Raw genomic sequence first — 144,179 nt, 5'->3', positions numbered from 1 at the left:
TTCTGCATGAATCCTTCGTTGACTTGCAACTGTACCTTGTCCCTTGCCCAATTTCATTTGAAGTACAATTATTTTGGTCGTAAGACAATTGAGCTGAGCATGCACCTAAGCACATCCAAGCAACAAACCAAAGATGAAGCATAATTTTGTGGTTAAGTACAAGATTTCCCATTAAGGGAATTTCTCAGTAGTCACTAGAAATCACAAAGAGGAGAATGAAGGGGGAACAAAAGAAGGGGATGCTAAATCAAAGTGATAATATATCATATCTCTCCTGGGTTTGAGCTTGATTCATATGAATTGTGTCATTCATTATTGCTATTAAGGTATGATTGAATTATTTAGCAAGGTTCCAAAAGAAAGATGACATTAGAGATCAAGACCATTTGACTAAAAACTTATTCAAAGTTTGTCAACATGTGTGGTCAAATGCATCAATGCGCAAGAAGCCGGCCGAAAAACAAATGGCTATTTGAGGATAAACTTAATTTTTTTTTTATAGTTGTTACAAGATGTTTGTTTTTATTCCTTTCTATTTGTTTCTTACCAATCATATTCAATATCTTATGTGTTGTCTGTCTCGGGAAGTAGGCCCTTCCTCCCATTGGATTGTGAATTCGCCAATCAAGAATAGATTAAATATATGCATGAAATGACTAGGTTAAAATCATATATGCATGAAATAATAAACACATGGTATGAATAATAAGATAAATTAGTAACTTCAAAAAAGATTATCGTAACAAGGAGTTTTTTTTAAGATTTTCTTGGATAGACATAAAAACCTAATACCTCACTCTTAGACACAATCAATAAAAAATTAAAAATTTATAAAATATAAAAAAAATGTTCATCATTTATTAAATTTAATATGATTTAGTTCGAATAAGGATTATGATATAATAAGCTTCCTTTGATAAAGATTTGATCTAACGAAAATATGTTTTTTTTTTAATTTCTGTTGTTTATGTAAATGAAATAAAATATATAATCAACTTACTTATAAATAATAAGTTTTATAAATATACTTTGTATGTATTTTTAATATATTTTATAAGAGACTCAATTTTCAAGAATAGAATAAAAAAATTAATCTCTTATTATTATTTTTTGTTTAAACGAATTGAAACATAATTCTTCTCCTTTTATTTTTCTAAATTTGACATCTTCCTACAATTTTTATATACTTTGTCTTTTATTTAAATTATTTTATTAACAATTTTAAATTTATGTAATATTATTTTTTAAAATACGTAACTAACTCTTCGAACTTTATACAATATATGCCTTGAATATATTAGCTGCAAACACACCTCATAATTATCATGAGTAATTAAAGAAAGACATGGCAATGGAACCTAGGTAGTTTTTTGTTTTTCAAATACGACAACAATATAAACTTTATTTAATTTTTTACTTAATTACTTTAAGGTTTGATTACTTTGGGGATCTCCAAACTTTTACCAAATTTTTCATTAGGTCCTAAACTTTTATTTGTTTCTGATTTTTTTATTAATAAGTTTCTATTGAACCTAATTAAAAAATAAATATAAGTTTAGAAATCCAATTGAAACTAAAAGAAATTTCAGGAACTTATTTAAAAATGACAAATAATTCAAAAACCTAATTAAAATCTCTACAAGACTAGTATTTTTACTCCTAAAGATTCTAAACTAGTTAAACCTCCTAAATAAAATAAAATACTAACAGCATTAAGTGTTGGCAAAAGTGTAGAACTTTGTAGTCAAAGTCTAGAATGCCCTTTCTCCCGGCCAATTGTATTTCTTTCTCTGCTTTTCTCGGGGTACACCTGCCGCGTTTTGTTTTATAGTGCTCGGAGAATCCCCTTGATTGCAACACCAGCCCAACTCCGTCGCCCTTCGCGAGTATAAATTTCTCCGCCACTCTCCGAGCTCAACATTGCTCAGAAGAAACCACCATGTCTCCGAAACTGCTATTGTTGGCAAATTAGGGTTTGCAAATTAAGTTTTAATGGCGAACGTCACTGGTTCCGGTCCCGTCGCGGAGAAAGGACCAGTTACGAGGTCTTCGACAGAGTCATTGTCGAATAAAGCTGTTGCGAGCGGTTCCGTCACCACCGCCACTCCGAATCGCAAGTCGGAGTGGCTCGAGAAGCGGACGCCGCCGTCGCTCTCGGCGAGAATCACGGTGAGATTCGGTCAGAAGACGCCGAGTCCGTTGCGGAGATCTGAGAGAACGAAGAACGCTTCTCCTTCTTCTTCTTCGGATCCTTCGGCTTCAAAATCCAAGAGTTCGGGTTCGAAGTGCCATTGCAGTGGGAAACAGTTGGCGTTTGAGGCTAGCGGTGACGAGGATGATGATAATGATGATGACGAGGATGAGGAAAGTGGCTCGGAAGCTTCATCGAGACTTAGACCTAAGAGAATGACTGCGCGCGAGTATCGTGCTCTCTTTGTTAAACCTAAGAGAGGTAACTTATCAGATTGCAGAAAATTTATAAATTTAATGAGTAAAGTAATTTTATTTTGTGAAGAGAGTGGCTATGAATCGTTTCAGATCAGTTGCAGTGTTATTCTAACTGGTGGAGTTGGTTAGAGTTTAGTGGGGGTGGTTATGAGTTGGTTCTGATCAGTTACACTTTTTAAAAGAATGTTTGAGTTAGGTGGAGTTTTGTTATTGGATTGTTACAAGTTTCAACTTTTCAACTATCAATAGCATACAGTTTTCTCTCTCTCTCACACACACACTCTCACTCAGTTCTCTTTGGCTATGATGCCTTTGTAGGTGAAGATGGAATTTAGGGCTAGTCTATCAGTAATATTTCTGGTTATCAAAATGTGGATAGTTAAAAAATGTAGCCGAGTGAGTGTGCTAGTGTTAGTATATTGTTGTTGTTAATATTCTTCTAATTTTGATTATTGACTGCCAGATTGCAATGACAAGACAAATGGGATGGATAGGTCAACTGAAGGAGGTGAGGAATTAATTGAAGAAATGGTGGTTAGTGAGGTGTGCTAGTGTTAGTATAATATTGTTGTTAATATTCTTCTACTTTTAATTTCCGACTACCAGATTGCCCTGATAAGACAAATGGGATGGATAGATCAACTAAAGAAGGTGAGGAGTTAATTAAATTATTGAAAATGTTGCTTAGTGAGGTGTGCTAGTGTTAGTATATTGTTGTTATTGATATCCTTCTCATTTTAATTTTTGACTGCCAGATTACCATGAGAAGACAAATGGGATGGATAGGTCAACTCAAGAAGGTGATGAGTTGTTAATTGAAAATGCTGCTGAGTGAGGTGTCTAGTGTTAGTATATTGTTGTTGTTAATACTCTTCTACTTTAAATTTTTGACTGCCAGATTGCCATGAGAGGACAAATGAGAATGATAGGTCAACTCTAGAAGGTGAAGAGTTGTCAACTGAAAATGTTGCTAGTGTTAGTACTTAGTATATTGTTGCTGTTAATATTATTCTACTTTTAATTTTTGACTGCCAGATTGCCATGATAAGACAAATGGGATTGATTGGTCAACTCAAGAAGGTGATGAGTTGTTAACTAAAAATGTTGCTGAGTGTGATGTGCTAGTGTTAGTATATTCTTGTTGTTAATATTCTTCTACTTTTAATTTTTGAATGCCAGATTGCCATGAGAAATCAAATGAGGTGGATAGGTCAGCTCAGGAAGGTGATGACGGGGGTAGGGACAAGATTGATGGGTGCCTTAAAGAGAATTGTTTTGATTCTGCCAAGGATTATAAGGATATTCTGCCACCTGAAGATGCCAATGGTAAAGAGATGAGAGCTGAGCCTAAGTTGAGTGGGCCTTTGAAAGAACTATTAGATAATAATGTGACTGTAAATTCAATTGTATCATCTAATGCTGCAACTTGTGAGCCGCCCAGTGGGGCACCTGAAAGGGTTCAGTCTGAATCGTGCAAAGAGGAGACATTGCAGAAGCTAGGGTCAAGGGATTCTATATCAAATGAAAATTTGATTATGAAATGTGTAGAGAATGATAAAGGTGAAAAATCGATATCTTCCAAGAGAAAAAGAAATATGGTGGACATGCATGCAAATGCTTCTGCTATGTTGGTTGACAATGACAACAGCAACTTGATTGAGGATGCTCACCCATCAAGAATATGTGGCAATGTTGTGGAGACCAGCGGGTCACGTTCCAAAAGGATAAGGTAATTGTTAATTTTTAGCAAATGATAGGGAAATAATCAATGCTATTCCTGAATTAATATGAAATAAGTTTTAATCCATGTTTTGTTGCTTTTATTAGGTTTAGCCTTCTCATAGTTTCCTCTTTTCATAGTTTTCTCTCATAGTTTCCTCTTTTTCTGTATGTTAAAAATACAGTTTGGCTTTTTTCTAGTAAGATGTGAGGTGTCGAGTTTGATTTTTCTAAAAGACATTTGAATAACTGTTGGACACATTGGAGTTTAATAAAATGATTTGGATATATGATCTATGGAAATTTGATGTAATTGATGAATTGAGTGTTTAAAATGAATGCATTGAAAAACTAAAGGACTAAAATAATTACAGAAAAAAATATTAGGACCGTAAGCTTAATTAAGGCATAATTTTTTCATTGCCAACTTGTCATACTGATGGGTAACAAAATGGAAAATTAATCCAAGAGTACTCCTGTTGGTAGGTTACTCCCATGATAAATGTAGAGTGCTCCTCTAGGGTAGAGTGCTCCTCTGACTTAACTTTCAGATGCTCTAAAGTTGTTCAAGACATTTGATGAGAATCTGTACTCTATATATAGACCAACAAAATCTAATATAATAAAATTAAAAAAAATCTAAACTAACTAAATAATTGTCCAACCTACATGCACATGTTGGTTTTGAGCAAATATTGTATGGATGTTTTTTAGTTGCTAACTTTTTTCTAATAGTCATTTGAGCAAGGAAAATAGGAAAGAAAAAGGATGAAAGGGAAAGGTAATAGATAGTAAAGTTAAAGTGAGTGTCACTAAAATTGCATTTATACACCTTCACTTTCTCTCAAAGTAGCTGTAAATATATGTGAATGTGTATTATTATTCAAGTATGATAATGGTAAACAAATAATGGATCATCCTCAAAAGATAAGAATTCACCCCTAGCCTAAGCTTCGCATAGAGGCACTCCTCTGTCACAAATTTTACTAATAGAATACACATGTATCCCTTCCCCTAGCTCCCAAGAGATTTGTCCCCTGCATACCTCCTTACATCAATTTTCTCTCCTATGTGTCTAACTGACTATCATTCTCTTACATCTCTCATGTTTGACCTTCCCCTTTTGGCCAAACACCTTTAGCACCTCTTATGTCAACTTTCCCAAACATATGCATATACCTGCTAGCTACTTGGGTTATTGATACTTAATCCATTTGGTTGTTGAGTTCCTAACAATTTTTAACAGCATTTAGTGATTATGTCACATGGTATGGACCTGTGGCAACAATCTTGCTGCTCTTTACATATTTTGTTAAGAAACCACCTGGCTATTATAACCACCTAAAGTTTAGTTTCTCTGTGTAGATTGTATTGCTTACAGGAAATGGTCCTGTCAACACATTTGATACATTAATACAAGATGATATGTGTACAAATCAATTTTTAGGTGGATTAAAAATAATGCCAGTATCTTAAAAGAAGAAAAAAAACCTTGCCTGCACATTAGTTTTGGGATAAGCTTATTTTGTTAGCTCCTAAGTTTGTATTAACTGTTTTTTTTTCAGGCATATCTCCTTATCAGAATCAGATGTGAAAAGGGATGGGAGGAAAACGGCCAATAATGTTGATCAGCCTTCTTCAAAATCTTATGGTGATAATTTATCTACTAGGAACAAGGATGGTTAGTTGTCCCCATCATTATTAAGTTTCAGTTTGTTATGTGTCTTCACAGACAAATGACATTGACAAATAACAAGAATTATTGTAGCCATTGATGTTTCCTATGGGTGTTTGACACCATAAAGTACTTTTTGCAGGAAATTCTGGAGGTCCAGTGGGTAATGTCTCTTAATTCTAGTCTAGTTCAACTGCTTGTGTTTGTAACAGTGTTTCTTGGAAAATATGGAGATTTAATGAGACAAGGCAGGTTTCTTGGATAGCTTCTCATCACCTGAGGAGCCTCAATGCTGATGTGGAGGCTTTTTCTTATACTTGAGGCATGAGGCATTCACCTCTGTTGTATCATGAACTCAACCAAAATGATACATTTTTTCTTTTCTTTTTGTGAATTGAATGTGCTTGGATTTGGTTAAGACAGAGGGATAGGTGGTCTAGAGTAGTTTGAATCTCTGGCATGACTTGGCCTATGGTCTTAGAGATTGGGGGTTGTGCCATTTGAGTTGCAAACTTATTGGTGACCAAAATAATACCCCAAATCCTTACTGAATCATTCTTATCCTAGCAAGTGAATAAGATGTAGAGTAGTCATCTGACCTATCTGAGGGAAAATATGGGAAGAAGCCAAAAACAAAAATCTTTCAGAGTTCAGACAGTGCCAAAGGAGTAATATAGGTGGCTTCTCACATCTTCGTTGAAGATTCTTATCTATGTTTTTTCACCATCATAGCTGAGACTTATACTTCTCTCGTTTCATCTTCAAACTGAAGGAAACATGTACAAACTTCTTTATTACCAACCAAACTCAGGCTAACACGGCATACTTCCTTCATTTCCTCCATCCCCAACTAACTTGCTTTTCCTTATTCCCATCACAGCTGTAGAATTAATTTGCTTCCCCCCCCCCCCCCCAAAATCTGGTTGCCTCACTTTCAAAGAGGCACTCACCTTGTCTTACTGTCTCAAAGTGAGGCAGTTTTTGGGCGTGCTGCTGCCGCCTCAACTGTCCTTTCTCCTCATATCAATGCTGGTTGATAATTTATTCCATGTGAATTGCAGTTCTTAGTTCTTACTCATTTGTTTGCTGATCAAATGACAGACTCAAAGAGACCTCTAGGGGTCACTGTTGAAACTGAGAAAATACGGAAACAGCAAAGGAGCTTACATCTTTTACTGAAGCCAGAGATAGCAAATCTTTGTGAAATTCTGCGTCTCCCTGTATGTAGCTTGTTTTCTTTTTGCCAAGTTATACGTGCTGTTTGTTTGTTTGTAAAAGGCCTTCATAATTTGGTTGATTTGATGCTGTCCTTTTATTACACTCTGGATGTTCAGATGATAGATTACTAATCCTGTCATAATTTTGCAAATGTTTTAGTTTGAATCTTGTGAATGTTGTCTTGCAATGGTGTGGGAATGAAATCTGTTTTGGAATTGTGAAGTCCAAGGTTAAAAGGCTAGATCCAGGATATGTTGGAGAAACTTTCTGATGTGGATTTTCTGATTTTGTCTGATCTTGTAACATTTTGTTTAGAAATTTAATAGGAGTGTCTGAAATAGGAAAAGTATAAGGTTGAAACTTAATAGTGATATCTGAAACAGGAAAAGTACAAGATTTTTAATATTAACAGAAAGGATATTGCTTAGATCAGTAATTGGATTGAAGATAATGGGTTGGAAATGGTTGCTAGGTGCTTGGAATGAAAGAACAATGGTGATCAGGCCAATATGTTTTGGATCCAACTATAGGTGTAGAGTGTAGACCTATATTTTACTCATTCTACACCAAAAGCTACCATACCAGGTTCATTCTTAGAATCAAAAGCCAATATAATTATAAAGTAATTTATTATTATTTTTTTTTTGGGGGGGGGGAGCTGGAAATAACTAATGAGAGCATATCTATATATATAACTAATGAGGCATTCCCAAGGGTTTGATTTTGTTGGAAAGTGGGTATGTGTTGTTGATAGATTACTTTGTCATATTTGGGAGTCGCTGTATACATTAATATAGCCATATAATGGCTTCACCTGTTACTATTAAAACCTGAATTCAAGATCATGAATCCATGACCTAAGGAATGTGTATTTATTACTATATATATATATATATTGCATTTGAATTCTTCTAATGGAACCCTGCATCCCTGAGCAATGATTTTTAAAACTATGTACTCTGTCACTCAGGATTTTCATGATAGTTGATGTAGTATATTTCAATCTTGGTTCTATTATCAATTTGTATTTTGTTGTATTTTAACATCTTTTTTCTAATGCAGGACAATGTCAAGAGTATGGTTGAAAATTGTCTTGAATATACTATGAACAATTACCAGATCTGTACAGAACCAGTGTCAATATTACAGGCTTTTCAACTATCTCTGGTCAGAATTTTCTTCTTTTTCATACATATGTTTTTTCCCATCAGTTTTCTTTGGCCAAGCCTTTTTTGCTTGCTGGAATAACTTTTTCAAACATTTTTATACATGACTGTTGGTAAAATGAAAGTGCATCATTCTTACAATTTTTAAGAAATAAGAATAACATAATAATCCTTAAACATCCTTCATTCTACATCATTTGGCCTTTATATTTGGTAAAGTCTAATACTTCATTGATGCCTGTTGATTTTTTATCCATTGATATTTGTTTGTTGCTGCAACCTAATGGGCAAACATTTTTTACTCTGCACTTGATCTAACCGGTCAACTTCAAACCTCTTTCTTATGTTGAATGCCTTGAAATTTTGTACAAGTTGAGATTCTGATCTCTGGGTAGCTCAGTCAGCTGATCAAATGAGGCTAGGTTCTAGCCTCAATATGCATGCCTGACACAATTCTCATGGTCAAATTATCTTGACTTGAAGTAACTTTGTAAAAGTTCTTTTCCTGATCTTAATTCTGTTGAATATTTATTCTTTCCACTCATTCCATTTAATGAAATTTCTCCCTTTCTATGGATTTTTCTTTTTTTTTTGCCTTTTTCTTTTATACAAGGCTTCATATTTCATTGTAGGGATCTACATAGAACAATGCTTTGTGGATGTAACTTTTGTTATTAAGAAGTTATGGTTCTATCTTCTAAAGCTTTTAACAACCTGTTTAATGTTGTTAGATTTAGGTTTCCAAACTCTTGTAGATTTGTGTTGTTCACTTGGTTGCCTTTAGTACATGTAACTGACAAGCTTTCTCTTTTCAGTGTTGGACTGCTGCTTCTTTGCTAAATCACAAACTTGACTTTGAAGCTTCCCTCATGCTTGCTAAGCAGAACTTGAATTTTGACTGCAAGAAAGAAGTAGTGGATGAAATCAATTCAAGGCTCTGGACTCTGAAGGAAAATTTTTTAAAACTCACAGGAAACTCTAATGTTGTCAGCTATCCAAAAGCTTCTGAATCATCAAATGGGGTTTTTTCTTATATAGAAGAGACAACAGAGGTTGAATTAGTAAAAAATGATAATTCTAAAAATATTAAAAACTTTCAGAAGCGTAAAAGCCAGTGGAACAAGCTACTTCTGATGCAACAGGAAGAGAAGCAGAAGTTGAAAAAAGATATTGAAAATGAAAACGATGAGTTTTGGAGAAGGTACCAAATACACAGGGCTGCTATTCAATTATGTTCTCCCAATGATGTAACGAAAGAGCAAAAGCTCAAGGTTTTCAACACTGAATACATGAAAATAATTAGAGAATTGGAAAGGCAGCATGAAATACGTCTCAAGGATCTTGAGGCCAAGCAATTAAAAACAAGGCTGACATTCCCAGAGACTTTGGCACTGGATGAATTGTTAAACCCTGTTGCTTCAAACGAACCTGGGACTAAGGTTGACCAGACCTGTGATCAAGCTCAGCATTCTAATGCTCCTAAAGCCCTTGTGTCTGATCATGTTGCTGAAGGAGAGGGTTTCAATGATATGGTTGAAGTCATAACAAGGATTGGAACTGGGATTGGATTATCTGAAGCTCCTGATGCCAATGCCTCTGTAGTTGTACCATGCAGTAGCGCACTTGAACTGCAAACTCCTCTGGTCAAACATGCTGATGCTAATAATAAATGCAATAATATTGCTGAAAATGAATATGATAGTCAAGGAAATATTTTCTCTAAGCATTCCAATTCCAGAGAACAATGTTCTGATGGAGCTATTAGCCCGCCAGAGGAAGGTGTGTGTGTAAATTATAGTTGTGAATCTCATGATTTTGGGCAGGATGCTATAACCCGAGTTCTGCCTTCATGTAATGAAGAGATATGTGATGGGAAAACATTAGATGTTCAATGTTCTGATGGAGCTATTAGCTCACCAGAGGAGGGGGAGTGTGTAAATTATTGTTTTGAATCTCATGATTTTGGGCAGGATGCTATAACACGAGTTCTTCCTTCATGTAATGAAGAGATATGTGATGGGAAAACATTAGATGTTCAATGTTCTGATGGAGCTATTAGCTCGCCAGAGGAGGGGGAGTGTGTAAATTATAGTTGTGAATCTCATGATTTTGGGCAAGATGCTATAACACGAGTTCTGCCTTCATCTAATGAAGACATATGTGATGGGAAAACATTAGATGTTCCCAGTGGAGAGGTGGCTCCTACAGTGTGTAACACCACCAGTTCAAATGGTGATCATGTTGAAATTTCTTCTAGGCAAGGGGAACTTGATGGGACTATACTGAGCAATCCTGTTTGTGGTTCATCAATAGAAGTTGAGGCTAATGGTTCCAATGATGGTGCAAAGAATATGGCCCCCGTGAATTCTCAATCATCTGAAGAAGATATCCCAAGTGTAAATACCATGTCCACATCAAATTGTGAGAATGCTGCACAAATCCATGAGGCTGATGACAATAATGGTTCAAAAAATGCTGAAACTCTGAACTCATCTTTGTCTGATGAAAGAATTTCCTCATTGAATTCAAAATCACCTCAAGGCCATGTCCGTAATGAAAATGCCATGTGCATGCAAAATTGTGAAAATTTTGCACAGAGCCTTGAGGATGATGACAGCAATGGTTCAAATAGTGTCATTCCAAATCCACCTTTGATTGATGAGAGAAATGCTGATAGGACCATAATATTAAATAGAGATGCACATGTGGGAATGGTTGAGACTGTCAATTTCACTCCTTCAACAGAGCAAATATCTGGAGGTGCAGTAGATGAAGATGGCCTCCCCAACCACATTTCCGAGAAATCGGTTTTAGATAGTGTGTTGTCCAGACCACGTGAAGCTTATAGTCCCCGTGGTAGCTCAGATGCTGATTGTATTATTCTTTCAAATCAACCTTCTTTTGAGAAACAAAATCATGATGGAGTCTCATCAAGCATACCTGTTGGACAAATTCCACTTGAAGTGTCAAACACTCGTCATGAGAGAATCAGTGTAAATGTATTAGATGGGGAGGAAGCTGTGGGAAGGCCTGCCACAGTCAATTGTACTGATTATCCTGAGAATGTAATTGCTCTGAATTCTTCATCCATGGATCAAATATCTAATGGAGGTCCATTATTAGATGGAGATTTATCACCAGGGCCTTGTACTTCTAGCCCAAGCAATGGTCGGACCCTACCTGATGAACAAATTCCTGTCTTGGAGCCAGAAAATAGCAATAAAGTGGCTGAATGTCAATTAACAGACAGTGTGGTGGTGAATAAAAATGCCATATCTGACCAGCTGGAAGGAGTATGTAGAACTATGACAGAAAACAGTTTATCCCTGGAGACTCCAGTATCAAGACCAGTTGATGATCTCATGGAGCCTCTAGAACAAGTGCATTCATTATCATCTGTAGAGTCTCCACCTGACCCGGATACTGCTAGAGAAATGAAGAACACTTTGGTATCTAGTCCTGTTGATATTGTACCAGCTAATCAATCCATTAATGATTCACTGGTCATGGAGCCTCCAGAGCAGGAGGCGCAATTACCTTCTGCTGGTTTCCTTTCTTCCAACCAGGACCTATCTAATTTGCCTTTGGTGACTGGAACTGAAGACCAGCCATCCAATGAAGATGATCTCCCCAACCACATTCCTGAGATGCCAATTGAGATTCAAAATCAAGTTGTGCAACATGCCTCAAATTCAGACCGGCAGGAAGGAGTGTGTAGAACCATGACAGAAAACAGTTTGTCCCTAGAGACTCCAGTATCTAGACCAGTTGATGATCTCATGGTGCCTCTAGAACAAGTGCAGCCATTATCATCTGTAGAGTCTCCTCCTGATCGGGATACTGCTAGAGAAATGCAGAACATTTTGGTATCTAGTTCTGTTGATATTGTACCAGCCAATCAATCCATGAATGATTCACTGGTCATGGAGCCTCCAGAGCAGGAGGGGCAATTACCTTCTGCTGGTATCCTTTCTTCCAACCAGGACCTAGCTAACTTGCCTTTGGTGACTGGAACTGAAGACCAGCCATCGAATGAAGATGGTCTCCCCAACCACATTCCCGAGACATCAATTGAGATTCAAAACCAAGCTGTTGTGCAGTGTGCCTCAAATGTGGAACTTGACTCATGTTCTCGTCAAGTTGTACATCCAGCCTCAAATATGGACCTTGATTCACTTCTTCCTGGTGGAGTCAGACTACAGTCTTCAGACACAAGAAATTTGTCAACTCTCACAGAGATTAATAACCATCCTATACAACCTGCTAGCCAATCAGCTTCCAGGATTATTCGACATTTGTGCCTTGATCCACTTACCAATGAATTGGAAAGACTACGAATACTGACAGATCAAAATATGAAAGAATATGAAAACAAGGTTAGCTTTTGGTTTACTGTTGTTATGATGATACTTATAGTAGGTTTTATATTCTTCATATTTTCTTTTACTATATTATTCTACTTGTTGGAGCAGAAATTGCAGTTGAAATATGATTTTGAGAAGGAACTCGAGGAACTTTACAGGAAGTATGACATTAAACGTAAGGAGGTTGAGGTTGAATTTCAGAATATAAGGAAGAACCTGGATACACAACATAATATAGTTCTTGTAAATAAGATATTGGCTGAGGCTTTCAGGGCTAAATCCATGGATCTTAAAGTATCTGGTGCTTCAAGAATGCAGCAAGGTATATTTCTTCAACTCTAGTGATGGTGGAAATTTCCATGCCCTTTATTATTCTCCTTTTGACTGTACAAGTTTCTGCTGAAGTATATTAGCTGCTTGAAAACATATCTAAATTTCTGATACCATTAAGATATTTGTGGAAACTTCTTAACATGGATCGTGTCTTGCTTCTTCCACGTTTATGTACCATGAAAAAATGAATCTGCACAAAAACAAATGTTAATGGACAGAGAGGACTTTCCCTTTCGATTGGCTTTGTAGGGCATTTGGAATCAAGCTCTCAAGCAAACAATGCATATCAATAACTTACATCCTGGGGTTTTGTTTTCTTTCTTTATATTAAGTCAAAAACTGCCAATACATTTACTGAGTGCAGTTGTTTCTAAGGTTGGTTGTTTGGATTTTTGTAAACATCAGGGATGGGTTTTATTTAGTTAAATATGCCATTTTATGTGTCTCTCTGCTCTGTGCACAGGCGCATTCACCTCATTTTTCCCCATTCTCCTCATTTCTGTTTGTCTTTTCTAACCACACCTTATATTAATGTCAGATGCAAGTGTTCCACAGCAACTATTTCAGCTTGCAAGTCAGCAAAATGCCACTCGGCCCTGTCTGGTCGGTCCATCATCTTGTGGGCCTCCTGCAGACAGCATGCAGAGTTCCTACGCTACAACTACCTCTCAGACTATGGTATCACCAATACAGGCCACTTACAGTACACCAGGAACTTTCTCCAGTGTTTCTCCAAGGGTACCTCATATCAACTCCCTTTCTTCACCTTTGGGAAATGCTCAAACTGCTGGGGAGATACGTGCCCCTGCACCACATCTCCAGCCTTATAGACCCCCAACATCCATCCCAGCCTCCAGTCCCTGTACAGTTCCGCATGGGAGGCCAAGTCAGCCTGCACCTGGTAATATTCCTGTAACTTCTCCCCCATTTTCTCACCGGACACCCTGGTCAATGCCGGCAAACTTTCAGTCTGTTCCTCATAGGGGGCATTGGCTTGTAAGTACAGGTGGGCTATCCACACCTAATTTATCTTCCGTGAATTCTTGCGCTGATGCTAACAGTCAACCTGGTATAAATCTGCCAAATGTTCGGCCACATATGCCAGATTTGCCTACATTGATGAACTTGAACCTATCCAAATTTAGTGGTAATAGCACACCAGCTAACTCGGCACATCCAGCTACATCACCTGATGTAGTCTGTTTATCAGATGATGAATGACCAGAGGAAGAATTTAAATATCTTATGCGTATTTGTCCCAACACGAGGCAATTTTCTTTCCCTTCGTTGAGGGGCTTCTAACAAGAATTAAGTAGGACAGATATTGTTCCGGTGGTGGTGATGGCAGCGGCAGTGCCGGTGCCGTCCTCACCTGTTTTTGTTGTGTTGTAATTATTATTTATTTTAAAATGTATATTCAGTGTAATTAGTTGTGTATGGTTCTCCTCTGGCTTGCAATGAATGGATGTGCTAGTTTGGTGGGGGAGATGAATGAGTGTTAGTTGAAATGAAAGCATGTTGCTGTTCGTATCACATTTTGGATTTAAAATACTCGTTAAGGTTTTATGTAAATTAGTTAGTATCTGCATAAAAAAAAGTTAGATAACATTTATTACAAGACGGGGAGAGTAAGTTACACTCATTGGTGGAAATTTTTTTATCAAATGTAGTGTCATTAAATATTATCATTTTTTAAATCATTTAACTTTTTTAAGAATAAATTTAAATTTATGATATTTAATTAAAATTAATTAATTTATCTACTTTTATTAGTGTTTGGTGAATTTATTATTGGTTTTTTTGTATATAAAAGATTGGAATTAGTCTAAATCAATGGGATCTTGAAAATTTAAACATAAGAATTAGGGGGTCAAGTTTAACTTGAATAATATGAATTGATTACTTGAAGTTCAATTTGAGTTTTTGTTTTTAGATCAAATTGATTAATTTGATTCTTTATTGCGAAGTAAACTTGTTAGCTTGATTCAATTCGAGATTATGATTAAGTTATACAGTTGGTTAAATGTCTGTAATTAAATAATAATATAAAACAACAAAGGAACTCTTTTTATATTTAAATTTTTCCATTCTCATCCAGTTTCCTTTACAAGTCATCCCAAAAATCTCTTATACAAAAATTAAAATGAAATTAGAAAAATTCTACCAAACAAATATTGGTTGAGGATGCAATGTATACACTCTATACCACTTGCAAGTACCATCTATCATTTGAATGAAACATGAAATGTAAAGGAAAATAATTGGATCATTTGAATGGAACACATGAAATGTAAAGGAAAATAATTGGACAAAGACCGGATTTGCGGAGAATAAAGAACAAATGTTACTAATTGATTAATATTAGTTTATTACAATCATTCGTTAATATCTGTTTATTACAATCATTCGTGACTCGTGAGTATTGATTCTCCTAGTGATCTTATTCTTAACATTTTTATAACATATTATGACTTGTTTTGACATTTTTACAAGTAAGAATCCACCACATAAGTTACAAAACCATGAGCTTCTGCCAAGTAAATTCAATCATAAGAAAATATGTAAGATAAAGAATACCAATATTGACTCAAATATAAATAATAATTATAAAACCTTAAAAGTAGAGCAATGTTGTAAAATAAAGAATAGCAATATTAACGTTAATGAATTTGTTCACACCACAACTAGTAATACAATCGTAAATATCGATGGGCACCGCTTTATGACATTTTGCAACACAAATAACATAACATATTGGATACCCAAATGTTAGATATTAAACAATCTATGCCACATTGAGCAGGACACAAAGCTTGTCTGGCTCAATTTTCATTGATGCATAATTATAATCAGCTTATACGAAGTCATAACTCCAATAATTTTTATCTCATTATTTGTCATAACTTTTGTCCAAATCTTTGGAATCTCTCAAAATTTGCATAGATGTTATATTCTTGTTGTGATATTTCAAAGAAAATAAACATCAATGTATAAGCACAAAACTATACTTGTAAAATAGCTTTTTAACTCCTCTATAAAATTGTATATCAAGGATAGCAAATGCCTCGTAAAAGAAACGACAGATTTGGATGACAATAAATAAATAAAAAATATTCCGTATTCAATGCTCAAATTTCAGTTTCAACCGTTCTACAACTCATAATTAATTTCTTAAAATTCCAAATCAAGTGTATGAGGTCGAGAAAATACGTTTAACTTATTCCTACGTTTCACAAATTCCAGTCAAGTGTATGAGTAGTTTTAAAATTCAGAATTTGAAATTATGTACAACATAATTTTAACATTTCAATAAAAAAATTATTCTTTTAATTTCTTAACCAATGCAAGTTAGCATTTGTCTTATTCAAAATACATATAAGATATGTATTTAATTAATATTTTTTTAGAGAAATGTATTTAATTAATGTTATTAACTTAGTATTTATATTTTTTTCTACAGGATTTAGTATTTATATAATTTTTTATAATGACTTGGTATTTATATAAACATTGCAAATTGGCGGTATCATTTATTGTATTTATTAAATAAACGTATAGTAATTCACATTAATGATATTATTAGATATAACATTTACTCTTTTCTTTCATTTTATATGAAATTTTAGTAAAAAAAATAAATTAATTGTCTTTTTACAAAATCAAGGAAGCATTAAATATTTTTTTCTTCAAGTAACCATAGTGGAAGTAGCTATTACTATATAATAAATTGGAGCAGTAAAAATAATAATAGTATAATAAATTAGAAAAAATCAAATTAGTTAAACAGATAAATGATATATACTAAACGTCATATAAAATGAAACGAAAGATGTATAAAATATAATATATTTATTAAATTTAATAAATGTAATATATTTTTATTAAATATATGACATCCTCTCTCTTGTGTGAATGTGTGTGTATATATATATATATAATTTATCTCTGAATTTATACCTTAATTATTATTTCGGACAAAAATTTATATATAATTTTTTAATAATATTGAAAAATTATTATATTGAATTAATATTATATTTATTTAATATAATATAATTATTGAATATAATAAACTTAGTGATAATACGTGGATATTAAACTTATAACTATTCAATAAATCTTCCACTATATTTTTGGAGGGTTGTTTGAGGGTTCTCCAGTGGCGGTTGCCGTTACCAGTTGTGAATTTCTACCGTCGTTAGCTTCAAAGAAGGATTGGAAGTTCATGCAGTCACATCTTGTCGTGGATGTGTCATAATTCATTATAATTTAAAACTAAAATGAATTGTAATTATAAACTGATTTTAAAATAATTTTAAACAGGTTAAAAAAATCCAAATCACTTTTATCCAATTAAATAGATATGAATTCTAAATCCAATTCATTTAATTGGATTTTAATTAGATATGAATTGGATTTTCAAAAAAAAAATCTCTCTTATTTTTTATATTAATACTGTTATAATTTATGATGATTTATCATTTTTAAATTTTTTTAAAATTAATTTCTTTAAAAATAATTTGTGACAGTCTAAAACAATCAAGGATATGTAAATTTTTTTGATAAATTTACTTCTATTTTTTTTAAGCCAACATAATAAAAAATGATCACAAAATCATACGGTCCAATATTTCGATCATTCAAAATCATCACAAATTATTTTTAAAAAAATTAGTGATTAAAAATATTACAAATTATAAAACCATTAACACAAGAAGAGACTAATAAAAGTAATTTTTCAAATATTAAATGGACTAATAAAAATAAATTATTTTTTTTAAGAACTAAAAGAATAATTATCTAAATTTAAAGTATTAAAAATATATTTAAGTATTAGCATTGATATATGGTTATATTCATTGTTATTATTTTTATATATCAAACATTTATTGACTATTACTGCTATTATTTATCGATACCAATTGAATATTCACGTGAATAACTCATAATTGTATATAAATAGATGGTTTAACATTCTTTATATATTCCAGTAAAAAAACATTCTTTATACATCATGTCGTTTTTTTAGATAATATATCATGCCGTTCTTATCGGAGAAATTGATATTCTTTATTATATAATAGAATGTGAAAGACTAATGTAATAACGTATTAAATGAAAATGTAAATTATATTTAAAATTAAAACTTATTAAAATATATTGGTGATATTATTTATAATTTATGCTAAAGGTTGTGTATTTATTCCTTTGGACTATAAACACATTTTTTTTATAGTTAGTTTCAAATTACCACTCCCGTTAAGTGATACTGATTTAAAAGCTAGAGTGGAAAATTTCTTAGCTAGTTTTTATTTTTTAACAAAGCAAAAATGAATATTTTAATATTAATTAATCAAGAACACAGAACTGGTACAAGATGTACCCAATACATCCAACCTCATTCACCTAATAATGAGTCCAAACTCCAAATACAGAAATATTTATTCATCACTAGCTAAGAAATCTGCCACTTTGTGAGAATGATAGTTGCCCACTGTGCAATAATGGCAGTGAAAGTATATATCATCCATATATTTATCTTGAATGTACTGTGGCCCGTTAAGTGTGGAGTAAAATTTCGGGCAACTTTGGATGCTGGAGAATTTGACTCAGGTTATGGACTCTCAAAATATTAATCATTGGTCACTTGTTTATGGAGGCATCATGATTAAGTTATTTTTTATACAAGAGAAAGGATGTGGATATAGTTTGATCTTTGCTATCTCATGCATCTTTTGCATATGCCATAAAAGATTTTAGCAGCAGAGGAACTTTTTTTTAACATTGTCATAAATTATTACTTGTTCTAACACTTTTGTTTTGTAAGTAAGAATCTATCACATTGGTCACAACACCACAAATATTTGACCGATAAAATTAATTATAAAAATAATGTAGAAACATAATTAACTTAATTATAAAGTATAAATATAAAACATTAATTAAAAAGAGAGCAATTTGTAAAAGAATGAATATGAATGTTAATGGACTTGTTGTTGCCTCAACGAGTAATGCAATTATAATAATCTTCAGACATTTTAGGACATTTTGCAACACAAATAATAAAGCATATTAGATACACAATGTTAGAAAAATACAATTTATGCCACATCTCGCAACACAACTAAGTTGATTAGCAAACACAGTGTGTGACTCAATTTTAATAGATGGAGAATCATAACCACCTATGAATCCCAGAATAATCATGATGACGATTGCAACTTCAGTGGTTTTCATTTCATTTTTCTCTAAGTCTTTATAATCTCTCTCAAAGTTTATTTTTATAAGTATTAAATTATTGTTGTGATGTTGCAATGAAAATAAACATCAATTTATAGGCACAAGCTAATACTTGTAAAATAACTTTAACTCGTCAACCAAATTGTGCATCATGATCTTCCAAGATTTTACGTCATATCAAATTGACTTTTCTTTCTTTAGCAACACTATTTTGGAAGAGGTCTACAATATATATATATATATATATATATATATATATATATATATATATATATATATATATATATATATATATATATATATATATATATTATTGACATTGGTTATTATTATTGATGTTATAGGGTTTAATAATTTTCAATTATTATTATATCTAATAAGTTAATTCGATCCTATTATTTGATTGTAAGACTGCTGTTGTTAATCTTGTTTAATTGCTATTTTGTGAAACTAATGGAAGAGTTTTTCGAAGCCGAAAAAAAAATTAGTATGACTTACAGTACGTGGAGTTTTTTGAACAAATCTTTTGAAACAAATTAGCATATACGTTTCTTATGTTTATCATTTGAAATATAAATCAATTTTAGTTTTTTGTATAAAATTAGTAAACTTTTTTTTATAAAATTTATTATTTATTCAATAATTATTTGTTAGAAGTTGTATACTTAAAAAATTACAAAACAAGAAAAAAAAAATTCCCTTTGATTTATGTCTAGATTCATTAATTCCTTCGCATGACAATCCTATTTGAGTTAGGTATGATGATTATGGATAACAAAAAATTTCCTCAAAATATTTAAATCTACTAGCTTACGAAGATAATTTTTATCAAACATCGCATTGTATACTATTCGACAAAGTTCTTCTTTCAAATCGGTGGTTATTTAACATATGTATTTAATGCTATTTATTGAGTATTTAATATATGCATTTAATGCTATTTGTTGAGTATTTAATATATGTATTTTTATGTTATTTAATGCATGAAAGTTATAAATGTATTTAAAACATTTATGAGTAAAATTACTGAAGAATCCAATGAGTACTTTCTTACCCTGTTTTAAAGTAATTTTTAGTTTTATAAAACAGTGTTCGGCTCAATTTTTATAGATGGAGAATTGTAATAAGCTTGTGAAAAAATTCAACATAATCATAACCATAACTCCAGACGTTTTCATTTCATTATTTGTCATAATTTCTTTCGATAAGTTTTTACAATCTATTGTAGAATTTTTTTATAGGTCCTAAATTCTTGCTGTAATATTTCAACATAAACATCAATTTATATAGGTACATAATAATACTTGAAAAATAATTTTAACTCCTCAACAAAATTGTACATTAAAGTATTTCAAGATTTTGCACCACTTCACCTAATTTAAATTATATTTAATTTCATTATTTTTCTGTTAATTTCTTTTTTTTTTAAACCATGATATTGATACGAAATTGTTTTCGTCCAAAACAATAACAAATCTCTATTAAAGACCATAAACACATGTAATATAAATATTTTTCTTCAAAATCTTGAATTACTTGATTAAAAAATACAAATTCAATCATTATTGCTACTTTCAGTTTAGTCTTATAAAAAGAGAAAATTTATCTTTGGCCTCTTAAAGCATCTTTGTTGTACTAAATTTATCTTTTCTTCGGTTAGTTTATACAAACCGTGTTTATTATAATTAATATGTGAATCACTCATCTAATATAAAATAGCTCATATTGTAAAATGTCAAAAAAATTGACTTAGTTAATGTGGTAAAATAATCATTATTTAAAATAACCACCAACTTATTTAATATAAACACTTTATAAGATCAAAATAAAACTTTTAAACTTATAATCTTATAAGTTTGATGATATTTTTTTATGTACATACACGTATATATATATATATAAAGGATATTTGTTGCCCAAATGCATGAATATATTATATATTTCATAACAGATTGAAATGTATGCATATATTATATATTCCATAATATAATAAATTTGATACAAAATATATATTCCTTAAATGTAAAATTATATGTTCAAAATTCATTTTTTTAAAAATAACTATCATAAAATTTATTATATTTCTAAGTAAATATTTAAATCCCATTACTTTAGTCATTCTATATAAAATTATATAATATGCAACATACCCTATAAGTTACATAGCATCCGTAGTTTTAATTATTCATTTAATTATTTGTAGTGGAAAAAAAATTAGTTGATATATTATATTCATTAGGAACAACATTAGTAAAAGAATTAAATTAAATTGATTTTAAAGTTATAAAAAATTTAAATAATATTAATATGTTTTTTAATTTTATTACTTTAAATATATTTTATACACAATAATAATTAAAAATGAAAACTTTTAATGCTAGGGGACAACGGTGATTGCTTCATTCTCGTATTTAATATAGGTATTTAATGTTATTTAATGAGTTTTTAATGTATTTAATGTATAAAAATATTAAATGCTTTTAATTAATGTTATAAACATTACTCTCTCTTGTCCTATATTCATAAGACACAAATTGCAAGTGGAGTTTAATCCTTTTTATGGTAATTAATGCCTTTTAATTTTAATACTTTAAATATATTTTATACACAATAATAATTAAAAATGAAAATTTTTTAATGCTAGGGGACAACGGTGAATCGGTGATTGCTTCATTCTCGTATTTAATATAGGTATTTAATGTTATTCAATGAGTTTTTAATGTATTTAATGTATAAAAATATTAAATGCTTTTAATTAATTTTATTTTGAATTTTTTTTGTTTCATTTTATAATTTTTTTTCTTTTGGTCCATTGTATTATTTTTTTTTTTACTAAAATACCGCATATCTATCTGCTTCTGGTTATTTAAGTGGATCCATCTTGTAGGCCGGCTGAATAAATAATAGAAAACATACATTTAAAAAAAAAACATAGGATACATATGAAGAATTGAATCCATTACTAAAAATAATAGCATTTCTATTTATGCATTTCTTTTCTTTTTAATTGATTTTAAAATGTAAGTAACGATTTTGTTCAAAAAGAAAAAGTATTTACATGACAGGAATCATTTCAGACGGCTCCACGTCTTGTAGGCAGAGTTTTTATATGTGGAATGAATATACTAAGCACTCTTTACATCGGTTATAAAAATAACTGATGTTAAAAGAATAATTTTTTTATACATATAGAATGCATTTACATCTATTTAAATTTAGAAATCATCATATCAATGTACAGATAGAAAAATTAGCAAAGTTGTACATAATTAGATTTTTACAAATACAATAACAACATTTTTTTAATGTGTAATATCGTCTAACATTATTAAAAATTAATTAGTGCAAATATTATATTCATATTTTAAATAAATTGTAATTTTTATCGTATCATTCTTTTTTAGTTTTACGTCCTTTTTTATTCGTAAAAATGGTCAAACTATCAACAATATTTTTTTCGTAACAAGGAAATGAGTAATGTTATAAAATCGCATTTTATTACTTACAAAAAAAAACATCTTTATATATAAAAAATAAGTTTTGTTAATTTATATTATTTTTATATTCATTAAATAAATAAGTATTCGTACACAATTATATAACTTAGTGACTTTCTCCTATATATTACGGTAAATTCGTCCCAAAACTATGAAGTTCCTCTAGTATATAAATAACAGAATTACCCCACACATAATCTATATTTGGGAATTTTTTCTTCTCATCCGATCTCCTTTGTAAGTCATCATCATAAAAATCACTTATACAAATAAAAAAGAAATTAGACAAATTCTACCAGCCAATTTTGATTAAGGACAAAAAGCTTATGCACTTTACCAATTGCAAAGTAGCATCTACCATTTGAAAAGAACATAAGAAAAATGAAAGTAAGAAAAATGAAAGAAAATGATTGGACAAATGAAGGATTTATGAAAAATAAAAAACAGGTGTTACTCATTGATTAATATTTGTTTATTACAATTATACATGAGTATTATTTCTGCTAACACCTTCATTTTTTAACATTCTTATAACAAATTGTCACTTTTTTCACACTCTTGCAAACAAGCATTTACCGCCGAAAGATCACGAGCATCTGACATGTAAATTATCAAAAAGATATAATTAAAAACATAATTAACTCAATCATAAAGAAGAGACAAGTATTGTAAAAAAATGAATACCTATGTTAGCGTCGGTGGATTTGTACTTGCCACAACCAATCATACAATTGTAGACACTTAGGGGTGGCTTTTTAGGACATTTTGCTACGCAAATAGCAAAACATATTGGATATGCAATGTTAGCAATGAAGCAATCTATACCACACTGTGCAGGACATGTAAGTTTATCCGTTGTGTTGTTAGGCTCAATTTTCACAAATGGAGAATTATAATTAGCTTGTGCATAGCCCAACATAATCATGATCATAATTGTCACTCCGGTAGATTTCATCTCCTTCTTTGCCATAACTTTTCTCTGAGTCTTTACAACTTATCTCAGAATTTTGTATAAGTGTTAAATTCTTATTGTGATGTTCCAAGGAAATAAACAACAATTTATAGGCACAAAATATATTTTTTACTAAGGACAAAACAATGTTTGTAAAATAATTATAACTCCTTAAAATGTTGAATTGGTATACTGATGAAAAATATACTATATGCGAGATCAAATTAATGCATATATATTCATTTTGACGAAAAATTAATGTATATATTCATTTTCACCAAGTCAAGATATACTTATTATTTTATATTTATTAATATCAATTTATTAGTATACTAATAATAGAAAATATTGATAAATTAAATATAATCAAAATTTAATAGGTGATAATTGTTGTGTATATGTATATTTTGGGATTAAATCATATAGGAATTATTAATTTTTCTCTATTAATTCTTCTTTTACATGTGAATAATTGAAATTTTAATATCACTTAGATTTTTGTGCAGAAAGTATTTAAGTTTGTGAAATCACTGATGAATAATTGTGGCAAACAATAAAGTAAAATTCGAAAAAGCAAATTGAAGATCTAAAGATACTTCTTCAGTATTAGAATAGTTATGCTAGGCTAAATGCCTAACATCTTCATATTCCGCTTCACTACTCTTAATGTTTGTTTTTTCTTCTCTTTATTTATTTTAATTAATTTAAATTTGTTTTTTTCTTAATTAATTTGTGTCAAGTTATCTGTTCTTTTCACACTTATTTAAACCAATTTATTAATTACTTGAGAATCGAATGTACACTTATATAAGTACAAGTAAAGTCCTGTGGATTCGACACTCGAACTTTTGTTTTACTTTATTACTTGTAAAAATTAGTGCACTAGCCGATGAAAATAACAATAAATATATAGTATTAAAGAAGAAGAAAAAAAGCAACATTAAGAGAGAATTTTTAAAATATTATATAATAAATAGACTTAATTACACTTTTGATCCCAATATTATAATTGTAAAATTTGGTTTTCATGTTCCAATTGTGCATATTTGATCCTTCCATTATCACATGACATGTAAAAATAGAGAACAAATTTACAAAATGTTGGTTGTAGGTTTGAATTTTCACCAATACTATATCAAAGTGTTGATTTTGTGTATAAATGAAAGTTATACTATATGTATTTTAAATTAGTAACCAAAATTGCATATATGTATTTATTACTAGTGTTTATATTATACTATCTCATTTTCATATTTTTGTTTTTTTCAAAACAATTCATGTTTTAGAATTTTAAAGTCTACTTAATATTTTTTTTCTTAAATATACCCTTATTTAATAGTCACTATTAACGGTGTAGGTATCAAAGATTAAGATATTAAATAAGAAAATTTTAATCTAACTACATTAATTTTTAAGTCTATTATATGTTTCTTTATGTGCAATAACCTTAAACATTAAAAGATATGGGAAGGAGGTAGTATATAACTTAAATTATATTTATTAATTTATTAATATATACTAATAATACTAAATGTTGATAACTTAATAAATATACAATAATAATAAATATTAATTAATATAAATTAGTAAATACTAATAATTATACATTAGTAACAAATAAAAGTATATTTTTTTTGGTTTCATTACTACTAAATAAAAAATATAATATTATAAAATAAAAAATAATAACTTATACTTTTTAATATTGTATTTGTTAATTATAACTTAAACACTTTTAAATATAAATTAATAATAAATAAAAATATATTTTTTTGGCTTTACTACAAGTAAATAAATAATAAAATATTATAAAACTAAAAAAAATGATTTATAATGCCTTTTTTTACTACTATATATCTTAATTATAAAATGATCACCATGTTTTAATTACTTTTTCATCGTATATTTACAATTGATTTTCTTCTAATATACTTATATTTCTGTACAAGAATATTCATATATACTAATTTATATTTATTACATTATATGTACTAATATTTAATTATTATATATTACTAATTTATTAGTAAAAATAATAACAAAAAGTCAAAAACAATAACTGCTGGCTGGTCAAAATTTATCATCGCCTCATCTTGTTTGGGTTGTTCAGTATGCACTCTTCATTTTCAAGGCCGCCAAACCCAATCTTTGACATTTATTATTTTTTGAAGTAGGAGTTGAGGGGCCTTGGCCCGCTTACTTTTTTTTAAAATTTTAAAATTTATATAATATATGATATATAGATATTAGAATATGTATTTTTACTTGGGAGATTTCATTGTAAATTTACTGTTTTTTATAAAATATTTTATTTTTCTCTTAAGGAGCATTTGATACAAGAAAAAAATCTTAGTTTCTCGAGAATCTAAAGTTTAGGATGTTAGTTTTTTATGTTTGGTTTGATTTTTTAAAAATAAAATTCGTAAGAACTATTGTTTTTTGGAAATCTTTTTGGCCAAGTTTTCCATGAAAATATCCTCATGACGTGAGGTTGGAATCTAAGTTTCCTGAATTAAAAGATAAGTCTAAGTAATATATCATGCTTTTTTTTATAAAAAAAAAAACAAAGGAGTAAATATATTATGCTACTCTAATTAAATTATTTAATGAGATAAATAATTAAAGATTATGGAAAATATATACTTTTATATTCCAAGCAAACTTATATGATAATACTTATCATCAATCAAACAAATTTAATCATTTTCAAGAATTATGATTCATAAAATTCATTATTCTCAAGAATAATGATTCAGTACCAAAAAATTTACCAAACACTCTTATAGTTTTCAAGGTGAAGGTGGTGATATTTTTTTTTTCTCATTTTAGAAAAATGTTCTCTTTCTTTTTAATAATCTCCATGTAGAGATATTTGTATTCCTTTCTTTTTTATAACTAAATAGTTGAGTATATTTACTTTCCTTTTAATGTTTTTCTTTTATAATTTGTAATTGTTATATTAAAGGTTTTATAAGTGACTACATTTACAATTAGATTTATATCAATTTAATTATTATTAATTTAAGAATTAGAGAATAGTTAATATTTTTTTGTCTATGAGACAAACTTATAGAAACTATATAAAAGATTATCAACTTAAGCTTATACACGGACCAACAATTATTATTTCTTCTCGACACAATTTTTTGTTTATCTTTTCTCGTGCTTGCCTTCTAGTCATAGTTTATGAGGCTCTGGTCTTAATTGCACAATTTAATACGTGTCGTAATAGTAAAATATAAGTTGGTGATAATATAATTTATTTTGTTTTAGTAGAGTTTATAATAATTTTTTATTTTAAATGAAAAGAAGAGCGAAATCAAAGTTGATGGAATTGACATTTCAACTATTCTTGGTAGCTCAGCTCAATCCCAATAACACCTAAGTTCACACCCCAAAATTCCACAGATAAGAAAACAACAAAACACTTTGGAGGGTTAAACCATACCCAAGAAACAAAACTAATTTGAATTTATAAAAAAAAGAGTTTATTTCTTTACCTAAGGAACTCGCGAGTTTTATAACATAATTAATAAAACCCTTTTTCTAAAAATTTACCCTTAATGTAAATACTAATTTTTATCATAATTTTTTGTGAAGGTTATTCGTGGTATGTGAATGCAAGAAAACGAAGAGCTCGGGCTGACTCAAGGATATGTTTATGTTTGCGCTCAACCACCCCATTTTGTTGAGGTGTGTATATGCAAGAATGTTGATAATTAGTGTCCTGTTGGGAAAAAAAAAATCTCACATAGAGAAAAACTCTCCTCCATTGTCAACTCGAATATTTGCTATTGTAGTATTGAATTGGGTTTTCACATGAGAAAAAATTGGTTAGAAATTTTTTTTGTCTCACTTTTATGATGCATTAGAAAAACCCAAGTAAAACGAGAAAAGTTATCCACAATAGTAAAAAAATATTTTACACCATAAAGGGAAGGAACTTTGAAAGGCCCCCAAAATCACAATGTATTACTTCAAAAGGTTTATCAGAGGAAATTGAACTTGTGGAAAAAAGAAGCCTAGACGAGGAATGAAGGAGGTTTTTGGCCATAAAGTCTAATCGAGAAGAGGATAAGTGTCCTAGACGTCTATGCCACAATATACTTGAGGTGTTTGAAGTGGAGGCAGCTTTGATGGTATTTACTTTGTGTGTCTTATTCATTGAAACCAAGTAATAGAGTCCATCCCGTTGTTCACCCAAACCAATCGTCATCCCCATCATCAAATCCTGCAAAATACATAATTGAGGGAAAAAGGTTACTGAACAATTTAATTCTCTTGTGACTTGACTCACAGACATCAAATCCACCTTACAAGATGGTACCCTAAGTACATTCTTCAAACAAATAATAGAACTCAAAGGTAAATTTTCAATAGAAATAATTGGATATTGATCTCCATTTGGCATAACAACTGGTGGTAAAGAAGTGTTTTCTTTACTGTTGACAAGTAGAGATGGAGAAGAAGTTATGTGATTTGTTGTACCACTATCAATTATCAATTTGGGTGCAGACAAACCTGAAGAAAAATTGACATTATTTGCCTTGGGAGCAACTGATTAAGATGCTCCATTGCCCTGCATAATAGACAAAATTTGTTATAATTGTAATTCAGTCAATCTATTCACAAGAGACTGAACATGTGCTGATGGGACCATTCCAGGATGATCAGAATGATGAAGAGAGTAAGAGCTATTGGAATCATATTTGTTTTCATTGTTAGCCATAATGGTTTAGAAACAAAAAAATGTTTGAAAGGTAAAAAAATGGGAAAGAGAGGGAGCATATCGTTACTGCTCTGATACCATGTAAAAATGGAAAGAGAAGATGAAAATAATTTAGTTGTGTTTTTCATTCAGAATTATAGAGGCAATATATGTACAAATACATATCTCTAATTAGATGATTCTGCTCCTATAACTCAACAATCTATTCCTACAATCAAGCCAACCATTCAAATATGACCGACTATTATCATATTTAAAGCAAGAATTATGGAATACAGTTAACCCTCATAATAACAAGAATCATAAAATATTAACTTTCCTAACAAGTCCGAAAGTATCAAAGAATTCTTTTTGCAAACCCTAGATTTGGGGTAGCCAAGTACGGAGACCCAAACATATGCACTAAATCATCTTTGCAGTTGCTATTAAATGATTAAATGACATATATTGACAAAAAAATCTTAAAATTAGTTTCTTTTTTCTTTATATGCAGCAGAAACAACGAGGGTCAAACTTAACTATCTACTTAGTGGAGGGTGAATTGAAAAGAGGGGGAGCGACAAAAATTAGTTGAGTAATTTGGTAGAAAAAAATTAGAAAAGAAATAATTATAAAAATAATATAACTCATTATATTATTTCTTATTTATTTTTACTTATGTCTTTATGTCTCTTTTTCACTTCTCTTCAACTAAACATTAAATTTTACCTTATTTATGGATATTTTTACTTTTTTTTTTAATTTCCATCAATTGTACTTCTTTCATTTCTACCAAACCAAGCATAAGTTCTTATGTATTTAGTACAACCTTTATCATTAGGCTCATCCTAGTGGAATAGACTACAGATTTTAAATATAAAAACTTTATTATTATGAATTTTAATTATTTTAAAATAAATATTATATCATGACTAAAGTTACTAATTACGTTAAAAAAAAACTCACAACACACTTTTTTTTTAATATATGCCGTTTAATACTTTATTACATTATGAAGTGTACTAAACAATTAATAAACCTTGTTAAATAAAAAGTGAGATTCACATATTTTACTAATATAATGAGTGATCGCATATTAATCTTATCTAAATATTATTAAAAAAAATGTTCTACAGGATTTGTTGGTATCATTTCTCATAAGCGTATACCCGCTTTCTAGTTAATGATTAATTAAACATTTAATTTGGTTCTTCTGAATGTGACGTGAAACGTAACCGTCACAACTATTTGCTTGAGCCCTGCAATAGCCTGAACTAATTTCATATAAAGCAAGAATTAGAGAACAAATATCCATCTTATTGTGTGTTCTCTCACTGGTTAGTTTGTAAGAGGTCTAACTCAATTCCAAAAGTTAATTGAAAGAGTGAGGGTTGTCTCTCACTTATATATTCTAATATAAAATGCTGATGTGAGACTTGGATTATTTCCAACAAGTTTAATTATAATTTAGGAGAACGGTTATATATCAAAACAATGAGCTGATGTAACAACATTCATTTTTGAGGATAATGGGCACAAAGAGGAAGATTTAAGAGATATACATGACTAGCGGGTGTATCTCTAGCTGGTTGATTTTAAATCCTGTCTGGTTCCTATATATTCATTACGAGTCACTTTTCACAAGGAATTGGTGCACCTGGATCAATTTCTTGTTTACAATAATTAGTGTGCACAAACACACGATAAAATTATTAGATATTTTTGAATAATTATATTTTATAGTATTGATCAATGTTTGTACGACACGTTAAAGTTTTTTAATTTAAACAAAAATTAAGAACAATTAGTTATGTGGTCACATGAAAATTAATTGGAATCATGATGATATCATTACCAAATTACTTAATAATTTCTCCAGATACAGTTTTATATTTATATATCATTTATTTGGTCATATCATTTTTAACATATTTTTCTCATATTGAGAAATGAACATCCCAATCCTAAAATTTGTAAGATAGAACATTTGTGAATAATCCAATAACATATAGATAAGTTCAACAATAATGATTAAAATTAATTCTAATATTATTTATTAGGTTATATTATTAGTGGATTTAAAATCTTTAACACGGGGATGATTCTAATAGGAAGCTTGCAATTTGATCCATTGGGATTTTATAACTCTGTTTGGTTTGGGTCCATATAGATATCATTATCAAATTGAAGTGGGCTAACCCTAGCCGAAGGCATGAATATTGCATAGATACATATGGATGGAGTTGGCCAGCCAAATGGAGAACTGATTTGTGATCACTGAGTCTCTTGACTATTGAGCATTGAGTATATGATCCAGAGGACCATGAGTGGCAATTATGCTAAAAAAACCACTCATCTGTGTTCCCCAACATAACTTTATCCATTTTGACCAAACAAGGTATATTCTTTCTCAAGCCTTCCCAGTGGAGTCTAGATGGGATACGCATAACTCTCTGCCTTTCCCTCGCCGACAAGTTAGTTGACTAAATACTTCAACAACAAATATCACCATTGAAGCAAATGATTCAATGTTTCTCCTCATGAATCTAAATTATGAGCGTGCTAAGTAGTAGGTGTACATATTCAACACAAAATTAAATAAAAATAAAATGCATTTCCTAAAACCTCGCCTAAAACAATTTGCATTTAGAATTTCGGTTCCTTTACTCTCTCTCTCTTTTTTTTTTCTGGGTTTTGAGTAGTTTTTTTATTTTAAAAATTTATAGTCGAGTTTTTACAATTTAGAAACTTGGAACTAGAGAACAAATTTAATTTGTAATCATATTTATAATTTTAAAAAACAATGTGTAGCTGGATCACACACGAATTCCAACCGACTACTGTGACAACTTAAAAAAGAATGCAGCTATAAGAAAATAATGACAATTTTTTTAATAATTAAAAGTTTTAAGAAAATATAGAACGTGCATGTTGCCATATACTACAATTTCACCGAACCTAAGTCAAAGTGTATATAACTATATACTATTTCAGGTACTAGTTTTAAGACATACTCTGAGCGAAATCTGAGGCTGGTTTTTAAGCCATCTATTGGTTGGTGCACGTACGTATATATGCCTGATTTTCTGGTCACGGGCTTTGATAGAAGACTAGGCGAGGGAGTAATGAAATCTTAAACCATATTAGCACACACTCATACATAGGCCATTTATAATAAATAGAACAAATTGTGTTTTTTTTTTAAATAATGATCTTAACATAATCTTGTACTTAAACTAATATTTGGAAATTTTGTTTCCTTTTGTAACATTAAAAGTGCTTTCCCTTTTCATCTTACCAAAAGCCATCTACACGAGAAAACACTTCGATGGTTGGCTTTACTATATATATGTAACTAATGCCGACTTGTTGTTTTGGCGATACTCGTATTTAAAGGTTATTTAGAAATAAATCAAATGTATGGCAGCTACTTGCGTGATTCGTTGAACTTCTTATGTTTTGTTTCGGATTCCCTTTCTTAAAGCTAGGTAGGTGGTTGAGTCCAAGACGCTTCCTTCTAATTGGAGAAGACTTGCATGTCTAAAGTAATAGCATCGATCGTAATTGAAGTTACTTTGTTTTGAATATCTTTCTCTCGTGATAAAGGAATATTTTGATTATTACGTAAACCACAGCTTATATATACTATAATAATTAATTAATTAAGTATTGCATGTCTATATGAATATAGATTATAGAGGGTGTTAATAGTATTGACTCAACGCTTTAATATTTTTTTTTTCAAAGTATCGTAGTCATAGCGGGATATTCGAGTTCTCTTCCGTTAGTTGGAGAAAAAAAGACACAATAGACTTGTGAGAATCATATGCTGATGTTGATGGCACAAGATCATTGTATTTTTCTTAATTTCTCTTACCAGAAAAATCCAATACTGTAGAGAAGTTCTACCCAGTAGCTAGAGGTGTTAAACAAGGCTTGATCACGGATTAGACGGGTTAAAAAACAGAACTGTGAAGCTTTTTCCTAATGAAATTTCATTAGTCATTAATTGTTGCCCGAGGATAATGACAATGCAGTCTTCAAAATAAAATAGTAGTTGCATAGTAATAATGAAAATGGATAATGATAATATGAAGCAGTAGTCAACTGAAGCACGTTGAATTTTAAAAGCTTGGATGGAGAAAACGATTGGCCGGCCCCTTGTAGTAGTTGGTCTTGGTCTCTCTCAGATCCTACACGGCTACACTGCTGAAAGATAGAACTTCTGAAATCACTCATTGATTTCCAAATTACAGAAATATCTCACTATACATTAATAATTGTGTATTACATTAAAAAAATTGTAGGTTTATCTAAATTATACTATATCAGATATAATATTTAGTTACTAATGCTACGTTGATTTAAGTGGAGTTAAACTTAAATAATATTACATTTGACTCTTATAAATAAATAAATATGGTTGAAAAATAAGATCTCATTAAAATTGATTTTGAAAAAAAGGTATACATTGATATTTTTTTTTAAAAAATAATTATTGATAAAATTGATGAATGTGTTGCACCTATAAATCTATAATATGGTGAAAAAAACATAATACTTAGATGATGGTTGGTATATAAAATTTTTCCTTTTTTAATTGAGTATCTTTTATATAAGAATAAATTTTTTGAAAAAGTTTATAAAATATGTTTATTATGATTAAACATTTTTAAGAATAATATATTTATAATCAATTATTATATTTCTTCGTTCTTCTCGATTGTACGAAGGTCGATTACGTTTCAAACTTAATCTCTTTGTGCTTACACACTCAAGACTACGAGATTGTGTATTCTTTTGGCCTCCTCGATCGAATGAAGGCCAATCATGTTTCAAACTTAGTTTCTTTGTGCTTATGCACTCTAGACTGTGAAGTTGTATACTCCTTCGGTCTTCTAGGTCAATTTCCATTCTTGACATGTCTCTCAGGTATTGATTGATGTCTCTATGCTGCCAATTAGGCGCCTACTACGCATGTCACCAATCCTAAACTGATAAGTATCCTTAATCGCCTAAATTACATGCTGAGGAATCTCATAGCAACAAATAGATCAAATATGATAGACCCTTCCCAGAATATTAGATTGGTCAATTACAATATGTCCCTATATAAATCATAATGCTTGATCAAGAGAGACAAATTATACTTTATATTTGAATGTTCTTGGACTAGATCTCCTTATACTCTTAGACATGATCTAGCATAGGACAATTACTATAAAAAATTATTAACAATTATACATTTAATTATTATGAAAAAGGTGTTATTCACCTTTAAACATGATTATATATTACACTCCTTCTAGATCAAAACTATTAATGTTTTAGTTTTTTTTTTCTAGAATCATTAATTTTTTTCCACATATATCCCTATTTAACATGATGAGGATATAGTGATTTATTTCACAATTACTTCCATCATAAATATTAATAGAAAGTATTCAAAAACTACATATTTAGTTTAAAATATTTTCATTTAATATCTATAATTGGAGTAGTTGTGAAATAAATTATAATTATATAGATGGTATTAAATAGAGGTACATGTGGAAAAAAATAGTTAATAAGACTTGAAATTTATAAAACATCAATAATTGGAACAAAAACAAGAAACTAAAACATCAATAATTTTTTAAGGGAATATCAATAAAAGAAAAACACATAAACATAAATGGCATAGAATTGTACTTAATACATTAAAAGTAGTCTTTGAAGGAAAACACAATGTAAAATTTTCTATTTGGATGACATAATCGAATAATAATTGAGAATGAATAAAAGACTTGTGGGATTACATGAAGTGTGGGGATTATATTTTTGGAAGTACTTCAATTGAATACGAAAAGTCTAGATATAAGCTAGACTTTAAAATAAAAGAGAATTTTGAATTAACTTTATCTACGAACAAGAAAACTATAAAATAGTGCAACGTATTAGAAATTAAATGTAGAGTTTGATCATGGGTGAAAACAGAAAAAAAAAAAGTATGAAATGTTTTCTTTTCAAAATGTTGTTGTAATAATTTTCCAACCTCTATATTACTTAATAAATAATGTATACTATAGTGAAAAAAATATCTTTGTCTTTAGATAACTAAAGATTTTTATCAAAGTACGTAGTTACAACTTACATCTATAAACTTGACCTTGACTTGTTTATATAAATGGAAAGATATTCAAATCCAAATTATCAAAATCCAATTAGAGTAGGTTTTTTCATCAAAATCAGGACAATTAGACATTCAAATTTAATTACCATACCCACATGAGACGTGTAAGAAATAAAAAAACTTACATGTTTTTATTCCAACATATAGAATCGGGAAAGACTCACTCTTAACTTGCTAATAAATTGCCTTAAAATGTAATCCAAATCCTGTTAGCAGAAGGCTGACCAAATGAATTAATCCTCGTTTGCCATTTTTTCATCTGAGTCATATGGAAGTTTTTTGTTTGTTTGTGGTTTCTTAAGTTATTTTATCTTAATATAAATGTGATTTAATAAATATTTTCCATTATATATCACGGGACAATGAATTATCGGTTTTTATAAGCATAAGGGTTGCTCGTAGCGTGGACCAAGATTACACGAGTCTTGTTCGTGAATCTTGAAAACACACCTTCACTGCTTCAATCTGTTAATAATTATATTTATCATCAAGAGATATAGCACTTTTTTCCCCAACATAATGACGACACTTTTTGATGATATACTCAATTGTTCCCAAGACATAATTTAGCATATGGCATTAAGGAATCACTGCAAATTATTTTGTTGAGTTTGGTGCTTCCCACGAGATTTTCTTGCAAGGTGGTCAGCACTATCATTTTCCTCTTTAAATGCAATTCCATTAAAATATATATGTACAAAAATATATAGAGATATTTACTCATTCTGAAGGAATTACTTTTTTTTTCACTATTTTTATTTTATTTTTAAATTATACCTATATTTTAAAATAACCATATGATGCACGCGAGACTTATTAGCAATTATGAAAATTGAGTGTTTTAAAACACCTTATTTGGAGTTAATTTCTCCCAACAATATTTCTGATTGATAAAAAAAAAATCCAAACAAACTTCTTGTGAAAAAAATAGCAATATTTGTAATGCTCATTGGATCCAAAACCAATCTCAAAATAGAAAAGCCTAATAGTTTGATTTCTTTGTTTTTTTTTTTTTTGCAACTTTTCTATGTCATATACCAAGTGCATAGGTAAAAGAGTAAAAAAATAAAGTGAATAATTTCTTAATGCACATAAACGATTTTTTTTTTTCATTATCGATGCAATGAACTTAATTTTTTTTATATAGTAAAAACTGTTATTGTTGGCCTTATAACTTATGTACTTGGTCTATAAGATAAAAAAAAAATACAATAAAACTCTTATAACCGACTTGCTGATTAATTGTTTATGAATTTCATAAATTAAAATAAAATATGGCGATTTTATTGTTGTAATTTCTGTTTCTTTTTAAGGTGAAACCTAACTTTCTCTCCATGTACTGCAAGGCATCCAATTCAACGAGAACACGCACGTACTTTTCTTCGTTCTTATGTTATTGAAAAAGGACAGTTCATGTAACAATGGGGCCTGAAAATATCGATGGGGTGGGTGGGTCATTCATTCATGTCTGGCATTTGTGAAGAAAATGAAAAATTAAGTTATCATGTTATGGAAAGGGGGAAATAAAATTGAAAACGTAAAATGGCTTTGATGATGAAATTTCTAGCTAGCATATGTTTTGTAATCTTTTTTCAAAGCAAGTTTTTTTAAAGATAAAAGGCTTTTGTTTTAAATTGAGAATTTCATATCAAATTTCCTTACAAATTTATATTTAACAAATAACATTTAAATATTAACGTTTCACTTTAAACTCATTTTAATTCAAGTAATGTTTTCTAAAACTAAATAATCCAAAAATAATAAATCAAGTTTAGAAAACTAAAACTGGACTCCTCAAATACTAAACTTGATTATACCTAGGCTCAATGATACTCAATAAATACATATCTCTTTGATAAGGTCACACATAAAAGATTTTACTATTAAGTTTTTGCATTCTGAATAAACTCAATAACTCTTCAATCTTCTGAAAAAATAATGTAAAAATAAATTTACAAAATAACTCTATTTTGATTATTACTTAAACCACAACTTATATATATTATAATAAATTTCAACAAAGAAAGAAAGGGAATCTTATTCAAATTAAATCAAATTCTATGTATGAAAATTTTTTTTCCAAATATTTAAGGGGCCTCCATAATTACCAATTAAAATATGGTGATACGTATCAACAGAGGTTGAATCTAATAAAAATAGCTAGTCTCTCATAATTTAAATTTTTTGCCGAAAAAAAGTTTATATATAATATAATATTTAACTATATTTCAAACATGATTGCTTGTGTGTGGAAAATGAAAATAAAATAAAATGGTGGTACATAAAATTGATCAATGATGTATTGTCGTTGATAACGATAGAAAAGCATAAAAGCAAAGGACACATTTGACTTTCGTTGTAGTGAAATACTTTTATAATTAAGACAAGTGAACTTCTATAGGCCAAAAATAAATAAAAAAGACACGAGAAATTCTTATTTACGCATATATAATCATGTTACTTTTTATATTTAAATTTGAATGCCGAAGTTAGATTAAAGCCAATTAATTTGTATATAATTAATTTTATAGTTAAATATCATTATGATATAGTATGGTTCATTGATGATTATGTTTCTTAATTATGTGTTAAAAGTATTAATCTTGTGATTAAAAGTTTAGATCATTAGGCCAATTTTTGTGAAAGAATGTCTTTTAGGAGATGTTAATCTTTTAAATATACTTTTGTATATCAATAAATTATTCTTTAAACTTTAGCTAAAAATACAATAAATAATCACATTTTTAATCATTAAATATAATTAAGATATAAATATTGATTATAAATTTTATATTAATATGTAAACTAAAATAACATTATTTAACTTTGGTTATAAAACAAACACAACTACAAGTCTTCCAAAGAAAATACTTAACATTCACTATTTTGTTCGGTTTCTTATCATGTTACATTTATTATTTTTTCTTTCATCCTTTATTATTTTGTTTGCTTTATTTCTTTTTGTTTTTATCCATGGTTTTGTGTTGAATGACAAAGTTTTCTCTTACAAGAAATACGTTTAATCTTTTTTGGAATGCGTAATTTAATTGCTATAGTTTTTTTTATTACAAAAATTACATTCAACGTATTTTGGAATGCGTAATTTAAACGCTAAAGTTTTCCCTTAAAAAATTACATTCAACATATATTTTAAGATGTGTTTTGTTTTTGCTCATATATTTTAAGGTTGTGTTTTCGCATTAATTGCCAAAAAAATTTACTTAGAAAAATTACATTCAATGTGTATTTGAATGTATGATTTGAAAGCTAAAGTTAGATTTAAGCCAGTTAAAATTTTATAATTAAATATCAGGTTATAATATGATTGACCGATAATCTTATTTTTTAATCATGTGATTAAGATTTAATCATTAAATTAATCAATGTGCAAGAATATGTTTTTAGAAGATGTGAATCTTTTAAATAAAATTTTTATATACGGATGAATTAATCTTTAGCCTTCAACTAAAAATAGCATAAACAATCACATTTTTTAATCATTACATCTAATAAACATATAAATACTGATTATAAGTTTTATATCAATATGAAAATTAAAATAAGATTGATTTTGGCTGTAAATCAAACACGATTACTAGTCTTCCATAGAAAATACTCAACAAAAACTTTTATTTATTTATTTATTTATTATTATTTTCTTTTTATTTCTTATCAAGTTACATTTATTATTTTCTCTTTCATCTTTTATTGTTTTTTTCCATTTTATTTCTTTTGTTGTTACCCATGCATCTAAGACTGTGTTTTAGTGCTGAATGTCAAAATTTTCTCTTACAAAAATTACGTCCAACATACCTCAAGACGTGAATTTTGGACTGTGTTTTGCATTAACCACCAATATATTTACTTAGAAAAACTACATTCAATGTGTATTGAAAGGGTTGATTTGAATGCCAAAATTTTCTTTTACAAACTTATCACAAAATACACAGTTTGTGTAAAACAAACACAACCTAGAGAAAATACAGTGTGGTTAACCCTACTTGATTTCAATTATGGATATTCAATTCTTGAGTTGGTACTTGGTACAATAATATTGAATTCCATCTCAGCCAAGAAAGCTGCTACTACTTGCCTCTAACCTGTGACCACTCATCATCTCATACCTTCACTCCATTAGTTAAAAAAAGCCAAACTATCTTTCTCTTTCCATCTCTCTCTCTTTCTCTCTCATTGATTACAGCCACCGTTTTCTCTTTCTTCCAACTTGCTTTGGTTCCTCTCCTCAACTAAAGCCTATTCCCTTCTTCTCACCCATGTCCATTTGTAGCATGTTTTCTCTTGAGCACTTCAAAGTTCAAATCTTTCACACACACGCATTCATCTCCAACCTCCACACCCACTTGGGTCACTTCTAGAAGATCTATCTGCCAACCCTTTTGGCTGAAAAAAGAAAAAACAAAGAAAGAAAATAATGGGAAGCAAATGGAGGAAATTGAAGCTGGCTCTTGGTTTGGATTCCTGTGTTCACATTCCCAGAGCCTTTGATGATTCCTCCGCCGCCGCAGCAAGGTTTTCCGGCGGCATCTCACCCACCGTCGTTTCGCCGGCCGGTGACACCTCCGGCTACCGTCCCTCCACTCCCACACCATCGTCTTCCGGCCTCTGGTTACCCAAATCGGGAACCAAATCCCCTAAGGTTATCATTATTATTACCCTTTGAACCTTTGCATATAAAAAGTTTCCTTTTTTCTTCACCTTCACCACTGAATCTTCACGGTAGATTCTGGTTTCCACTGTTTGTGTTGAACCACATTCATTACATTTTTTTTATTTTAATTTTGTTCTCTTGGGACTGTAAGAAGATTTTTTTTATTATTATTATTTATTACGGAGACCTTTGGTTAAAATTATGATTGTTATCAATTAAGATTAAGATGACTCGATGGGCAACAACTTCAGCTTTAATCATACTTTAGCATTCTTAATTGGGGTATGGTGGAGTGTGACTCATTGTGACTATTGGGGAAACGTTATATTCTTGGTTGTGTTATTTTCAACTCCATTATAGGTAGGGAATGGCATAAAGTGGAATAATACTGTGCCGTACCCTTTTATGGACCAGTTGCTTGGCTCATTACAAATTGTTTCCATTTTACACTCTTCTTCTTGTTTCGTCCATTACTCAATTTTACTGTGTGGACTGTTCAATTCAGTGGACACATTTCTTTTGATTTTTCTCTCTCCTTTTCCTTCCTTTTCTATCCCCACATGAGACCCTATAACCGTTGATTGGGTATGCAAACAAAATAAAAAGTTGGAGGATAATCAATCTACTAAAGGAAAATAAAATTAAAATAATAATAAAGAGTTTAATTTCTCTAAATTGTCCTTATAAAAAAATTATACTATTATCAACTAATATGAAATATAATTTTTAAGATAATTACGGTAAAGTCAACATATTTGTTATATATATAAAATATAATATGTGATTCAAATTAATAAAGATAAAGATCGTAGACCAATGAATAAATAAAATCATCTTTGATTTCTCTTCTTCTTTCGATGACATTTGTAATTTTTTAAGTTGGGAGTTTGTCTTAGTGGCTTTTTTAAAAGTCGGTTGCTGATTGTTGTTAATATTTTTTTTTCCTTGGTGCCCCCAAAGTCTTTGACCAGAGAACGTTGACCTAGTTTTTATCTTTGTAGTATTAAGTTGTGGATTTGGCTGAGAATCTAGGCCTCTGTGGTAAAAAGATGGGTTGCATTCTATTTCATCTTTTTATGCAAATGGTCTAATTAGTGGACCTGCATCGGGACAGAGGGAGCGCAGTGTAATACACTATAGTGTAATAGTGACCTTTGCAAATGTTACATTTATCAATGATTGCTTTATTTAGGCACTGTTCAGATTTGCCTATTCAATTAATTTAGTGCTTTTTCTTAACTGGCTAATCACTGGCCACGTTTTTCATTATTCAAAATTTTAATTAATAGTAGTGATAATTTATTTTAATTAAAAACCTTCAATCTATGAGTACTGTCATTGACAGTGGGATTTGAACTTGGGACTAGTTACTACTGGCTGGGTTACCTTTTAAGTATAGTCTAATTTCTAGTTATTTTATTTTATTTGTAGGAATCAAATATGTTACCGGATGATTTATAATACTCACACAACTTGAGTTTAATTTCTAGTTTAATTTTATTTCAAATTGAAAAGTATTTTAAAATCAGTTAAAAATGATTAATATATTTTTGGGGAGGATTCTGATTCTTTTCATTCTTGATAAAGATTCATTTGATGGATGGAAAGGTTTCAAAACATGTTCTTAAATGCTCTGATGCAACTTTTTCCATGTTTTGATTTCAGAAACTGTAATCATCTTATAAGATTCCAAAACATGTTTTTATTGGTGTGTTCAAAGGCATCCTTGGCTACTATAAATTTGAAATTTAATGATTAATTTTGCCTCAAACTTGGGTGTGGTTTGATTGGAAAAGCCAAATCCATAATTTCCTCAATTTAATCATAGGGTTCTAGACTCAAAGTTACCAACACTTGGAAATAACAATTTTTAGCAGGAGCAGTGTTTGTTAATTTTTAAAATAAAAAAATCTTGAGATTTTTGTTTGGTCTTCAATGAGTCATTTTAATGGAAGCATCCTTTTCTCTCTTTCAAGGTAAGTAATTTTTTGTCTGTGATTTTGATATTCAACTCAAGGTAAAAATACTGAGCAGGTCTTGGCTAAAGTTATGATAGATAATTGTAGTGAGCAGGCATTTTGGATTTTTTTATATGATATAGACATTGTCTGAAATTCCATTATGTCATGAACACATTTTGTTCTTCATAGTAGATTATTTGCTTAATTTGACAATCAAGTCTTCATAGTAGATTTTGCATTCCAAAGTAGTTTCCTAGATGACATCAACAAGGATCTTTTTCTCTTCCTCTTTGTTTGAGAGTAGAGTTTTGTTGAGACTTTTTTTATTTTTTTTAATCTCTACAAGGAAATTTCTTGATAAAATTGCATCATTGAGTTCACTGTCTTGTACACTTTTGCTTCTGCATCTACAATTGGCCTGAAAGCCTTCTCACTTACTAGTACATCTATAATTGGGCCTTCTTTTGCTGACATTTTATCCACATTGTGTGCAGGGGACCTGTGCAATATGCCTTTATACAATGAAACCAGGGCAGGGCCATGCCATTTTTACTGCAGAATGTTCTCACTCTTTCCATTTCCATTGCATCACTTCTAATGTGAAACATGGGAACCAGATTTGTCCTGTCTGCAGAGCAAAATGGAAAGAAGTTCCTTTTCAGAATCCTGCTTCAAATATGCCCCATGATCAACTCAACCAAGTTTCTCCCCGAGAAGAAGGCTGGACGACTGTCTTACGGAGGCTTCCTTCTCCTCAAGGTGATGCTACTCGGCAGATTTCATCACTTTATCATGTTACCGAGCCAGCTATTTTTGATGATGATGAAGCCCTGGATCAACAAACTTCAGTTGCCCATCCAAAAAATGAGGCTGATCATGATGTAATAAATACTGTGGAGATCAAAACATATCCCGAGGTTTCAGCTGTTCCAAAATCTGCTTCTCATGATGCCTTTGCTGTTTTAATTCATCTCAAAGCTCCACATTCAGGGAGAAAACAAAATAATGATGCAAACAGTACTGAATCATCACCTCTGGTTGAGAACTCTCGTGCCTCAGTTGACCTTGTTACAGTTCTTGATGTGAGTGGTAGCATGGCTGGTACTAAGCTAGCGTTGCTAAAACGAGCTATGGGTTTTGTCATTCAGAATCTTGGTCCATCAGACCGGCTGTCTGTCATTGCCTTCTCCTCCACTGCACGCCGCATCTTTCCTCTCCGGCAGATGACTGACACTGGACGGCAGCAGGCATTACAGGCTGTCAATTCCTTGGTTTCAAATGGTGGGACAAACATTGCTGAAGGCCTGAGGAAAGGTGCCAAGGTTTTTTCCGACCGACGGTGGAAGAACTCGGTTAGCAGCATCATTTTACTCTCTGATGGGCAGGATACATATACAGTCAATAGCAGGCCTAATGTTGGAACAGATTATCAGTCACTTGTTCCAAACTCCATTCATCGTAATAACGGTACGGGCATGCAGATACCAGTGCATGCATTTGGCTTTGGCTCTGACCATGATGCTACATTGATGCATTCAATCTCTGAGATATCTGGGGGTACGTTTTCTTTCATTGAAGCTGAGGATGTCATTCAGGATGCATTTGCACAGTGTATTGGGGGACTCTTGAGTGTGGTGGTGCAAGAATTACAAGTAGAAGTTAGGTGTGTTCACCCTCAATTGCAACTTAGTTCAGTAAAAGCAGGAAGTTACCAAACAAGCTTGATGGCGAATGCAAGACTGGCTACTATCAGTGTAGGAGATTTGTATGCTGAAGAGGAAAGAGATTTTTTGGTGACAGTTAATGTTCCAGTTGATAAGTCAAGTGATAAGACATCGTTGTTGATCGTGAAAGGTCTTTACCGAGATCCCATAACAAAAGAAATGGTGGCTTTGGAAGAAAACAGTGAAGTAAGAATTCTGAGATCTGATGTCGGTGGAGGAGAACTGGTTGTGTCAATAGAGGTAGATAGACAGCGAAACAGGCTGAGAGCAGCTGAGGCAATGGCGGAGGCTAGAGTTGCAGCCGAACGCGGTGATTTGTCTACTGCAGTTTCAGTCCTGGATAGCTGTCACACGGCATTGTCTGAAACTGTTTCTGCTAAAGCCGGGGATCGGTTATGTGTTGCTCTTTCTGCAGAGTTAAAGGAGATGCAAGAGAGGATGGCAAACCAACGCGTGTATGAGCAGTCTGGAAGAGCTTATGTTCTGTCAGGATTGAGTTCACATTCATGGCAAAGGGCAACAGCACGCGGCGATTCCACAGACAGCACCAGCCTTGTGCAAGCATACCAAACACCTTCCATGGTTGACATGGTGACACGTTCCCAAACTATGGTTTTTGGAGCGCCGGTGCCGCAAAATAAACGTGTCCTCAGGCCTGCTAAATCATTTCCGGAGAGGCAGAGAAGACAATAAAAATGAGCTTGGAAAATTCTACTTGGCCTATACATATACTTGTGGGGAAACCTTCAAGTTTCTTATCTTATTTTACCCTTTTGTTTTTGGTTTTTGTCAAGGTGGGGTATAATGGAAAGGAAGGAGTTTTAGGAGGACAAAATTCCTGATTTTGCCAAAAATATAAAAAGTGTAAATGGGCTGGTGCAGAGAATGAATGGCGAAAAGGAACAGGTTGAATATTTCAGTGTGATTCTGAGTGATGTACATAACCTATTGTTTTCGCTTGAATTGTGCGGGTGAATTTCATCATCGCTTGATTATATACATATGGTATAATATATTTGCTTCTGATTCTTTTCATAAGTGGTGATCTTCCATATGCTTTTCCTTTTTAATTTTTATGTTGACTTTAGTTTCTTCTAGGTGGAATTTCCGTTCCAGTTGATTCTTTTTGTTTGCATCGTACAACATGGAATTTCAAATATTAGCAAAAGATATTGTCCGTTGCATACTTTCATTTTATAATAAAGTTGATTCAATTCAAGAAGCCCACTTGTGGAGTCTAATTCAACAATATTTTGGCAAAAAATATGACTCTTACGTTCAGTCACACTCCATGATCAGTACTGAAATTTGAGAAGTACGTCACATTGACAATGTACAATAGATACCTAAATGATTACCACGGATTTTTCCCCTACTTTCTTCCTCCATCTTCTTCCATCATTCACGTCATACTAGTGGATTGTTTTTGCAGACTTACTAGAGGATGGTTTGGATTGCACTTATATTTGACATTTCAAAATCTGTTGGTGCCACTTTTAGAATCTAATCTTTCAAAGCATATAATGTTCTTTTAAAAAGCAAAAGTCTAAATTTTTATATAAAATAAATAAACATTATCAAATGAAAGAGAGTTCATCATCATTTGTATCCCACTTACTACCTTACTAGACAATCTGGGATTTCATTTTCTAATATTTCCATTCAAGTCTTATGAGTTTAATTGTGGCTTATTTTTAATGTTCAATCTAAGCTTTTTTTTTTTTTTTTGTTTCTTTTGGGTACAAGTCTGAATTAAATTGAATTTGAGTATCATATATTATATATTTTTTTTTTCATTTTTGTTACTTGAAATTATATTGCTATTATGAGAAAAATATATAGGATATGTGATGTTTGGTTTGAGTGTCTATTTTTTATTTTTGTTTTTTGAAAATATTTTTTATTTTTAAATTTTTAAGGTTTAGAAAACATGTAATAAAAAGAAAGTATTTTAAGGTATTTATAGAGGAATAAGTTTGTAACTTTTATTGATGAATTTGATATTAGTTTACAGTGATATATATACAAGTGAACAGCCTTAATATGTAGTGAATCAAGCTACCAATCTCCTAATAATTCTCAACAAATCAGAATTGGAAATAACAGATTTGCACGGCTAAATAATTAAAGGAATTGAAAACTAATTATTATGATTGATATCCTCCCGCAAGTTGTATAATCTGGATGAGAGATGCAACTTGGACAGTAACGATTCGAACCGAGGGCGAAGCAGAGGCTTTGTTAGAATATCAGCAAGTTGATCATCGGTAGACACAAAAGACACTCGAAACTTGCCATGTTGAACATGTTCTCGGACAAAGTGGTAGGCTAAGGCTATATGTTTCATCCGAGAGTGGAAGACAGGATTAGCACTGAGATTTGTGGCACCAAGATTGTCACAGTATATGACTGGATTGGCAGTGGGCATGTGACCAAGTTCTGTGAACAAGGAAAGAACCCATAATAGTTCACTAGCCGTGTCAGCCAAGGCTTTGTATTCTGCTTCAGTTGATGATCGAGCAACAGAACGTTGTTTGCGGGAGCTCCAGGAGATGAGAGTGTTGCCGAGATACAACAAGTAACCAGTGGTTGAAACATAATCATCCTTGTCACCAGCCCAATCAGCATCCGAGTAGGCATGAAAGGTCAAAGGAGCAGTCGCTGAGATGAAGACTCCTTTGTCACAAGAGCCCGCCAAATATCGGAGCATTCGTTTGAGTGTAGACCAATGCGCCGTTCTTGGATTTTGCATGAACTGTGCGAGTTTGTTAGTGCTGAAGGCGATATCTGGACGTGTAAGACTCAAGTATTGAAGGCTTCTAACCAGTGTGCGGTACTCCTTTGGAGAGGGTAGGAGATCGCCAGAATCCTTAAGTAATTGAACACTCGCTGACAAAGGAGTGGATGCTGGTTTTGTATTTGTCATGCCTGATTTATGTAGCAGATCAATGATATATTTCCTTTGTGAAAGAAACATTCCTGCAGCGGAAGGAATTACTTCGACACCCAAGAAATAACTGAGATATCCAAGATCTTTTAACGAAAACCGAGCAGCAAGTGTGGCAATGAGTTTGGACAGCTCTGCAGATGAATTTCCAGTGATAATTATATCATCAACATATACTAATAAGTAAAGTGTAACCTCTGGTTTTTGGTAGATGAAAAGAGATGCATCTGCAGTGGAATTGACAAAACCAAGGGAGAGCAGGAATACGCGAAGCTCCGTATACCAGGCGCGGGGTGCTTGCTTCAGCCCATAGAGTGCCTTTTTGAGGCGACAAACATGATCAGGAAAGTTTTTGTTGACAAAACCAGGTGGTTGTATCATGAAGACTTCCTCCTTAAGTGTCCCTTGAAGAAATGCATTGTTGACATCAAGCTGACGTATGGGCCACCCTTGACGAACTGCAAGAGTTAGGACAATGCGAATGGTCACCGGTTTAACAACGGGGCTAAAAGTTTCTGTATAGTCCCAACCAGAGCGTTGGTGAAACCCTTTGGCGACTAACCGAGCCTTGTAACGATCAATTGATCCGTCTGGATTTCGTTTGATTTGAAATACCCATTTACAACCAACCAAATTTTGATCAGAGGATCGACTGACAAGATCCCAAGTGTTGTTGTGGTGTAAGGCATCAAATTCGGCTTGTATGGCTGAGCGCCAATCAGGGTCGCGAAAGGCCTGGGTGATGGTGTTGGGTTCAATGGGAGAGGAGGCTTGGACATGGAGATTAAGCTTTTGGATGAGTTTGATAATGTTGTTTTTAGACCGAGTGATGATCCCACCTCCATTTGGGTTGACAATGGTTTGGGGTGGTGGAGCAGAGAGTTGCGGGGATGATTGTGAGGTTGGAGGAGGAGATTGAGTGGGGTTTGTGGGTTCGGTGGAGGACTGGGCCATATATGGGGAGTTGGTGATGGATGGGGAGGAAGGGGCAGGAGATGAATCTTCCGGTGGGTTCATGGGTTGTAAGATGGAGAGTTGAAGTGAGCCTGTTTGTTGCTCCGGACTTGGACTAGCGTGAGTTACTAGGGAGTTGAACGGGAATTCAGATTCAACGAACTTCACATGCCGAGAGGTGTAGATCCTTCCTGTTGTGGGATCGAGACACAAATATGCATGTTGATCAGCCGAGTAACCTACAAAAACACACATAGCAGACTTTGGTGCAAGTTTATGGTTAGCATATGGTTTAGTCCAGGGAAAACACAAACATCCAAAACACTTTAACTTATGATAATCCGGACTAATGTTGAACAATTTAGAATAGGGTGATTGGTACCCAAGAATTGGAGTTGGGAGGCGATTTATGAGATAAGCGGCGGTGGTCATGGCGTGAGGCAAATAGGTGAGGGGCAAGCCCGAGTGATGGAGAAGAGAGAGACCGGTTTCAGCAATGTGACGATTCCGGCGTTCTGAAATTCCATTATGTTTAGGTGTATGAGGTGGCGTTGTATGATGACTTATACCATGATTTAGTAAAAAAGGGCGAAGACCAATATATTCGCCACCATTGTCTGTGTAAATAATTTTTATTTTGTGATGATAGAAATTTTCAACTAGCGATTTAAATTTGGGAAATATAGTTTGCACATCAGATTTTCGTTTCATTGGATATAGCCAAATATAACGAGTAAAATGATCAACAAACATGCAATAATAGCGAAGACCATCAATTGATAAAATAGGAGAAGTCCAGACATCAGAGAAAATTATTTCTAATGGATAACAAGATTGAAGAGTGGATTCATGGAATGGAAGTTTATGACTTTTGTTAATTTGACACGAGTGACAATCGGATTGTGGAAATTTATTTGAGCCTAAGGAAAAATGTTTCTGAACAAATTTGAAAATAGAAGATGAAGGGTGCCCAAGCCTATGATGCCATGATGCAGAGGATTCTGTTCGAACCGTGTGGACGGAGGGTGAGGTGGCGGGCCAGAGATAGAGTCCATCCACACATGAGCCTTTATGGGTTGTGTGACCCGTCTGCAAGTCCTTCACATAAAAAGAGTTTGGCAGGAAAACAACAGCAGAGTTGATTTGTTGGGTAAGTTTAGAGACAGAGATTATTTTTTGTTTCATGGAAGGAACACACAGAGCATTAGACAAGGATAAATCATTAAGTAAAAGTGTTCCAGAATGAGTAATGTTTAAACCTGAACCATTACCTATAAACAGTGAGTCAGGACCAGTGTACGGATGATGAAGCGCCAGATTATCGAGATCATTGGTTACGTGATGTGTCGCTCCACTGTCAAACAGAAAATTATGTTGCGATGGGCCGGCAGTTGCAGTATTGACCTGAACCTGTCCAGTGTGAGCCGGAGAGTTACGAGGTGGCGGTGGGACACTAGGATGCTGCTGCTGGAAGGTTTTGCACTGAGAGAGAACATGACCTTTGATGTTGCACCACTGACAGCGGCCGAGAAAAGGTTTGCGAGATGCTTTGGCATAAGTGTTTTTGAGAAGGATCCAGAGATCATGCGAGGTCTTGGTGTGAGACACCAGGGAGGCCACTTCATTAGAGAGAGTGGTGAGGAGAGCACCATATATAAGGCGGTCCTGTCGACGCCAGGTTTGGTAAGCAGGATTCTGAGTTGTTACCGGAAGTGATGCAGTGTTGGGGGTTGTTTCCGACGGCGCAGGAAAAGATCCATCTGGATATTGGAGGAGATCATAGCCATCAAGGAGAGCTTCAACTTGTTGTTTCCAATTAGGATAATTGTTGGGAAGAAGTTTGGTGACATTGGTGAAAGTGATGCAAGCAAGGGGTTTGGATGGCTCATGGGGGTTGGGAATGAAGGAGTTGTTGTCGGCCATGGGAGGCAAGGGTGGGGAACGACGTCCTTAATTGAAGAAATAGGGAATGAGTGGATCGTTTAAGCTGATACCATATAGAGGAATAAGTTTGTAACTTTTATTGATGAATTTGATATTAGTTTACAGTGATATATATACAAGTGAACAACCCTAATATGTAGTGAATCAAGCTACTAATCTCCTAATAATTCTCAACAAATCAGAATTGAAAATAACAGATTTACACGGCTAAATAATTAAAGGAATTGAAAACTAATTATTATGATTGATAGTATTAATTTGTTTTCACATTTTTGGAAAATACTAAAAACATTAATATGTTGTTTTTAGTGTTGGATCTTTTGAAAAATTTTTTAAATCTTAAACAAACGTATTTTTTTATATATATTTTTTTTAAAAAAAACTCTCAAAATCGAGCACTACCTTATTTTTTTTTCTTCTAAAATTTAAATCCTATATTATATTCCCACTCTCTCTCTCACGTTAGATAGGGTTTTGACCTACTTTTGTTTTTCTTTATAGTGGCCAGAAAAAGTAAAACTCCATATGCTGATCTTCGGATCTTTCATTGCAAATCTCTATAGATTGGAGACGGTATGGACTTGGACTATATGTGGAGTATGGACCATAGTTCTATAGTCTATAGATGAGAGAATACACCTCGAAATGAGAGCCTTGAGTCACGTGGTGCTACCTTTATCATTAATTTAATAAAAGAACACATTTGTAATACGAATATTTTAATATACTTTGAATAAATAATACTATATACACAAGGTTTTTTTTTTTTTTTTTAATTTTGTCATACGGACAAACTGTCCTACATAATAAATATGTTGATTTTCATAATAATTCTTTTATACATTAAATTAAAAAAATTAGTTGTTTTAGTGTTTAATTTAGACCGACAGAAAGTAGTTTTCCTTGAATTTTGATATAATAATAAAAAAGAGTAAAAAACAGTGTGTAAGCATAATTTTGCATGTATGATAAAAGTTAGTAGGAGGAGGTGTTTGAGAAAGTTAGCACTTGCTTCTTTCTAGCTCTAGCTACCTTCCAGCGCCTCATCATTCGTTTCTCTTGTGACTTCATTAAGCCCTGCTTCTTAAGTTCTTGTTTAATTTCCTCTCAACATCACTTTCACTCAAATTTTCATTTTCCCAATTGCACGTAGCAGATCGAAAGCTTTCATACGGATTCCAATATTTTGAGGTACGCACTTCATTCCTGTACTGCATTCTATTTTCTTTTTTTTTTATTAAATTATATATCATAATTAACACATTTGATTTTCTAGTAAGATTTGAGATATTTTCAGAAGTTCAATCGTTTAGATTGACTATAAGATCACCTTTTGATCTAAAGTTGAGTTACTTTTTCATTGTTAATCTCCAAAAATATATTACGTAAAATTCAGGTCTTTTTTTTTATATATATAAGTTCAATGCTTATATTATTATCAATTGAGTTACATTTATGAGTTAGGCACTTTTATTTTAAAAATCAGGAGGCATTGTTCTCGTATATAGTTGTACCTAAACAAGGTGGCAATGTGCTTTGGCACTCCATCCCCAACAAAGGGGACCCTTTTCTTTGAAAAAAGTTAAGAGGGTGTGTTATATAAGTGTTAGGCATGATTAAGGATGCATGATATCATGATTTGATTGCATTTTTGGAATAACATGCTTTCTAATAACGATCTCAGAGTCACCGCTGATTAAGATTTTTCTTGTCTAATTGATAACTATCTCGAGGAATAATAATAATAATAATAATAATAATAATAATAATAATAATAATAATAATAATATTAATATTATTATTATTATTATTATTATTCATTGCTGATTTCCGTTCTGACGCTCTCCTTCACGAGTGGCCCCCACACACGACAAAGCAACATGTCAGTGGGGCCCCACACTTTAGATGAAAACAACTCAGCGTTGAATTTTTTCTTTACGGTTTTACGTACTTCTTAACCATATGTAGCTTTATGTCTTTCAAGCTAAGTTACATGATATGTGTGTGTATAGATCCGTTATTAAAATCTGATCTGTATTCTGTCACATTTTCAATGTTAACTGTTTAAGTTACTAACATATTTATTGATCAAAATTTATTAAAAGATGAATTTTCTTATTTCGTATAAATTTTAACAATTAATAGTTGAAACTGAGTTCAAAAAAGTCCTTCAGAGAAACATGACAATGTTTTCTTGTAAATTAAAAAGACATATAATGCAAATAATGATGAACTTTATTATGATTATTTTATACTTTTTCAATAAAGATGAATTTCATTATAATTATTTTATATTTTTCTCTTATAACGTTATTGTATATATCCTTTATTTATCTAAACTCTATCTACTTTCAGTGTTATTTCTTTGTCTCACGTCTTTTCATTCAAGAAATGACAAAGCAGTACTTAATCTTTTTAGCCGTTAGCTATACCCTATTATTCTATTCTTTTGAAGTAAGTAAAATTTGGTGTTCCAAAGTTGAAACAAACTTATTTCACTCCGTTTTTCATGTTTGTGATAAAGGGATATACTTGTCCCAAAATTTTTATTTTTATTTTTAAAAAAAGTACAGAATCTGTTATGACTTGACGACAATTCAGTGAAGAGGGTGTATCAGTATGTTCATATGAAGGAAAACTGGATCAGGAAATGAGTGAAAAACCCAGCTGAGGTGTGAGGTGTTTTTATTTTTTATTTTTTATTTATTTTGGATAGATGCAAATTTGGAAGAGGGGGGTTGAAGTGTTGTTTTCAGTTAGCAAGGGGTTACTTTCAGTAAGGTTGAGGACTAGATGGTTGCTTTTTTAAGCTTCAGTTGAATCAATTCATATCTAGATGTTTATGTTGTTTTTATAGAATAGACTCATTTGGATAGGTCTCTATCCTCCATTTGTGTGATTAATTTTCTTCCCATTGCTCTTTATTGTTCTCTAATAATGAATCCTGGAGGTTGGTGAGCTTGAGACCCCCATTAGGCCATTACTCTAATTTACTTCTTTTTTGCTTTGTTTCGGTTTAATGAACTACTAGTTTCTTTCCAAAACAAGGAAAAACGTGCATAATTTTGAGGGCAAATTACAAAACTTTGCAAACTCTCCTAGCTATATTATTAGTCTTAGTCTTTGCTTTCTCAGATGCTCATCAATCATAGCTTTCTTTCTTTTTGTTTTGCTTTGTTTTGCTGCTTCGACTTTCTTTAATTTGCACCAAAACCCTCTTCTTCCATCTCCAAAATCTCAAACTTTGCAGAATTGTAGGTGGAAACTATGATGGTTTCTTTTGGTACATTCCATTCATAGACTTTTGGAGGCTGTTTTTGAGCCACGCTTCTACCAGTTCACTATCTGAATTATTTATTTTTGTGCTGTAAGATACTAGGATGTAACAATTCTGTCGGTCCATCTGTCCTCCTTCAATTGCAACATTATTACAAATTGCAAAATTGGTTGTCGACTTATAATTTATGAATCCTAGCCGCTCTCTCTCAGTGTTTACTATTCCAAACTGTTTACTACTATATCTATCTACTCTACTAAATTTTCAAGCCTTCAATGCTTCTGCATACAATGCTTTGTAGTCAATAACATCCTCACTGCCATCACTTTATGTTTGTTTAGTACATGGTACTGAGAGTGAATTACTTTGACTCTGATGTTTGTTGGCCAACCCAGCATTTGTTCCTTCCTACCCTTGTTACCTTAATTACATACACTGGCCGTAAAATTTTGGTCAGAAAAAGAGATTTTCTATCCCCTTATTAGGAATGAAATGATTGATATCCATTTCCTTACCATAGGGTAGAAACTGAAAAATAAGGGTGCTGTTGCTTTCTTGATTTTTTTGTGTGCAGTTGGAAATTTTTGGATTAGTTTATCTTGTGGATCACTCTAGCTTTTTGCTTCCACAGATGAGGATTGGACTCGGGATATTTGAACACTAAGCCTGTTCTTCTTAATACAGGTTTACCAATTGATGCTAATGTTCTTTGTTTTTCAATTATGATCTCGAAAATGGCAGTGTTATTTCAATACAGAGAATAAGTCATAATTAAGTTTTGCTAGTTGCTTTTGAAAGTTGTTCATATATATTTTTCATATATCTTAAATTCTTGATGATAGTTTAACCGTCAACATAGTATATAAATTCTTTTAGATTGGCACAATCTTCAGATTGACTTTGATGTTGCTCTTGTATATACATACTTTAAATACATTGTAGCCATTATTTGGTTAAATCTCTTGATATCTCTCCCTCTCTCGCTATCTGGTATCTGAAACGATGTAGCTACTACATGTTGCTCATCATCTGTTCATGATTTCTTTAGGTTCTGAAGATGAATTTATTGTCTCGGGAAATCATCAAACATAAGTGGCTTGTTTCATAGCACGAGGAGCATTATTATTCAAGTGTTTGTATGGAACTAAATGGTTTCCTTTCTTTTATTTTCAGTGTATGGGTTGGAATAAATGAAGCCACAGCTCAAAATTGCTCTTGCTTTAGTTATTAGCTTGCTTTGGATTCAGCACTCATTTTGTGGTTAGTATAACAATTTGGAAAACACTTGGTAATTGGCTCTCCAATTGTTTCTAGTAGCATAGCTTATGCACTTTAAACTTAGGTGCTTGACTGCTTAAATAAAAATATAATAATACAGCAGCTTTTGATAGGCATCCTATGGACACTTCAAGGAGTATTTAATTCTCTCCATTATTCTTTGCCAAAAAATCCCTGTGTGTTTTTATGCTTGCCATTATTCTTTGCAGATGAAAATTCTGAGACATCTAGCTTAAACAAGTGGAGATGTAGATGTTCTTTCCAAGGGAACCAGAGCTACTCTCTTGCTAATTGTTCAAAGTCATGTGATTGCCACTCAGGTATACTATTAGTTTTCTATTGGAATGAAGACAAGCAGCCTCCTGCAGTATTTTGTTAGGAACATACAAGCAAGAGTGCTGAGAAAACAAAATTCTGCAAAACTTCATTAAATGTCAACATAAAAAAGGAGTTCTTCTTCCAAGGCCTTTCCCCTTTTACAACAGAGCTAGTACTCCAGTTTTACAATGATATCAATTCAGAATGAAACTTCTGCTCCCCTCTAAGCTAACCACCCAACCATTTCTTTAATGTACTACTCTTAACCTACTCTAACTAATTCTAGAACTAATATGATTACCTTGCTTTATTTTCCTTCTTGTCCTATCAGTTTTTCCCTTTCTTTTCACTGTTATATTCTTACACTTTATTATTTAGCTTGACCTTTGCCTTTGTGTATCTTTAGTGGATGCATTTTTTTTGCAAAAGTTGCCTGGTAATTGAATTCATCTTGATTCATAAATGTTGCTTTTATGATAAATTTCAAAATATAATCGAACTAAATTTTTACATTTATTGAGATGCTAAAGTGGCTAATTGTGGTTGATAACCAATATGCATGGTAGGAATGCAATATATTTTCTCCCTTTTGAGTGAAATGGGGATACAGTGATCACCGCCTGAGTATTATATGATGACTGCTTTGCCTTCCATGTAGATTCTGAAGAGAGTGCATCTGTATGGACATGCGTATGTGATTCCAATGGATTTCCCCAAGTGGCAGCTGATGGTCGTAGCTCTAATTGCTTTAGCACTTGCAACTGCACTTGGGGTATCTTTCCCCCTCTCTTGCTCTAATCCTGAATTTCCATCTCTTAAATTTCACCAACTATTCATTCCTGAAGCTGATTTAGATGGACTAATGCTAAGTTAACATTGTTGTACACAAAACCTAAATGGATATTTCCATACTAGGATTAGTTTCTGGGGTATAACTCTTATTTATGGATATTTAAAACAAAATTTCTATAACTGATCATTTCTTACTGCGAAGATGGTTTTCTTTCTCAATTTTTTTTGCCTCTTTTCATCGTTTTTTTTTAACTTATTGATATTGGAAAAAAGCTTATACCATTTCATACAAAATTACTGGCTTGTCCCTAGATCAAGCAACTCAGAAACTGAATATATGATTTTTTGAGTTCTTCAGGAACCGTCAGCAGGCCGGGAGGTTCAAAGAAGCATGTTTCCAGCAAGATTGTTGTAGTTATACTATTAATATGTGTTATATGCACAACCATGGCATTTCTTGTCTCACTTATATGCCATGTCTACCGAAAGGACAGATGTACAATTCAATCACCAATATTCTCAACAGATAAGGAAACAAGTAGTGGTAGTACCACCAACTTAATTAGTCATAGATCAGGGGCTTCTTCAGTGCCAGAAACAAAATATGCAATAAATTCTCCAATTTATCATATCACAGGTAAGTTGGTTTTTTTTTACTAGCAGTTCCTTGATTTTAATTTCATGCTTCAAATGTAATCCTTTTTCCAAATTTTATGAATGCATATGCAAATTCCAATGATCTTCTGTTAATTCACCATTGTTTATTGCTTCTCAATTATCATTTTCCTTTTGTGTGTAGGTTGTTTTCAGAAAGCCTCTTTCTTATTTGGGAGCCCAAAAGAAACTTATCATGGGAATATTTTTCCATTTTCATTAGCTGAACTGGAAAATGCAACAGAAAACTTTTCATCTTCCAACCTAATTGGGGTAGGGGGAAGTAGTTATGTATACCTTGGTCGGCTGAAAGATGGTAGCAATGTGGCAGTTAAACGACTAAAAGACCAAGGAGGGCCAGAAGCAGACTCTGCATTTTTCAAGGAGGTTGTACCTAATCTTGGAATATCAGTATTCTTCGGCTGGTTATTTTATGTTATAATGTCCCATAGTTTCTAGATAAAATGATGAGCCTAAAACATTTTTATTGCTGTACAGCATTCATAGCAATTAACCATGTTTTTGTTTGTGCAGATTGAACTATTAGCTAGACTTCACCATTGTCATTTGGTTCCTTTGCTTGGATACTGCTCCGAGTTAAAAGGAAAACATGTTCAGAGATTACTAGTATTTGACTACATGGCCAATGGAAATTTGAGGGACTGTTTAGATGGAGTTTCTGGAAAACATATCGATTGGGCCACTCGTGTTATGATTGCAATAGGAGCTGCAAGGGGCTTGGAGTATCTCCATGAAGCAGCTGCTCCAAGAATTCTTCATAGAGATGTCAAATCAACTAACATTCTTCTGGATGAAAATTGGCAAGCAAAAGTATGAATCTTGTTTGTTCTGGATGCATGCATGGTAGTAGCAAATTGGGAATTACTTTAGAAGAAATATTATACCTGGACTTGAATAGGAATGAGTTTGGCTTATGATACAAACCAATAAGATACTGAAAGCAAATACATGGTGTTTATTTCTTAAGGAAATAGAGTTAATGATTCATAGGTGGTAATTGTCACAAGTCATAAAATATACTTCCATAAACTTTTCAAGTATTCTACTTGCAGATAACTGATCTTGGCATGGCTAAAAACTTGAGATCTGATGACCTCCCCAGCTGTTCAAATTCTCCAGCAAGAATGCAGGGAACATTTGGCTATTTTGCACCTGAGTATGCCATTGTTGGTAGAGCTTCTCTTGAGTCAGACGTCTTTAGTTTTGGGGTGGTTCTTCTTGAGCTTATCAGTGGTCGCCATCCCATCCATAAATCTACAGGCAAAGAAGAAAGCCTCGTTATATGGGTATTTTAATTTATCTTCAATTCTTCATAAGTCATAACTAATAACCATGACATTAACTTGAATTTACATTTGTTCATATGAGGAAGATCTTCAATGTGCTCAACTTGATAATCATACTATGTGACATAATTTTTGAATTCATCATGTCTTTTGCATCCTTATAATATATCTCATCTTCGATTTACAATCCTGAATTATGATGATTGGGTTTATTGATGATGACCTACTTGAGTATGAACTTGTTGCATAGCTTAATGAATTCAACTAGAAAAGATTATGGACAACCAGGTATTGATATGGTTGCTTAAACTTCTGTTTTAGGCTACACCTCGCTTCCAGGATAGTAGGCGAGTAATAACGGAGTTGGTTGATCCCCAATTGAAAGGAAACTTCCCAGAAGAAGAGGTGCAGGTAATGGCATACTTAGCAAAGGAGTGTTTGCTGCTGGATCCCGACACTCGACCAACCATGAGCGAGGTTGTTCAGATTCTTTCGAGTATTTCCCCGGGAAAATCTAGGAGGAGAAGAAACATTCCAGCCAGCCTCTTTCAGGTAAACACATTCACCTTTATGTTATCATTGCTAATTGCAGTGTTTCTAGTTTAATCATGTTTCTTATTTTTCAAATATTTGAAGTTTTAATGCATATTTTTCGTGTCTGATCGTTACATCAGCTGCTATCATAGATCATTCTCATGTAGCATGAAAAACAAACCATATCCTGATCTTTTTCTTGATGGACATGTAAAGGAACCAGAAGATGCACAAAAGCAAAGGCAAGCTCCACCTACTAAATTTCCAACACATAGTTCAATGCCAATATATAATGATCACAATCTTTCTGTTGAGAACAAAAATAAAGCAGAAGATGCACTTTCAGCTGAGTATATGGAGAGTTTGATCCTCTTGACTTCGAAATCTGATGGCTCTTGTGCATCAGAAGAGGAAATAGTAGACCTGACTGAGCCTAGGTTTGAATCATTTTGCATCACAAATGGCAATGTCCCATGAAAACATAAGACCAGGCACGGGCAGATGTGCAGATGGCAGAAATCTGAGGAGTTTATGTTGTGTGAACTGGTGATACACCTCTGTTGCTTGTTCTACCACCGGTTACTGTACATGGCTGCATTGAGATATCATAAGAGATGCTGCAATTATTTTGTTTTAAGATTATCTTGGTCTACATGTTTTCTTTTTCCTTGTTTTGAAAGCAAAAGCACATAGGTGTTGTTAGATGAGCACTGAAAAGTATTCGTTTGTTTCTTGTACAGAAAAGCATAGGATGATATAGGAGATTCTGGTTCTTCTTTATTTGGAGAGGAACTGGATGACATACACATTAAATTAAAGGTTTTGGTCACAGAAATAATTGTCTTACAATTATGTTTGATACCAAGTCTTCTGACATATGAAGTAGATTGAAATAAACTTTCTTAATACACAATCATATCTTTTTGTGGGACGTATCTTATTCCCAAGAGGGTAAGTGTGATAAATTAAATAATCATTTTTGTCCTTGAACGTGGAGAGTGTTGATAAATTTATTATGAAAAATAGAAATTTAAATTTTAATATCTGAAAGTGAAAAAAGTGTGACAATTTTATCTATATCAGAGAGACGAAAATGTCACAAAAATGATTGCTATCATAATTATTGAATAGATTGGACCAAAATGTCAAGTAAGTTTTCATTGGACTAATTTGTCAGATTCCAAATTTTGTTTTATTTAAGAATAAAATATAATTTAATCTTCATCTTTCCTTCTCTTTTTTTAATCATTGCAAGCATAATATTACAATAAGTATTTAAAAAAATAGAAAAGCAAACATAAGTTAGAACAAATGTAATAATAAACATAATATTGATTAATATGCATAATGTTAGATCATCTCACTCTTTTGTAAGGATTAACTTAATTTCTCATTTTTTTTATAAGTTAGACCAAAATTGTAAATGCTTATTAATCAATATTATATTTATTATTATATTTGTTCTAACTTATGCTTGTTTTTTTTAAGTGTTTATTATAATATTATGCTTGTAACAATAAAAAGGATTAAAGATGAACATTAAATTATATATTACCCTTAAATGAAATGAAATTTGATGTTTGACAAATTAGTCCAATGAAAACTTACTGACATTTTGGTTTAATCTATTCAACAGTCATGTTGACAATTATTTTTGTGGCATTTTAATCTCTTTGTGTCACGTAGACTCTTTCTTTAATGACAACAAATAAAAGTTAATGGATGAATGAATTTGTTGTACTTTTTTCACTTTCGGGACAAATTTAAATTTTCATCTTTCATAGATGAATTTGTCAACACTTTACACATTTAAGGACGAAAATTACTATTTACCCTTAAATGAAACTATGGTTTGTACACTCTAAAATTTTTTATTCATGATCAGGATTCAAATCAATGATCTATATGGTCCTCTTTTTTTCTTAATATTTGATATGTTATGTGTATGTTGATATTTGATAGGCTACAGTTTTTGTAATGTTGTTTTAGCAAATAATATGTGTTAAGTTAACAATCACATTGTGGGGATTGATTATCAAGAAAATTTAGTTTAATTGGTTGAGGAATGTGTTTGAATTATTGTAAATTTTCTTATACATGAAATCAATTCCTATATATAGATAAAAAAAAAACTACTGTAGAAAATTATCTCGTGCATTTATATAGATGGACAAATTAATGTGAAAATGACAAAATTTATCTTATACATGAAATCGATTCTTGTGATTTTCTAACAAATTTTTAATTAATAAAGAGTGTGTTAGGCTACATACCTGAGTTAGTTATCAATTTTAGTCAAGTGAAAAGAGATTGTATAGACACATACCTGAGTTAGTTAATAGTTAGGGGTGTCGTCTGTGATAATATATCCGTATCTGAATGGTTTGAGGTGTGACTTAAGAAAAGGATGGTATCATGGCATTCAACGTACACGCATGTATAATATAAGAAACCTCTATAAGCCTCCATGCTCTAATGTTAGTTAGAAAGTAGAACTTACAAATTAACGTAGAAGCAACACTTTCGGGTCCCCGGCCTATTTCTTGGATTCATCTTTAGACCATTCTCTTTGCACAAGTTTTGGGACTTTATGTTTGACCGGACCAAGAAAGCAATTGATCAGTCTTACTAATATTAGTATTTTAAACGGATCTATTTTCAATCCTTCAGAGAAAAAGACACAAGAGAGTTCTCTTTCTCACCTCTTCAACAAATGCTAAATATTATCCAATAATTGTCTAAGATATTAGCATATATAGCCACTTCTGCTTCTCTAAGAACTATATGTAACTGAGCATCATCTAGAGAAGTTAACATGTTCTCTACAAAACATTTTGCAGCTGTTTTATAATTTTTCCTTTAGCTGATAATTAAGATGCTAATTTGTCTCATTTTGTGTCAAATGCATCCAGCCATAATATTAGGGAGAATACATTTTTGGTGGGTTATGCCTTAAAACATTATTTGTTTACTAGACTTGTTATGCCTCAGCATTATTTGTTTGAACAATGATACTTGAACATTAACATCCACAAGCAGTTTTTTTTTTCTATTATATCATAAATCCTATAACATCTATATATACTTTTTCACTAGGTGTCTAATAATATTAAGTAGGGGTGGGTGAGCGGGCTAGTCCGCTCGCATTGGCAGTGGATAGGGCCAACCCGTCTCGCATTCTTATACGAACTAAATAAATAGATTTGTCCCTACTCCGCAGACCCCGTGGGTCAAACGGACCAGTCCGTAGGCCTAATTTTAAAAGAATTTTAATTTCAATAAAAATACAATACAATCAAATTAAGTTCAATACAAATATAAATAAAATCTTAACAATTAGTCAATTACATCAATAAAATAAATAATGTCTTAACAAAAGAAAATTCAAGCAATAAATCTAAAATATGAAACTTAAACATCTCCAATAACAAATGATTCCATATTTGAAGCAATGAAATCCTAATGCGGGCAATCTGTGGATCCCGCGGGCCAAACCCGCATAGTCCGCGAGTTAAGTGGGACGAGTCCAAAAATATGACATAACCATGGACTGTTTAAAAAAATTGGTCCGTTACCGACGCGGACCGCGGACCCCGCAGGCCAATACATAGACCTGGGTCCGTTTATCCACCTACGAGTGTCCATTTATCTTATTTTCTATTTGTTTACCAAACTTACTTAGACATGTCACTTACCTAGATGATCAATGGATCACTTTAGATTTTATAGTTAGAAAATATTTTAATTTTAAAATATTACATATGATTAAAAAATAAAATCAATAATCTAATATTTTTTTAAAAGATGTGGAATTAATTTTTGCTAGATATAAAAATATTTTAAACATTATTAGAGAAATCAACAAGTGTTTGTGAAATAACTTATTGAGGTGGCAAGAACTTTACATTGTATTGCATAAAAGTGACTCATTATATTGAGTAACTATTTTGTGCGGTGTAACTGAATCTTATTCATTTGAGGAATTAAAAGAATAAGAGTTGAAGACTTGAAGTTGGTGTAAATTTAAGAGAAAGTGAAAAACTGAAGTATAGAGCTACTTCGCGACATAATGTTTACAAACATAAATCAATTTGATATAATAAAACCAAAAATAGAATAAACTCAAACCAAAATAAAATTAATCTTTTATTAAATTGGATCGTCAGTTTAATTTTGAAAATCGATACAATTTAATTCAAATTGAACTTATAAATATGTATATTTTATTTACAAATTTATCATACTAATCATGTTTATATTAATTTTATTTCTTATATATTTTTAAAATTATCTCACTTAATTTATATTTATTTATGAAAAATATATTTAATTAAAGATTATTTTTTAATAACTATTTAAATAAAGGTATATAAATGTAATTATCAAATAATGTAAACTTATTTTTAATGGTCTATATTTGAAAAGTTATACTATTATTAGTATTAAATATTTTAATATTTCGATCAACGAAAGCATATGCATTGCAAAAAATTAACAAGTTATTGGTCTTAGTAATATTAGATTTGATCTCCTTAAGCAAGGTCTCATATTATTCAAGTCTTATAGATAAAAAAAATTATGGTTGGAACTTGGGAGGAACTATCTCACTAAAGGTGATCAGTCAATTATGAAGATTAGTCATAAATAAAGTTGATGATGATATTTTACACCAAAATCATCGTGATGATAAAAAAATATGAAGTTATCAATATATTTTGTATAATATGATTTTCCTATGAATCAAGTAGAGTATTATGATTTTTCCTATCATTTATTAATGTATATTTAAAAAAAAATATTTTTAATGTCTCACATCACCAAATGATAAAAGTTTAAAACAATTTTTTTTATATATCAATAATTCAATATAATAATTTTTTTTATTAAAGACCTAAAATAAAAATAAAATTGAAAGTATTATATAATTGATTTGTTTATATAGTTGACAAGACTTCTATTCTAATTCCACTCAACTACGTTGGCTCAGCAGTCTGCATTTTGTGCAACATGAGAATATATGATATTACAAAAATCTTTCTTATCATAAACACTGATTGATTTCAATATGTAATTACGTACACCGATGAAACTTTAATATCAATGGTTCATCACATTAAAGCGTTATGGGTCGTAGTCAGAAAATTTAACTTTCTCATGCACGTGCGTGGTTTGTTAAGAAATTAGAACACAAACGAGTCTTCAAATGTGTGTGTATATATATCTCAAGTGATCTTAGGGACCAGTACCTCAACTTTCTGACATTTTACCAAGGCAGTGTTAGTGTAGTTTCCAATTGTCACTGCCATGGCTTTCAAAAAACTATTCCATTGCACTTTGGCTTTGTTTCTTATCTTTGCATTTTGTGCTTTTGAGGCCAATGCTCGCACTCTTGAAGATGCTCCAATGCGTGAGAGGCATGAGCAGTGGATGGCTACACATGGAAAAGTCTACAAGCATTGAGAAAGAACAGAAATACCAGATATTCAAGGAAAACGTGCAACGCATAGAAGCCTTTAACAATGCCGGAAACAAACCTTACAAACTAGGCATAAACCATTTTGCTGATCTCACAAACGAGGAATTCAAAGCCATAAATAGATTCAAGGGTCATGTGTGCTCCAAAAGAACAAGGACAACCACATTTAGGTATGAAAATGTGACAGCAGTGCCCGCTTCATTGGATTGGAGACAAAAAGGAGCTGTCACACCCATCAAGGACCAAGGCCAATGTGGTATGTGTTTGAATTTGATGATGATCTGAATTTAACAAGTACTCAGCAGTTATAATTATGCTTACCTTTTCTCTTCAAGAAGTTAATTAAATAAAAATAATCTAGTTTAAATATATATTTTTTATCTGAAAAATTTACATATTTTATATTTGGTCCATAATAAATTTTTCTTAGCTTTGATTCCTAGAAATTTTATGAATTTTACATTTCTGACTTTTTTTTTTCTATTTTGTCTCTTCTATTATGTTGGCTATATTAAGTAGGGCTTGAAATATTTTTTTGGATTTTTCTTTAATTTGGTTTCTGAATTTTTTTATATCACAATCGTCAATGTGTTTTTCTTTAATTAAGTGGACCTTTTGGATGTAACGAGTATAACAGTGATCATGCGCTTAGCGCAAAATTCATGTTAAGAGCGTCTTTAGGCTTCTTCGTGCATTTTCTTTGTACTGATGTGCACTAAATGAACTATTTTAATTTTCAACTTTTTCTTTAAAAAATTTTCTTTACCTTTTTGTTTCAATTCTCCTCTAAAAGTTCTTTTCAATTCGGTGAAAAATTAACATAATATTAAACTTTTCGTTATTTCATTAAAAATAACAGTAAAACAAAAAATTCTAATTATTCTTAATCAAAATTGATTATCAATTAAACTCAAATTTTACAAGTTATCGAGAAACAACAATATAAGGGTCAAAATAAAGAAAAAAATTGTTAGGAACCCAATGTAAAATCTATAACTTTTTCAAAAATTAAAAACAAGTTTAAACCAAATAATTTTAATAAAAATTAAGTGCATGAATTGATTTTATCTTGAGAAGTTCAATTTACTTTATCTTTTTTTTATAATTAATGTTTATAGAGAAATTTATTCAAACCCGATCTAATGAACTTTGCTTTGTTTTTATTTACCATTTAGGATGTTGCTGGGCATTTTCTGCTGTGGCAGCAACAGAAGGAATCACCAAGCTGAGAACTGGAAAATTGATCTCTTTATCAGAACAAGAGCTTGTTGATTGTGACACAAAGGGTGTGGACCAAGGTTGTGAAGGGGGTCTAATGGACGATGCCTTCAAATTTATCTTGCAAAACAAAGGGCTTGCCACAGAAGCCATTTACCCTTATGAGGGTTTTGATGGAACATGCAATGCAAAAGCAGATGGTAACCATGCAGGTAGCATTAAGGGGTACGAGGATGTCCCTGCCAACAGTGAGAGTGCACTGCTCAAAGCCGTTGCTAATCAACCTGTTTCTGTAGCTATTGAAGCTAGCGGTTTTAAGTTTCAATTTTATTCAGGTGGTGTGTTCACTGGATCATGTGGCACTAACTTGGATCATGGTGTCACTTCTGTGGGGTATGGAGTAAGTGATGATGGAACTAAGTATTGGTTGGTCAAGAATTCATGGGGAGTTAAGTGGGGTGAAAAAGGATACATTAGGATGCAAAGAGATGTTGCTGCTAAAGAAGGCTTGTGTGGCATAGCGATGTTGGCTTCTTACCCCAGTGCATAATTGCTTTCTTACTATTATATATTTCATGTACAAGTTCCTTGTTCAATATATATAAGTACAAACCATCAGAAGTGTGTGTTAATACTGATATTTATAGGTTTGAAGAAATTACAAGTGGTAGATTCAAACCTTGTACCACAATTGTACAAAAATATCATGTATAATTATACTTGTTTATTATATCTATCTATATAGAAGGAAATTATGTTTTACCTTTCAAAAACCTCCTCAAAATCAATGTACTCATGGACGCATAATTAAAAGTTGAATGGTATAATTTACCATTTTGTTTTTATAAAAATCTATTTATAATATACTAGTTACAAATCAATATGTTTTTTATCGTGGTTATTTTTGTGTGACTTGAAAATAACTCACACTTGTGTGACTTATGTATTATTTAATCATATAATGTCACGTACTTATCTCGTCACATTAAATTATTCATTTGAGTTTTTCATTCTAATAATACAAAAAATTATCCAAATAATACAATCCAAAAATTATTTACACAAATGATATAAATCATTATTTAAGGTGAGAAATCAGTTGGGGGGAGGGGGCGATTTCTCACCTTAAATAGTGATTTTTATTATTTGTGTAAATAATTTTTTGTTTGTGTTATTTGGGTAATTTTTTTTATTTTTTTTAATTATAGGAGTGAACAATTCTCATTCATTTAATCAAATTTTTAAAAATATTATCTATTCTATATTCATCTAATCAAATTTATTAAAATATTGTCTAATCAATTGTAATTAAATATTATCTAATAAATTTTAAATTTTTCTAATAAAATAATATGATCCAATTATATCTAATAAATTGATCTCGTAATTAACTTATATCCAACATTAGAATAAATATATCTTTTATCAAAATTAAAACAAGTATATCTTTTATCAAGATTCAAACAATTATATCTAATAAAATTTCAAAATATATATTTATTTTATCTTTATCTTGATTTTTTTTATTGTAAACAAGTTAGAAAGGAAAATATTATGCATTTGATAGAAAAATTGTAAATATTTTTTTTTCTATTTTTTAGTTCATAAAAATCATTTAAATATAATTAGGGTAATTAGAACAAATATATTTAAAATTTGAATAAATTAATTATTATCACACATGTGTAAGTTTTAATCAAATTAATTACAAATATTTAATTTTTTTATTATAATAGAAGGAAACAAGTATGAGAAACAAATCTTATACAATTTATTCAAATGTATTTATGTAAAAAATTTCATCAATATAAAAATTAATTTATTTTTTATATGATTTTGCATGTAATATTTATGTAATAAAAGTATATTTAATAAGTTAATATTAAAATTTTATTATATAATTACATAAAAAGGATATTTAACCTTATTTTATAAATATTAATTAACAAAAGTTTCGTGTAAAAAGTTTTTAAACATATAGAAAAAATATTATTTATAATAAATATATTAACTAATTATATTTAAATTAACTTTTAGTATAAATATTTCAAATATATAATATAAATATTATTTAAAAATAGTATTTATTCATAAAATTATTTAAAGTTATTTTATATGATTTCAAATTAAAAATAAATACTAAATTTTATATTCGTGTGATGCACGGGTTTGATTAAATTATAAATTTTTAAATTTGTATTTAGTATTTTTGTTATTTAATATATATATATATATATATATATATATCATTTTTTAAAATATTTAGTATCATATTAAATATAATTACACTAAAATCATCCAAAAAGATTAATTATATTTTTATTAGATATACTTGTTATACTCTTGATAAAAGATCGATATATTTGATCTAATGTTGGATAAAAGATAACTAGGAGATAAATTTATTAGATATAATTAGATCATATATTTTTATTAGATAAGTTTAAAATTAATTAAATAATATTTTATTAAATTTGATTAAATAAATGATCTGATATGATGATATAAGTCATATAACATTATATCATTATTAGATAATACATAGGTCACACTCGTATAAGTTATTTTAAATCACACCTAAATAACATACTCACTTGATATGTCATTATATTTGCTGAATTGTTATTATCTCACATATTCCTTTGCATGTAACTTCTAATACATCTTTCCTACATCTAATTGTCCAATGTAACAATGAAACTGTTACAACCACAATCAATGTGAGGAAGTTACACCCTTAAACAATGTTTGGTCAATTTCAGATACCAAAAGGAAGCCTTCTTCACATATTATGTTTACCTTTCATTATCTCCTCCTTTGTCTTCTCTAAAAGTTCCCTTTCATCTACTACAAATTAATTTCTCCTATGCTGTTTTCCAAAATTTGTTAATTTTTTTTAAATAAATAGTAAACTATTTAAATATTTCTTAGTTAAATTTGTTAGTAAAACAAAAGGTTAATGAGTTTTTATAAAAAATTTATGGTGTAGGTAATACACTCCCAATAAAAGAAAAAAGTGTAAAACTCATATATATATATATATATATATATATATATATATATATATATATATATATATAAACACCATATAAATTTTGGCTAAAGTAAATTTGCGAAAAATAAATTAAAAAACACCATCAATATTAACGCCAAAGAGGTGATAGATTATATTTGTTTTGAAACCTAGGTTTAAAAATTTATAAGTAACCATTTAGCGTGCGTATCAGTTGATATGAAATTGTTCTTATTTGATCAGAAATCTCGGGTTGGAGTCCTAAATATACATTGCATTAAATACTCACAAGGAAAATTTTGTCACTCATGATAATTTTAGTATCTTGTGTGGGGCATCAACAAAATTTGTCTTCAGAAAAAAAAAATACATGTAGTCTAAAAAAAATAAAAAAGTTTATAAGTGATGGCCTATGAAATGATATTATTATAGACTTCTCTTGACTTAGTACTGGTACATAATTTATAGAAGATTTAGTTAAAATTTTGATCCATTGAAAAAACTAAAAGTGAAAGTCTAAAAAGTTGTCGTAACGAAGTTTAACAATTATGCAATGGGGTAAGAAGCTTGCATTGCTATGCCACACATGCCTTCTTTAGCAGCAACATCTCTTTTTATCCTGATGTATCCTTGTTCACCCCAGTATACTCCCCATGAATTCTTGATCAACCAATACTTGGTTCCATCATCACTTACTCCATACCCCACAACAGTGACAGCGTGATCAAATGTAGTGCCACAGGATCCACTGAGGACACCACTTGAATAAAATCGAAAATCATAATCACTTGAATCAACAAGTGCAGAAACTGGTTGATTCGCAACAGCATTGAGAAGTGCAGTCTCATTGTTGGCAGGAACATCCTCGTACCCCTTAATGCTAGCCACATGTTTGGATTCTACTTTTGCATTGCAAGTCCCATCAACAGCTTGATAAGGGTAAGATGCTTCTGTGGCAAGTCCTTTATTTTGCACGATAAATTTGAAGGCTTCTTGTATTATGCCCCATTTACAACCCCCATTATCACCGTTTGTGTCACAATCAATAAGTTCTTGTTCTGATAAAGAGATCAATTCACCAGTAGTCAGCTTGGTGATTCCTTCTGTTGCTGCCACAGCAGCAAATGCCCAACATGATCCTAAACGAAAAAATATATATAAAGCAAAGTTCATTAGGGGTGTGTGTGTCTACAGACTTCTAATTGAATGATGATCTAAAAACTCTTCATCAATGTATATATAGACTATTTACCCACACACAACATATATATATAATAACGACATTCGCAATCCATTAACCTCCTGTCGTGTCATTAAGAAATTTGATAAGATAATAGTGTGTAATTTTTTGTTTATAAATTATGTTTTTAAATCTTCATATGTCTATAACAATTGATAACTAGTTGATGAGAGTTTTAAAACATACTCTTAAAAAAACATTTTGTCATAAATTAACTCTGTTATTTGAAAGTAGGAAGAGAAACAAAAAAATACATATTAATTAAGTCCCATAATTAAATGTGAATTTAAAGGAGTAATCAAGTTCATACCACACTTGAGGCCTTGGCTCTTGATGGGCGTGACAGCTCCTTTTTGTCTCCAATCCAGTGTTGCTGGTACTTTTGTCACATGTTCATATTTAAACGAGAATGTTCTTGATATTTTAGACCACATATAACCCTTGAGTTTATTTATGGCTTTGAATTCCTCTTCTGTGAGATCAGCAAACTGATTGACACCAAGCTTGTGAGATTTGTTTCCCGCATTGTTAAAGCCTTCTATGCCTTTCACGTTTTGCTGAAATATTTTGTATCTCAACTCCTTCTCATGATGGTCCTTATAGACCTTTCCATGCTGAGCCATCCACTGCTCGTGCCTCTCATGCATTGAAGCATCTTCGAGAGTGCGAGTATTGGCGCTGAAAGCCCAAAATCCAAATAAGAGAAGCAAAGCCAATGAAGTACAATGGAAAAGGTTTTCGGAAGCCATGAAAATTATGACAATGGAAACCTGCTTGTAAGTGAAATATCAGCAAGTAGAACCGTTTGTCCCTAAGATTGCTTGAGGTATATAGACTTTACAATAAATTAAAAATATAAAAAATAGCGAAGTAATTAATATATTTAAAAATTATCTTTATTTTTTATTATTGGGACAAAAAGTACTCTATTCATTTGTTTCTTATATGTACAAAATTGCAAAGATAATAGTACTTGTTTCTTATACGAAAGATAACTTGTTTGCCAACTTTTTTAAAAGGCCACTTTGTTAAAAAAATTCTAAATTTAAGACCAAACTTGCTCAATTAATATAGAGATTAGTAAGTTTGAAGCTTTTAATGCAAATTTTAATTAGGGTAGTCAGTACTTTATATATAATCAATGCTTTTACGAAACACGAGACTCAATATTAATGCTTTTAATGCAAATTTTAATTAGTGTAGTGAATATATTTTTTTTCATTTATAAAATATGAAATCATTGAGTATTTTTGTTTTTATAGGTAGGAATTAAAGATAATATCAGAAGTTTATATTAATTTATACATTTTATTTATTACTCAACCAATTAAGTTAAATTTCTTGATAAAAAAAATGATTGAATAAATTAAGCACAATATATATAATCTATTAACTGACTGAATAAAAGACAAATTTCAATTAAGAGAAATTGAAATTCATCTGCATATTGCGTTATAACCTCAAATACATAAACAAAAAGAGAATAAGAAAGTTATAATTCAGACCCCTTCACCCCCCGTCCTCTGCACTAAAGCTCCGTCCCAATCACTCACTCAGTGTCTAAATTCGAAACCGAGTAAAAAGACCAAATGAGCATCAGTTCATTCATCTCACCCGCTCTCACTGTTAATGCTCCCATTGAAATCACTAAGTATGGGGAAATAGACCATATTTATTAGTAAAAAGTATTTATTATTTTATATATACTATAAAAATAATTTGATATACACTTTAATTTTTTAAGTATATTATATGTTTTTAATTAAAACCATTTTTTGGCACAAGAATGATAATTGAATTTAAACTTATAGTATATACAAATTACTAAAAGTTGTCACTAGCTACTAATCTTATCTTAGTGAAGAGTAAAATGTTTCCTTGAAATAGTCTTTACTTTAGAAATTTTTTATAAAAGTCAAATTTAAATCGTTAACCATTTACTATAGGCGTATTGTCTTTCTTATTTTATTTAAAACAGTTATGTGCATAAAAAAAATGTGAAGTAGATGGGCTGGAAAGTAGGTGTGGAGGCCCAGAGCCAGAAGTTCCGCAAGTCCAAAAGGCAGCCTTTTATTGGCCATATATATACACCATAGCGAAGAAACCTGAAGAGAGTTACAGTGTTGGGAATGGCGGGCAAAGGTGGATCAACTCCGGCCACATATTCGCCGTCTCCGACGACCGATAAGAAGAAACCATCGCTTTTCAATGAGGATTTGGCTCGACCTGATGGCCGCAGTTTCCACCAGTGCAGACCCGCATGTAAGCCCCCACTCGCTTTCAAATTGAACAACCATTCTGTTTATTTCTTCTCGATGCATTTGTAATCTCAATATATGCTCTTTTTTTCATTAAATTGTTTTTAGTCTTCGTTTTCTTCGCCAGTGTTAAGGTTTTCATGTGGATACAGTCTACAATGCCTTTTTTTATTGTTATGGGTATAGTGTTAAATTGTGAAGGTTTTTATTGTTAATGCCGTTTTCGGATTACGATGCTGCTTCATACCGAATCGGAGAAACATTTTGTGGATAGCTTTTCCTCATGCTATTCAAATTGATGGACAAATGCTCCACAATGCCATGATACTATTTGGTGAAGTAAGATTGAGAGAATCAGGAGTTTTCCTTCTAGACATTATTCATTTGTTGAATTTAGAGGCATTGGTGAAGCTCGGCATGCCAAAGCAGTGGTCGATTAACGATTATGTGTTCAAAGCAGTGAGCTGGCACCTGGCAAAGATTACCCTGTCTTTTTTCCTGGAAGTAGATGGCCTATATTAGTTGATGAGCATCTAATTCGACCACTACAAACATAATTGTTCTATGAATCAAGATAATTTTCATGGACAATTGACACCTGGTGGTATTGCTGGGCCTAATGTTCTAATGCAACCTTTTGATCCTCAAGGTCTCAAACCTCATATATCTCAGTTCCTGATTTTCATGAGATGGAAGCTCTAAAAGTCAGACAGGTCCAAACTGGAAAAGGGCATCTCCTCCTACAAGATCCACCTATGGTGCATGGAATGTACTTGACATAAACAAATTTCAGTGAGATTCTAAAGATTTGAGGATAGATGGTGCTTTGCACATTGGTGATGCTCCATTTCCTGTAAGGAATATAGATGATCATGGATAACAATTGAAATTGATGCAGTTATTTATGGGGGTGGTTCTGGTCCAAAGAGTCACCTTGGTCCATTTGGCACTAGGATCATATCTAGAGTACCTAGTTCTGTCCAATCTGATATTGATCATATTATGGCCTGGAATTATTGTGAAAGGGTGAATTCCTGTTTTTCATGCTAGATGTGTGCCTATTGGAGAAAGGGATAGGGACTGAGATTCCCGATGTTGTACATTGCGCTGGTAGGACTGATAGATTTGTGCCCAACTCATCCCTACGAAACTGGCTAGTAAGAAGCTTTATAAGTTCTTATCAGGTACTATCTCTAGTCAACAAGGAACTTGGGTTTTCCCAATAAATCCCCTTGTGCCCAGCATTTTTGGGCTTGATGTGTGGATAATATGACAAGTGTCCTAATAATGGATCTATGATAGACTTTGATACCATGTTATAGAACTCTGTGTGACAAGAAATGAACACAATTTTCATTTTTTGAAGGAGTTTATTTATTATATACCGTGAGTATATCAATGCAACTAAAATAACAGTGTGAAACTAGCTCTAATTGTCATCAAAACTGATTAACTAAGCACCTAACAGAAGACTAAACAGCTTCTGATTTTTGAAATGAACCATTAGAATCACTTATTTGCTTTGAAATGTTGATTGGTGGCATTGTTTTTGATAAGCACATTGTTATTTGGTGACTTGCAGTTTTCAGGACTGGTGCTGTGAATGCTGCATCTGGATCTGCTTATGCTGAGGTTGGAAATACCAAGGTCATTGTATCAGTGTGAGTGGCTCTTTTATCTCACTTATGTGTCATTTAGTTAATTTACCTCTCTGAGGTTTGTTTCTTATGGCTTTGTTGTTTTTATGCTCTCTGCCTAATGGGGATATTTTGTTTGTTTTTCTTAATTTAGATTTGGGCCAAGAGAGAGCAAGAAGGCGATGATGTACAGTGATATAGGGCGTTTGAATTGCAATGTCAGCTTTACAACGTTTGCAACTCCGATTCGTGGGCAGGTATATGAAAGGCTATACTTGTAGCTTTTTTCTGTTGTGTTCTTCTGCATCTTCCATCTTCATGGCTATTGGAAGTAGTCTTTTAATATATTATATCTCACGAAGTTAGGGTTCAGACCACAAAGAGTACAGTTCAATGCTTCATAAAGCTTTGGAGGGAGCAATAATACTGGAAACATTCCCCAAGACAACTGTGGACGTCTTTGCATTGGTGCTGGAATCTAGTGGCAGTAAGCATACATACAATTTCATATTGATTTTCTATTTAATTTGTCATGATATTGTTTTTGATGGATTGAAATTAACAGACAAAATTGTGCTGAATATAAATTTGCTTAAAAACACTAGAAAGGGAAGCCTAAGTTTATTTGTGTTTTCATCTACCTTGCTGTCATTTAATGATTGCTTTGTTTCAAGCTATGTTTATTCTATTGTTCCATAAATGCGAAAAGGTATTTTGCTTCAGCACATTTCCATTTAGTTAACCATGAGGTGTGGTTCAATTGGCAATGCATATGAATGAACTTCACCTGCCCTGGCTTTGAATATCATGGGCAGACTTTGTGGTCAAGGCCACACTGCCAGGTGCTTCAGTGGGGATTATTGCCATACTTTTAGGGGTGGCAACAGCTTGTCAGAGATTAATAAAAGTAGTTTCTTTAAGTTCAATTACTTTTGTAGACTTTAGGTAAGAGAAGTCAGCCGTAGCTTCTGTTGTATGAGGCCTTGCTGCTTATGATGAGAAATGCTTCCATGTTCTTATGATCAATTACTATAGCGATTAGTATAATTCATGTATTCTTTGATAAAGGCTTCCAAGTACACAGTCAAAAAGAACGAACATATGATTTATTTTAATGAATGTCATGTCAATTTTCTATAATTTAGCAGTTTTTTATGTACACCTTAAATGTAGATATTAAGATGTGGTCATTTATGGTAGTCTGGTTCGTAATGGATTTGTTTGAGATGCTGTATTATTCCTTTGAATTTTATAATGGAAGAAGTAATGATGAATGATCCCATTTAATTGAAACCTTTTGGCAAAATCGTAAGTTTATAGCAGGTGATAATATTAGTGAGTGTGTTGCAGGTGATCTCCCAGTTGTCATATCATGTGCAAGCCTTGCTCTTGCAGATGCGGGAATAATGATGTATGATCTTGTTGCCTCAGTTTCTGTGGTATGAATATTGCTCACATTTGCACTCTAATGTCACTAAATATGTACTTGCTTTGTAGGATGCATAATCTGTTTCTACCATTTTAAGTTTATTTTGAAATTTTGATTTACTATAAAATCATCTGATTTCCTTTTCTCTAATGATTTCTGACTTGGTACCCACATCACACATTTCATGCACTATTATTAAATTATATTTTCATATATGTGTGTTTTGTCTTCTGTAGCCTAGAAATATGTTTTTAAACAAATTTTTATTTTTCCAACTACTTTTCAGTGGATACCAAATTCTTTGGCATAATTGCATGAGTGTGTGTGCTATTTTTATTGGATGATCTTCTGGGCTTGTTTATGCCAGGTTCCTCTTCATAAAAATCATTATGATAAAATGAGATCATCATGATGAAGGCTAATGACCTTTTACCTATTATGACTATCCCATAAATTGTTCCTTCATGATGTGATTGCTGCTGAAAGTCTCATTATTATTTTCTAATGATTGCAGTCATGTTTTAATAAGAACCTTGTCATTGATCCTGTTTTGGAGGAGGAAAATGGCCAAGATGGAAGCTTAATGATTACTTGCATGCCTTCTCGCTATGAAATCACCCAACTCACCGTTACTGGGGAATGGTCCACCCCAAAGATTAACGAGGTTTACCTATTTAAATTTTTTTAAAATCTTTTATTTATTAAATGCCTATTTTGAAGTTGTGAAATTATGTCTAGATCTATGAAAGCCAAATACTCAAATTGGCAAAGTATAGTGTCAAATGCATGTCTAACAACGATATGCATATAATATGCCAATTTAGTTTATTTTTAATTTTTTTTACCAACTTTTGGGATACATACTCAGGTACGGTCTGAGATATGATGGCACTTTGATACTTTCAATTGAAATGATTGTGTTGTAGTGTTAACCCAAAGTTTCTGTTACCATTTTGCCCATAGCACTGTCACAGTAAAATGGGAATGGGCTAGGGCTCGCTGGTTTCTCACATCTGGATGTTGCACATTGCTTCTATACTTCCAATCATGCATCACAATATCAATAATCTTGAAAGTCCTTGAGCCTTGCACATAGCATCTGTTTACACCCACTTCTCTGACCATTATTGTATCCTATTCACTAATCATCAATGTCTCATTACAAATGTTGTACATTTATGTAAAATGTGTGTGGGTGCATGTACAAATTCATGGTAGCATATTTAGGCCAGATCAAATTTTGATTTTTTAAGAGTTTCCTATGTGTCACATCTTTATCGTATCAAGTGTCTGGGCTTTATAGGTGTGGTCGTGTGGATGCCTTTTCATTTTACTGATTTCAAGAAACAGCATTTAATCGTTTCACCTGAGGTTTTCTGCTTTGAGGTTTACATATTTGTATTGCTAATTGATCATCTATTTGTATCTCCTTTTCCGTGCCTACTGATTACTGGTACTTATGTGATCGAAGTTAATACTGGAATTGAGTTAAGGCTATTTCCAATTTATATAGAGGTGCTAGTGCGATGTAAAGATATAATGTCTTCACATCTAATGTTCCAAATTGGTCATTGTATTGACATATTATAATATAATGAATAGAGATGGAACGTACTCTAGTGACATTTTAGCTTCCCACATGCAGGGAATGCAGCTGTGTTTGGATGCTTGTGCAAAGCTTGCGAAGATTATGAGGTCATGTTTAAAAGAAGCTGTTTCGGATTCCCAGGAATAGAATGGCAGTTCTAAATTAACATAGTTCGCATTATGTGCTGTTAATTTCTTCTTATATTGAGATAATTTTGTGTTGAAGGTAGGGAGAGTTGCTTTGCATGCCCTGAAAATTTTGTGCTCATGATCTTGTCAAAGACAAAGTTAATTATTCTTATAGCAATTGCTATATGCATGTCACATAGTTTTGCAAGTCAATTCAATATTATGAATTAGGAAATTGACAGCTTAGTAAGATGAATTGGGTTGGCCCTCATTTTTCTGGAAAAAAAAATCCAAAAGATAGTTAACCCCTCCCCCCGCCCCCCCCCCCCCCCCAAAAAAAAAAAAGATGCATGAATTTGTTGTAGCAGGTTAAGTTGGTTTGGTTCAGGAGTTAAAAATCACTTCAATAGGTATATGATAGCTGGTTGGGTAAAAAGATTTATGCTAGTTTATATCAGGAAATCATGAATATGGTTTTACTTTCTTTAATCAAACTTTGAAATGTTAATGAATTTTGTAGTTTTTATAATTTACTAGTTGAGAGTAACGACAACAGTTATATTTTGAAGTTTCATGAAAGAAATGAAAATAGTTATGCATATATAACGATAATTTAGAAATACAAAATGTATACATCAAAAGAAATAATTGTTTTTATTAATAGATTCAGTTGGATAATATTAATCACAAACAGTGTACTTGACCTTAATTTAACCCTACGGTCACTCAATTTGATCCCCTGCTGTCTCTCTAGTAAAGAAAATAAAATTAGAAGTACAAAAAATAGAGGGAAAAAAATTAAATGTTTGAAAAATGAAGAGAAAGAAGAGAGATAGAGGCTGGAAAGAGTGTTAGCTTGGAGATAGATCATGATCACTGAACAGTACAGTACTATATTGTGTGTGAACATGCAAACGTCTGGGTCACAAACTCGTGCGTCTAGAGTTTAGAGACTAAAAAGTTTAAAGTTATTCATTATAAAAAAAAAAAACTCGTCTCATTCTGTATTTCTGCATTCTTGAATCCTTGGGTGCCTCTATATCATAGACAGTCTGTACAAGTTGATTTGATATCTCATCTGGAAGGTACAATCAATCATAGTTCTTCATTTAAAGCTAACACAAGGGCTGTCAAGGCTTTATTATATATATATATATATATATATATATATATATAATTTACTTTTTTTTATTCCTTGTAGTATATGCATACAGAATTTACTTGTCTCTTCCTGCTCCATCATTTCACACAACAACGAATTCCAAATCTGCCAAAAAATACACATAATGTTAATTTCCGTCAAACATTCACAAGTAATTGGCATAAGAGAACGTGAAAATTGATATCAAGTGAAAAGAACTAAGTATAATAATATATTGTGCAGACACATGTAGAGTTGGATAGTATAATAGCTTTATCCGCACCCATATTTGCAAATTTTTATGAGTTATTAGCTATATCCAAATTCAAACCCATTTGATAGATAAATAGTTAAATACTCCCCACTTATGAGTACGCGTTGAATTTGGTTCTAATTATCATTTCTAATTGTGCGTGAAGAAATACTGTTTATGATAATAAGTTATCATTTCACCTGACTCAGGCACATTGACTTAGGAAATAAACTATATATATAGACATAAAATTAAGAGAAAAATCAAAATGATATTTTATCTAAATTCAAATAGTAATATGTGCAAAATTTGAGTTAAGAATAAGTTAAACCAATCAATTAAACAACTATCAATTAAACCACATTAGAGTTATTTGAAAATACACCTATCAATTAAAATGATCATGCTCGAGTTTTAGATTTGAGGAACAACTTATTAAATTAAACATAATTAACTAACAAACAACCCATTTCAATATTAGGAATAAACATCTTTTATAGTAGCTATTAAAAAAGAACTGCCTGACACACGTTGATATTAATCTTTTATCTAATTGACATGAAGCAAGTACGACACGAGATCTTTCTGGCTTGTTGTCGGTTAGCACTTAAGGAAACCAAAATTTCCGTAACTAAACCATATTAATTAAAAACATTACAGCAGGCACAACTAATTAATACTAACTAATAGTATATGTTATGTATAATAATAATAATAAGTAGTAGTAAATCTCCTTTATGTACACGAAAATGTTGCACCGTCAAACACGGATAACGGGACAGGGAAACAATATGTGGCTTGAGGATGAGAATGAGTGTGAGGGATACGTTTGTGTTACTACTATCAAGTCCATGCCATAACCATACCACGTTGTTCTTAATTACTTGTTGTGACTTATGCAGCCACATAATTTGCTTTATAATTCTGATAGATAACTGCTTCTCGAGAAAAAAAGTGATATTTAAACAATATACATGCCTCTGTCCCTTCCAATGGGGCATTGTGTTTGCGGTTGCTGCTACTCTTGCTTGTCATATCCATACCAATATAATAATATAATGGAATATAAACTTACTACTAAGTAATGTAATTTTGTAAGATTTATAATTTTATGTAATTAGGATTAGGAAGCGTATATACATGTTCCATACGGTGAGTAGCACGTATTAGTGTGTATTTGTTTTTTGGACTTTATATTTCTAAGAATCATAATATCACGACATGGTCTTAATATCATGATCCGATTTAGATTAATATTAATCTAAAAGAGGAAAAATAGAAATAATAATAATGTAACATAAAAAGAGATTTTTTAGTAAATAATAGGATATACATAAATAGATTCTTTATAAATATTAATCTTAAAGAGGAAGTAAATAAATAATAATGTAACATACATAGATAGAGATTTTTCATTTATTTTTTCCTGCCTAAATGCAAGGCAAATCAGTAAATTACTCTTTCACATAAAGGTCAAATCTGAGAGATATATTAGTCCTAATTTGTTTAATATCATCAGAAGCCTATTTCACGTTTAATTAATAGTGATCAGGTTTAGAAAAAATAATTAATGGTGATAATTAAGCAATATTTGCGTGGAAAATTGACTGGAATAAATGCTGACTAAATAATTGTGATAAAAATGCTTTTGGCTCATAGAGAAAAACACCATTTGAAAAGTTCCTTTTTCTCATCCAAGTAAAAAAAAAAAAAGCCACAGGTTCTATTCTCTTCTCATACCCTAAACTTCTTCATTTTCTCTTATTTCTTCAATTTTGCTATATTTTTTTCTGCCTTTTTGTTTAGGAATGTTTTCTTATGTCTACCAAAACCCTCAAATTCTACATTTTTTTTTTCTTGATAAACGTTTTTTTCGTGGTCTCCACCGAAACTCTCCTCCTGATAATTTGTATATGTTTTCCTTTTAAATAGGTTTTAGCAGAAAGTTGTTGCCTTTATGAAGAATTAAAAATAGCCAACACGATAACATCTATGAGTTTTTGTTCTAATAATTTGTGCATGTTTGCTTCTCTTTTTTAAGAGTTTTGAATACAAAGTTTAGTCATATGGCAAAAGCATCATATATCTTATGCTGTAGGTTTGTAAAATTCTTTTTTTTCTTTATGGGGATTAATAATTGCTAAATACAAAAGCACAAAATTGACAATGCTTTTTTCTATTCACTGATTTGGTTTATGCATTGCAGGTTCTATTCTCTGACAAAATACTAAATTTTTATTTACTGTTTTTAAAAGTATCTTTTGTGCTATTGCCTTTTATTCCTACAATATTTATTCATATAAATTTTGAATTTTGTCTTCATCCTTAAAAGTATCGTAAGATTATAATGGTTCCATTTTCTGATTTTTTGCATTTTTTTCTGTATTTTGTTCATACTGAAAGTGTAACTTTTTTGTTATTGTAATAATGTAATGCTTTCCCGTTCTCTAATTTTGAGAAATTAGTCAATGGAATGATTAATAGTTTGATGCCATTTTGGATTTTTGGATAACGTAATTGATTTTTATTTTGGAAAGTAAAGGAGACGCATGATACACTTTGTCATGTATATTAGAATTTTTTATTTGCCCCAAATATGTATAATTTTAATCATTAAATAACAATTTGTTTCCATATTGTGACAAAACATAGATCCGCAATTATTTTCCCTTATTTTATGGTTGTTATTTATTATAAAAGTATTTTGGATTATAATACATATACTTTTACGACTATTTGATCACACAAAATTATTCGATGTTAAAATTTTGAGCATTTATTTATATCTCATTTATTTGGCAATGAATTATGGCCTGTCAAATTTAAGGTACATGTGCTCTTGAAACATATAGAATTTTTAACTATATATATAATCTATTATATCTACTATATATATATATATATATATATATATATATATATATATATATATATATATATATATATGACATTTTCATATTTATTTCCTCCCAATAATTCAATTAATATAAATTTTATATTTATTCTATTATATTTTATTTTTAATAGAATCTTAAATCAATTAAATAAATCTATTTTATAGGATTATGAATTGAGAGTTAGTAATTTTGTGTTTTATTAATTAAATTGTGTTTTTTAATAGATAAACATATACGTGTATTTTTATTATCTCTTATTATTTTTTCAGTCACATTAATAAATTTAGTTTTAAAACTTTAATTTTCAAAAACTATTATTTGTATAGTAATGTATAACAGAAATTATTTCAATATATTGAGTTAGAATAAAAGATTAATATCCAATATAAACATACCATTAAATACTTATTTTCATACTAATTATAGTTTATTGAAATTTGGTTGATATATTGAATATTTGATTGTTTTAATTAGACATATGTGATTGTGTTAATAGTGTTTGATTGATAATTAATTGATTTATTAAATAAATTTAAGTTCAAAATTTATTTAGTAAAAGAAATACTGCCATTTTTTGTAGGTGAATTGTTTTTTTTATCATTCTACTTGTGATTTTTTTCTCATTTTCTACTTGTGATTTTTTTCTCATTTTCTATTTTTTAGTTTTGATTACTTTCCAAAAAAAATATTTATAAAAAAAATTGAATTATATAAACAATTAAGAAAATTATATATTTGGTTTACTTAAATCTTTAAATCTTATATGAATTTTTATTTTATACAATATCTTAAATAATTTATTCATTTCTTTGAAATAGTTTTTATAATTACAATAATCAATTATCATAGGATAAAAATAATATATAAAATATTTTATTTATTAATTGTGATATATTTAAAATATTAAAACTATGCAATTAACTTTAAAATATAAGAACTTACCTGCAAATCATAATAAATATATTTAATACGACACGGGAACTAAACTAGTTTGTTTTAACAAATAAGTAATTCTTCAATTAATTGAGTCATTTATTTTAAATACTGATATAGTAAGAAAATATTGTTTATATTCACATCCCAATGAAATATATTTTAATTTAATTATTTAAGCCAATAGCCTTAAATTTCAAATATCCTAACAATGAAGTTGACATTTGGTTGAATTATTTTCTCCGAATTAATACACTCATCCTTTATACCTTTTTAATAACTTAAATAGTAGTTAATTGTGATTTTCTTAATATAAAAAATTAATTTTATAAAAAGGTGACATTATTCTATTAGATATTAATAATGAAAATGTGTTAAATTGCATTTTATAATTTTTCTGTTAAACAAAAAACAACAATGATTAAATTTAAAAATGATTTCATCATAAAGAAAAGAAGTAAATCATTTTAACAGAAAAAGTAAAGTAATAATTTTATTTTCAAAATTAACAACGAAATGAAATTAAAGATATACTTATACATTATATGAATATGCAAATATATAAAATATATGAATCATTTTTTTTTCTTATAAACATAAGTAGAAATTTTTACTTAATTCACGAGATGAATAATTTAGTTAAAGTTGCATTAATATTTAAATTATCATGGTGAAAATATTTTTTTATCATTATAATTTAAATTGAAAGTATCTATGGTTGTCTCTTTTCTTATTTGAATATTTTATTTTACGAACAGAGAAAATGTTAAAAAAATAACAAATGGAAATGAATATTTTAAATGAATGTATTTTTATGGTTGTTGTCTCTTGATTTAAATAAATTATTGAATGTTTTCTTTAATGATCATAAAGGTATAGAAAAAATAGCATAACAAATGAAGATGAATATTTTTTATAAAAATATGAAGAAAAAATTAGATTTAACTTACCATATAAAAAATATATAAATTATATTATTTTCTCACTTAAAATAAATTATTCAGAATTTTGTCTAGTCTGTTTTTTTTAAAAAAAATTACACGTGTATATGTCAATATGCTAAAATAACAATTATATATAAAATGTAACAGATAGGGTTGTTTTTCTTTATTTTTAAAAACAAGTAGACAATTTCTATTGAATTCATGAAGATGAACGATTTACCTACAGTCCTATTAATATCTAAATTATTATGGTTAAATTATATTTTTATTATAATAATTGAAATTTGATTATTTTTTATTATAATAACTTATAGAATGTTTTCTTTAATGATCATAGAAAATATTAAAAAAAATATAAAAAAAATGATAAATATTTTTCATGAAAATATGAACAGAGAATTGGAATTAACTTACCATGTTAAATATAGAAAATATGACACACATGGGTGATTTTTTTTTTTATAAAAAAAAGGTATTAAAATTAAATTGAATTCATGGGATAAACTTTTAATTGAGGTTGTGTTTGTTATGCATTATGGTAGAGGACAAAGGAAATAATACGGGACAAAGAGAATGGAATATGACAAATACTTGAATTACATGATTTTTTTGTGTATTTGTTTAATAATCAACGACACAAATAAAATAATATAAATTTTATTAAAATATCTTTTTTAATATTAATTATCTTAATATAATTTAAATTATTATTATATTTTATGAGAATTTAAAATACTAACAAGTAAGTTAACTAGTCCATAATATAAATTTAATATATATGATAAAATTGTTGTAACTTGTAAATAATGTAAATTAAAAATATATGGCAAGATAAAATTGATGTACATAGTAGATAATATAAATTTGAAATAAATTATACGACAAGGTTTTGTTGTTAGTAGAAAATATAAATTTGAAATATATGACATGATATGATCTAGCTTGAAAAACAAGGAAGAGGTAAAGGTATGTATTTCTTTTGAATACTCTGCATTTGAGATAAAAAAAATTATCCCATAATTTTGAGTAACAAAAAGTTAAATTTTTATTCTATCCTCATCTAATTAATTTTTGTTGTTCCATAATCTTTTTTCAAATTAAACACGAGACAAAAATATTTATTATATCCAATACCGTAAATTTTAATAAATCAAACCGACCTTATATATTTTTACTAAATGTATAAAATGATTAAAATTTTAATTTACTTGAAGTCACATTAACATCTAAATTATTATAATAAAATTTTAATGTTTTACTTAATAAGTTTAGTTTGACGGTATTTTTTTATAATTTTCTTTTTTATTTAAATAGTTTATTGAATGATTTATTTTATCATCTTAGAAAGTATGAAAAAACTATAACGAATGAGAGGGATATTTTTGATGAAAGTATGATGATAAATTTAAACTTAGCTTGTCATATAAAATATAACGCATAGGGATAGATTTTTTTATATATATATAAAAACTAATAGGAAATTTACATTGAATTCACAAAGATAAACTTTTTAATTGAAGATTTTAGTCCAATCAAAGTTGATGGTTTTTATGTAATTAATATATTTAATTACATAAAAAATAAAAATAAATTGATATAATCACTACAATTTTATCCCAAAAGCCATGGACAATCGGGCAATTTCAATAATATAGCTGGTATAATTAATTTTAATTGTCTACTTATTTAATTTAATATACTAAGTTTAGCATAATTTTATCTGCTAAATTAAAAAATAAATTTAAATTATATTAGTTTAAAGCATTATTTTAAAAAATATTAATTAATTGATGAGTTTAATAATTATTGTTAATATGACTTTTAGAAATAATTATTATAAAAATATCAGTGAATTGTAATTAGATGATGGTGTAAAAAATTTTAAACTTTTGGATATATAATTTTTTTCTCTCTTAATAATTGATATTAAATATACGTGCAAATGGTACATTAGTTAATAGTTAATACAAATTTAGCATCATATCATTGATCCATGATTATGATTCAAAATCATTAGGTACTTCACTTTAATTGCAAAATTAGGGGAACATTTACTACAATCAAAATCAAATAGTTAAATTCAAATTTCAAATATTCTGCTATTAATTGCAGGATTCTTGCCCCAATTTTTCATTAATTTCAGAACCACCAATTTTTTTAAAAATATAATTGAAGAAACGATTACTATCTCATGTTATGTTTGCTTGCTCATGCTCAGAAGAATCAGTTGATTTGATTCGATGGTCTCATTTTCTTCTTTGACTCTCTTCTGGTGGGTATAGAATGTAAGTAGTAGGTTCAACAGTTTTCCCTTTTCTCATTCTTTTTCTTTGGCTTCTTCAATTTCGTTATTTTTTTTATTTGCTTGCTCAGAAGAATCACTTAATTGGATATGTCTGCCTCATTTTCTTCTTTTGGCTCTCTGCTGGGTTTACAATGTAAGCAGGTTTAATATTTTTTTTTCCTTTTTTTTATTTGATTTTTCATACGGTCTCTTTTTTTCTTTTTGCTCAATTTCAGTATTTTTTTTTTTTTTGCATGATATGAACAGTCACCCTCATTGCGTGGACTACTTTTTACTAATTTTCCTATCGAAAATAAAATATGAAAATTATATTGGTTTGAGATGCATTTTTGAGGTAATTATTCCTCTTTTTTTATAAAAAAAAATCCATTTTAATTAGTTTTACATCTACAACTGCACCAGAGTAGCTTACTCACTAATGATATGTCCATCATATCCTATGAAAATGCTAAAATATCTAAATATTGAATGGTTTTTTCCTACTACTACACAAGAACATGCGCAAGAAAAAACATATTAAACTGATAATAGCTTGACCAAAAATAAGATTACTTTTTTTAAAAATATAATTAAAGACACTGGACATTATTTTTTAATATATAATTATTATAATAATCATATTATTATTATTATTATTATTATTATTATTATTAAGGAAATTGTTATTGTTATTATAAACCATATTAAAAAATACGTGTTTAATAATAACGAAAATATGTGTTTGATAAAACATTTTAATTAATTTTAAGCTTTTCTTACTAGACGTAAAATTTGTTTAACCAATAAATAAAGTTTTTTAATAACTTCTTACTAATTTCTAACTTTTAGTTTTTTATATTTTTTTTCATTTTTATCTTCAATATATTTATTCATTTTTTTAATTATTCTTTTTAAATAGATCATGATTTCATTATTTTTGTTATTTTATATTTTTCATCTACTTCAACGATTAATTTTATCAAACATTTATAATCTAATAAGTTAACTTTTCATGTTCTAACTATCCACTCTCAATTAATTTTTCGGTTTTCAACTAATTTTTGAATTTCAGTTAATTTTGTCAAGCCTAAATATAACATGTGAGACGAATTGCTTGAATAATGTCTCAAAGATGAGATTACTTTTTCAAAAAATATAGTTAAAGATGTTGGGCATTATTTTTTAATATAAAATTATTATAATAATCATATTATTTGTTAAGGAAATTGTTATTATTTATAACTCTACACAATTCCGTTCTTGCAAGGGATTTGAAATAAATATTTATTTTTTGTTCAATAAGTTTTAATTATAGACTTTTATAAATATATTTAATTATTAATTCTTTTATCTCTTATTGAAAAAATAAAAGTTGCACTCTATTAGTATATAGAAATAAAATAATAATAAAAGTTGTTTTTTTATGGGATAATAAAAGTTGTTGCATCCAATATAATCAACATAATAAATCATAATATATTGATACTAAATATAATTTTTATTATTATTGTACCATATTACTGTTAAAAAAATTTGATCATTGTATATACTATTTTCTCAAAATCCCTCTCATTCTAGGAGTAAGATTGTCATAAGATTTTGTTTTGTATAAATTTAATTGCAAAAATTATAATTAATGTATGTTTATGATAATTATTTTAATAAAAAAATCACTCTTTATTTTACTTTGATTAAATTAATTAACTATGATTGTAAATTTCATTTTAAAATAACGTAATCAAGGGAAACTATTCAACTTTCAATTATTTAAAAATTTTGTAAATGCTTTATTATAAATGCTTTATTATAACTAAATAATTGATATTAAAAAATTAAATTCAAATTACTAATTTTAATTATTTGGAAATTTCTATAAATGTATTTTTTTAATTTAAAATTTTAAAAAAAGTTACAAATGTTGATTGATACCGTGAATTGTTGAAATTAAATAGTTAAATTAATATTTGATAACTTTCATTATCTAAAAGTTGTTACTATGAATATTTGACGTTAAATAATTAAACTCAAATCTATTAATTTTATTTATTTAAAACTGTTAGAAATTTTATGTTGAAATTTTACACAATTTAAAATAAGTTATAAATGAATTTTTGTTTAAATAAAAACTTTCAATTTTACAAATTTTTAAAAATAAGTCACTATATTAAAATAAATAAATTTATATTTACTATTATTAATTATTTAAATTTTCATATCTGGTATAAAAAAAATTAAGCTTCAAAAGTATTATAAATACGTTTTGAAACTAGGAATAGTTAAAGTTAAATTAATAATTATAAAATTTTACTATGAAGAAATTTTTTATTAAAATATTATTTATATATTAAATAATTAAAAACCGACTATATAAATTTATTTTTAAATTTTACATGTAATTTTAAAAAATTACTCCACCACTCGTAAAATAAAAATTCATCCAATACATCGCATGGGAAACAAAAACTAGTTAAATTAATAAGGACAATTTTTTTACTAATTATTTTTGTCCTATGAAAAATAATATTTCTTATACATAATTAATATATATTTAATACTTAAAAAATATCAACATAATCACTATTATATTCTTCACGCAAATTTTATGTCTACAATTAATTTTAAGGAAATAAATTTTATTTTTATTTTTTATCTTCTCACTTAAATAAATAATTTTTTTTATTTTTTTACCTGAAAAAATGTTAATTTTATTTTATACATTGATATGTATATGAATATGTCAATATATTAAAATAAAAATGATATATGCATGCCAAATATAAATTTTTCATTTAATCCATGAAGATGAACAATCTACCTAATGTCACGTTAATATCTAAATTATTATGATATTTTTTTTAATGAAAACATGGAGATAAAAATATAACACAGTACATACAATACAAAATTCAAATAAAAATCTTAAAATGTTATGGGTCAAGATCTAGTTACCTTCAAAAGAATATGCATTTGAAGAAACCAAAGAAAATACCATGCTAGCTGAATACCACTTGCGGTAACTGGAAAGGTTGAAATAGGATCCCAAATCCTACACAAAAGAAACTATTACACACCGACACCACTTTGTTCCGATAATTACGTCTAACAGAGTCGAAAAAGAGCTTGCTGTCAGGTGCCCCTACAACGTTTTTCATGTCTTTTTCTTATTTAATCATGTTTAACGTTGGATAGCCTAAGCTTAATTTACATAAAATTCTGTATAAGAAATCACTTCATATAAATGTTGTTACGGTTTTTATTTTATGAATTATTATTATATATAATGAAATAAAGTGGTACCTCAAAAGTGGGACTGAGTGAGAAGAAAATGACACATGTTAAGGTTCCCTAACAAGCGTATCTAACGTAGTCAACTTCACACGTTGAAGAAAAAGCAAGCTACAACTGCAACCTTCCTTTTGGACCATCTTTACCTCTCTGTCTCCAGCCAGATAGCTTCTTTGGTTGGACTTTGACACCCCTTTCTGGCTCTTCCTCATCCATAGCCAATTGCTTTTTACACGCTTATGATCAAACACAACTTGTTCTCCCTTTTCATTTGTCTTTATTTGCATATATGTGAGTGAGTATAGGTATATTTGCATTATGTCATTTTCCTTGTGTTTGCATAGGCTCTTCCGTCTTCAAACATTTTAAATTTTAAATTAACCATTTGGGTTGTGAATACGGTTTTGTTTTTTGTTTTGGTTGTTCATGAGTATGAACACCCATTGTTTAGGGGGGGTGTAATGTAATTAACAACTATAGAGGAACATAGTACTCTTCTTCTCACATTTTGCAACCAACCCATCTAACGTTTTTTTTTCGATCCTTAAACATGGTTTTTTGGCTAGCGTAGCATCTACTTGTGTTCATGTTAGATGCTAATCCTTCACGGTGGTGAAACAAGGAAGGGAGTGGAACTTGGAAATGGAAGAATTGGTTGGTTTTATGTGACATGGCTTTGCTTGCAGTTGCAGCAGAGTCAAATGCTTTGAAATGTGTTTCACTTTAACTGCTGCTTCTCCCCTCTCGGTTAATTTGAATAGCTGTAAGAAACTAAACTTTTACAAAAAAGTGCATTTTTATTCATAAAATCCGTGAGTCTATTACATATATGGTCTTATTATCTACATGCTATGCCCGTTAGAGAGTTACATTTTTTGGCCACTACTGTTTCAGTGGTTGATTTGTATTTTGTTGGGGTCTTATTTATATGGTTTTGGTGACTCCTACCTTTCATAAGAAATATAAGCATTGATGGTTTAAAATTTGGGTCATATTTTGAATACATTCAATGCATTAAGTACAATTTATTGTTCATAAGTTTTCTCCGTAACTTTTGCTGGGTTTAAGGATATTGAACATCATCTCCACAGAGATGCCATCACATAGGGAATTTTTATTCACAATTGGATAGCTTCATGCCTTCATCTCTAAGTTTCATGTATATTTTATTTTATTGTTCACAAGAATCCTGGTCCCAACAGACATGAATGGGTCTTCCTTTTGCTATGGTCTACATTTCCTCATTAGTTAATTTCACTAGCAAAAAGCTCAAAATCATTGATTCAACAACTGATGCATATAAATTATTTAATCCCTAATTTCCTTTGTTCTCAGCATCTTGTTGCTGATTGAGAGAAGTTGACACTTGTGGAAAATCAGTATGGCTGCTGATTGTTCAAGATTTGTAAGGTGAGTCTCTTTCCTAGTATACCTTCCAAATTCTAAAGTTACTATCTAGTATGTACTATTTCTTTAGATTATTGAATTTTTATGCTGATCAACTGTAAATTGCATGCTTTCAGTAACTGAATAAATTATCTTCATAATTTATTAGCCTCTAATGTAAAGTTTCACTTTATAGATTTCAAGATGATGCTGAATTAGCAAAATTGCCAACAACAAATGGCGGCAATGGAATCAAGCCTAATGAAACACAAGTAGCTGAGACTAGCGGCAAAAAGGGTCTGAAGAAGGACACAAGGAAGTTCCTGAAGGCTAGAGTATTGTCAAGAGTATTCTCAGAGGATTATGAGAAAGTTAGAAAAAGAACATTATTAGATCCCCGGGCACAAACCATTCACCGTTGGAACAAGATTCTCTTGGTAGCATGTTTAGTTTCTTTGTTTGTGGATCCTCTATTCTTTTATTTACCACTAGTTCGAGATGAAGTATGCATCGATATTGGGACAACACTTGAAGTTTTCCTCACAATGATAAGATCAATGGCAGATGTGTTTTACATGATTCAGATTCTCTTGAAGTTTCGTACAGCTTATGTTGCTCCTTCTTCTCGGGTATTTGGGAGGGGAGATCTTGTTATAGACTCTTCTAAGATAGCTACTAGGTACCTGATCAAGGGTTTTTGGTTAGACTTTGTTGCTGCATTGCCTCTTCCTCAGGTAATTCACTATAGATTTCCTTTATCTTGATCAAAACCATGGTGTTTTGACTTGCTTATTAAAAATGCTCTTATTATATTGATTACAGGCGTTAATTTGGATTGTCATCCCCAATCTTGGAGGTTCAACCATGGCAAACACAAAGAATGTGCTTCGCTTTATCATCATTTTCCAATATTTGCCAAGGCTGTTTCTGATTTTTCCACTTTCATCCCAAATTATAAAAGCTACAGGGGTTGTGACAGAAACAGCTTGGGCAGGGGCTGCTTACAACTTGGTGCTTTACATGTTAGCTAGCCATGTGAGTATATGAAAACTTGCATTTACTTGATTGCTCATGCACTTTCCCGTTGCCAAATTCTCTGTTACAAGAGGTGTGGTGAAGACTTCAATAGCAAATTCAGTAAGATGACTTTCTTATAGGACTTATATTTTCTTGATTCAAATAATTTAAGCCAAGCCAAGCTAAAATGTGGGCATATGTTTTTATACAACTAAAAAGATATGTTTTAGTAACAGTAAATTCTTCAGCTACTCTTAGGTTCTAGTAACTTCAAGTGTAAGCATATATATGTTAGTCTTGCAAAGTTTATTTCAGGATTGGCTGTTAAGCAACTATTTTAATGATATGAAGAAAGTAAATATACCATACTTCACTAATACTCTTCTGTTTTGGTTGAAGTTTTTAGGAGCTAGCTGGTACCTTCTATCAATTGAAAGACAAGAAGCATGCTGGAGGAGTGTCTGCGATATGGAGGAGCCATCTTGTCAATATGGATTCTTTGACTGCAAAAGGGTTGAAGATTCGCTCAGGGTGTCCTGGTTTATAGCAAGTAATATCACAATTTTATGCTCACCAAAGGCTAACTTCTATCAGTTTGGTATATACGGTGATGCAGTGACATCCCAAGTTACAACCTCGTCATTCTTTCATAAGTACTTCTTTTGTCTTTGGTGGGGCCTAAGGAATCTGAGGTAAGTCTTATTTGGGCTTTCTATACCGAAAAAAATGTTTTTTGGACAACCTTAAGTTGTCTACAACTTAAGAGAGAAAGGAAGAGATGAGTGATTGATTTGATTGATGATGTGGTGTAATAGTAAGAGAAAGATAGAGAGAAAAGAGAGTTGTTGATTGAGTGCTTGAAATTTTGGATTGTCAAAATATAATCATTCATTTAGCATTTAGACTATCACCTTACTCTTGAAACATTTTAGTTTTTCTATTTTTCCTGTATCTGGAAAAAAGGATTTTTATTTGTACCTGAGAACAAGGATTTAAACTAATTAAGGTCATCTAAAACTAATTGAACTTTTTTCTTTTGCTGATTAAGAAAAATGATTATATTCAAGTTTATGGGAAGGATAGATGAGTACCTACAAATACTAAGGCCAGAGACAGATGAAAGTTGGAATTTCTAGTGTTCATCATTTAATCATATGCTTCAAAATGCTACTTCTCTACTTCATTTTTGTCTTATTATTGAGCAAATGATGAGATGTCTTCCCTAGCAAATAGAGCAGAATCGCTCATCTAGGTGACCATGACTCACTAAAAGCCTTTTACTTTTTATCCCTTGAGCATTAATGAGTTTCTTATTGTTGGTTGTAGTTCTTTGGGACAAGGTCTTCTTACTAGCACTTTTGTTGGAGAAATAATGTTCGCCATTGTTGTTGCAACCCTTGGATTGGTTCTTTTCGGATTGCTGATTGGTAATATGCAGGTAAGTGCACTTATATTATCTCTCTTAGTTAGCCTAGAGCTGCTTTGCATATGCCAGTTATTGACTTCTTTTATAATGTCTATGAAAATTAGAAGATAATGCCTAAAGACAAGGACCACAATCTGCTTCCTATTTAGTCAAACTCATTGTTTATTGCTTGGAGGGTGTGACCAGCTTGTGCTTCATGCAGAAAATAGAAAAATTCTTTTTGCGCTCATTTGTTTCATTCAGAGAATTTTTATTTTAGAAAACTTTAATTTCTTAATTTCATGACTTAGTTCCAAGATAGCTTTGTCCTACAAGCTAGTACTACATGAAACATTAAATTTGCTAGATGTATGTATGCTTGATTCTACATATCCTCTTCAAAAATTACATCTGAGAGATATTGAGCCCAAAATCAACCTCAAAACTTGCTGTTATATGTTTAGTTAGCCGCATAGCATTGAATTGTTAGAAAACACTTGACCAGCCTATAAACTGACTCTGTTCTTGTATATGTGGATTAATAGAACTCAAATTTTGGCAGACATACCTGCAATCAACAACTGTTCGCTTAGAAGAGTGGAGGGTTAGAAGAACTGATACAGAACAATGGATGCATCACAGGCAGCTTCCTCCAGAACTAAGACAATCTGTTCGCAAATATAACCAATATAAGTGGCTGGCTACACGAGGGGTAGATGAAGAAGCTCTTCTCAAAGGACTTCCAGCTGATCTGAGGAGAGACATCAAGCGCCACCTTTGTCTGGAACTAGTTCGACGAGTAAGTCACTTACACATCCATTTTCACTTCAACAAACCTTCACTAGATCCCTGAAATGCATGCATTAATTACTTCAATATCTAATTTTTTTGTAAAATGTTATAAAATGTCATTCACTCAAACTTTCTCCATTATATTTTCTCAGTGGCAACATACTATGCCAAGACAAATGAAGATATGTTTTATTTGTTTCATAGGTTATGAAACCTTGCTTGCTTCTCCTAGTACCACACTGAAAGATGTCTATTCTTAAGCATTTGACCAAGGAGAAATTATTATATGCATAGTGTCAGATCACCATGTGTTCATGATCTCCCAATTAATCTCTATGTAACATGTGTCAAGTTTTTTAATTCATGAGAAATAATTTATAATAGTTGATCATTACATGTCATATGGAGATTGATTGGGATCATGATAGTCTCAAACCATATAATAATTTATTGTGAAATAAGATATTCTTGGCCGGAAACTACTCATTTAAGAAGTTGATATCTTTCCATATTTGATACTCTTTCACGCACACATGAGAGCATATCTTGACAAGTATTAGGTGATCCGGGGTTATCAGAGCTCACGACTAACCTTCACATGACACGTAATCAAGTATTATGAATTCTTCCTCCAAAATTAAAAAATTTAAATACTTACCATATAAAAATTTAAACAATTCATGTCTTTCAACCTAAGCATCTTGGATAGTTGTTGTAGTTCATGACAACTGACACGTATCACAGGTCCCATTGTTTGATCAAATGGACGAGAGAATGCTGGACGCAATCTGCGAGAGACTAAAACCTGCACTGTGCACAGAAAACACATACCTTGTTCGCGAGGGAGATCCGGTGAACGAGACCCTCTTCATAATCAGAGGCCACCTTGATTCCTACACCACCAACGGAGGCCGCACCGGTTTCTTCAACTCCTGCCACATCGGCCCCGGCGATTTCTGCGGCGAGGAGCTCCTAACATGGGCCTTAGGGTCCCGTCCAAGCTTCATTCTCCCTTCCTCTACTCGCACCGTTAAGGCCATCTCAGAAGTCGAAGCCTTCGCTCTCATGGCCGAAGACCTCAAGTTCGTTGCGTCGCAGTTCCGAAGACTGCACAGCAAACAACTCAGACACAAGTTCAGGTTGGAGTAATGATATTTCGACACTCATTAATTTATGCATGCATATTCTTATTACATCATATCACTTATCATCATAGTTATCAGAATCTTACCATTCACAATTCGAATCTTACTATTTGATACAATTTGACTACCTACAGATACGTATCCTAAGATGAATCTTAAAAAACTTTGTATCTTACAGTACATGATTAAATCATGTTAATCTTACGATTCACAAGGTTCAAGGATTCCCTATTTCATTTTTTTTTAGTTTTCTTTCACCATTCTCAAAAAAAAATTTGAAAGCCATACAAGTCTAAATTATTAAATGAAGAGGAATTGAAAGAACACTTTTGAACTTGTCCTATTCGATTACTCCACTACTTTATTTGTTGCCCACTCATTTAATGCATCTATTTTATTTGTTGCTTCATTTCCTTTCTACTAAAATATAGGCTTCACAAACTCAGATTTAAGAGAACTTATGCATCTTGTGCTCCTAGATTTGAGTTTTTTAGTTATTGATCATGAATATGTGCTTTAATATGTTTTTGTTAGTTGTATATGCTGTTATTATTGATCATGAATCTTACACTTGACGATTTAAAAAATGAATCTTCTGATTCATGATTTGAATTCCATTCTATCATGCTTATTATAGCTATATTTTTTTCTCTTTTATTTCTATCTGGAGCTTGTAACAGGTTATTGGGGGTGTTCAACTGATTATTTTTGTTCAGGTTTTACTCGCACCAGTGGAGAACGTGGGCTGCATGTTTCGTACAAGCTGCATGGAGGCGATACAAGAAGCGAAAGGAAGCTGCGGAACTGAGAGCGAGGGAGAATGTTCATGAGGGTGAGACAGCAGCGTATAGATCAGGGTTGGTGGTTGTGTATGCTACGAGGATGGCCAGGAAGGGTGTGCATCGTGTGCGTTCTGGAACAGATTCTGGAGTTTCTTTGCAGAAGCCAGAAGAACCGGACTTTTCTGTTGATGAGTGATGAGTTTGGACTTCGAATTGGCTTGTTATACTACCCTATGCATAATTCTTTTATTGGTTATTGATCATATAAATTAGGACATTGAAATTCTTGTAATGCATATATATGGACGCAAATAATAGTAGTGCGGGGAAAGCTGATTGGAAATTAACCATATGATGACAAGAGGAGATTAATAATGTGGGGGGTGATGTTTCGAGATTGATGTTATTAAAGACTAAGAGATGGATAATAAAATAAACCATGTAAGAAATCTTTTTTTACATTAGATTAAATCCATAAGCCAAAAGTAATATGATTCATAATTTGTATAACCTTATCCCTTATGTGTATGTGTTTAGCGATTAGAAATTAATTCTTCACTTTCAATCGAAGAATATCTCGTGTTCACTCAAAAATTTATAAACTAAAAATGTCAAAGTTTTAAATATGTTAAATTCAAAGTTGATCTTTTTAATCCTATAATAAGGAAAAGGAAAAAAAAAAAAAAACTTGTTTTAATCCTTATAAGCATATTATGCCTAAATGCGGTTAACATGAACACTTTAAAACGAAAACATACATGTAGTAGGGTATTTGACTATAAGAATATAAAAATCAAGGTAGGATGCCGCCTAGAAGACTTCTAATGTGTTAGTCAAGTAAGCGAAGTTTCTAATGACATTTTAGTAAAATGACTAAAACAATTTTTTTTTGATACAGATTTTAAAAATATCAATTTTAAATTTTGAGAACCAAAACTTGCCACAAATTTGACTAACTATAAGCATATTTAAACTAAGTAAAAATTAACTAATAATAACTAATATTTTTTCTTTTTAAAGTTCACTTATATTTTTTAAAAATAATAATCTATTAATTAGTTTTAAGTAATAATTAATTTTATTTTAATGTATATTAGTTTAATTTTTAATATAATTTAGAAAATAAATTATTTGAAATTATAATTTTATTATATAAATAAATAAAAGAAATGCAAGCAAATGATGATTCATCTGAACAAAATGCTTAAAACAGACACTAATAGGGAATTACATTTTTTTCACTTGATCAAAGGCCAATACAACAGAAAGTAAAACCTAAAGCAAAAATTAAGATAAATCTTTTGTGAGACTTTTTTTGCTTAAAAAATTAATGACATATTTTTTTCGATCCTTTTTTTATTTCAATAATATAATTATAAATGTGTTTGATTTTATCATTTCAGAAATTAAATTTCAGATTATTTATTTGAAGTTATGTAAAAAAATTGACCAACATTGAATTTTTGAAAGTTTATTTTTTCTCATATTTCCAAAATTTAAATTCCACAAGTCATCAACTTTTTTACATTGTAAAAAGAAGTTTATGGAATACAATTTGAAGGATCCGATGGACAAATTTATGGAACAGTAAAACTAGACTCATATAATTGTATTTTATCAATGATTGATTCCAGTGATATTAAATTTGATTTTTTTAGGTAAGATTTTAAGTTAGAATTTTATGATGAAAAAAATATTATTAAAAGAATAGATTAATCAAATCATTGATAAAATTGATGAATATTTCTTACTAATAAAAAATATCATTATACTCTACTGCTCCACCATTTATCTCTTTCATTTTCATTGTTGCGACACCACTCCGTCTCTCTCATTTTTCATCGTTGTCTATTTACATTGGAGAAACAGTGCCATGATCTCTTTCATTTGTCGTTGTGCCCCACCATTCCATCTCTCTCATTTTCCCCAATGGTGGAAGACCTGTGGCGTAACACAATGAAAGTACAAAACTCCTATTTAGAATACATTTCAATTGGGTTTTGGAAACTCAATTTTCGAAATAGTAAAAAAAAACGAGTAAAAATTTAAATTTCGAAAGTTGATTTCTTTTCTTTATAATTATTATTTCTACATTTTCATTTTCGAAATAATAAAGTTAAATCCGTTTATAAGAATATTTTTTAAAATTGATTTTGACAAAAAACGAAAGGAAGTGTAAGTAGAAAAAAAAAAAACAAACCAATAAATTGATAGTTCGAACGGGATGTGAAATGATTCAACCATGGTTTTTGCTTCCTTTATCCTCTTTTTGCTAATTGCACCCTTAAATTTTTAAATCCCCATATTATTTTTCTTTATTATAACTTGTAAATAATGAAGTTGTTAAGAAATACCCTCGAACTAAATATGTCTCTCATACCATTACATTCAAGGGCCACTTGTGCGTAGATGGTGTCCGCCTAATATTTATGCCAACACCCAACACTAAAAACAACAACCTTATTTCTAAACTTGGACCTTTTTTTTTGGCTGGTCCTAAACTTGAACCTAAAGAGGAAAAAGGAAGCACAATGTGAAAATGATTTCAATTTCTCTCTAAAATAATAAAAGTAAGGAATAAATATATGATTTTCTGTGTGGAAATAACTTTTAGGAATCATAATAAGAGTCTAATCTTTGCATAACTTTTTTATAAGAAAAAATACATCACTTTAATTTTTGTGAGAAAGGAAACAGTATTTGCACGATTAAAAAATAAATAAATGACTATTTTGGTTCTAAATGTGTAAATTATTAACAATTTAATCTCAAAAAATCTAATTTAGTCTCTGAATAACAAAAATAACATTTTAACATAATTATCATACTTTTTATATATTCAAATATTATATCACCTATTATCATATTTAGGACTAAAATGATTATTCATAAAAAAAATTATTGGACATGTTTTTCACGTGAAATTGATGGCATTTTAAACTCCGGAAATACATATAAGTATAAAATTATTGGGAAAAATCATGATCATTCTTGTTCTGAGGATGGGCTTTATCTCTCGAAATCTACCTCAGTTATATTGTTAACAGCCACGTCAATAGTTCAAGATTCGAAAGGATTGTTTCGTACCAATAAACACTGTTATTCAAAAGGGTTTACGAACTATATTAATTGGAAATTGTTTCTTGGTAATGGTAAGAAAATATACAGAAGAAATCCTATACGAATTATAGCTACCGTGATTTCTGTTTCATATTTCTTCTTTTTTTTAATTTATTGTTTTTATCCAATAGAACAACAATACCTTTATTTCGTTCTTTTCGAGTGAAAATCACTTTGTACCAAGTAGCAGTGCTCATTAATTTTACAAGAGCAATATGCAATAATTATTTTCATATTAATAGAATATTTTTTTTATTTTAATGTTCTTATCTATTCAATAATCAATTAATCAATATAATATTATAAAAACTCTCTAGCTGTCACCATGTATTGGCTGGATAATACTTTATTTCTTTTTAATTTCTCTTCGTCTTACTTACTCTTTCCTTGTTCTTTTGATTATAAAAATCATTCAGCACCATTTTGTTCATCTACGTGCTGATATTTAGTGCAATGCAGATTCACTGTTTTTTTTCATCTCTCTCTTTACCTAGTTTTTAAACACATATTCAATGTCTTCAAAAGAAAAGTAAAAAAAAAAATGCATTTAGTGTGACTCCAATGTCCACGTATATTATGTGTTTAGATAAACGGTCATAAAATTGATTTTTTTAAGTTATATAATTTTGTTTGAATTTTTATTATAAAAATAAATTAAAAGTAAAATTTAGTATAAATTTTTTTATCTAACACAAAAGTTACATAAAATTGATTCAATTTAGAATTAATTTTAGACTAAAATTAATTTTGAATTCTTTTCTGACATGAAAAATCAGGCACATAAAAATTTACCTAAAATCCATTCCTTTCTCACAATCAATTCTCTATATAAAATCAAGCCCATTACTTTATTTGCATCCATACTTATAAATATTTTAGAGTTATTGATATTAAAAATAAAAATAAAAGGGGTATTTACAAATATCATATTACACTTAATGTTTATTAAATAAAATTGAGAATGTATTAAAATAAGTAAAGAAACCACTTCTTTTTACCAGATTACTAAATAAATTATTAATTTAATATAAAAGATGTATTATAATAAGTGTCACAGAATAAATAGACAGATAAGTATACAAAAATAAGAGCAGATAAAGACTGTTTCATTTTTATTAACAAGTAAAAACTTAAATTTATAATATAAAAACCAGCAAATCAATCACCATTACAATTAAAATTAAAATTTGTAAAGAAGCTTCAAATGCTTTTCTGGCTAACTTGAAGGAGGTGTTTTGTAAGAGAGAAAATTTTTCATTCCCCAAAATCATATTGAAATGATACAGAGAGTGATATAGAGAGCTAAGGAATTTTGGATTGAAACTAGTATCAACCTCTACAATTGTAGAGGGATTTGCAGTACAAGCTGTGAATACAGAGAAAGTTTTTGGGAGAGAGAAATTAGATTCACAATTCACACGATATTCTCTAAGTACCCTTAGCTCTTCTATTTAACTACTCAAGAAGTAACGAAATCCTTCAATTGGTTGTTGGCCTTGCGTGCTCTGGTGCTTTTGCGCATTCCCTGTAATTCCGGATCATGCATAACAGAATTATCCTCTTGCATTCCATGTGGGCCCTTACACACTTGAATTGATGACTCAGCAACATCTATTTCCTTCTCCTTAATTTGTCTTATTACAATACCATCCCCATTTAAGACAACCTTGTCCTCAAGGTTGAAGCTAGGATAATTGGCTTTCATATCTTCCAACCCTTCCCATGTGGATTCATCTGGTGGCATGTTTGTCCATTGGATAAGAACCTGTGGAATCTTCAACTCTCCTTGTTGAATCACACGTGCAGCTAGTACCTTAGCAGGTAGTACAATAGGCCCAATATCAGTCATTGTCAAGGGAAGTGGCATGTATTGTTCAGTGGTCCCTCCTTTGAAAGGCTTCAATTGTGACACATGGAAAACTGAGTGAATCTTTGCTTCTTCTGGTAATTGGAGCTTGTAGGCTACAACACCTACCTTAGCTATTATCATGAAAGGTCCAAAAAATCTCATACCCAATTTTTTATTCCTTCTCAAAGCAACAGATTGCTGCCTATAAGGTTGTAATCGTACCAGCACCCAATCTCCAACCTGCAGCTCAAGATCTCTCCTTTTCTTGTCAGCTTGATTTTTCATATAAACTTGTGCTCTTTCCAAGTTACTTTTGAGCTGTTGTAGAGTTCTGTCTCTTTCTCCCAGCTGCTCTTGCACCGTAATAGGGTCATTTGGTTGAGGCCTATAGCGAGTTAAAGCTGGAGGGTCCCTCCCATAGAGTGCTTTAAAGGGTGTCATGCCAATGCTTGTATGGTGAGCTGTATTGTACCAGTATTCAGCCCAAGTTAAAGCTTTATACCAAGCCTTAGGATTCTCAAAAGTGAAACATCTCAAAAACATCTCTAAACACTTGTTGAGAATTTCAGATTGTCCATCTGACTGTGGGTGATATGCAGAACTCATGGCCAATGTTGTACCCTGTATCTCAAATAATCTTTTCCAGAAATCGCTAGTGAATACCTTGTCTCTGTCTGAAACTATAGACTTTGGAATTCCATGCAACTTCACTATATAATTCATGAAAGCCTCTGCAACTGTTTTACTGCTGTAATCACTTTTAAGTGGAACAAAGTGAGCAAATTTTGTCAATCTATCAATTACCACCATTATTGTAGTGTAGCCAAAAGAGGGAGGTAGCCCAGTAATGAAATCCATAGCTACATCTTCCCATACCTGAGATGGAATGGGCAATGGTTGGAGCAACCCAGCTGGTAAACTATGAGAAGATTTTGCTTGCTGACATATAGCACAATTTTGCACAAACTGTTCGATGTCTTTCTTCATATTATGCCAAAAATATTGATAAGCAATTCTAGCCATGGTTCTAGAATTTCCTGAATGTCCCCCAATAGGAGAGCTGTGATTCTCCTTCAAAATCATTTGAATCAAGTTAGAAGCGTCTGGTATAACCAACCTGCCTTTCCAATAAAGCAGTCCCTCTTTGGTCGTGTAGTGAGGCTTCAGCTGGGGGTGATCTTTGCATTGAGTTATGAGCTCCTGCATTTTATCATTACTCTTCACTTCATCTAGTAATTGTTGCATAAATCGTGTCTTTGGTTCAGACCATGATATCATGAACATTCTGGACAAGGAATCGGCAGCTATGTTCTCCTTTCCTGGATTATACTCAATGACAAAATCGTAACCCAGAAACTTGTGTAGCCATTCTTGTTGTTCAGGTGTTTGTAGGCTTTGATCCATCAAGCTTCTCAAGCTCTTCTGATCAGTCCTGATGATAAACTTACTCCCCAATAAGTAGTGCCTGAACTTTGCGATGGCTTCAGCTATAGCGAGCATTTCTCTAAAGTAAGCTTATTTCTTCTGGTTTCGTGGTGCCAGCTTCTTTGAGAAAAATGCTATCGGGTGGCCATTTTGGTGCAGAACTGCCCCCACTCCAATTCCTGAAGCGTCAGTTTCAAGGATAAAAGTTTGTTGGAAATTCGGCAGAGCTAATACAGGTGCAGATGTGATGGCTTGTTGCAGCCCTTGAAAAGCTTCTTGTGTTGTTTCATTCCAGCAAAATGAATCTTTCCTTAACAAGTCTGTTAAAGGAGCTGCTATTTTGGCATACGACTTAATGAATCGTCTATAGTAGCCGGTCAATCCTAAAAACCCTCTCAACTGTTTCAGGTTAGTAGGTGTTGGCCACTTGAGAACTGCTTCAATCTTTGTTGCCTCCATTGCTACCCCTTTCCCTGACACCACATGTCCCAGATACTCTATCTCCTCAACCCCAAAAACACATTTTGATAGTTTTACATACAGGGTATTTTGTTCTAACACCTGTAAAACTGCTTCCAAATGTGTGAGGTGGTCCTTCCAAGTGGTACTATACACAAGGATGTCATCAAAAAATACCAATACATACTTCCGCAGAGCATGTTGAAAAATTTGATTCATGAGACATTGGAAGGTTGCTGGCGCGTTTGTTAACCCAAATGGCATAACTAGCCATTCATAATGACCATGGTGGGTTCTAAAAGTAGTCTTGTGTCTATCCTCCGGTTGAATCAAGATTTGGTGGTAACCGGACCTCAAATCCAGCTTCGAAAAATACTTTGCACCACAAAGTTCATCTAACAACTCATCTACAGTAGGCATAGGGAAACTATCCTTAACTGTAATGGCATTTAAAGCTCTATAGTCTGTGCAAAACCTCCAACTTCCATCTTTCTTTTTCACTAACACAATGGGAGATGAAAAAGGGCTATTACTGGGCTGAATGATTCCTTGATCTAGCATCTCTTTCACCATCTTTTCAATTTGCTCCTTTTGACTGTGGGGATACCTATAAGGTTTAACTTTGACCGGATTAGAGCCCTCTTTCAAAGGAATAGCATGGTTTTGAGGTCTTTGGGGTGGTAGTCCTTCTGGTGTCTTGAAAATACCTCTGTAAGTATATAATATCACAGCCACCTCAGGTGACATGTTAGCTGGTATCTCATCCCATACGTCATTGACTGCATCAGCTTGTACTCTCTCTACAGTGAACACTTCATCAATACTTCTAGTGTTACACATCCTTTTCAGCTGATGTAATTGTGCCTGACCTGGTCCCATGCTTGTGTCACCCTGTAATGTAATGAATTTTCCTTTGTGGAAAAATTTCAAAGTTAAAGCTGAATAGTCTGCCACATGAGGCCCTAAAGTAGCCAACCAAGCTGTCCCCAATATTAAGTCTGCACCAGCTACAGGTAAAAGGTACACAGGAATCAACATTTCATGCTCTTGAATGACTACAGGGAGTTGTGTCACTACCCCCTCTGCTGTCATAGTCTGTCCATTTCCCACTAACACCTTAAAGCAGGGTGCTGGTTCCACTGGTAATTTCAGAAAATGCGCAATTCTTGGTTGTACAAAATTATCAGAGCTCCCTCCATCAATAAGTATTTGTACTTGGAGTTTGCCAATTTTCCCCATGAAACGCATTGTCCCTAGACTGTTGGCTCCTTTCATTGCATTCAAGGATAGGTGATGTTCTGTGTGAGTTTGGTTTATGATGTTTTGTGGTTGGTCTGGTGGTTCTGTTTCCTCTTCTGCTGCATTTTCTGGTTCATGGTCAGATTGCAACAACATCAGGTGTTTGTTAGGACACTTGTGGCTAAATGAGAATTTCTCATCGCACCAATAACACAGTCCTTTGTCCTTCCTTAATTGCATCTCTGCAGGGGTGATTCTTTTGATATTTGGATTCTTTTGGTTAATGTCCATGGGTCTGGTAGGGGGTGTTGGTAATAAGGGAGTATTGGTTGGTTTTTGGTTGATTTCTGGTTTATTTGAATTGAAGTGAGCTCTATTTTGGTATTGAGTGTTTGGGTTTTGGTATTTTTGTGGTTTGGTGTTGGAAGTGTATTTTTCTTCATAAACTTTTGCTAGGGACACAGCTTTCACAATGTTAATAGGAGTGTGAATCATCACATCTCTCCTAATATCGGGGTTTAAGCCACTTATAAAACAATCAACAAGAGCATCAGTGCTTAATCCATAGACCCTGTTTGCTAAAGCAGTAAATTGCCGATAATAATCACTCACAGTCCCAGTTTGGCTAAGCTTAAACAAGGTAGCTCTAGGACAATCATAGATTGAAGGTCCAAAATCCAGTTCTAAGGCACGAGTGAACTCAGCCCAGGAATTAAAAGGATGTGTTCTCTGTATCATTTGAAACCAAGGTACCACATCTTGATCAAGATGAACAGATGTGATAGTCAATCGATCCTTATCAGGGGTTTCATAATAATCGAAAAATTGCTCAGCTCTAAAAATCCATTCCATTACATTTTTGCCATCAAAACGGGGGAAATCGAGCTTGACATTTCTTACCTGAAACGGAGCTTTGTTTGAGTTCGTAACACCATGGGAAGAGGTCTGAGAGGAGTTGCGTAATAACATCGAAAGAGCTTCGTTGATTTTATCCAGTTTCCCATCAGTGGACGATTGCAGATCCTCCATGGTTTGAAATCGAGCATCCGTCACAGCACCAAAACGCTCAAACTGGATCTGAACTTCATCGTACAACTTCTTGATATCGTCGACGTTTTTCTTCACGTCGGTGGCGAGCTCTTTCATTCTGGTGTTGTCTGCCATGGTGAGATGAAAGCACCAATGAAATGATACAGAGAGTGATATAGAGAGCTAAGGAATTTTGGATTGAAACTAGTATCAACCTCTACAATTGTAGAGGGATTTGCAGTACAAGCTGTAAATACAGAGAAAGTTTTTGGGAGAGAGAAATTAGATTCACAATTCACACGATATTCTCTAAGTACCCTTAGCTCTTCTATTTAACTACTCAAGAAGTAACGAAATCCTTCAATTGGTTGTTGGCCTTGCGTGCTCTGGTGCTTTTGCGCATTCCCTGTAATTCCGGATCATGCATAACAGAATTATCCTCTTGCATTCCATGTGGGCCCTTACACACTTGAATTGATGACTCAGCAACGTCTATTTCCTTCTTCTTAATTTGTCTTATTACACATATTTTCCGGAATGAATAAAATTTGTTTAATTGACTGTTAAAAATATTTAGATAAATTTATTAGAAATCAAAGAATTATACATATTTTTATTGATTATTTTAATTATTTATCATATTATATAATTTAATAAAGAATAACATAATATTTTTTCTGTAATAAAAGAAAAATTAAATTTGAAAAAAAATAAATTTTTCACCTCCTTCCATGAAAAAGTTTTCCTAAAAAATTGATTAAAAACATTTTAAAAAACATTTTTTTTCAAAAATGTTATCTTTTAAAAAATACATACGAGCATGGGAAACTAAGTTTTTTTTAATATATATAATTTCCCAAAAATAAAAAATTTCTCTTCTCCTAAACATCCCCTAAAAGTTATAATCTTTAATCGATTGTCTTTTGTTTGGATGTCTATCGAGCTTAACTAAAGCATCTTCCTTACTTGTGACTACTTTATACGATTCCCATCGGATTTTTAAGTTTCCTATAAAATAGGAACGAACTATAATTCAAAGTGGCAATCATTCATTTTTATTTTTATTTTGGATATTCTGTTTGTTGTTTTCTCTCGTTTTCTATTTTGTTGTTTGTGTAGTCTCTTTACGAACTGAAAAACGAATTCATCATGATGACGTAAGCCACCTATAATTCCTGACTCTGCATATTGCATACATTAGGTCGAATCATGAACATAATTATAAATGTGTCCACCGAAACAGTCATTTGCATCCCACAATAACATGTTTTGTGCCACGTGAAAAATTGTATTTGTATGAAATTGTTTTGTGAATTCGAATTAATTATTAATCATCCGGCATAAAAAGGAAGCTCATGATAGAAAGATTGCAAACAAGATGGAAAAGTTAGCTGCCATGGCACTATTACTACTACAAACCCTGATTAATTTGCAGCCATCTACTGTTCTAGGTGCTTCCACAAACCTACTTTATGTGTTATTATAGATTTGAAAAATAAAAAATGAGCAAGTAACTATGCAAATATTCGCATCTAGTCTAGTCTGGTTTAATTTAATATATTATCTTTATGTTTGTCATGTGTCAAAAGTGAGAAGTGCCTTTTCTTTTTTGAGAGGAAAGTGAGAAGTAGTTACTTGCTAGGTAGTTTTGATTTTAAAACATCGTATCGTATGTATATAATTTCGATCAATTTCTATGTAACATATATTTAAAATGAGTTTTATAAAACTTTTATTTAATCAAAATGTGTAAAACTAATAGAGAATTATTTCTCAAAACTTTAGTTGAGTAGTGTAACAATTGTCTAATATAGATCTCTTAAACTGTAAATTCGTATGTATAAATATTCTATCTACTTGTTAATTTTGTTCATTACTTTCCAATAATAGTAAATGAAATAAATGAGGTACACAACATTTCTAAAACTCTACAGAACAAAAATACATCAAGCATTATTATATATGGGTTACCTAAAAAAGACTTGTACATGCACAAGTATTAATTATTATATAATATAAAAGCTTGAATTATTTCTAATAAACTCCAATGAAAAGTTTTGTTAAACAATGTTGTTTTACCTTGAAACAACTATGGTAACAAGATATTAAAGGTGACCTAACTCAAACATATATTTAATAATATAATATAAAAGCCTGAATTATCTTTAATAATATGCTTCTAATTTTATACATGACTTTCTTCTTTAAAAAGTGACAAGAGATGGGGTTAATTAGGGTTGAGTTAGCCCCTTGCATGCATTTTCGCCTTCAAATATTTAATATAATTTTATTTAAATTGATTAAAATCATTAGGAGTCATAAAATTATTTCTCTAAACATCTAAAATAGTGATATATTTATATAATTCAAACTCATCATGACTATATAATTTAAGTTAAAAGATCATGTACTAATTCATCTACGTGGTCAGTGGAGTATGAAAAGCAAATGTGGGTGAAAAAGAACAACAAAACATGAAATGTTCCCCCTAAGGAAAAGGTCGTAGACATGTCAATGGTTGAAATATGAAGTGGACATGGAAAAGAGGGACAATAGCTAGGAAAGGAAAACAGACTTGGACCCGTTGGTTCTAGCTAGTCAAGTGATTCCCTTAACATTCTACTGCTCTTAGCCGTTTCATTGGCCACATGTCAAGTCAAGCTCTAATTAATTGGCTAAGCACAATTCCTTTCCTAAGCAATGTGATTATCTGTTGACCCACTTTGACAATTGGTCTGGCTCTAACTCGTTTCATATGAAATTGTGGGGTTTTACTTTTAACTTTTAATCAACCTTTTATGAATGACCTCCAAAAATTAAAATCAACTTTTCATGAGAACTTTTACATTTTCATGTTATCCGCATTAAGCCTCTGGTTAATAATCATGATCACAATCCCATGAGAGGCTATCTGGTACGGTGAAAAACACTGTAACAAAATTTGTTTTTAGCGAGAATTATATGGCTAGTGATAATAAATTAATGGCTGATAAAAGTCATCTTGAACACTTATAAAAAAAAAAAAAAAAAACTCCAGCTTAAATTACAATTATTTTTTTGCATGTAACAAATGAGCATTAATATGTAAAAAGTCAATTTATAATAAGAAAAATCTTATAAAAAGAATTTAAATGCTAATAAAATGTGTTTTTACAGGTGTGTTTTTGTTTTTTTTAAATCAAAAATAAATGTAAAAAATTTACGATAACTCGCACACTTTATTTAATAAATTGAGTTAGATGTTCTAAGTGTAAAATGTGTTTTTACTAGTGTTTGTTGTGAACTTAAAATTACCATAATATTTTCATCAACCCGATGACCATTGTTTAATTTTTTGATAAACATTTTAGTGGTAATTTATAGTGTTATAAAAAGGAATATTAATTATCACAAAAAATGACATTGTAATTCAATTAGTAACACACAAGTTGGGGAATCACCTAAGTTCAATTTAGTGGAATAAATCTTGAGGAAGGATAAGAAAATTTAAATATGATTAAACTTTGGATTGAATATTAATATGTTTTATGGCTGAGCAAAGTTTATAGTGATACTAGAGATCCCACGAAAGAATTAAAGATTCTAATTATTTAAAAAATTGAAACAGACGCATGAGAAATTAGAAAAAAATATTAATTTTTGAAAAAACATGTGATTTAACAAAAAAGTTGTAAAAACATGCTCTTAATTAAATAGGTTTATAAATTAATTAATCAAATAAGTTATTTTTTTTGTTGCAATCAAATAAGTTATAAATATTTTGAAATAACTTGCTAAACATCCTTGATCATCAAAAAAGGTAAAAAATTAATAAATAAATCCCCTTTGCTCTATTCGAATTAAAATACTATCACCTTTCACATCATTTTCAATTTGGGGCATATATAATATAGTTGGTCAAAAACACGTTCTTCAAGCTTTGACACATAAAATGCAATAATAATGCCATGACTCATGAGGAATTCAGTTGACAAAAAGGATATACTTTCATAATTAATTAGCAGTTATGGGTGCAATTTTAATGTCACTGGAATGGAATGGAATGGAACACCATGATTGGACCCAGCAACCAACTTAACAAATAGACTTCTTATTGCTACTTTCTATATATCTCATAACTCTGTCATCTTCATTTGGTACCACATAACTATTAAGTACTTCTTTGTCCAATACACGCGTCATATATATGAAGTATAAGTTTAATTTAGATCGTACTTAAAGAATTTTATGAGGAAATAATTTTGTTTTGTATTTTATGTTTTGTTAAGGCATAAATATATATAAGAAAATTATAATAAAATTTTCTAAGATTGAGTTATACATATTAATTTTTTAAATAAAACTTCTAAGATTACATCTAGATTAAAAATAAATTGATTTACATAATCACATGGTAATATAATAATTGCACAAAATTCCACACAAATTTTGTTATTTCCCTCATCATGATATCATTACCCCTTCTCTCTCTCAAGTTGGAGCATGTAAATTACATATCCCCAACTTGCACAATAGAGAGGTGAACTGAGTAGGACCAAGAGCCTTAGTAAAAATATTAGCTAATTGTGCATGTTCAGGAACATAAGTAGGTGCAATATTGTTAGTGAAATACTTTCGCGAGTGAAGTGACAATCCACTTCAATGTGCTTGGTGTGCTCATGAAAAATTGGATTTTTGATTATATGAAGCGCTGCTTGACTATCACAATGAAGTCGCATAGGCTGAGAAGGAGAGATACCAAGACTATGGACAAGACCTTTTAACCATTTCAATTCTCCTGTTACAGTTGTCATGGATCAATACTCAGCCTCAACAGAGGAGCGAGATACTATTTATTGTTTCTTAGTTTTCCATGAAATTGGAGAAGATCCAAGTAGAACAAATCATCTGGTAAGGGACCTATGAGTTAAAGGACATCCAGCCCAATCAGAGTCACACCAACTAGAAAGTTGCAGGTCATAATCCAATACGCAACAAAATACCCTATCCTGAATTCCTTTTCAGGTATCGAACAACACAGAGAGCAACCTCTCATTAGGCCTCTTTAGGCGCCTGCATAAATTGAGACAGTACATGCACACAGTATGAAAGCTCGGGTATGGTAAAACAGAGGTAAATGAGACGACCTACTAATCGCCTATACTGATCAGGATGAGAAAAAGGCAAGTCTGCTGCAAGTGCCAGACGATGATTCTATTCAATTGACACATTTGATGGCTTAGCTCCTAGAAGTCCAACTTCAGCTATAATGTCCAAAGCATATTTGCGTTGACAAAGAAAGATACCTGCGGAAGATCGTGCCACTTCAACACCTAAGAAATATTTGAGGATCCCCAATTCTTTCATGTGAAAGCAATTGTGTAAATAGGCTTTAAATTTGGTGATAGCTTCATGATTATCTCCCAAAATGATTAGGTCATCAACATACATTAACACTACAATATGTACCCTCGGTCATTGCAAGACGAAAATAGAATAATCAAACAAAGATTGTCGAAATCCGTAGTGTTTTAGTGCAGCGGACAACTTGGAAAATCAACAGTGAGGCGCCTGTTTGAGTCCATATAAGGACTTGTTGAGTTTACACACCATGCCATATTGCTGCGGAAGAAAGCCATAAGGCGGCTTCATGTACACAACCTCCTCAAGGTGCCTGTATAAAAATGAATTATGCACATCCATCTGATGTAATTCCCAAGCTTGTGTGGCTACTACGGCTAACTCTGTGCGTACTGTTACCATTTTTACAACGGTGCAAAAGTCTTTGTGTAATCGATCCCCTCCTTTTGATGATTGTTAAGAATTACTAACCGTGCTTTGAACCATTCTACACTTCCATCAACTTTATGCTTTATTTTGTACACCCACTTACAACCAAATGCTTTCTTTCCTGGAGGCAATTGTGTGATTGTCCAAGTTTCATTGGTCTCAAGGGCATGTATCTCATTTTTCATTACATATCTCCACTGACTGTCTTTCACAGTGTCAGGATCCTTTTCCAATGAAATGGATGCAACAAAAACACGATGTGCAAGAGAAAAATGGTCATAATTCATATAATTAATTATGGGATAAGGTGCATCGGAGTCTGCCTTTGGAGAGGGTGAACAGTTGCATGGACTCAGTCTTTTGGTGGTATTTGTCACATAATCTTGTAATCGAGTAAAAGGTTGTTTGGTTCTATGTCCTCTACCCAATAATGGCTCGGTTGGTGATATAGATGGAAGCACTATATCTTGTGTGTCCATATTTTGGAGAGTAACACCTCGTTCATCGAACCCCGCATTTGGCTCACCCCCTCTATCATCCATTGCCATATCATCACTTTTTTCAGTACCTTTTGTGTGATCCATTTCTTCTACACCATCAGTCACATCACCAACAATTTCTTCACAGCTCCAATTTTTAGGAGGAACATCTTCTTTGATAGTAACATCAATAGAAAAAGGATACTTGGTCTCAACGAATTCAACATCTCGAGAGACAAAAATATCTTTTGTTTCTAAGTCAAACAACTTCCACCATTTCTTGCCATATGGGTAGCCAATAAACACACACTTTTTACTCCTACTTGCAAATTTATCACCATTCCTTCTTTGATTATGGGCGTAACATAAGGAGCCAAATATTCTCAAATGTTCATATGCAGGTTGTTGCCCATATAGCATCTCATATGGAGTTTTCCCATTCAAAATAGTGGAAGGAGTTCGGTTGATCAAATATGCTACAGTTAAAATACATTCTCCCCAGAACTTAATGGGAAGATTACCTTGAAATCGCAGTGCTCGAGCCACATTCAAAATATGTTTATGTTTTCGTTCCACTCTCCCATTTTGTTGGGGTGTTCCGGTGCAAGATGTTTGAAAAATTATTCCACGATCAAGAAAATATCTTCTCATGCATGTGAATTCTGTCCCATTATCACTTTTAAATATTTTGACTTGTTTATGAAACTGCCTCTCAAGCAGAGCAAAAAAATTATGAAGCATTGTCAATACTTCTCGTTTATCAACTAATAGGTATACCCATACAACACGTGAATAATTATCAACTATTTTCAGGAAATAAAAAGCACCACAAGTATAAGAAATTCTATATGGTCCCCATAAATCACAATGAACTAATTCAAATGCACTACTAGCTTTATGTTCACTCAAAGGAAACTTCTCTCTAGTCTATTTGGCTCTAAAACAGACTTCACATGTTTTATTCACTACATTGCTATCTTTATATTTTCTAATCTCAGGAATCAATTGGATGATCTTCAAGGAAGGATGTCCCAACCGTTTGTGCCACGAGTCCATGGAATGAAAACCATCAGTTTTGTAAGCTCTCACATATTGAACCCCTCTGAGAAAATAGAGTCCATCCCTCCGTTCACCTGTTCCAATCAGTGTCCTCGAAATACGATCATATACAACACATAACTTATCAGTGAATTGAACAACACATTTCAATTCATCCATCATCTGCGAAACAAATATCAAATTGCAATTCAATTTAGGCACATAGAGAATATTAGTAAATTTTAGGCCTCCATTTAACACCATGCTTCCTTCTTTAATCGTTATTGTATGTTGTCCATTAGGAAGTTCAACTGGACAACTTTGAATATCTCGCAGTTCATGCATATGATTCAGATTTCCAGTCATGTGGTTGGAAGCCCCTGTGTCAATTATTCATGTATTGGTATCACGTTCACCTGTCATCTTGTCATTAGAGTTTGTTTTCTGAGCATTTAGTAATTCTACTAGCGTTTGTCATTGTTCTGTAGTAAATCCAGTCAAACCTGGATTGTCTCCTTCTCAGATCCTGGTGTTTGCACTTGTTTCACCACTGTGCACAACATTTGTACGCACTGTTCCTCCTTTTCCTCGTCCAGTTCTCGGGTCGTCATTGGAATTCAATTCATACGGTGATGAAGTCTTTTTCACCATCTTATGTTCTTCTTGCTTATGAGACTCATTATTAAGAGCCTCCTCTTCATGATGACTCATTGTTGCTAAATTTCAAACAAAACCTGTTGACTCTGATACCATAAAAAATTCTATGACAGAATAATTATGTTCTGTATTTCATGTTTTGCTAAGATATAAAAATATATAAGAGAAATACAACAAAATCTCTTAAGATTGAACTATACGGATTGATTCTCTAAATAAAACTCCTAAAATTACGTAAAGACTAAAAAATAAATTAATTTACATGATCACAAACTAATAATACATAGTAATATAATAATTAGATATAATTTTACACAAATTCTGTTATTTCATCTTGATATCATTAATACTATGTAAAATTAGTTGTATTTAATGACCTAAAAAGGAACACATAAATTGAAGGTATACACAAATATCAAACTCCTATCAAATAACGACCCCTTGAGGATGAACAAGCTCCACACATTTGACGAGTACATCAAAGTCCAATGCCGGTTAAATGCATGCATCCCGAGGACGGTGGTGATTATTGATTCGTCACATTTCATCATAGACTTTGTGAGTACATTCAATTCTATATGTTTCAAACAGAGGATAAATTTAGCGTGTATAGTAAATTGGTTCTTCGGGGGAAAAAAGAAAAATTAAATCTAATAGTGGATGCATTAGTTTACTAGTCAATAAATGCACTCATCATGTAAGGTTACGATTAGTCTAAGGTATTTGAATGAAATCAATAATTAGTAGTACAACCAAAAGGGTTTAATACACTTTTGAATTGTCATTTTTCAAAAAGTAAAAGTAACTTTGACATGTACATCGTTTTTTATAATTATAAAATTCTTTCAATTAATTTATATCGTATTAATTACATTAAATCTATTCATTAATTACATTATTATTTTTAATTTTTTTTATATCCACTTAATTACTTCTCATTAATATTTGAAGAAAAAAAATAATTAAAAATACATAAAAAATAATAATTAATACATCTAAAAATTTAAAAAATAATCTTATAAAAAAATAAATAAATTTATGAAAAAGATCTTATAATTAGAGATAAAAGAAATATGTTTCATGTCAAAAGGACCTTAATTAGAAATTTATGATTTTCACAAGTACATATAGAACGTATATCTCTATTTATAGTGGAAGCCTTTCAAAGTTCCTATTTTCTTTTAGTGTAATTTGTTTCACAATCAAAGGAACATATTTATATTCTTTATTTTTTTTAGTAGACTACGAGAAGTACTTATACTTGAGTTGAGTAAGCATAAAATTTTCTCTCTTTGATATTACAAATTAAGCTTGAACAACTTCAATTTAATTTATTCACACATTTAATGGCCGTTAACTTGTTTTTTTTCTTTAATTCCTACGAATGTTTGAATCTTGTCTCAAGCAACTATCATTATTAACAAAGTTCAGCATAATTAATAGATAAGTTAGATGCATTATTAAGTATATTATCAAGGGTTTGATACTTAATCATTTGTATGGAGAAGATTTTGTTCAATAAAATAGATATATAATACATATTTCAATAATTTTTCCACTCCGAAGAAATTTTTCGACTATTAGTTGAGAGAGATATCTTTTGGTGTGTGTGTATATATATATACAAACAAACATAAACTAGCACTCTGTTCAGAATAGATTTCGACAAATTAATAATTTCATGATTGCTACAATTATTAAGTGGAAAAACAGAAAAGAATCCGTTTGCTTGGTGTTCCATGGAGAAACAATGACCGGAATTGAGGAGGAATATATGTTTAAATTTGGACGGAATATGCAGAGACAAATAAAGCAAAAGGAACTTTTAGGACCCAACAAGAAAATGAAACGCCCCGAATTACGTATTCAACTTGGCTTCTCCCACCTCAATTCTTTATTTTTGATGTTGAAATTCAAGAAAGTGACTAGCCAAGAAAATTATGTGACGCACTTTCCTCAAAGGACTAATGGGAAGTCGGTGGTTCAAGAAAATTATTAACTTGTTTAAATTCCGAACAACTTGACAACCACTACCATTTCCTCATCAAGATGATGGCATTCCTCTTTTTTGTGCCATATTTGATCCCTTATTTAGAAATATTTTTACGTTACTTGAATTGCAACATGTGATAACAAATATCGATCCTTGGCCTGGTTTTTTATTTTCCAGATGCTGACTTTATTAATTTTCAAAAAAGAAAATCATGCATCCACCATATATTCATAGGTATCCACCATTAAGAAATACCTTGCCCCTGTTTGGTTTAAGCACGGTATCAAAGAAAGGATAATTTTTTTTCCAAAAAATTTAATGGCTCTCACACCTCCCCCACACAACTTTTTAATTAATTCAAATATTTTTTCTCTATCACATTTCATTCCATTCAACCAAAATAACCCTTAAAGGTTCCTTGATATAAGAATCTCAAAGACATGGTCAATCTATCACCCAAATTCAACATATGTGAATAAGTCAAATGTAACGAATTAGAGTGGATAATGACACGAACTTAGGAAAAATATACACACATATATAATATAATATAATATAATATACTTACAATATTCAACATATTACATGTAATATAATGAGAGAAGAGAGAGTATTTATTATCCTATTATTTTCTAACTCAACTTTTACACTAAACTAACGGCATAATATAAGAGATAATAACATTATCTTGATCACCTGAAAAGGATTTTTTTTTTATTAAAAATAATACAGGAATATGTTTTAAATTTATAAGGAAAAGTATTTTTATGCATTTTAATTATAAAAAAATCCTTTTACTTTCTTAACTGGTGTGGTTAACATTTTCCGTAAAAAATACCAATTAGCCTTTTAAAAACATTCTTACAATTGTTCAAACTTTAAAATTACAAAGAATGTGTGTCAAATAATAAGTTAAACCTTGACTTTAGGTTTGGAAAGTAAATTGGACTTATTTAAGATCAAACTTTTTTTTTACAGCATTTAAGATCAAACTTAATCTCCCTAATTTCTATCTTAAATCGCGTAGCAGCAAACTTAATATTTAAGTGAGATTATCAAGAATTTTGGGTTATTCCCAAACTGTTGCAGGGCTTCTCACCCTATGTTAATTGTTTCTGGCTTCAATAGACTTGAACCTATTGAGTCAAGCTAAACTTGAGTTAGGTCAGGTCCGAAGGTATCTTGGTTTCAAAGACTTAGAAGACTTATAAGAATTGGTCCCTATGAAAACGTATTTTGGTTCCAAGGAATTATCTATCCATCTAGCATATGTCTTGCGTTTCTGTTTAGTGGTACGAATCCTGCGTTTTACTCATTTTGCACTGATAGAAAACAATGTTGTGGTGAATACATCTACACGTCTTACAAAATGTAAACAAAGATTAGGGTATATTTTTCAACAATATTTAAATTGATAATTAATGTGAGTGTCATGTATATTTTATAGTAAACATTAAGGACTAATTGCACATTACCCAAACATTAAAAGGGGTAATGTGCTTTTTTCCCCTTTTGATTATATTTGTATGCAAACCTAGTTTTGATTGTACTAAAAACATTGTTATTTTAATGGTCTTCTTTCTCACTCATTAATATTAATGATAAAATATATTAAAAATAATTAATTTTTAAACACACATATATAAAGGAACAAAATTAGTTTTTTTTTAGCAAAATTAGTATTTATAAGACTATTAAAAAAGAACGGATGGGGTAATACGTGATAGTATATGACTGATTAAGGTTTTTTTACATTTTGCAACTTATTCATAATACCATATGGGTTATATGGAGGGATGTGATTTTTAAAATTGAAAGTTGCACGCTTTAATAAATGAATGAGAATGAAAAATGACCACACTACTAGAACCCTTTCAAAAGGATATTTGAAAGTTTATTGGATGCAAGGTGAAGAAAAGAAAGCTATAAAATTCCAACACACTTTTCTGATGAAGGTGGAAAAGAAAAGGGAAAGCTTTCTCTTTTTTTTCTTTTCGATATGAATTAAAGCACAGACCAAAGCTGAGTCGCTCGTAACAATCAACATGGAAATTGAAGGTAGGTAGGAGTATATCACCATATTCGATCCATTTCCTAATTTCACACCATGTTGTTAACTGTTTGCTCATTAGCTAATTCTACCGTTTATAATCCCCCCCAACCCATATGATTGTGTATCAAAGGCTTTCTTAAAAATTGACTAGTCGTTTTGATTAATTAACAACAAAATTGACCCCATTTTTCTAACAACATGCTCCACACTGGATTCCATTGTGCATGGATTGATCTAATGCTTATAAATTCGCAATTTGATGAAAGAGATGCCTGGCTTATCCGAAAAGGCAATCTTTGGACGAACATTTTATTCTTATGAATAAAAACAGAATGAGAACTTGACTTTAATTTAGTTCCCTGTCAAATATTTAACAGCTTTTAGTCAATAAATATATTAAAATTAAAATATGTTTTTAGTTTTTTTTTTAATATTTTTCATATTTAATTTTAGTTTTTTAATTTTTTTATTATTTATTTTCGTCCTATGATTTGAAAATACTTCACTTTTATTTCACAAAGTGTATTTTGTGACAGTTTATAATTATCATTATATATTAATTATAAGGATTCAACAAATTTTTAGTCATAGTAGAATTTCATATTTAAAAGTTTTAGTTCTTGTAAAATGTGTTGTCTATTTGTAGTTTCTCATATATTTTTATTGTTCATAATTAGTCCCTAGAAGAGACTAAAAAAGGACAAAAATTTAACAACATAAAAAATATTTATCAGCCGTAGAAATAAGTGAGAAACTAAAAATAGGCAAAAAAAAAATTAAAACTCAAAATTGAAAATTGTACGGACCAAAAAATTATTTACTCCCAATTAGAATCACTTTGAAAACTAAAAGTGAAGTATTTTCAAATTAAAAAGACAAAAATAAAACAAAATTTAACTTAGAGGACTAAAATCAAATTTAAATACAGACAAAAACATGTTTTACTTATATTAATCACTCTTGTGCTCTGACGGAGGGGAAAAATGAAGATGAATACTTATTATTTTGTGGTACAAATTAAACCGAAGAAAGTGACATCTATAGTTAATTGGAAATAGGAACACTAGTTTTTTTATAAAAAAAATTATAAATAAAATGTGTGTGTGCAAATCTAAATGATAGCAAGAAAATTACATACATAAATCAAGAGAACGAAAAGGAGATATGCAGGTTCTCAACCTGCGAGTGGATGATTATCTGCGTAGGAATCCCACCATTAGTTCTGCAACTCAATTATGAATTTATAATTGCAAACACGTCTATGCAACTCAAACAAACAGGGCAAAGTGTTAACACTCCTCCCCTCCACCAAAGAAAGTTTAGGAGATGCAATATATTTATTTATTCAATCAAAGATTTGACCAATGATTTCTCTACCAACAATCTTGAGTACTACTAGCTTAATTCACATATTTTAATTTGAGGGAAGATACATTTATCATAATTATTTAATAAACAACTGGTTGCAATGCTTTCCCCCAACAAAGGATAAAGACATGGATTGATGGCAATTGTTTACCCAACATAATGCCAAACATCTTATTTGAGGAGTGATGTGAATAAGCACAATCCTCATAACTCGTTGCTAATTGATTAACATGGTCAAAGGATTTGACTGGTTGTCATAAAATGAGAGGGGACAGAAAAGGGGTAATTTCATTTCATTTCTTACCCCAACCTCTAATTTTTGTGAAACCAATATGCCAATTTGGTCATGGGAGTTATACATATGCATCAAGTGTTTATTGGCACACTAATGGAATGGAAAAAAAAAAAAATATATATATATATATATATATATATATTAGATTGAAATTTTTTTTCACAAATATTACATATACAAAATTTTATATTAATTCAAAATAATTTATTTTTCCGTTCATATAAATTAAAATCAACATAATATAAATATTTCAAAATATATTAAATATAAATTTTTTTATTACCTTTTTGTTATTATTCAATTTTAATAAAATTTGACATAAATAATCTTATTAATATGTAAATATAATTTAACGATTAAATTAATGAAAATTATATTTTATATCAAATTATAAAAATAATATAATTATTATTAAAATTATATCAATATAATTTGATCTCTATGTATATATATATTATATATATATATATATTAAGGATAAGAGGACTATATATGTGACCACAACCCATAATTTTCTCCACGGGTCGTAGAGGATACCACGTGCTTGTTCCTATCTATATCGTCTCAATAGAGCAAAACAACATTGATGTTAGTGAAGTACACATTCACTATTATTTGCGCTCTCTATTCATCAAGCTCTCAATTCATCAACATCTATTATTGCACGGATGAATTGATGAAACTGAAACCATCCAAACTTCCTTATTTTCATTTAATCTTTTCGCTAAAAGCTAGTGGATTGACCAAAATCAATTAAACTTTGAGTATTAGGGTCTAGGGAGAAATAAAAAAACAAAAGGGCTTGTAAGAAAGAAAGAAAAAAATGTACATGTTCTTTCACTGTAATTTCCTAACCTGTTTGATGTGATGTTTCCTTTTGGAAATCATTATTAGTATTCTTACCAATTGGGTCTCCAAGTCACGGTAACAAACAAAATAAATTAACATCTTAAATTTGCTGATTGTTTTGGCATCAATTCATAATATAATGTAAATAGTTAAATACCCATATTGTATGTCAGCAATTTAATTGCAAGCAGAGGAAGCATTAGAAAGACAAATGGAAGTCTAGAAGAATAGGGACAGCAAGGCTTTGTCTACTTACAACAACAACAGGAACGAGGGGTAACTTAAACTTATTTTATGTCCAATCTAAATCTGAGTGATAAAAAAGAATGGATGTTTCCTAGGCATGCATCAAGCTTGTCTAGTGAGGGGAGGTGGTTGAGGGCACACACATCACAAAGTGGATGATGGCTAACATGTGATTGTAGGAGCTTAAAATGTAAATCTTGTCTCCGTGTAACGGTATAGGAATACACTTATTTTATAGCCTATTAAATGTTAAAATCTACGGCATCACATGATGTACACATGTATTGGCATTTGGCAAATAGCTAGCTAGCACCACACACGCACATGTTCTCTTGGTGTGTTTAAGAGTTAGATGTCTTATCTCTAGGGCTTTTACAAGAGTCAAGGGAGCTGGATAATGGGAGTTGGTTGTGGACACGTTAGTTGGATACAAAATGAATTGAGAATGTGATAAAGTAGTTGATTAAAAGTCAACCCCTGATGAAGATACCTATGGTTTAGCTAAAACACTAGAATTGCCCGTGTCAAAGCAAGAACTGTGGAGAGGGGGAAAGGGTATCACGGGCCAGTCATAAACAGCCTATGCCATACTCATACTGTGCTGCCAATGCCAATGTAAACGCGTGTTTGGATTTTAGTTCACTTATTCATGTTGACGATGAAGCAAATATAATTTGTTTTAGTTAAATCCACGTTGACGATTAGAAACACCAAACCAAATAACCTACAAGTGATTAAGAATTCAGAATTATCTCTTATCTTTTTCATGTATTAGTTTGATTTCTCATAAAGTTGTTAAAATTTTGATTCACAGACCATCCTTTTCAGAAAGATATAATAGGATAAAATTACTTGGGGTTTAGGGTTGTGTAGTGATATTCTGAGTAAGTCTTTATTGATAATCTCAATATGACCTTAATGCCCGTCAAAGGTACCTTCCCTACCTACCACTTTTCATGGAAAAAAAAAAAAAACCATATTGATAATGTGCTTCAAGAATTGAAAACACCCCATGACATCCATCTACAAAATTGGAGAACACTTAATGCAATGCTGGGCCAACTTCCTCTGTCTTAACAAATATCTAGCCACTACCCTGGATGGAAATCAAATAGAAGATATTTTGTGGGTTACCATGAAATGAAATTGATACCAGAAAAATATGTGCTACCTCCTTAAAATACTTTTTTTAAAAGCTCAATTAACTTATAGCTTTATTTATTAATATTGAGAAATATATAAATGTTCACAATTTAAAATTATGTAAAGAAACATGCATTAATATTTTAGTAGTACCCATGGTCTTGGTCAACATACAATAAAAAAATGGTTTCACCTAAAAATACACACACACACACACATATATATATATATATATATATATATATATATATAAAATTCTGGTTTACAAACACTCATATGGTATTGATGTATATAACTATATATTGCCATACATTTGTTTACTGTTGACATTTATCACTTCTCTCTCATCTTTTTCTTGGTGCCTTTCTAGGTGTCTTCACCCCAAATTATCTCTACCAAACATTTTTCATCGCTATAAAAAGGTCCCATATGTACCATTGTACTAAACTTTTGCCATTAGCTCTGACTTCCCACGTGGATATTAAGAATAGAAACAACCAAGATACTACTACTTCCACGTATTTCATTTTTTTTTCCACTTATACTTTTGCTATATATATATATATATATATATATATATATATATATATATATATATCTTGCCAACTCTTATAAAAATACGAGTAACATAACAAATACTCAACATCAAAACCAGCCCTTTCAAACTGTATTTTTAGAACATCAAAAACCGAGAGTTCGGCCTCACCTTCCAGTATTGTGTTCCCATTCCAATACTCAATTGGTTAAACAAAAAACGAACAATGATCTTGACATAGGACCACGGATTGTGTTTCTTTCTTTCTTTTCTTTTCTTTTCTTTTCTTTTCTTTTTTTTTCTGGTACAGGGGACCATAGTAAAGTAGAAAACAAACACACACGTTAATTTGTGGATCAAGTTTTCCCCTACGTACAACTTGGAAGGAGTCATCATCGTTCATGATGTGATAATGGTTCCACAATAGAATGCACCCTCGCGTGTGCTTCTTCCTCTCTACCCTTATATATAAAGCCACGCACCCACGACACTTTCATCAATTAACCGCTCATTCATCCAAATTTCTCAAACTCAAGCTAGCCTTTGGGGGATATGATAGAGAAGAAGACACAGTGTGAGAAAAAGGAAAAAATGGAAGGTGAAGAAACTGAGATGAAACAACAATCCAGGTTCAAAAGGATTTGTGTGTTCTGTGGCAGCAGCCCTGGGAACAAGAGTAGCTATAAGGACGCTGCTATTGAGCTTGGGAAAGAGTTGGTAATGTCTCTCTCTTATGTTTTTTCTGTTATGACATGTTTCTGCTAATTTGAAGTTCAAGGAAATTGAACTTTGTCATGTGTTGTTTTTGGTGTGTGTTTTGTTTCATCCCTTTTGTTTTTGGTGTTCCTGTTTTGGTTTAAATGGTCAATTAAACCTTTGTTTTGGTGTTACTGCATCTGTTTCATGATGTCCCACATCGTTTCCTTCATCCACATTTCAACTACATAAGCTCCTCAAGGAAAGTGAAGAAAAAAATGTTTTTTTTTTGTTTTTTCACGAGAGAGAGAGAGGGAGAGAGAGAAATAATTCAATTCAGTTTCTATGTTTTCTCATGCATATTTTGTAGTATGGTCCATAGAAAGTATCTACCTTTCATAGTTTCATAGAGTTGTGGCAAGTGAGAATGAAAAACTACCATTGTTAAATTATGGTCTTAAATTCACTTCTTTGGGTACTTTTTGGAATTCTTGAAAAGGTGTCAAGAAATATTGATCTGGTTTATGGAGGAGGAAGCATTGGTTTGATGGGGTTGGTTTCCCAGGCTGTTTATGAAGGAGGTCGCCATGTAATTGGGTGAGCATAATCTTAATACTACTTCCTTGTGATTTACTATTTGTGTTGTTGAATTATAGGATATGATGCTAATTTTCAATTATATTCTTGTCATGATATTGTCTGCAGAGTTATTCCCAAGACACTGATGCCAAGAGAGGTAATGTTAAGATGTTTTTTGGAGGCATTTCATCAATCATGATTGCAAATAAAAAAGAAAATGACCAAACAGCTACCCAGAGAGAGGGAGGGACACAGAACGAGAGACAGAGAGAATTATCTACTTACTACTTTACCTTCCGACCACAATATGCTTTTCTTGTTCCAATGCTCCCTATCCTCTTTTAGACAGAGTAATGCTGTTTATATATCATAACAACTTTTATAGCATTATTTTCTAAATAAATGGTAGATGCACTGATAATATAATAATATTAATATTTTTAATCAATAAAAATTTATCATATATAATAATTTTATTAATTTTAAAATTATTATTTTAAATCATAACTAGTGTGATTTCTGATTGACAGATAATATAAAAGTCTACTACATTATGGGTATATTGAAATTAAATTCTTTTTTAAATTTTTTTTATCGCTATATGTTACATTACTCATTTTAATACAAAGTTCTCAATTTCTCTCCTTTTTATATATACAGCATGTTATATAAAATCAATGTACAAATGAACATCTCTCTTCAGTGAATTTTCCACCTTACTTTTGTTATCACAGTGTATGGATTTTGCACTTTGTCTTTTTTGGTTGATTCTTATGGGGTTTCAAGTGGGACTTATGCTTGCTTTTCACATTGTTTTTGGTTTTGGTTTCACATTAGAGTTTTTTTTTTTTTTCTTATAAACTTATCCATCAATACACCTGGCAACCTGGGGTCATTCCTTCTGAGCTATTTTGTCCCTCTCTCTCCAAGTTCCATGTACCCTCCTTAAGATTCTTATGGCAATTAAGCCCCCCTTTGGTTTGATCTCCATTTTTCTTATTATTGATCAGTAACTTTTTTTATCTTTCTTCGTTTGGTCTATTTTTTGGTTTATCATTTTTCCCTAGGGAAAATGTCAAGCTATACTATATCCCCACTTGAGCCCACTTTCTGAAGTACTCATCATTACCCCTCTTCCATTCCTATCAATGCATTAAATTTAAGACTCACTCTCACTCACACACACAAAACCAACCCCTTTATGGTTTCAGTGATAATTTGGATCCATTTGGGTTTTGTGGCTTTTTGCAGATTACTGGAGAGACAGTGGGGGAAGTGATGGCAGTAGCAGACATGCATCAAAGAAAAGCAGAGATGGCTAAGCACTCTGATGCCTTTATTGCCTTGCCCGGTTCGTACAACATGGTTCCACCAATATTCCCTCTTAAAAAGTCACGTATCATTAGACATCAATTCAATATTATGCACTATCTAATCTACATAAATTTGGCACATAAAATAAAAATTACATCATTTAAATGATTATGCATTCTTAGTAAAATACAAAAAACACCCATCATGCATTATTAACCTGTTTGATTTTAATTTGATTTTGTTCCTCAAAGGACAATGTGGTGTTACTTATCTTTTGTCAGGTAGAATTTAATTTTGAAAATAATTATTATTTTTAGTTTATTAGAAATGCTTTACTCAATGAAAAAAAGTGATTATTTCTTTACACTTAAATTATATGAAGCATGTAATTATATTACATATTTATTTATAATTAATTATAATTTCAAAAAGAAAAAAGTAAGTGGTACACACTGTACAAATTCTGCTATTATTATGAACGAAAGTTTTTTCTTTAATAAATAAGTATTGCATGATGTTACATGTCAATAATTTTGCACATATGACATGTCAACTGCAAATCATTATGTGATAGAATCTGTGGACATTAAAACTCATCCATAGGTGGTGTATAGACATGTTTGGGACAAAATTCACATGATCCATAAGAGATTTTTCAACCTACGTGATGCAGATGCATTACTTTATTTGTGCACTACATCAATAAAATTGTAGATGGGATCTAAAGTTTAAAAACATGCAATCGATTGTCCATGTTCATTAACTCATTGTAAAATACTCCACAACCGGTTTTCTCTGTTTAGATGATGTGTTTTATAAGGTTATGATATTTGCAAGTCAAGTATATATATTACTTACCCATTTATATACTCGAGAGTATTTATATTTAACTTATATAAGATCTATTAAGATTCTAATTGGACATACCTAAATTTTATTTGTTTTGTTCTTTTTTTTTCATCATCTATTGTTTAAAAATATCTCGTTTTAAGTTTAGGAAAAGGACTGTACTGTTCTGAAGATACAATTGATAAAATTATTGTGCAAAAGTGAATTGAATATAGACTTTTTTTATCAAGCTTTTTAGGCAGTAAATTGAACTCAGGTTAAAGTTTTCACGAGGAAATTCGTATAGACCCATAGAGGTATTTATGATTATTTTTAGAATAAACATATTTTTAGTCCTTTAACATTAATGTTGAGTTATTTTCTTTTCCTTCAAATTAAAATTTAATTTTTTTAATCCTTCAAATGCACAAAATACTCTTTTAATTTTTTTGTACAACGCGAGCCAAATATAGAAAAAGAAATTTATAATTTACAATAACTTTTAACCGTTAAAATTTGATTTTTTTTATTTTACATTTTAAAGTATATTTTTTGTGATTAAAAACTATCATCATCAAATCAGTAAAAAAAATTACAAATCATTACTCACCTTAAAAGTTGCTTTAATTTTTTTTATTTACTTGATTTTGGTAATTTCAAATCGCTAAAAAATCATACTTTAAAATATAAAATAAGAAATCAAATTATGACAACAAAAAAATGTCAAAAATTATAAATATCTTATTTCCTATTTGATTCACACTTTATAGAAGGACAAAAAATAACACTTTGTGGATTTCAAAGACTTAAAAAAATAAAAAATAAATGACTTACTTTTTTTAAGTAACTAAAAACATATTTAACTTACTTTTTTTTAAGCACGTGTCCTCCTAATACACACATCACGCTTATCTTTGTACAGATAAAATTTAAAGTATTACAAAATTTGAAATTATTTTATTGTACATAAAGTAAAGTGGAAAAAAAATATTATCTTTCCACAACATTCTCCTTATTGGTGTCAAGTGAAATATTTTACGATTTTGCTATTAGAAGAATTCTATCAACACAACATTCTCCTTATTATTATTAAGTAAAATTTAATATTTGTTAAAAAAAAAAGACTTATCGAAAAGGGAGTGAATTTATATAATAAAAAATTATTATACACATACAAAAGAATTTGTTAGAAAAAATGTGTCAAATATTATATTAATGATTTTTTTCTTGAAATTATGATTTATTATGCATGCCTCAAATTGAAAGATTAAAAAGCTAAAATTTAGAAGGGAAACAGATGCCAGATTTATTTTAAAGATTACTCACAGGCCCAAGAAAAGGAAACCAAGGGCCCCAGATCGCTTCTTTCCCTTTTTTTTCATTCATAAACTGTAAAAGGGGCCCATTCAGTTTATCGTTATTGGGTCCAAGTTTTGTATCCGTAAGCAAATACAATTAAGAAAAACGACAACAATGATCAATAAAATTATTAACAAAAAATAATAATAATACAACCGAAAAAATAAAATTATAAATATATTTCAGAAGGAGAATTAGAAAGAAAATATGGAATTTCTTCAACGGCACGTAGTTGATGTAGGTCTACCCAACCAGGTCAGACCAAGCCGTTGTTAAAAAAATATTATCATCTCGTAATTTTGAAACTTAAATTTTATGTTTATATAAAGATTTTGTGAGCTTAAACAAACATCTTTTTAAAACATTAAGGATGTGGAACTTTGAGAAATATATAGAAATAGAACTTCAATTAATAATGATGTATGTCCTCTTTGTGTGTGAAGGTGGCTATGGGACTCTTGAGGAGCTTCTAGAGGTGATAACTTGGGCTCAGCTTGGCATCCATGATAAACCGGTGAGAACCCTTCTCAATCTTCAAAGATTTAGAAATGGCTAAACTTTAATTAAGTTCTAGAATTATACTCTAGAAAATTGCTATCTCTTATTTTGTTTAATGAAGAAAATAGTTTCTAAATCAAGTTAATTATGGTTTTGGAAGGTGGGGTTGCTGAATGTAGATGGATACTACAATTCCTTGTTGTGTTTCATTGACAAAGCTGTGGAAGAAGGCTTCATTAGCCCCAAAGCTCGCCACATAATTGTATCTGCCCCATCAACAAAAGAGCTTGTCAAAAAGATGGAGGTAATTAATTGCAATTACAATCTCTTTTTTGTGTTTTAATCTATTTAATTATAACTCTACAAGATGCATGCTTAAATGTGAGGAGGTTTAGTTCAATTGATTGAACAAGATCTTTGAGTTATTGTAAATCTTTTGATATTGTCTTCGATTTTAATTTATCCAAAAAAAGATATGCATTCTTCAATTCATTCATTACAAATTGATATGATTTTTGTTTCATTGTTGTAGGAATATTTTCCACAACATGAAAGAGTTGCCTCTAAGCTAAGCTGGGAAACTGAGCAGATAGATTACTCCTCAAATTGTGGCATGTCTAGGTGATTAGATGATTATGGAAGAATCGTGTAGAGACATTTGTTAGTTTAATGGTTTAAGAGACTACTACTACTATTATGGCCACAATTTCCTTTCTTTTATTATGCTATTGCATTTACTTGTTAGTGTAAACTACAGAGCTGACTTCAATCTAGCTGTGAAGCCTAACTACTCTTCTGCTCAATGTGAATTCTGGTTTTTTCAAAACATAGGAATTGTAAGATTTTTGTTCTCTTTCTTCTTCCCTTTTTTACCTTTCCATTGTGCAACAAGGACTTTGTTGCATTAAAGCTGAACCAAAAAACTTTTCTCTTTCCTTATGGGGACCCATTTGAGCATGTTTGACATGGAAGTTACTATTACTTTTTCACATATGGAGACCCCTAGCTACACCGGTATTTTTTATTTTTTAGGATTAGTGGGAAATATTTTGGACACGTCTGATATGAAAGGTATTGTACTTGGATGGAAATCATTCACTCCAAAGTTGGCTTATGCATCTTTGGTCCATCCAAGTTTTATAAACCATTCTTTTTACATGTGTTTGATGTCTATTAAAAGACTAATGATATGTTTGGATGCACAGTGATTACCCCTAAATCATGTTAAAAAAAAACGTAGAAATCATACCACAACAATTAGTTACTTCACTTTCAACATGAAAAATTAATCGTTTTACTCTACCGTGCCACTCTTCCAAATGCATTATAGGTAAAAGAATGAACTAGCTAAAAGTAGATAAGTCATTGGTCACATATAAGTTTTTGTTCTCTACCTTGTTCGATGATTAATTAATGCATGACACAAACCATTCTAATTGAGGGTCACGAAAGAAAAAGGAAAAAACAAACATTATGTATATTCATCTCTCTTTTTATCTAGAGATTAACAGAATTTCAAACCAATTAATTAAGCACGTTAAGAGTTATGATTATTCACAATTATTAATAATGACACAATTATAGTCAATGCAAATCAAGTTATTTATTTGTTATTCTTTGTGACGTGGATGGATGATGATGTAACATTGTACTAGATAATGAGAATGGACAACATTTAAAAGGAAGTGATTTTATAACTACATTGTCTTGTTGTGTGGTTTACATATAACATACTAGCTGATTGGGTTCGCAAGTAGATCTCGGCTCATTGACATGCATATTAAGAATAACCAACCAAAATAGCAAGTTGCATATATCTTTATAATTCACACGCTTGTTTTTTATTTGTACCAAAGTGTTGTTAAGGAATAATTTTTTTTAATAAAATTAGTATCAGAAATTATGTTGGGGATATATAAAAAATGATTGTAAAGTGTATTAATAATATTTTATAATAAAGATCGTAACCCAGTGCCTTCAAACCATCATTATCATTTGCTTTGTATTAAAATAACGGTTATTGTTCTAGTTTTCTCCTTCTCATATAATTGAAAGTTGTTGATTTGTCTAATAATTTTAAAATTCATGTTTGGGATGATTTTTAATTAGTTAATAATATAAAAATCACACAACTTAATAAAAATCAAGGCTATAAACCAATAACTCTCAAAAAGTTCTCACATTTAAGAATGATGACTTAGATCTATAATAATAATTTAGGCCTAACTCAATCCCAAAAGCTAATCAAAGGGGTGAGAATTATCCATCACTTATATACTTTAACTTGATTTTATCTTAAACTGATGTGAGATTTTTTTCAACGCATTCTTTCAAGCCAAACACTTTTTGGACAGTGACTTTTTGAATTAATTTTGGATATACTTTGATACTATCTTAAAATATTATAATGTGAATTTAATCTAAACTTCAGAAATTAGCTCAAGAAATAAAAATTATCTCTCACTTATGTATTTTAACTTAGTTTTATCTTTAGCTAATAAGTTAAAATTTGTTCAATGTAAGTGGTTTGAATATTTTGTTTAGGTACAAGTACACTTTTTTCATACTATATAAATATGGAATTGTAGTTCATTTAAGACGAGAGATTCTTCCCTTGCGCTAGACTAAATTGACTAATATAAACATGGACCTAACCCACACATTGGTATATAGTATATAGTCCTTTGAATATATTTCTACTACAATACGGTTATGTACTACGTCCTAACATTTTCAGAAGGGCCAACTACTGGCAATGTGGTTTCCACTACAGTAGCTCATGCCTATCCAAAACCCCACCAAACGCCCAACTCAAACGTAGAAATAGCAAAGGGAGGAAATATTTTATATACATCATTGTTGACTTTCTTGAAGAGTTTCAATAGATCCTGACGAGCATACTTTGAATGAAATGAAAATCATTATAAAATTATACATGTTGACTTTCTGGAAGAATTTTAATAAGTCCTCCTCACGTGCATACTTTGAAATGCAAAATCATTGTATTTCTTTTAACAGTGTAATTAAAGCATTGCATGTATACATATATAAAGTAAAATATATCAATTTTTATTTTATAATTGAATTATTAAAAATTTAAATGATAAGAGAAAAAGCGAGAGTAAAAATAGAAAATAATAGTTGAGATATTTTTCTGCTGCAATAATAATTGAGATATAAAGAAAATATCTAGTGACACGATGAAAAATAATCTTGACATGGATAGTCAATATTACTTTATTCAAATTCATTCTTGATTATTTATTTAAGAGTTTAATGATTATGTATTATTAATGTAAAAACTTTTATATTATCTACTAATTGAAAATATGACTTTTAAGATATTTTTATATTTTTAGTTATAACATACTTTTATATGTGATGTAAAAACTTTTATTAAAGTTATCACATGAAATTTTTCTAATTTTTTAAAGTTATTTCAATTTATTACCTCATTAGTTAACTTTCAATTCATTTCATGTTTAAACTTTGAATATTTTTATTAACTCAATAACTTATAATCTTTTTTAAAAAAATAAAGATAAATTTGAATACTATATGTGAATGATTAAAAGGTAAAAGGACTTACAAATAAGTAAAAAATATTAATAATTAATAAATATTAGGTGAATATATGTTCTTTATTTTTCTCTATTTGAGATTAATATATAATAAATTATTTTTTCTAATTGATTACTTTCATTATATGTTTATTTAAAGATTTAGAAAAGAAAAATAGGTACCAACAAATTTTCAGAAATTAAAATTTGAAAGATTAAAAACATATACAAAAAATAAATGAAAATTTACTGAAAAATTAAATTTAAAATAATTAAAAAATCATATTAGAAATTTTCTAGAAAACTTTTAATATTATATATAAATATATAGCTAGAACAGAAAGATTAAGATTTTATCCTTAACGTTCTAGTTCTTGGTTACAACTTACAATTGACTCAAGACTGAAGCGACCGTCATTCTCCCTCCCTTTTTTACCCGTGTTACTCTTCATTTAAACTTTTATATAAAACATAAATTGATCATATGACAAGTTGTTGTAGCAAACAAAACTCATCATTCTCAATAAGTATGTCACGCGATCATGATTAATAAACCTTGTTTTTGGAGACCTAGCTAAAGTCTGCCTCCAAAAGGGCATGTATATATGGATAGGTGTTACGTGATTATGAAGAAGGGCATCCCTCAATGCCTATACTAATTATTTGGACCTAATTGACTAATAAGTAATTAATAATTAACTAATGTCAATTAGGCATTTACCTAGATGTAACAGTCAACTTCATCTTGCTTAATCACTTACAAAATGTATAACACCTACCCCGATTTGTCACATTCAATTAATGTTCATTGCATGTGTTGATCCTTCTTCTTCTTCTTCTCTCTCTCACTCTCCACTCTCCATATTCAACTTCAATGGCAACTCACCAGAAAAGGAGGGAAAAATAAAAATGAAAAATGACTACAACTAATTTGATAGGAAAAAATGTTGTGTGTTCCCATTTTTCAAATACCTTTTTTTATAGCCTAAGCGACCAAGATACATTTGAATTCTCTGTTCTAGTCTTCTACAAGCGAACCAAGCCAAGAGTTTCTTGCGTAGAACCCGCCTAAGTTCGGCGATCAACCATTAACAAAAGTTTTTTGCTGCTAACTTCATTTACGTATCTTCTTTGAAAAGGTCAAGCACACCATATAACATATATCATACATGTAACATTTAATGAGTTCTAACTAATTTATTTAGGCCTCACTCTTTGACAGCAAATCACCCTTTTCTTTTTTCGTGAATCATATATATGTGTCAAGCCCTTAGGTCTCCTACTTGTTTTGCTCAAGAAGCGATCTAATTGAAGGCTTTGTTAATTTTCTCACGTGCCCTCCTCACATTTGTGTCTTTGTAGCCAAGCTAGCTAGTGTGTAATGTACGTATAACCTCCACGCCCATGTTCTATCTCGTGTTTGTTTGTGCCTTTAACGTTATTATAATGTGTTTTTCCTGCCATGTAACGTATCCTACGTAGAGGTTATTTTCGGTTTTGACTAAAAGCCCTTAAATCATGCTTTGTTTTCTTATTTTTATTTTTTAAACTAATCTCTAAAGCTCGAATATCAAAAGGCAAATGAATGTGGTTTTATTTTTCTTCTCTAGGACTTAAAATAAAATATATTAGTTTAGGAGAGAAAAAAAGGAACACGAAAATGAGTTATAGGAGGCCATGCAGTGCTAAAAACACAGGGGTGACCCTTTCCCACGGCATCAAAATTGGCTTTCATTGGTTTCTTAAAGACAAAAGTATACATGAAGTAGTGTGTAGTGAATGAAGGTAACGCGTCTGCTTAACATTTCTTGCTCATATGCGTTTAGCCCATGTGACCAGTGATGCAATTTTCGTGGGAACTTTATAAACTACTATCACCTTTTCTACTAATATATAACATAAACCACACAAGCCATTGCCCTTCAAATTTCAATACCATCTCCATTTTGACAACTTCCACAACCCCCCCATACTGGTTTTCTCTTCTCTTCCAATTTCAGTCACAAAAACTGTTATATCTTGAAAGACTAGTAGTGTGTTTGGATTACAGTTCCATCCAACTCAACTCACATTCGATTCCATCCATCATTTACGTTATTCTTAACAGATTTTCAAACACATCCTTATTGGTTAGACTCAGTTGGAGCTTCTCTTGCAAGATTGTGATTGCAACATGGGCATGTGGAGGGACTAACTTTTTTCTATGTGTTCTTTTGCAGGTTAGAGGACATTGAATCATCTACTCAGCTTTGTAAAATGGGATTTGGTCGAAATTCGACCTCGAGAAGCGGTGATTACTTGGAAGGGATGCTCAATGACTATGTTGGGGGAAGGAACAAACTGAAGGCTCAGAAAAGTGTTGCCACAACTAAGTTTGTGGCAGCACTCACGTGCCTTCAATTTTTCTTTGCAGTCTATGCAACATTCCTATTGTATTACATGGGCCCTTCCATCGATTTAAGAACCAAGCCAGAGTTCACATGGGCTACAAAAATTGCCCAACAATGGAAGCAACTCATGATCACACCCCATGTTATTGGTCACTACCAAGAAGCTGCTTCCTCTCTCATCAAGGAGGATCTTCTTCCCACAACTCCTTCCCAAGTGTGTGAGAATGAGAAAATAGACTTCATGCAAAAGAAGTCCAATGATGTCCAAATGATAAAGATAAAGAGAGAGCTCTACGATGAGGTGTTGAACTTCCAAAGCAAAACCATTGGCACCGAGACTCTCCAAGAGCTAATGGCAATGAAATCCAAATGGGACTTAAAGGGTCCAAAGAGGCCAAAAATCACAGTGTTGCTAAACCACTTCAAGAGAAAGACACTTTGTGCACAGCTTGATTCTTTGCTCCAACAAACCCTCCCTTTTCATCATGTTTGGGTGCTCTCATTTGGGAGCCCCAATGAGGTCTCATTGAAGAGAATTGTGGACACCTATAACGACTCGAGAATCAGCTTCATAAGCTCAAGCTATGATTTCAAGTACTATGGAAGGTTCCAAATGGCTCTTCAGACTGAGGCTGATCTTGTTTATGTTGTTGATGATGACATGATTCCTGGAAGGAAGATGCTGCAGATTTTGTCACACGTGGCTGGGACAGACAAGTACAAGAATTCTGTTTTGGGGAGTATTGGAAGGATATTGCCCTTTAGACAGAAGGATTTCACTTTCCCAAGTTACAGAAAATTTCGGTCTAAGGAGGCAGGGTTGTATTTGCCCGATCCTGCTTATGATATCACTGTTGATAAAATTGTGCAGGTGGATTTTCTTTCTAGTTCATGGTTTCTCTCAGCTGATCTTGTCAAGACACTCTTCATTGAGACACCTTTTACCTTCTCAACTGGTGAAGATCTTCACCTCAGGTTTGTTAATTTCTACACTTTTACAACATGTTTACATTTTTTTACCATTTCATGAAGTTCTTTTTTTATTTGATTTTATTTGGTAAAAAGAGATCTGTCTGGCTGTGAAATTTATTTGAACGTTGACCATACAAGTCAAAAATCATGATTTGACTAAGCCAAAAGAGGATCTGGTAGTGCTCAACTAGTTAGTGACATTAGGTTCAGTAACACTAATAAGTAGTACAAGTTGCAATAACAGATAAAAAAAATAAAAGTTCAAGTTTCAATAAACTTCAGAATTGGAAATATACTGGTTGACGTGTGTTAAACAAAGTAAATGTGTATCTTATTACAATATGTGCACATCAATACGTACCATTTTTACTCTTCATGTGTAAAAATATATGTTTCTTTCTTTTACAACAAAACAATTCTTTTGACTTTGAGACAACTTTTTACGACCTTGGTAAAGGATGTTTTCTTGGATTGCAATCCTATCTCATAGGAAATCGTTAAGGTAGAAAATTATTGTTGTAAACTAAAATTAGGTTCAAATCCTAAAGAGATAACAAGCACGCAAAGAACCAAAAGTGGTATAAAACCTGTTTTCAAGGATGTATTCAGTTTTCATAAGAAGGAATCTTCTTACTTTATTATTGCATAATAGTCAAATTATCTTTTTATCTCATTTGTCCTGCCAAAGATAAGAAAATTATTTGTCACTTGTTTTTCTTTAATTCAAAGTTTTGAGCCAGTGAATTAATCAAGAAGCCACCCCAGTTAGTGGCTAGCATTTCCTTGGCACCACTTTTGTACTACTGTATTATTATACTTACTGAAAATTCTTTACTATTTTTTTATTGCAGCTATCAGCTTCAAAAGTACAAAAATGCTGGCTCATTTGTTCTTCCAGTGGATCCTAAGGACAAGGAAACTTGGGGTGATAGTGAACACAGGCTTGCATATGTGTCTGAAACCACAGTGATTTTCAAGGATGTGGTTCAAGTCAGAGATGATCAATGGTGGAAAGCACTTTCCACAGGTTATGTGACTCAGTGGGCTGCAATGTACCCTCAAAAAATTGATGCACTCTTCTATGCTCACTCAGTTGATGAAGTGAAAGTCCTTGCACCACTTCTTGAAAAGTTCAGGTCCACAGTTGGCAAGAAGGCCTACATTGTTGTCTCTGGAGGCAATTACTGCCCTTGTGAAGATGCTGCAAGAGCTCTCAAATGGCCTGCATTGGTCTGCAAGGAACGCCGGTTTAAGATTTTTGATTTGGCCGTCGAAGCCCTTTCAGGGGTGTCAGATTCTGAGGCACCAGTGATACATGCAGTGTACACCAGCTTGAAGGGTTTGATCAAAATTCACAATCCCAGTTTAGTGATCAGTGTGGCTGAAATTGACCCTCATGTGAGAAAAGCTCTCAAGATGGCCTCAGAAACCAACTCAAATGGCACCACATTTGTTCTTTTACCAAGTTCTTCAGTTTCTCAAGTTCTTTGGATGGCTGATCTGCGTTCAACAGCATTACCAAGTAAGAATATAGAACTCTTCAGCTCTTGTCAATGTATATTCTTAATTCTATTTTATTAATAATGGAATGCTGTGGATGAATGTGGTCATCTTCATAAAATAATTTAAGCTAGTAGCCTAGTACACAATCATGCATATGGGATTAGTTTTATGTTTAATTTATAATAAGTTAGCTAATAGAATTTAAATAAATAATGCATACACTTTTATATTATCATCCAATTACGTCAGTTATAATAAACTTATTAGTTTTTATAATAGTTATCGTAAAAGTCATAGCAAAAATTATTCCTAATTGATTGATAACTAAAAACTTTTACCTTGATTATACACGTCTATTTAACTCAGAATTTTGTCTTGCAGATTGGAATCGGATGAGGATCTCTGTGAACATCATCACACAAAATAGAGTCAATTCACTAGCAAGGCTTCTCAAATCTCTCAGCAATGCCTACTATCTTGGAGATGAAATCCCCATTACTTTTAACATGGATAGCAAGGTAGATGAGGCAACTATAAGACTAGTAGGTTCATTTGAGTGGCCTCATGGGACCAAAACCCTGAGAAGGAGAATCGTCCAAGGAGGGCTCATCCGGGCTGTGAGTGAGAGTTGGTATCCATCTTCTGATGATGACTTTGGACTCCTACTAGAAGACGACATTGAAGTTTCCCCTTACTACTACCTATGGATCAAATATGCACTCATGGCTTACCACTATGACCCCCAAGTCTCTCTCCCTGAGCTCTCCTCCATCTCCCTCTACACTCCAAAACTTGTTGAAGTTGTCAAAGAGAGGCCAAAATGGAATGCCACAGAATTCTTCAAACACATCCACCCCAACACACCTTACCTTCATCAACTACCTTGCAGCTGGGGGGCAGTGTTCTTCCCCAAGCATTGGAGAGAGTTCTATGTGTACATGAACATGAGGTTCACTGAGGATGCCAAGGCCAACCCAGTTCAAATTCCAAAGTCTAGAACAAATGGATGGCAAGCTTCATGGAAGAAGTTCCTCATAGACATGATGTACCTTAGAGGGTATGTTAGTCTCTACCCAAATTTCCCACAACAAGCAAGCTTTTCAACCAACCATATGGAACCAGGGGCACACATTAGTGCAAAAGACAATGTGGTTAAGCACAACAAACGAGACTTTGAGGTGCCACTAATGAAAGAAGACTTTAGAAACTTTTTGCCAGCAATGAAAATGCCTCCAGCACCAAGGCTTCCATCTCTGAACCTCTTCAATCAACCAGTTTCTCTAAAGGGTCTCAAAGCTGCTGGAGCTAAGTTGGGACAAGATGTGCTTAGATGTGACAATGCCACTGAGGTTGTTGCTGTTGACAAAGATACTGGTCTACCTCACACTTGCTCCAAATTCTGAAGTACTTCATTATTCTGATTAATTAATTATTCTTTGTCGTTTTCTTCTTTCTTTTTTTTCTTTTAAAATCCCTGATGCTCAAGTTAAGAATTATTTCTGCTTTGCTTTTAAATTAAGTGGGAAATTGGGTCAGCGATTTTGCTGTCATAGGAATAGGAATGAGGTAACTCGTGTTTCCCTATAAGACAATATGTGATCTTTTCCTAGAGATGCAATTGTAATTAATGTTGATATTCATTAATTATTATCTTAAGATTTTCGGCATAAAACTACATGCGTACTGAACCTTTTAAATAGAGTAATGATACTCACCCACATCATTTTTGGGTGAATTAGGATGGGAGAAATAGAAAAAAAAATAAAGAGAGAAAATGATAAAAATTATGTGATGAAAAAAAGTCAAAAAAGATAGAGAAAAAAAATGAGTGGTAAGAAAATGAGACGCATGAGTATCATTACTCTTCCTGTCCGTCTCAAAAATTGTGGGATTATTGGAAGTGAGACAAAGTCTCAGACATAATGGTCTTAAGTGAAATATATAAATTTAAATTACAATTTTAGTTTTCATATTTTTATTTGTGTAATTTTATTTTTTATATTTTTAATTATTCACATTTAATTTTCATAATTTCTCAATTTTTAAAATTTAAACACCCCCACCTCATATTTCATCCTGTAATTGATGGCATAAAACGGAAGTATGATGCAATATTAATTTGTATAGATTAATAAAGAAAAAAAAAGAACAAAATATTTAAATAAAAATGAAAAACCTTTCATTGTAGCCTATAAATGACTTTTTATTTTTATTTAAATATTTTATATATTTGTACTTTACCAAATCAATATCACAAATTTTGATAACTGAATATTATAATGCCTAAAGAAATTGTCAAAATTAAAGGAATTGAAATCACATGTAAATTAAAAAATAAGAAATAAAAATATTATTATTGTATTGATATTTTTCTTGACCGCACACAGAGATGGTGTTGAAGCATTGGACGATACAGGATTTCGGGAAAATTGAAGTCTAAGATTCTAAGCTACTATTATCAATGTGACCATAGATATTAATTTAATTAGCTTAAGACAATTGGTATTGGGAAGGATGAATGCCTGTGTGGGAACCAAAAAAGTCAAAGATTTCATTACATGCAACAAAAACTTCATGAAACTTATGTGTTAAAAATTATGGGTTGAAATCTTTGAAATCAAGGATTATGTGTTAAAAATTAGCTTAATATTAATCACTTTGAAATCTTTGTGTTAAGATGAAATCTTAACCCAAGCCATAGTTTAAAAAAAAAACATAATGAACTAAAAGTAATATTAATAACAACTATATAAAGTTATTTACTTACGTGTTATATATATATATATATATATATATATATATACGAAAAGGCATGCTCAAATAAAATATATAATGCATTTTTTATTATCAAATAAATATTTGTATAAATTCTACCATAGCAAAATAAAATTTAAGGTAAGGTAATAATTTTGAAAGAGAAATAAAAATGTTGTTGGGATAAAAAAGAGAGGAAGAGACATGTCCACATTGAGGTGAGAGAGTACAGATAAGGGGTTCCGCACGGTAGCGCCACCGCAGTAAAAAAAGAAAAAGAATAAGAAAAGGAATCCACTCCTCTCTCTCTCAGTTGAATTTTGAGTTGCGCCAATTTCACCTGTCCTCTCCTCTCTCTGTCACCGTGAGTCTCTTCTTCTCAGTTCTAATGTCAAATGCTTTCATTCTTTCTTTCACTTTTTTTTTCCGACACTCTCTGCACCACCACACCTCTTCCATTTTCTGCTTCCTTTTATTTCATTATGCGCATACATTCCGCTCTTGTTTTTACAACAATAACATTAACAGCGTACAATGTTATGCTTCCGTGTCTTCATTATTTTGTAAGCCAACGTGAGCGTTCCTTAACTGGTTTATCTCATTTTTTGACACGTCGTAGGTTTAACAAGTCTTGCTCATTTTATTTTATTTTTTTGTTTTCTACGTATAATAATAATCTTATTATGACAATGAGCCTTTGTTAGACTTAAATTTCTCAACCAGTAATGGATGGTTGGTTTTGTTGTGTGTGTTTTTTGTTTTTAAGGTATTGCATGTATGAAGGACTGTTGGTTTTTTTACAATAATTTTAATGGTCTGTCGGATGAGAGTCTCGATGATGTGATGGACATGGAGTTTTTGGATTTGCCCCTTGACTTTGAGGATGTGGAAACTGATGCTGTGGAGGAACAAGATTGGGATGCTCAGTTCAACAAATTCCTTGAAGACCCACCCCCACCACTTGGATCATTTCCACTACAATCCTCTGAGTTCTGTGGACAAACTCAACATGAGAATGTGAAACTCGGCAAGAGCTTTCGTGCTTCTGTGAGTTTCTTGCCCTCATTTTATGCTCTATGAATGGAAGCCTTTGTGTGGTTGACTTTTTTGTTCTGCCATGTTGCCCCGTTGCTTGATGTTGGGGAAACTCAGAATTGTGCTTCAATTCAGTTCGATTGTGCTTGATAAATTAATCACGTGAAACTGAAGCATACATTTTGTTGATTTCCAAATTCTGTTACTTGAATGGCTATTTCATTTGATAGGATCTGTACTTTTCAATGAATGTAACCTTCACTCTAGACCTACTTAGATAGCTGATATTTTACTAGTCTGAATTTTTAGCAAGGCTTTGATCTATGAATTACTACAATGATGTTGTTCCGGAACTTTGTCAGGTTGACAAAAAAGAAAGTATGTAATATTGGTAATTTGAGCCTAAAAATCAGCTAGTAATGCTGATTGAGTGAGAGGGGAGATTATCTTATTGTTTTAACATCCTTTGAGTCAACTCTGTGTTTCTCTTGCCCTGTTAGATATTGATGCCTTGCCAAACTTCTCTGTGCATAAGAACTAAGATTCATTGAATGACGTTAGTCTAGTTTAGATTTTAGAAGATAAACTTGAATAATAATAGGCTAAAGATTCAGTTTTCATACAAAAATGGCTATGAAGCCCAATACTCCAAAAATGGCAGTGTCATACCCATATTTGACGCTGATATATGTACCATACCTAGATGTTTATCCAAGGAGTATCCTCCATTTTTTATTTTTTAAATTTATCTGACTGATACAATTGAGATATGGCTTTGATACTTTGAAAAGGACTAAAATTACATATGGCTATATCTTTCTTTTGTATCTTTAAAGCTATAGTAGTGGGCAGTTATATGGAGCTAAGACTTTTTGTGACATTTTGACATGGGGTTGGGGGGAAGCATGTGACTTTGTAACATGTTCATAAGGGAAAGCGTATATTTTAATCTGGGCAATGGAAATATTTCTAACAGTTTTTTCTTATGATTACATGTATTGTTTTTGTAAATTGTGATCATCATGCACTAATATAGTTATGTATTTATAAGAAATGCCAATGTCTCTTACTCTCTTTACATTACGAACACTGAAATTGTGCATTTATTCAAAAGATTTTTAATTCATGCTTAATGTATCTAAGCTGTATTGCATCGCCAATTTTTAAGATTTTCTCATATCCCCACATTTTTTTATACTGTACTTATGTCGTATTAAGTACCCAAGATTGATAGTAAGCAGGTTTATTGGGCTACTGTAATTGCATAGTCTGCTAGTGAGTTGATTCTGACATTCTGTCCTCATTAGATGTTTCCTCTGGAACAGTGACAAGAGGACTAAAGCTAACTTTCCAGTGGTTCTCGGAATTCCCTTGAATCATCTTGCTTATGCTTTTTTTTTCTTTTCCATGTACATTTTGGTTTCAAACTCAAATCATGGAAGAGGGAACTTTTATGAGTTAAAGGTATACTTAAAATGTTTATTGGTTTCTTGCCGTTCAAAAGTAATCTACATAGCATGAACTTTTCTCATATGCTTATTGCGTAATTTGCTGCTATTAGTTTTTAAATATAATAGTTGTCACCGTGAAAATCTTTGTCTCAATTTCTTGGTACTCATGCCTTAACTTTTTGTAGTATTGCCCTCAAGAAGTGACAAAAGTTCTCTGTGATGCTTGTAAGTTGGAAGTGATTTGGTTATTCTGAATGATGAGTATGTGTATTCATATATAAAAATTTTGCTTTCTTGGATCCTTTAGAATTAGATGGATAGATGTGTCATGTGTGTGTTTGAACTTGGTATATGACACATTGGTGAATATCCCTCCTCCTAGCCAAAGTCTTTCCTGTCTATGGGTTTAAATAAAGGAAACATCATGCATTAGTAAGGTTGCTGACAGCCTATGAAGCACAGACACTCATGCCGAATGGTGTGTCGACGTGTTTGACACTTCTCCGACACTTGACACTTTTTGGACACACCTTCAACACGAGTCAGACACCTTTACACCATGTCTTCATTAAAAAAATATTCAACTTGGACTCCTCTCTGGCACACCTTGTCCATGAGTCGGACACCTCTCTGTTATGTCTCAATTATTTTTTTGCTTGAATCCTTCTTAGAATATTTTTATGGTCATTATCAAATGAAAATTGTAAAACTTAACAACTTTGTTTCTAGAAAGTGATGTTGGATCAAGTGACCTCAGAATAATTAAGAAGGGGAGGTTGAATTAATTATTCCTAAACCTTTACTAATTAAAATTTTACTCTTCTAAGGTTTTTACTTATGTTATTAAGAGAATAAGGAGTAGAAGAGAAACTTAACCAAAAGTAAAAGCGGAAATTAAAATGCACAGCAGAAAGTAAAAGAGTAGGGAAGAAGGAGACAAACATACAAGAGTTTTTTATACTGGTTCGGCAACAACCCGTGTCTACATCCAATCCCCAAGCGACCTGCGGTCCTTGAGATTTCTTTCAACTTTGTAAAAATCATTTTACAAGCAAAGATCCACAAGGGATGTACCCTTCCTTGTTCTCTTTGAACCTAGTGGATGTACCCTCCATTAGAACTAATCCACAAGAGATGTACCCTCTCTTGTTCTCAGTCAACAACCCAAGTAGATGTACCATCTACTTGTACCACAAAAGATGTACCCTCTAATGTGTTAAGACAAAGATCTTAGGCGGTTAAACCTTTGATACTTTGTGAATGGGGATACAAAAGAATTCTCAGGCGGTTAGTCCTTTGAACACTTTTGTATAAGGGAAAGGGAAGAATAAAAAAAATTTCAAACTGTGTCGTTTTGAATTCTTTGACAAGAGAGAAGGGAGACACAAAAGAATTCAGGCGGTTAGTCCTTTGTTCTTTTGAAAAAGGGAGAAGAGAGACACAAAATGAATTCAGACGATTAATCCTTGGCGAATTCTTTTGGGCAAAGGGAAAAGAGATGAAAAGATGAATAACACAAGTTTTCAAGGTTTAGAAAACCAGAAAACTTTGAAAAGCTTTTGACACAAAGAAGAAAAAGTTTAAAGAGATTCAAGACTTGTAAAGGATTGTAATGAATTGATTGGATTGATAGAAAGATTTATTTTTAAATGCAAAACAAAGTCTTGCTTTTATAGACTCTTCATGTCTGGTCAAGAGAACCATTTAGAAGAGTTATGACTTTTAGAAAAACTTAAAACCAATTTGAAAAAGTCAAAAACCATTTGAAGAGTTACATCTTTTGATTTACTTAGAAACAATCACTGGTAATCGATTACCAAATCAGTGTAATCGATTACACAAATCATTTGAAGAGTTACTCTTCACATTTGAATTTGAATTTCAACGTTCAAAGGCACTGGTAATCGATTACCAAAACATTGTAATCGATTACAACTTTTTGAAATCAATTGGAACGTTGTAAATTCAGTTGAAAAACTTTTTCAAATCCATTTTGCTACTGGTAATCGATTACAATAATCTGGTAATCGATTACCAGAGAGTAAAAACTCTTTGGGTCAGTTTTTGAGAAAATCTTTTCATACTTATCTTGATTAAGTCTTCTCTTGATTCTTGAATCTTGAGTCTTGAATCTTGATCTTGATTCTTGGAAGCTTGATCCTTGAATCTTGATTCTTGATTATTGAATTCAACTTTCCTCTTGAATCTTGAAGTGTTCTTCAACTTTCCTCTTGAGTCTTGAAGTGTTCTTGATTCTATCTTGAACATCTTGAACTTATTCTTTGATTGACCTTTGAACTTTTTGTCATCACCTTTGTCATCATCTTTGTTATTATCAAAACATCTTTGAATCAATCTTGATTCATCATGAAGCTTTGCTTCTACAAATATGTAAAAATTTAATTTTCTCCACACACACACATATACATATATATGAGGAGGGATCAAGTTACTCTAAGAGCAACTCTAAAAGAGTTACTCTTCATCCTCACTATTCATTTTCTTGGAATCTAACAGTTAAGATTTTAGAGTTGCTCTTAGAGTAACTTAACCTCCCTCCCCCCTTCTCCCTCTCAAGTGTCCTATATTTTGGACATTAATTGTGTTGTGGTGTTTATGTTTGTGTAGAAGTCGGTGCTTCATAGTTGACAGCTAAGCTAAAACTGATCAGTGATCTCAAATTAAATAGAAAATGCTTTGTTGCAAGGATTAAGTAGATTGAGTTGTATCATGCAGTTTGTTTAGCAACAAATAATAGGAAAGTCTATGCAAATGACATAAGTAGTTTTACCAACAAGTTTCTTTGGTTCGTGATACTATGACTTTATGGCATTTGATAATTGATAAGTGACATGTTTTGAAATTGTAGCATTCAATTCTTGTGAATAGCTCTTTGGCATACACATAAAATGTTGGAAGAAATTACCTAATTTCTCTTTCTCTCGTTACTTAAAACATTATATACGGTTGAAAAATTTTCTATTTATTTGTCAAGATACATACACATATTCATCTTCTGTGGATTTTATCTTTTTTGTGGCTTTGATGTGTTTTCCCAAAAAACAGCTACCAAAGACTGTCAGACCTACATATGGCAAAACTATTCCTATCCAGAATGTCTCTTTAAAAGGAAAAGATTTGCTCCAATTCCAAACCAACAGCCCAATTTCTGTTTTTGAAAGCAGTAGTAGTTCTCCCTCGGTTGAGAACTCCAACTTTGAGTTACCTGTCATCCCAACAAAGCGTCCCCGAAACAAACGCCAGCGTCTCTCAAACATCAGCCTGCTTTTCTCTATTCCTTTTATCCTTACTTCACCGACTTTTCAAAAATGTCAGAGGATGATTTTCTCCGAATCAGATTTACAAACACAGCCTGCTGGGGAATTATTGTGCATGGTCTCAAAGAAGCTGAGGAAAAAGGATATTCCCATGCTAGCTAACAGAATTGAAATGAAGAGATCCTCGTCACAGGAGTCAGTTGCACTCAGGAAATGCTTACATTGTGAGGTGACAAAGACGCCGCAATGGAGAGAGGGACCAATGGGTCCTAAGACCCTATGCAACGCCTGTGGGGTTCGATACCGATCTGGCCGGCTATTTGCTGAATACCGGCCTGCAGCTAGCCCCACTTTTGTATCATCATTGCACTCAAACTCTCACAAGAAGGTTTTAGAAATTAGGAACAGAGCCACCCAAGTGACTGTTAGATAAACCTTCTTGGAAATTCTCTAGGTTAGTATTGTCTTAGATTTTATTGAGTGGTAGTGCTAAACAGGATTTTCCTTGATTATTGTTCTCCTTTTTTATGGTCTAATCTTAATCTTATATTGCTTAGCTAGTTAGCATCATTTGTTTTATGTAAATTGATTGGCCGAATAAAAAGTAGTAAGACTATACCACTGGTTCACTCCATGCTAGGCATTCAAGGAAACAAGGTATTGAAAATTCAGAGAGGAAGATAATCAAATAAAAAGCAAAACTTAGGTGCAGATCTTCATGTGTTTTTGGTGTTATTATCCAATTAGAATTGAAGTTTCACTTCGATTATCTGTGTAATAAAGGTTCACATTAAAGGTTTCTCACAAGTTACTTAGGTGAAATTCTAATTATGATCGGAGAATAACAACAAAAGTATCTAAGAAAATGTATTTAAGTTTTGTCGGCTTGAAGCAAAGACATCATATGGGATAAGTTGAGCTAGAATCCTTGAAATTATCTGCTGGAAGGGCAAGGGTCAAAAGACAATATCGCATGCCTTGTAACATGAAGGGGGAAGACGACACAACATTTATAGTGAAAGAACATATGCATAGTTAGACGAAATTTATGTTGTTATCCATGCCAGCAAAGGATCTTGGAACTGATTAAAAGGTTGAAACAAAAAAGGAATGGGGATCGGTGGTAATATAATCCAGGTGTTAATGGGCCTTCTCTTTATCAGTTTTATACTTGCATGCGATTTTCTCCAAAATTTAACTCTCAAATCTCAATTATGCTTCGCTCTGCCTTCCAAATATTATGTTGACTTTATGCACATTTCCATCATTTTATTATCTTTTCATTTATGTTTTCCTCACTAACATGATAACTTAATTCATCTTTCTTTATTTTCTTTTCGTTAGAGATAACTTAATTCATCTGAATGAAGAATTGTGCATTATCTCAAAGCAGACCCTAATTCTCTCCGATCTATATTCTTGGTAATCCTAAGCTATGGACATTCCAGTGGCAGCCCATGTCCACACATGTTATTTTCTTAAAGGGCCATAAGGTTTTTCTACATGGTACAAGTGAAGTTCCCAAATAAACAAGGTAGGATTTTTCTAAGCCACCATTCAAATTGCTGATACACCTAGCATAACATCTGCAATTCCAGTTTTACCCTTCTGTAAAAATGATACGGATGGGCAATCTGTATTGGGCTTATGGATTGTCAATCTATATTACGATCTTTTTTATTTTTTTTTTCAAAAATATGTTTTGCGAATTAATTTAAAATTAATGACCCAAACAAGAATCAAACATGTGACTTTCATGTTATTAGCGTGACATTCTAACCAACTAAGCTAATAGATCAATTATGTTATAAAATAATTAATGTCGTTATATATAACACTAAAATTTCTAATGTATATTTAATGCACGTCTAAATTTACATAATAAATTTTGTGACAATTTTTATCTAATAATTAATTTATTTACATATATAAATTGTAAATAAAAATCATAGGTTTAATAAAAATTTATATATGTAAAAAAAATACATTATTAACATAAATCTACTAATGTACTTTTTGACCTTATTACAATTAATCTTGATCTAATAATGTACTTTTTTACATATATAAATTTTAAATAAAAATCACAGGTTTCATAAAAATTTATATATGCAAGCAGATTAATTATTAGATAAAAATTAATTGTTACAAAATTTATTATATAAATTTACATGTGCATTAAATATACATTAGAAATTTTAGTGTTATATATAGCGATATTAATTATTTTATAATATAATTGACTTATTAACTCTTAGAGCTTCATGCTAATAATATGAAAGTCATATGTTTGCTTCTTGCTTGGGCCATTAATTTTAAATTAATTCACAAAGCATATTTTAAAAAAAATCATATGAGCCACTTAGGAAGGACAAAACTGGAATTGCACATGTTATGCTAGGTGTACCAGCAATTTGCATGATCCGCAAAGAAAGACCCAACAAGGTATAAGTGGTTTCATAGAAAATTCAAGATGCATTTATCCAAAGGGCCTATGGGACAAACACAGATTATCAAGCAGGGATTTGCAGCATTTTTTATTACGCATTTGATTTTTTTCTAAATGTGTACCCATTAGAAAAATAGAAACTACTATAAGTATAAGCACTATTAAGAGAGAGAACCAATGAATTAAAAAGTGATGACACTTTGCATTATTGAAGAAATAAATTCATAACAAACAGCAATGACCAAAGTCCAAATTTACATTGTATTATTTTTTTATGGTTAAAAATAAGAGTTTAATCTTATTATTAAGGTTCTTGCCGACAACAGGCTTTGCTCAATGCTCATGGGCAAGCATTAAACGAAAGGTTAAACAATTGGAAGTTACGTATTTAATTAATTTGTTTCTTAACTTTGTTGCTTTCTTCATATGCCTTGCTGCTGCTGCTTAATATATACATGATCCATTTTAAGGAAATGACCCTGAATTGCAATGTTCCTATGTACTCTTAATTAAGGAGCTGCTTGTGTAGTGTTGGCCTTCGCACCCCCTAATGCAAGTTGCCAAAATGTCCATGTGCCTAGCTCTCTACCTCTAAAGTCTAAAAGCACTACATGTACATACCCTCCTAACCTATCATCAAAGTATTGGCATGATATGCAAGCACATGCATTATTAATCATAAAGTACGTTAATAGGCTTCCACCCTCCATGGTCCATACCACAATTTTCTATTTTGAGACAGCAACATTCTCCCAATTTTGTGTCCATAATACATATCCCTCTATAGTCTATAGCCTAGTCTATTTATGGTAGAAAAGTGAATTAGATATTTTGTTTACAAGATTATTTTGGTACTAAATTCAAT

The 144,179-nt window shown here is 31.2% G+C and overlaps 11 protein-coding genes and 1 pseudogene across 30 annotated transcripts in view; 9 read left to right on the top strand and 3 right to left on the bottom strand.

The window, feature by feature from the left end:
- Window positions 1–430, bottom strand: part of LOC114379285 (lysM domain receptor-like kinase 4) — a 2,342-nt gene extending 1,912 nt beyond the window's left edge. Inside the window, exon 1 of the mRNA XM_028337924.1 lies at window positions 1–430. This exon is cut by the window's left edge and continues 1,912 nt beyond it. Within this exon, the coding sequence (XP_028193725.1) occupies window positions 1–172 (172 nt within the window). The 5' untranslated portion in view covers window positions 173–430.
- A 1,322-nt stretch (window positions 431–1,752) lies between these two features.
- On the top strand, window positions 1,753–14,468 carry LOC114380583. Of its 4 annotated transcripts, none has more exons than XM_028339710.1 (14): window positions 1,753–2,452; window positions 2,912–2,942; window positions 3,086–3,099; window positions 3,204–3,248; window positions 3,347–3,391; window positions 3,484–3,528; window positions 3,628–4,177; window positions 5,733–5,848; window positions 5,985–6,005; window positions 6,944–7,062; window positions 8,123–8,227; window positions 9,042–12,602; window positions 12,699–12,912; window positions 13,462–14,468. In XM_028339710.1, exons 1-14 carry the CDS (start codon window positions 1,993–1,995, stop codon window positions 14,142–14,144), a joined length of 6,009 nt encoding a protein of 2,002 aa, XP_028195511.1. In that variant the 5' UTR covers window positions 1,753–1,992; the 3' UTR covers window positions 14,145–14,468. The 4 variants fall into 4 exon arrangements, with proteins under 4 accessions (XP_028195511.1, XP_028195510.1, XP_028195513.1 ...); XM_028339709.1 differs by having other exon boundaries at window positions 2,912–2,956; window positions 3,055–3,099; XM_028339712.1 differs by lacking the exons at window positions 3,347–3,391; window positions 3,484–3,528.
- An 8,618-nt stretch (window positions 14,469–23,086) lies between these two features.
- LOC114378005 lies at window positions 23,087–23,704 on the bottom strand. The gene is made up of 2 exons (XM_028336504.1): window positions 23,345–23,704; window positions 23,087–23,256 (listed from the first exon to the last, which is right to left on the bottom strand). The coding sequence occupies exons 1-2, from the start codon at window positions 23,628–23,630 to the stop codon at window positions 23,189–23,191; spliced, it is 354 nt and encodes a 117-aa protein (XP_028192305.1). The 5' UTR covers window positions 23,631–23,704; the 3' UTR covers window positions 23,087–23,188.
- Window positions 23,705–38,473: 14,769 nt separating this feature from the next.
- On the top strand, window positions 38,474–43,884 carry LOC114378063 (E3 ubiquitin-protein ligase WAV3-like). Its single transcript, XM_028336579.1, has 2 exons — window positions 38,474–39,149; window positions 41,617–43,884. Exons 1-2 carry the CDS (start codon window positions 38,925–38,927, stop codon window positions 43,537–43,539), a joined length of 2,148 nt encoding a protein of 715 aa, XP_028192380.1. The 5' UTR covers window positions 38,474–38,924; the 3' UTR covers window positions 43,540–43,884.
- A 7,333-nt stretch (window positions 43,885–51,217) lies between these two features.
- Window positions 51,218–57,767, top strand: LOC114379819 (receptor-like serine/threonine-protein kinase NCRK). Of its 16 annotated transcripts, none has more exons than XM_028338569.1 (11): window positions 51,218–51,363; window positions 52,600–52,652; window positions 53,142–53,228; window positions 53,456–53,566; window positions 54,223–54,336; window positions 54,715–54,993; window positions 55,156–55,397; window positions 55,545–55,841; window positions 56,084–56,317; window positions 56,639–56,869; window positions 57,068–57,767. In XM_028338569.1, the coding sequence occupies exons 3-11, from the start codon at window positions 53,159–53,161 to the stop codon at window positions 57,326–57,328; spliced, it is 1,839 nt and encodes a 612-aa protein (XP_028194370.1). In that variant the 5' UTR covers window positions 51,218–51,363; window positions 52,600–52,652; window positions 53,142–53,158; the 3' UTR covers window positions 57,329–57,767. The 16 variants fall into 16 exon arrangements, with proteins under 16 accessions (XP_028194370.1, XP_028194373.1, XP_028194379.1 ...); XM_028338572.1 differs by having other exon boundaries at window positions 53,017–53,228; XM_028338577.1 differs by lacking the exon at window positions 51,218–51,363 and adding an exon at window positions 51,395–51,472.
- A 4,372-nt stretch (window positions 57,768–62,139) lies between these two features.
- On the top strand, window positions 62,140–64,218 carry LOC114379683 (annotated as a pseudogene).
- Window positions 64,219–66,961: 2,743 nt separating this feature from the next.
- LOC114379682 (senescence-specific cysteine protease SAG39-like) lies at window positions 66,962–68,579 on the bottom strand. Its single transcript, XM_028338371.1, has 2 exons — window positions 68,109–68,579; window positions 66,962–67,697 (listed from the first exon to the last, which is right to left on the bottom strand). Exons 1-2 carry the CDS (start codon window positions 68,545–68,547, stop codon window positions 67,105–67,107), a joined length of 1,032 nt encoding a protein of 343 aa, XP_028194172.1. The 5' UTR covers window positions 68,548–68,579; the 3' UTR covers window positions 66,962–67,104.
- A 1,319-nt stretch (window positions 68,580–69,898) lies between these two features.
- Window positions 69,899–75,073, top strand: LOC114378365 (exosome complex component RRP41-like). Its single transcript, XM_028336949.1, has 7 exons — window positions 69,899–70,060; window positions 71,639–71,717; window positions 71,848–71,950; window positions 72,060–72,180; window positions 73,044–73,132; window positions 73,637–73,786; window positions 74,768–75,073. The coding sequence occupies exons 1-7, from the start codon at window positions 69,928–69,930 to the stop codon at window positions 74,855–74,857; spliced, it is 765 nt and encodes a 254-aa protein (XP_028192750.1). The 5' UTR covers window positions 69,899–69,927; the 3' UTR covers window positions 74,858–75,073.
- Window positions 75,074–86,665: 11,592 nt separating this feature from the next.
- On the top strand, window positions 86,666–93,449 carry LOC114379167 (protein CNGC15b-like). The gene is made up of 9 exons (XM_028337768.1): window positions 86,666–87,338; window positions 87,911–87,985; window positions 88,158–88,695; window positions 88,784–88,996; window positions 89,378–89,670; window positions 90,305–90,416; window positions 90,946–91,182; window positions 91,920–92,314; window positions 93,037–93,449. The coding sequence occupies exons 2-9, from the start codon at window positions 87,957–87,959 to the stop codon at window positions 93,296–93,298; spliced, it is 2,079 nt and encodes a 692-aa protein (XP_028193569.1). The 5' UTR covers window positions 86,666–87,338; window positions 87,911–87,956; the 3' UTR covers window positions 93,299–93,449.
- Window positions 93,450–119,200: 25,751 nt separating this feature from the next.
- Window positions 119,201–124,778, top strand: LOC114378029 (cytokinin riboside 5'-monophosphate phosphoribohydrolase LOG1-like). Its single transcript, XM_028336535.1, has 7 exons — window positions 119,201–119,365; window positions 119,844–119,941; window positions 120,050–120,080; window positions 121,175–121,274; window positions 123,868–123,938; window positions 124,083–124,226; window positions 124,455–124,778. Exons 1-7 carry the CDS (start codon window positions 119,201–119,203, stop codon window positions 124,545–124,547), a joined length of 702 nt encoding a protein of 233 aa, XP_028192336.1. The 3' UTR covers window positions 124,548–124,778.
- Window positions 124,779–128,747: 3,969 nt separating this feature from the next.
- On the top strand, window positions 128,748–134,019 carry LOC114378631. Of its 2 annotated transcripts, none has more exons than XM_028337278.1 (4): window positions 128,748–128,865; window positions 129,702–130,847; window positions 131,696–132,366; window positions 132,729–134,019. In XM_028337278.1, coding segments are annotated over exons 1-4 (2,841 nt in total). In that variant the 5' UTR covers window positions 128,748–128,863; the 3' UTR covers window positions 133,751–134,019. The 2 variants fall into 2 exon arrangements, with proteins under 2 accessions (XP_028193079.1, XP_028193080.1); XM_028337279.1 differs by lacking the exon at window positions 128,748–128,865 and adding an exon at window positions 129,193–129,611.
- Window positions 134,020–135,308: 1,289 nt separating this feature from the next.
- LOC114379088 (GATA transcription factor 11-like) lies at window positions 135,309–141,576 on the top strand. The gene is made up of 3 exons (XM_028337650.1): window positions 135,309–135,465; window positions 135,868–136,148; window positions 140,654–141,576. Exons 2-3 carry the CDS (start codon window positions 135,879–135,881, stop codon window positions 141,296–141,298), a joined length of 915 nt encoding a protein of 304 aa, XP_028193451.1. The 5' UTR covers window positions 135,309–135,465; window positions 135,868–135,878; the 3' UTR covers window positions 141,299–141,576.
- Window positions 141,577–144,179: the final 2,603 nt, after the last annotated feature.

Source organism: Glycine soja, chromosome 12, assembly GCF_004193775.1.
Source record: "Glycine soja cultivar W05 chromosome 12, ASM419377v2, whole genome shotgun sequence".
NCBI lineage: Eukaryota > Viridiplantae > Streptophyta > Magnoliopsida > Fabales > Fabaceae > Glycine > Glycine soja.
This window is presented reverse-complemented; position numbering and strand designations above follow the sequence as displayed.

What these genes read in the sequence shown, in the direction of transcription:
- LOC114380583 (XM_028339709.1), top strand. Translation starts at nt 1,993, where the DNA reads ATGGCGAACGTCACTGGTTCCGGTCCCGTCGCGGAGAAAGGACCAGTT. An exon ending in GTGAAATTCTGCGTCTCCCT is followed by an intron (nt 7,063 to 8,122) that starts GTATGTAGCTTG and finishes TTTCTAATGCAG; the next exon opens with GACAATGTCAAGAGTATGGT. An exon ending in TGAAAGAATATGAAAACAAG is followed by an intron (nt 12,603 to 12,698) that starts GTTAGCTTTTGG and finishes TTGTTGGAGCAG; the next exon opens with AAATTGCAGTTGAAATATGA.
- LOC114378005 (XM_028336504.1), bottom strand. Translation starts at nt 23,630, where the DNA reads ATGGCAAAGAAGGAGATGAAATCTACCGGAGTGACAATTATGATCATG. An exon ending in ATCCACCGACGCTAACATAG is followed by an intron (nt 23,257 to 23,344) that starts GTATTCATTTTT and finishes TTTACATGTCAG; the next exon opens with ATGCTCGTGATCTTTCGGCG.
- LOC114378063 (XM_028336579.1), top strand. Translation starts at nt 38,925, where the DNA reads ATGGGAAGCAAATGGAGGAAATTGAAGCTGGCTCTTGGTTTGGATTCC. An exon ending in CGGGAACCAAATCCCCTAAG is followed by an intron (nt 39,150 to 41,616) that starts GTTATCATTATT and finishes CATTGTGTGCAG; the next exon opens with GGGACCTGTGCAATATGCCT.
- LOC114379819 (XM_028338578.1), top strand. Translation starts at nt 53,159, where the DNA reads ATGAAGCCACAGCTCAAAATTGCTCTTGCTTTAGTTATTAGCTTGCTT. An exon ending in GTCATGTGATTGCCACTCAG is followed by an intron (nt 53,567 to 54,222) that starts GTATACTATTAG and finishes CCTTCCATGTAG; the next exon opens with ATTCTGAAGAGAGTGCATCT. An exon ending in ATGAAAATTGGCAAGCAAAA is followed by an intron (nt 55,842 to 56,083) that starts GTATGAATCTTG and finishes TTCTACTTGCAG; the next exon opens with ATAACTGATCTTGGCATGGC.
- LOC114379682 (XM_028338371.1), bottom strand. Translation starts at nt 68,547, where the DNA reads ATGGCTTCCGAAAACCTTTTCCATTGTACTTCATTGGCTTTGCTTCTC. An exon ending in GAGCCAAGGCCTCAAGTGTG is followed by an intron (nt 67,698 to 68,108) that starts GTATGAACTTGA and finishes TTTTTCGTTTAG; the next exon opens with GATCATGTTGGGCATTTGCT.
- LOC114378365 (XM_028336949.1), top strand. Translation starts at nt 69,928, where the DNA reads ATGGCGGGCAAAGGTGGATCAACTCCGGCCACATATTCGCCGTCTCCG. An exon ending in ACCAAGGTCATTGTATCAGT is followed by an intron (nt 71,718 to 71,847) that starts GTGAGTGGCTCT and finishes TTCTTAATTTAG; the next exon opens with ATTTGGGCCAAGAGAGAGCA. An exon ending in CAACTCCGATTCGTGGGCAG is followed by an intron (nt 71,951 to 72,059) that starts GTATATGAAAGG and finishes TCACGAAGTTAG; the next exon opens with GGTTCAGACCACAAAGAGTA.
- LOC114379167 (XM_028337768.1), top strand. Translation starts at nt 87,957, where the DNA reads ATGGCTGCTGATTGTTCAAGATTTGTAAG. An exon ending in GATTGTTCAAGATTTGTAAG is followed by an intron (nt 87,986 to 88,157) that starts GTGAGTCTCTTT and finishes TTCACTTTATAG; the next exon opens with ATTTCAAGATGATGCTGAAT. An exon ending in TTTACATGTTAGCTAGCCAT is followed by an intron (nt 88,997 to 89,377) that starts GTGAGTATATGA and finishes TTTTGGTTGAAG; the next exon opens with TTTTTAGGAGCTAGCTGGTA.
- LOC114378029 (XM_028336535.1), top strand. Translation starts at nt 119,201, where the DNA reads ATGATAGAGAAGAAGACACAGTGTGAGAAAAAGGAAAAAATGGAAGGT. An exon ending in GGAGGTCGCCATGTAATTGG is followed by an intron (nt 119,942 to 120,049) that starts GTGAGCATAATC and finishes TATTGTCTGCAG; the next exon opens with AGTTATTCCCAAGACACTGA. An exon ending in AGACACTGATGCCAAGAGAG is followed by an intron (nt 120,081 to 121,174) that starts GTAATGTTAAGA and finishes GGCTTTTTGCAG; the next exon opens with ATTACTGGAGAGACAGTGGG.
- LOC114378631 (XM_028337278.1), top strand. An exon ending in GGTGAAGATCTTCACCTCAG is followed by an intron (nt 130,848 to 131,695) that starts GTTTGTTAATTT and finishes TTTTTATTGCAG; the next exon opens with CTATCAGCTTCAAAAGTACA. An exon ending in GCGTTCAACAGCATTACCAA is followed by an intron (nt 132,367 to 132,728) that starts GTAAGAATATAG and finishes TTTGTCTTGCAG; the next exon opens with ATTGGAATCGGATGAGGATC.
- LOC114379088 (XM_028337650.1), top strand. Translation starts at nt 135,879, where the DNA reads ATGAAGGACTGTTGGTTTTTTTACAATAATTTTAATGGTCTGTCGGAT. An exon ending in GCAAGAGCTTTCGTGCTTCT is followed by an intron (nt 136,149 to 140,653) that starts GTGAGTTTCTTG and finishes CCCAAAAAACAG; the next exon opens with CTACCAAAGACTGTCAGACC.